General features: G+C 41.2%; 1 protein-coding gene across 1 annotated transcript; it reads left to right on the plus strand.

Moving 5' to 3' along the window:
• The first annotated feature begins 14,743 nt into the window (after positions 1–14,743).
• CDH10 (cadherin 10) lies at positions 14,744–112,973 on the plus strand. The gene is made up of 12 exons (XM_038770398.1): positions 14,744–15,039; positions 54,508–54,878; positions 82,390–82,684; positions 84,367–84,486; positions 85,916–86,083; positions 90,236–90,423; positions 92,132–92,385; positions 95,844–95,980; positions 97,182–97,303; positions 99,952–100,060; positions 104,073–104,324; positions 111,921–112,973. The coding sequence occupies exons 2-12, from the start codon at positions 54,648–54,650 to the stop codon at positions 112,409–112,411; spliced, it is 2,367 nt and encodes a 788-aa protein (XP_038626326.1). The 5' UTR covers positions 14,744–15,039; positions 54,508–54,647; the 3' UTR covers positions 112,412–112,973.
• The last annotated feature ends 31,206 nt before the right edge of the window (positions 112,974–144,179 follow it).

Below are 144,179 nucleotides of genomic sequence, written 5' to 3' on the forward strand. Positions count from 1 at the left end.
CAATCGTATTTATTGAGCGCTTACTGTGTGCAGAACACTGTACTAAGCACTTGGGAAGTACAAGTTGGCAACATATAAAGACAGTCCCTACCCAACAGTGGGCTCACAGTCTAGAAGGGGGAGACAGAGAACAAAACCAAACATATTAACTAGATAAAATAAATAGAATAGATATGTACAAGTAAAATAAATAAATAAATATAGTAATAAATATGTACAAACATATATACAGGTGCTGTGGGGAAGGGAAGGAGGTAAGATGGGGGGATGGAGAGGGGGATGAGGGGGAGAGGAAGGAGGGGGCTCAGATTTGTTTCTGAGTATAATTCATTTGAAGGACACTCAAGCCAGAAGGCTGGTGACACCATGGTCATTTGACTTCTCACTTGCATATAAGAAGTCACTCCCATGGACAGAGTTGAAGAATAACAATTAACCTCACCATCGTTACCATCGGCTTTAAAGTATTCAACCACCATACCCCTTCATTTTTTTTTAAATGGTATTTGTTAAGCACTTACTCTGTGCCAGACTCTGTACTAAGCGTTGGGGTAGATACAAGCTAATTAGTTTGGACACAGACCATGTTCCACGTGGAGCTCACCATCAATCCCCATTTTACAGCTGGGTTCATTGAAGCACAGAGAAGTGAAGTGACTCACCCAAGGTCACACAGCAGACAAGTGGTAGAGCCAGGATTAGAACCCAGGTCCTTCTGACACAGAGGCCTGTGATCTGTCCACTAGGCCATGCTGCTTCTCTACCTCAATCTCACTCCTCCTACAATCTCCTACTACAATCCAGCCACACATTTTCTTCTCTAATGTCAACCTACGCAACGTACCTCTATCTCATCTATCTTTCCACTGACGTTTTGCCCACATCCTGCCTCCCTCTTCATAACTTACAATTACTCTCCCTTCCTTCAAAGCTTTACTGAAGGCATATCTCCTCTAAGAAGCCTTCCCTGACTAAGCCCTCTTTTTTTCCACTCTCTTCTGTGTTGCCCCGACTACCTCTCTTCATTCATTCCCCCCTCCCAGCCCTACAGCACTTATGGACAGAATTCATAATCTATTTATTATTAATAATAATTTTAATCATTATTAATAATTTATTATAATACATTAATACTAACGTCTGTCTCCCACACTAGATCGTAAGCTTGGTGTGGGCAGGGAATGTGTCCATTATATGGTTATATTGTACACTCCCAAGCACTTAATACAGTGCTCTGCAAACAGTAGGTGCTCAATGAATATGATTGACTGATTCAGTGAACCCATCAATGTGCACGAATTATATGCAGATCACTGTTCTAGGCACTGGGGTGACTTCAAAAAGAGAGTCTTGCTTTCTTCCCTCAAGTAGGTCATAATCTAATGTGAAACTGCCAACCTATCTGCTCAGGCATCTAAATTGTTTTAGAAATGTTTGTCCTGGAACTCATTTTTGTGCCCAGCCTGAACAATGCCTTGATCAATATTCCAAATTGCAAAAACAAACATGAAACTTGATATGGGCTTGTGCATGCATCATTCTGATCTTTTCCATTCCCATAGGAGGTGGCCACTGAAAGAAGGAAACCCATGCAAGGAAAGCTTGTCCATCAGAGAAGAGGTTTTCTTGCTGCCTTTAATAATATTGAAGTGTCAAGTCATTGCAAAAAAGTAAGGTATTTGCATATCACAGGAAAGACATCTTTTTATATTACATTTTCCTTTGAGACTTACTTACAAGTTAGATTTCAGTTCAAAAGCATTGAAGAATAATGCTTTCATTTTAAGTTCCCCAAGTTATCACAATTTGGGAGATATGCTATTATACAGATATAACGTGACAAAGGAGATAATGATTTGGTGTGAGCTTACAAGACTTTTTCGCTCAAGTATGGCTTCCACTCTTTTTTTGTTGAGACTAGAGAGGAAGAGACGTAATCTTTCTTGAATGACAATTACAGCAATGCTTCCTTGAGGCCATAATAATTACTCTGGGATCCTTACTTGAACAGTCCTCGTCTACCTTTTCCAGCGGCTCTCGAAACTGCCAGCGGGGGTGAGAGATTGACAGTGGGGCCTGAGGTAGTTAGGCTGTGGAGTCAATTCCACGTGGAAATAAGACCAGAAGGAAGAAGACAGGGGAAGGGGAGGGGGCTGACTGCGGAAGGGAGCTGGTGATGGTTTTAGGATTAGGTCAGATCCAGTGGCTGGAAGCAGGGGTCAGGCCCAGAGACAGTGGGAGCGATAAAAGTGCCATGTGACCTAATTGAAAGTGGGAATCAGTGTGGCCTAGTGTTAGAAGCCTAGGCCTGGGGGCCAGGGGGCCTGGGTTCTAATCGCAGCTCTTCTACCTTCCTGCTCAGTGCCCTTGGGCAGTAATAATCACAATAATAATAATTAGGTTATTTGTTAAGCACTTACTCTGTGCCAATCACTGTACTAAGCATGGGGTAGATACAAGATAATCCGGATCCACATGGAACTCATAGTCAAAATTAAATAGGATGGAGAATGGGAATTTATTCTCTGTTTTACAGACGACGGAACTGAGGCACAGAGAAGTTAAGTGACTTGTGAAAATCCCCAAGTCACTTAACTTCTCTGAGCCCCAGTTGCCTCAACTGCAAAATGAGGATTTAATACTTATTCTCCCTCCTACTTTGACTGTGAGCCTGGGACTGTGTCTGATCTGATTAACTTGTACCTACACAGGGCTAAGAATAGTGATATTCCCATAGTAAATGCGTAACAAAAAACATTAAAAAAAAAAAAAGAAGAGGAAGGTCTGGGGCTTGGAGTCAGGAGACCTGTGTTCTAAGTCCCATTCACCAGCTATTTGACCTTGGGTGAGTCTCTTAACTTAACTGTGCCTCTGTTTCCTCATCTGTACAATGTTCTCATTCTTTCTTAGTCTGAGACCCTCCCATTTAGGACAGGGGCTGCATCTGATCTGATTATCCTCTGAGCTTGACAATTAGGGAGCACATAATATGTACCAGCATCACATTTTCTGCTGATTTCTGCTATTAGTTTTATAACTAAAAGTCTGCTTTGAGTTTTCTGTAGGATTCTATCCTTGGGTTCATTCATTGGTCTGTGACCAATTAATATCAAAACCGATGGGTCCTAGAGCGGGCAGAATTGGTCCAATTAGCATTAAAGTCCATGGGTCTTGACGAATCAACACTGAGGACTGTAAACCCTAACTCTGCACCAGTCAAGCTGGTAGATTGTAGACCGACTAACACTCAAACTATTCAGCTACTGTGAATTTCTCTCACTCCCATCAGTCAACCTAGAAACCTGTTTTCTACTCTGTTAATGTGCCAAAGAGTTCATTTCACTGTATATAAAATGTTCCCTTCCTGTTGCCAGTGGGAGAATGATTTTTATTAGTCTCCAATGACCAGCCATTCGGCAACCCCTTTGACCTCCTGGTTGATAAAACCTCTCCTTCTCTCCTGGTTTAATGACAAAGCATAGGGCGAGCAATACCCCTTCTCAAAGATCCTGTGATTCAGTTGGAAACAAATCTCAATCCCTTTCAGCCCGACTGAAGAAAGCTGCATGGCCTAGTGAACAGAGCATGCCCCTGAGAGTCAGGAGGACCTGGTTTCTAAACCCAGCTCCGCCACCTGTCTGCTGTGTGACCTTGGACTAGTCACTTAACTTCTCTGTACCTCAGTTACCTCATCTGTAGAATGGGGATTAATACTGTGAGCCTCATGTGGGGCGTGGACTGTGTCGAACCTGATTAACTTATATCTTCCCCAAGACTTAGTACAGGGCCTGGCACCTCGTAAGCACTTAACAAATAACAAAAACAAACAAGAAACGCTACCATTGTACATTGTTACCATGTTGATTTCTCATAACTTCGTGGTAGTAGTCATGGTAATTAGTGATATTCATCATGTTCTTACTCTGTGATAAATACTGTGATAGAAAAAGATAATCAGGCCAGACAAAGTCCCTGTCCCTCACAAAAGGGATTGGAAAAGCCTGGCCTGTAATCTTCCAGTCTGGCATATTGATGGGTATTGAATCCTTGGCAGGGTGACTGACATGTGACTCTGAAAACATTAAGCATAATAGCTTGCTGGGTAAGTTCCTGGTAGTAGACTTCTGCGAGGTGAAATCTGATTTTAAAAGTACATCCATTTCTGCTATAATATGGCTGTTGTTCGTTGCGGAAGAATGGTGTGATATGGGAAAATAACATTATGATTATTTATTCAATGGGAATCAACTGGTTGTGGATATATGGATTGAAGCTCTTGCCATCACTGACATTTTTCAATACAAATTCCTGTATTATCGTTCTGTCCACCATTAGCAGGATTCTTTACACCCCTGCCACCCACTGCTCATTTATTATATTAAATACTCCACATTTGCACAAACACAAAGAAACACAAAGTTCGGTTCAGCTCAATGAAGCGGAAGCTGAAAAGTGTAGCAGCAATCCTACTTGACTATTTTGACTGACAGGCGCATGACCGTTACTTTCTATTCCAATTGCACGTGTTTCCTTGCATTATATCCCCAAACAGACCTGTGTTATTCCTGGTAGAATGTTCCCTAATTCCTCCTAGATGTTAAATCCCAATCATGCAATGAAAACATGTGTTATAAGAAAAAGGACTGTAGTTATTTTCAGTGAAAAAATCCTCCTGAGGATGTATGAACAAGATCTGCTGCTTATGATTTTCCATTATTAAGTCCCTAATCCCCTCCTTATATTCTAAATGCCACCACCCTTGATGATGCCCGTAAGATTTTAGATTTTATCTGGGGAAGGGCGGGGTGTGTGTGTGTGTATGTGTATGTGCGCGCGCGCACATGTGCATACACATGCAAAACTACTCTAAAAAAAGTAGTTTTCTACATGTCAGCCTAACTAGCTAAATGTCTGAGAAAACCCAAAGGGCCATAGACCCAAGAGAAGACAAGAGTTCATTGACCTAACATCAGACAACAGTCAGTCCAGGCAAAAGAACGTGATGTAGTCTGGAGAACACAAGGACATTGTAAATCACAGTAGCAGTAAAAATGGTTTGGTGTGCCTGGGGAACAGAGGATCTCTGAGACAGAGGGACACAGTAGAATGATCTTGCAAAAACAAACACTGATCATCATCTCTGGAAATGCAGTGTTAAATGATTTAGAATATTGAACCAGGATTTCTCACAAAATAACATCCGAAAATAATTTATGTAAAATGTTGTCCTATTGATCAAACCTCGGAAAGCAAAGTAGAAAATTTCATTTTACAAGTGAAAATTTTCATTGAACGTGAGTGTTTAAAACTAAAAGCATCTCTCAAAACAAAATGATTAACAAATGGCCAGAAAATGATCAAATGGCCAGAAACTACTAAACTGTTCAAACAGCTGGTCGAATAGACACGGCCCCTAGCTCCACATGAAGCTCACAGTTTAAAGGGGCAGGGAGAACTGATATTGTCTCTCTTTTTGCAGCTGAGGAAACTGAGGACAAGAGACGTTAAGTGACCTGGCCAGTGTCACCCACTAGGCAAGGGGGAAAACTGTGTCTCCAAGTACACAGTTCCATCCTCTTTTCATTCCGCTGCTTTGCTTTCTTGGTGTTCTTGACTGTATATACGGATCTTACATATATCAAAAATATTTTCTATTACTAATCTCATGGGTTATTATTGCCCTGGGATCCAGGCCCCTAAAATGTTTATTACAAAAGGAGTATGATCTTTTAAACTTAAATCTAATCAGTTATCATCTGAATTGATGACTTTCTGTTGTTAAAGTCCAAACGCAGCCTACTGATTATCATTTGATTTGAATCTCAATTTTAAATTCCCTGGGGATTAAACAAAACCAAGGATGAAATGGCTCTTTCTATGGTTTTGAAATATGGGCTGGTTGCACTGCAAGTAGGGAATACTAAATAGAAAATATGGGCTAATGGAAAGCATGTTAATCACAACAAAAACATTGAAAGTTCAATTTCTGCAGATCAGTTCATCATCATCATCATCAACGGCATTTATTGAGGACTTATTTTGTCCCGAGTACTGTACTAAGCATTTGGAACAGAACAGTATAACAAAGTCAATAGATATGTTGCCTACCCAAAAACGGTTTATAGTCTAGAGCGGGGGCAGATAATTATATAACTAAAAAATTACGGCTATCGTAGGTAAGTGCTGTGAAATTAAGGGTGAAGTGAATATCAATTGTTTAATGTGTACAGATCCATGTGCTTAGATGGTGCAGAAGGGAGAGGGAGTTGGGGAAAGAGGACTTCATAGGGAAGACCTCTAGGAAGAGATGCGACCCTAATAAGGCCTTGAATAAAGGGAGTATTCCAGGCCAGAGGCAAGACAGGAGCACTACAAGTCCAGTTTTCCTTAAGGTGGAGTTTGAGAGAATACAACCCGGTATTACAAGAGACTTGCATAGAAATAACAATAATAAGTAATGATGGTATTTGTTAAATGCTTACTATGTGCCAAGCACTGTTCTAAGTGCTGGAGGGATACCAGGAAATCAGGTTGTCCCACGTGGGGCTCACAGTCTTAATCTCCATTTTACAAATGAGAGAACTGAGGCACGGAGAAGTTAAGCAACTTGCCCAAAGTCACACAGCAGACAAGTTGCAGATCTGGGATTGGAACCCATGACCTCTGATTCTCAAGCCCGTGCTCTGTCCATTGAGCTACTTCTAGTACTCCTAAATGATTCTACTAACACGCATTTCAAACTATTCTTTTGCTTCTACTTGAAATGTAGTCTTCCATTAAAAAAATGCAGCCATACTGACCGTTCTTGAACCCTCTATCTAGAGAAAAATATGTTTATATCCAAATGATATTGTTGGAAAATAATTAGCTCCTCTAGAAAACAGACATTTGTCAGTGGTGATGGTTTTCCATTTCTACCAGTCTCTGTTATACTTAAGGTGGTCCCCACAGCCAAACGCTACATTAGAGAACCTGACTTTTCACTGATAAATGCATTCAACAGCTTGTGATTAGGCTAATGCATGGGGAAATCTAGTCACCAAATTATTTTCTTCCTATGTCTTTTGGGAGTGCATTTCTCCATCTCTCCTCACCCCAGCTGTAGGCATCTTTGTGTCACATCTGGTCCTACCCATCAACAAGCTGAGCTTGATCTTTTGTGAACTATATTGTATGACATTCAATCCTGTGATGATTTTGCCCTGTTTAAAATTCATATTCAGTCATTTTAAAATGGAGGGGCCTTTTTTCCAGAAATATTTTAAAGGAATACACTCCTCTCAATAGTCAACAGATTCGGGAACATCCTTGGATTTTATCTGCAACCACACACTCTTCTTTCTGCAAAATCATATTGAGAAATTTACAGAAATGTAGCAATTTTCCATAATAGATTTAACCTTCACTTGAATTATAGTAGTATCTGTAACTACACACAATAAGATTACAATCCATCTGTTTGTATTCATTTTGGAAGATTCTTTTCATAGCCATTCAGGTTCTAAGCCTGGCTCCGCCACCTATCCGCTGTGTGAACCTGGACAAGTCACTTAACTTCTCTGTGCTTCGGTTATCTCATCTGTAAAATGGGGACTGAGACTGTGAGCTCCATGTGGGACAAGGACTGTGTCCAACCTGATTTACTTGTATCCATTCCAGTGCTTAGTACAATGCCTGGTACATAACAACTGCTTAATAACTCCCTTTGCTCTTCTTCCCACCGCCAAGCCCCACAACACTTATGTACATATCTGGAATTTAATTTATTTTTATTGCTGTTTGCCACCCCCACTCTAGACTGTAAGTTCTTTGTGGGCAGGGAATGTGACTGTTTATTGCTATATTGTACTCTTCCAAGAGCTTAATACACTGTTCTGCACACAGTAAACGCTCAATAAATATATTGAATGAATGAATGAAGGATATACCACTATTTTATTTTTATTGAACTTCTGTTCATATCAACTTACATGTCCCAGCTATTTAAGCACTATCTCATGGATCCGGAAATCGCTTACAGATAGGAGGAAGAAGGAGAAGTGGATATGTGCCTCCTCAAATTGTTAACCTCTAGAGGACAAGGATCATAGCTACTAATTCTCTTTTACCTTCACATATTAGAACAGGGCTCAGTATGTGCTCAGCAAATAATAGCAATTGAGGGGTAACTGTTAAATGACCATATCTATTAATTCTCTTGTACTCATATAATTAGAACAGAGCTCTGCACCCTATAGGTGCTCAGCAAATAACAGCAATTGAAGCAGCCTGGTCTAGTGGTTAAAAAACAGGGCTGGGAGTTAGAAGGACCTGGGTTCTGATCCCGGCTCTGCCACTTGTCTGCTGTGTGACCTTGGGCAAGTCACCTAACTTCTCTGTGCCTCCGTTACCTCATCTGTAAAATAGGGATTAAGACTGTGAGCTCTACGTGGGACAGGGACTCTGTTCAAACTGATTAGCTCCTATCTACCTCAGTGCTTAGAACAGTGTTTGACACATACTAAGTGCTTAATAACACCATAATAATAATAATAATGGCATTTTATTAAGCATTTACTATGTGCAAAGCACTGTTCTAAGCGCTGGGGAGGTTACAAGGTGATCAGGTTGTCCCACAGGGGGCTCACAGTCTTCATCCCCATTTTACAGATGAGGGAATGGAGGCACAGAGAATAATAATAATAATGGCATTTTATTACTATTATTGTTATTGATAACTTCTACAGGATCATATCTATTAATTGTCTTGTACTCTCATGTACTAAGAACAGTACTCTGCACCCAGTAGGTGCTCAGCAAATAATAGCAATTGGTAACTTACTTGCGAAGCAGCATGGCGAAGTGAATAGAGAACCGGTCTGGCAGTCAGAAAATCGTGGGTTCTAATCCTGACTCCTCCACTTGTCTGCTGTGTGACCTTGGGTAGGTCATTTCACTTCTCTGTGCTTCAGTTACTTCACCTCTAAAAGGAGGATTGAGACTGTGAGCCCCATGAGGGACAGAGACTGTCTTTGCTTGTAATCACCCCATCGCTTAGTACAGTGCCTGGCACACAGTTAGCACTAAACAGATATCACAATCATTATTATTAACTTCTAAATGATAGATAATTTATCATATTTTCCAAACATACAAAAGCAGCAAATTGCCAGAACCTAGAAAACCTTAGACAAGGAGCGGTAAAATCCATATGGCTTTGTGGAAAATGAAACCTCTCAGACAAATCCGATTTCCTGTTCTGGGAGCAGAACCAGTGGGGCTGGATCATGGATAGCCTTATGAATCTGTATGTCAGCTTGCTTCCATTATGCCCAAGAGGAGAATCAGGGTTGGATACATTTTGACTTCTGAGAGGCTGCTGATTTGATCCCATGTGACATACAAGTCAAGACACCAAGAAAATATGGTTCAGATCGTATTACTGTGTGATGAGTGCACAACTGGTGATAGGGTCTTTCCTAAATAACAGTTATCAGTAGTTTAGTGTCAATATGGGGTTGCTTCTAGGTAAAATAATTCCATTTGAAAGGCATAGTTTCTATAGGCTTTTTCACTAACTACAACAGGGTTGGTGCTGAAATCTGGCATGAATTAGACTCTGTTTTCAGTAAATTCCACATTGTGGTATTGAGAAAACTTGAAACTGTTATAGAAATCCAAGTTGGTAGGATTTATAAATAGTAATAATACCACTACCAATTTTTTTCTTTGCAGAAAATGACTCTCCTTCTAGGCCATACCTTATTTTAATTTCATGATAGTCTTGTGAGTTAAGGTGGGGGGTGAGAGATGGGGAAACTGAGGCACACAGAGCAAGGTCATTGAACTGAATCAGGCAGGACCTGATCTGGGGCTGGAATACCTTGGCCTGGCCTTCGTCCAGTAGGCTGGAACCACATTATTTGAATTAAAATTTTCCATTCATTTTTGAATGACAGGAAGTAGCAATTCTTAAATCAGATCTGGTAATTGACTAATGTGCACTATCTACATGAGAAGGTCACCTTTATTAGTTCATTATGGTATTTATGAAGCAATTCCTGTGAACCTAAGCACTGAGCTGATCACTGGGATAGGTATAAGATTATTTGATCGGCAACTAATAGGTGGACATGAAACACTTAGTATGGGACATTCCATCTAGCAGGGCTCTCAAATATTATTATTGCTACTATTCAGGGGACAGCTAAGGTCCCGTGTTTCCTGCTCTGTGGAATAGCGTGGCTTAGTGGAAAGGGCACGGGCTTGGGAGTCGGCGCCATGGGTTCTAATCCCGGCTCTACCACTTGTCAGCTGTGTGACCTTGAGCAAGTCACTTAACTTCTCTAGGCCTCAGTTATCTCATCTGTAAAATAGGGATGAAGACTGTGAACGCCACATGGGACAACTTGATTACCTTGAATCTACCCCAGCACTTAGAACAATGCTGGGCACATAGTAAGAGCTTAACAAATACCAGTATTGTTATTATTATTATTATTTCAGGGAGCCTGGAACTTCCATCCAGCATCAACCTCCCAGGATCAAGAAAATTGGTTCTAAGAGTAAGCATTGATGAAATAGTCAGAATAGTAATAGTATTTCTTAAGCACTTTCTATGGGCAGAGCACTGTACTCTGATGAAAGATCCAGGATAAAGATTCCACCCATCAGCACTCATCTGTACTCCACTATTAGCTGATGGCAGACACAATATACTTCTTTTGGCTGGCAATTACCAAGGACAGCAAGCTTATGAAGGAGACATTTTATTCTATTTCATTTTAAACAATCACTCTGTTACCCACTTTGCCCCTGTTGTTCCTCCTGCTCTCACTATATAAAACATCTTTTTGTCCCTCCATTATTTCCTTGAAGATGGGAAGAGTGGGTTTGGCTGTTTGTGTACTGTCCCAAGGACTGATTAGAGAACTCTGGAGTAAATACATATTCAATAACTACCATTTATTGATTGAATGATTGATTGGATAAAGTCATCCTCGGAGAACAGGCTGAGTGACATTGCCACCTAGGGAGCTATCAGCAGCAAACTAAACCTAATTGGAATGGAGTTAGCAGCAGCAAACTAAACCTCATTGGAATGTCATTAATGTTGCACCAGTTTTAAGGAAAATCTGGTTCCACACAAATCTACTTAGTCCACGAGGGACAGTCTGGCTTGGGACACCTATAATTTACAACCGACCCCCCCCAAAAAAAAAAACCACAAAATAACAAAAAACAAGCAAAATACTACATTGTCTTAGTAGAGTACTTTTTTATACCAAAATTTGGAATGTCAATATATAAATAGCAATCTGGAGCGCTGCTCTAGACCTCAAATAAAGCTGTTTTTTTTTTTTCTTGAGAATCCCAGGAGAAAAAGCTCTCATTAATCATGAAGGAAAGGCCTTGTGGCTCCAACCAATTTGGCATTCTGAATTTGCAATGTTTCCATTAAAATGTTCCTTTTGCACAGTATAGGCCAGGTGGGTATATGTCTGCTGCTAATCGCCCTATTTTTTTCATAAATCAGGGCAAAGGGAAGGAGGATATTCACCTCAAGTGTTATTATTCTAAAAAAAACCTTGATCAGACTGTGAAAAGGGTAATATGTTAAAGGAACACATCGCTTGCAAAATCAACAGGAAATCCTAAACATTAAATCAACACAGCCTGCAGAGTGTAGGCTTCTTGGGCCCAGTGAACATGTCTTTCCCTTCTGTTGCACTCTCCCAGAGCTAATAATGATAATAATACTAATAAATGATATTTGTTAAGCAGCATGTCCTAGGGAATAGACCCCAGGCCTGGGAGTCAGAAGGAACTGGGTTCTAATCTCAGGTTCACTACGTGACTGCTGTGTAACCTTAAGCAAGTCATCTAACTTCTCTGTGTCTCAGTTATCTCATTTGTAAAATGGGGATTAAGACTATGAGCCCCATATGGGACAGGGACTGTGTCCAACTAGATTAATGTGTTATCTATCCCAGAGCTTAGAACAGTGCTTGACACATAGGAAGCACTTAACAAATACTATTATTATTAATATTATCATTAAGCACCAGGGACTAAGCATTGTACTAGGTGGTAGCCTATATACAATAGTATCAGATCAGACACAATCCCTGTCCCATTTGGGGTTCATGTTGCAACCAATGATGAATAAATACCATGACTACTACTAGGTTCTGATCCATATTTCTCTACAAAATTAATCCAGCTTTAGAAATCAGAGAAAATTCATAGTTCAGGCATGATTTCCAGAGTCCAGTTAGTCCATTTCCCCTCACCCACCCAACTTCTGTCCAGGCAGGACTTCTTTCTATTCAAGCTAGGAATGACTCCAACCTTCTGGACAAACTTCTTTAATGTGACCCAAGAGGTATTTCAACCTACTGTAATAAATCACAGTCACAAGTGATGGGAACTTCAATCTTCCTGTGATGAAGGGAAACCCACACCTGCTCTAAATGATTCAGGTAAATACCCTTGAACCTTGGCAAGGTCACAGTTTTAATTAGGGTAAGCAGTGTTGTCTATTGGAAAGACCACAGGTCTCAGAGTCAGAGGACCTGGGTTCTAATCCCCCTCCATGACCCGTCTGTTCAGTGACTTGAGCAGTCACTGAACTCTTGTGCCTGAGTCACTGAACTCATTTAACCTCTTGCCGCAGTTTTCTCATATTTAAAATGGGCATTCAAAACCTGTTTTCTTTCCCACTTGGCTGTGAGCTGCATGCAGGACAAGAATGTGTCCAATCTGATTATCTTCTATCTATCCCCCTGCTTAGTACAGGGCTTGGCACAAAGGAAGCGCTTAATAAATGACCACAATTTGCATTATAACTCCTGTTAGTCTGGGACTGTGGAGATCCATTTTTTTCTCTAGACATTTTTATCTTTCCTGATGTTACTGATCTACTGTTACTCTTTTCTTTCTCCTACCCTCTCTAGATTGTAAGCTCACTGTGGGCAGGGAACATGCCTGTTTTATTGCTACATTGTTCTCTCCCAAGTGCTAGTTAGTACAGTGCTATGCACACAGTAAGTGCTCAATAAATACAAATGAATGAATGAAAAAGAAGGAGCTCATTAAATACTATTGACTTAACTGATTGACCCCATTTGATTAACAATACTAATAATAATGATGGCATTTATTAAGTGCTTACTATGTGCAAAGCACTATTCTAACCGCTGGATTCAGACTAAATTCCATCTGTCATATTTACATTTACCTCACTGCTTGGGCCATAGAAAGTCCTGAATGTGTATCATAACTTTGGCCTCTGAGGAAGTCATTCTCCAGTTTAAAATTCATTCATTCATTCATTCAATTGTATTTATTGAGCATTTACCGTGTGCAAAGAACTGTACTGGATGCTTTTGCTTTGAAGGAAAACTCACTAGATGTGAGAGGCAGCAACATGCTGTGGGCTGTCAGATCCCACAACCTGTCACTGTTCCATCATTCTGCCCTGGGCTACACAGAAAGAGCACGGGCCTGGAAATCAGGAGACCTGGATATTAGTCCCAACTCTCCCACTGACCTGCTGGGTGATCTTGGGCAAGTCACCACCTCTCTGAACCTCAGTTTCTTCATATTTAAAATGGGGATAAGGTATCTCTCTCTCTCCTTAGCTCTCAGATTGTGAGTTCTATGTGCGGCAGGGTCTGTGTCATTCTGATCAGTCTGAACTGACTCCTGCTTTACCACAGTGTTTGAACCAGAGTACCCACTCAATAATACCATAACCAATCATCTGGACGTCAGGATGCACCATACACAGCATGTAGCCTAATTGTACATTTACCAATCTCCCTTCTAAATGAAAATTTTAATTGCTGGCAGAAAAATGTAAAAATGCCCAGTCTTTTATGGAGCAATACTGACATCCTTTGACTTAATCTGGGTGAGTTTTGCCTTAGTAAACCCCCAAAACAAGCTGGGCATGAGGGTTTATACACCTCATCGACATCCCTGCAAATAGATTGGGGCTCACAGTACTCAAGTAGGATTGTACTGGGTCCAATTTGGGTTTAAGAGACATCAACTGTTGCTGACTAAACCTGTGAAAAGGATTACACCTCCTGAGTGAAAAATCACAAAGTAGAGCTTTGGTGCTTATCAGGAATATAACTAACGCACAAACCGAGAGAGGTAAAAAAAAAAAAAAAGCAATAAAAATAAAACTAGAAAGATGATAACCTGAGATGTCATTTAGTTTCCTGAGTGGCCCCTGAGAGACAGAGAGAGCATACCTTTGGGAGAGGCAAAACCTGCCTCAGGTAGAGTTCCAGGAGGTAAGGAAGAGAGGGCACCGGCAAAAAGGGAATGGTGAGATTCTAAACAACGAGACATCTCACCAAAAACCAAAATAAACAAACCAAAACCCCCAAAAGAATCTCTTGGGCTACATATCCCAGCTGGGTGTCATCTAACCTAACAGCCTGTGTGTGCATTTTCCAGATGCTTCGCCTAATGGTTCTGCAGTCCTCCTGAGCAAAAAAAGTAAATCTATTAAAAAAAAAAATGCCAACCAAAAGCAGTCGTGTTTCACGATTTTCAATTCCACCCTAAATGGATTAGCGGAGGCTGATTACCTAGGATTCTGAACACAGAGAAGCATTCTATCCATCACTAGGGGGAGGGAAATGTTTAAAAAAAAGTGTGTGTGCCCCCTCCTACCGCATTCACTTGCAAATCGCTGTGTATTGGGCAAAGCTTGCTCTTCCCCAGTCTCTAACCTTCCTCTGGCAAGGGCTGCAGTTTAAGCAGAACCTCTCCATCTCTCTGTGTGCGGGGAAGGGTTTTTTTTTTTTTATTAATCAGAAGCTTCGAATGAAAGCCAATCAGAGGGAGACATCACCCGTTCGCCTTGCTTCCCCGGCGTCCAGAGTTTAAAGTGATGCTGAGAAGATAAGCCTGAGTTAGATTCAAGTACAGTCGGTCTTAGAAAATAAAGGAGAAAGCAAACAAAACGGGGAGAGAGTGGACACATCTTCACTGTTGTTGGTGGGGGAAGCTACTTCCATTATCCAGAAGCAGAATAAAAAGGTAGGCGTCTTTCCTATTTTTCTCCTGAGGATTTGTATTTCTCTGCTGCTAGAAAGCATAGTTTGAGTAAGAATTAAGGCAAAAAATATTCTGAAAGAATCAACTTTGGAGACTGGGGGGGAGGCGGGGGTTGGGGATAAGGAACTAGCTGGAAAGAGCTGATGCTGTATTTCAGCTTAGAGAGTCACTGCTTGATTGAACTGTGTGTTTTACTGCAAAGAGGTTAAAATCCATTTGTTTTCCAAAAGGTAGTGATGCTTTGAAGAACGTAGCAGCAGAGTTTCTATTTTAGTTCCAGTTGAGGTAATATTAGGTGTGGAAGGTGTTTATTTCATTAGGATGGAAGCCTCCAACTCACCTTTATTTTGAGAGCCAGTTATAACGACTGTCACCATCTCCCTCTCTGACTCTCAATTCAGACCACATTTCTTTACATGTCATATAGGGGAATACGCTACACTCCTGTATAGCTCTTAGGCATGGTTCATAACCCATGGTTGTGATTTGATCGTCTGCATACAGAAAAGGGAAAGCTTAGAGGGATGAGCTATTGACCGTAGAGAGCACACGACTTCTACTTATATGAAGTAGACAGACATTCATGGAGAAGAGCAAAGGCACTGTCCCTCTCTCCCCCTTTCAGAACTGAGACTAGAATTAACGAGAGAGAAAGAAATAGGGAGAAGAGACATGAACTATATCCTGTCAGCAGTTGCAGCACTTATTGTCCCTGCTGCAATAAAATCCATATTTTATGTGGTATTAAATTAATGCAGCCCATTGCAAATCTGGAGGCATATTCCCACCAAGTAAGGACTGATAGCATTATCAGCCTCAGAAATTGTGATAGATCAGGATTGTTTTCGATCCTAAACGGCAACTGGGCAAACCTCCAATCTCTTTACTGTTATACCAAAAAAAAAAAAGTCTACACGTGCAATCATGGACAAGTAGCATCCAGCATTTTAAAACTGACCTATCATCTTTGGCTTCCACACAAATGGAGCTGTTTTCTATAATCTTCATCTTCCATTCCAGTAAAAGCCTCTCTATTATCCCAAACTGAACATCCATTACATCTAAGATGTTTGGAGGTTCATTATTATTTTTTTCTTTTCTTTTTTTTTTTGGCTCTGCAGGCTTTATATTGGGAATGAGCTACCCATCTTATGCTGACAACAGGCTTTATATTTCTATATTTAAATTACCAGACTTTGCCTTGGGGAAAGAAAAAATGTAGATATAAAGCTTTTTCATGATAGGTGAGGCTCCTTGGAAGTATTTGATGTGACCTGGCAAAGTGAGCATTTCTAATGATAGAACTTTCTTGATTACATCATGCCCCTATCACATAGGGTTGTTTTTCTATGGGTTTAGGAAAGAAGGTATGTATTAGGGGGATGGTGGAGCAAAGGTGTTGTCAACTTGTAAAGATAAGCTTTTTCCCCTCCAGAGTACAGAAAAGTAGCTCATAGATATTCAATGTGGCAGGCCCAGGCTGATAAATAGTTTGGGGACCCAACATAAGCTGCTAATCATGCCAGTGCCAAGGGAATGCTTCCAATTCAAATCCCAAATCCACCCCCATAAACAAGGATGTCAGGGAGAAACTTGCCTGTGCTGTAATTGTGGTTAAAATTCCCTTGCCAGCCTAGTTTCACAGATATTTTGAAGAAGGACCATGGGCTTGGTATTCATTACAGATAAAGCTGCTTTGTTTAGAGTGCCTGGTGCTATCAAATTGACTTCTCCGGGGAATGTGCACTGTGTGTTTGCAGTCACTGCTTCTCATTGCATTTGGGCCATTTTAGCAGCCTAGGGAAATGCCAAGTGACTACTTGGAGACCCCAGAATGATGACACATAATGGCACACACAGGCATTCGCACACAAATGACAACACTTGCTGACAGAACCTGTCAGAAGGTTTCATACAACAATGCTTTTAGGAATAACTTCTAAAGGTGCATCCTTCAAAAGAAAATATACATATATATAAAGAGACAGAGAGAAAGACAGAGAGAGAGAGAGAGAGACGGAGAGAGGGAGGGAGAGAGAGAGAGAGAGAGAAAGAGAGAGAGAGAGCACAAATCTTATTCGGTTTTCACATAGAACAACATTGCCCTGAACAAGAAACGCTAGCTGAAGGAACTTCCTCTACAGTAAAAGAGGTCTGATCCCATCTTGCCTGTTTAAAAAAAAAAAAAACAAAAAAAAACCCACTCTAGGAAGAGGCCATTCAAAAAAGAATACCAACTTATCTGATTCCCAGGAAGTCATCTTCCCATCCCAAAGGGACTTCCCTGGGAAACAGCAAGTGTGACAGTGTATGTCTCATCTGGGAGATGGCTGGGCAGATGACTTATTTCTTATGCCTCATGCAGATTTGCAGCTGTGAGGTAACTGACGCTTCAAGATCATGTCATTTCATAGCTTATCAAGCCACTAGGTTGCAGCATTGGTGCATAGAGTGTCTTAAATACTGCTGATTCAACATCAAAGTGAAGCACGATTATTATCCTTTCATTCACATTACCACTGATAATGATACATAATAAGCAATCAATACCCATTCAGAAATCATTAGATCCAGAAACTCAATAGACCCTTTCAGGTGATATCACTTTAAATTTGAGACTGGTTGGGGGCAGCAAAATAAAAGAGGAAGTATGTGCTAAACAGGAGAAATTCTACTTCATATTCAGCTAACTATATTTTTTTAAAAAAGACAAAATAGAAAACTTATTTTTCATTTTGGGTTCTGTGCATTTGAACAAGTCATTTTTGGCCAAACTTCCTTTTTAATTAATTAATTAACCTCATTATATCTACCAGCCATGAATCATAAGGTTTGACCCCGAAAATCATAGAGTATGAAGAATGACCTCGTTCTTTTTAAACTACAGAACTGGGCAAAGATAATACTGATTAAGCACTTTGACATATCCATCAGGCACAATTCAACAGAGTTATTCAAGAGGGGGAAAAAAAGCCCAATTCAGAAGCAATACTGCAGTTCTTTAGTTCATTTTGATGAAGGGCATCAGAGAAAAATTCATTTTTCCAAGCCTAGATTAATGGTTATAAGCAGACCCATAAAAAATTGCATTGAGCTTGTAAAAAAAGAAGAAAATTAATAGAAGTGTGAATTCTGAAAAAAATATTTTAGCAAATCAAACGTTTCCCCTCCTGTGAAAGATGCATTCTTGATTTCTTGTGTTGGATGTCTAGCAAGGATTCTATTTTCTTTCCTAAATGTAGCTCTTAACTGACCAGTAAGCAGCACGAGGGCCACAGAATTTTGATACTATGTTTGCTGCCATAAAACTTAAACTTGAATGGTTTCAACCTTTAAAAATAGAACAACATTGTCCAATCAGTGATAAGCAGTATCTGGGCTTTCATCACCTTCCACCCCCTGCTTCCTTCACTGCATTATCCTTATTTCTCTCATGGGGTGTCTCTCTGCAACTGGAATGGGGTCTTTAAAGGCACATGTAGATTGGTTCCATTTGGTATTTAGCAAATTTCTTCTTCTCGATCCTGCTCATAAGAAGAGAGGGGCATATAAATCAATGTGCATAGCTCTACCTCCCAGTCTTCTAAGGATGCCCCTGTGAACATGGGTCCTACTATGGTGGCCAGAATAATGTCTGTTCCTTCTCCCTCAGCCACCTGCCTCTCTAAGCAACTGCAATGTACATGTCCAAATAGCCATCTATTCTGCCTTCTCAAGTGTTCTGGCTTCACAATTGTATTTTTTTTAACTTCACCAATAGCATCTCTTGAGCATCTTCTTTATCCAGAGTTCTGAGCAAGGCACTTGGGAGAGAACATTAAAGATAAAAAAAAAAAAAAACCACCACACAATCCCTGCCCTCAAGGAGATTACAGTACAGTATGGGAGACAGGGACAAATTATTTCTAGACTGGAATAAAGGAGAAGGGAAAGGTAGATTGATTAATTAATTACTGCTAAAAGAGTAGAGCCCATAGTCTGATAAGGATGTAGTATTTTAGGTGGCCAACTGCAAGTGCATCAGAGCGAGATGGGAGTTGGGAGGATATGACAAATGACTTAGGAAGAAGAATTTTAATTGGAGAATGTGGAGGCTTGAAACAGTTGCCAACATATCCTTCCTCCTGGTAAATATATTTAAAATAGTTTCCCATGTCCCTCAGTGCAGAGAGAGCAACTTGTAAGGCATATAAGCAGTAGTCATTGTCTCCGCTACAAAGGTTGGGTCATAATAGAGTGCTCTACACACAGTAAGCATTCAATAAATATCAATGATTTACTTATAAATGATGTATATTTATGTCTGCCTAGACATAAATTATTCATATTTATGTCTCCCCCTCTAGACTATATGCTCATTTGGGGCTTGCTTGCTAACTCTGTTGTATTGTAGTCTCCCAAGCACATAGTACAATGTTCTGCACCTAGTGAGAGCTCACGGAATACCATTGATTTATTGACTGATTGCTTAAATTACACTACCTGATGAGAGGAAAGAAAGATCCCGTGACGAGAGGAAAGAAATAAAGTTTCCATGGATCAAGAAGGCGCAGACCAATAGGGGGAGTCAAAGGAATGTAAAAACCTTTAGCGATGTATTGGTAACATTAACTGGCAATCGTCCTCCTTTTACAGCTCTACCGCAATGTGGAAAACTTTCCCTTCATTTTCATATTTTTTTTTAATTCTACGCAATTCAGAAGTCAAAAATAACTTTGAATCGTGCTTCACCCAGAATGAAAGGGAGAAAACAATAGTTTCTATGATGCCAAATCCTCAAAATAAAGATTTCCGACATGGGAGAAGAGTCCCAGATTTTTCTGAACTCGCCCTGCTTGGTAGTCAGAAAGAACCACTGCAAGAATGGAGTTCCCTTCCTAAAATACTTTCTCACCTTCCATTTATGACGTCACCCTCTATGAAATCGTGCTTTTTGTAAACTTGGAGATTTTACTGCTGGCAGAATATTCTCTGCCATATTAGAGATTGGATTTATTGCATTACCCCATTTTAGAGCCTTGATTAGAACATAAAAAGCATGACATGGCTCAGTGTAGCTCGAAAAAATCATGATATGAAATGAAAGCAATCTCTGTAAACCCAGCAAATATTTTAGTGCCTGCACTTTTAAAGAATAAAGGGTTGTTCCTGATGCAATTGGGTACTCTTATGAGAAACGGAAGCTGAAAATGCAATATTTAGTAGCAGTACTTTCCCCAAGTGAACAGAAGGTAAAATATGTACAAATCAGTGTTCTTCCTCAGATGCCCAACTAAGCATTAATAAAGGTTAAGAAATCTCTGTTTACCTAGAAGAACAAAATGAACACTGAAATAGTTATGACCTAGCCTTCATTTTGAAAACTGATGAAGCAAAATCTTTTGCCTATTTCCAGGGAACAAATAGATTCCTATATCATCTGGTACTGCAAAAACAAAATGTCACCTTTGTTGAGCTTTTGTAAATGAAAACTGGTATAGAATTAGTGACACTCTATCACAGATGAACTAGGAAGTGGGTTTTGCTTTGTGCGCTTTTCCCAGAGAGTCTGTGAACATGGGAAGCCACAAGCCTGAATCCATTACTCTTCAGCAAAAGTGAAAAACAGAGTTGAATCATTCCGTGGACAGTAAGGAGAAGAATAGTAATTGTGGGTTTGTTAATTGCTTACTAAGTGCCAATCGCTATTCATGCCCTGGGTTAGATACAAAATTATTGGATTGGGCACAGTTGTGACCCACTGAGGGCTCACAGTCTAAGGGGGGGGGAGAAGACACATTTATTCCTCATTTTATGATCAGCACCATTGCCTAGTGGTTAGATCACAGGCCTGGGAGTCAGAATAATAATAATAATAATGATGGCATTTGTTAAGCACTTACTATGTGCAAAGCACTGTTCTAAGCACTGGGGGGAAACAAGGTGATCAGGTTGTCCCATGTGGGACTCACAGTCTTAATCCCCATTTTAGAGACGAGGGAACTGAGGCACAGAGAAGTTAAGTGACTTGTCCAAATTCACACAGCTGACAATTGGTGGTTGGGATTTGAACCCATGACCTCTGACTCCAAAGCCCATGCTCTTTCCACTGAGTCACGCTGCTTCTCTAAGGTTCTAATCCTCACTCTGCCACTTGCCTGCTGTGTGACCTAGGGCAAGACAGTTAACATATCTGGGCCTCAGAGCTGTCATCTGTAAAATAGGGATTAATTCTCTGATCCCCATGTGGGACATGGGCTGTGTCCACCCTGTGTCCAACTGTACTACCCCAGTGCTGAGTACAGTGCCTGACACAGTAAGAACTTACCAAATACCATAAAAAAAAAATGCAGAATTGAAGGAGACTGACTAGTTAAGTGGTTTTCCCAAAGTCACACATGTAACAAATGGTGGAGTCAGGATTAGAACCCAGGGCTCCTGTACCCAGTTATGTATTCTTCCCACTAGGCCATGCTACTTCTCATGACCAAAACACTCCCTTTCTCTTATGAGTAGCAAATATTTTTTGTTCAATTACTCAAACCACTACATCAAACATACATACTTCTTCCATATCAACAACACAGACTAATCTCATAAGTACAGTGAAACACCTCAAGTCTACTGAAAAATATCAGGCAAATTCACAAGTCATATTTGTAAGGGACATGCTGTTCCACTGAAAGTGAGACAACAAAGTTTTCAAAGCCACTTTTCAAAGGCTAATCATTTTGTGTGGAAATAGCATTGTAGCTTGAATAGAAAACTGGAAATTAAAAAAAAAACACTAATGGGCTTTCATCTTCATTTATTAACAACTAAATTTTCTACCTTAATTCTCTACCAATCCTTCATCCGAATTTTTCAGTCTGTAAGTGAGGACAACGGGAATGAGGTGTTGAAGCATGTGTCTGGTGGAAAAAATACATGATTCAGAATCAGAAGACCCTGTTCTATTAACTGTTGCATGACCTTGGATGAGTAACTTAACTTCTCTCAGCCTCAGTTCCTCCATCTGTAAAATGGGGATAAGATATCCGTTCTCTCTCCCTCTTAGACTGGGAATTCCATGTGAGACAGGGATTGTGTATGATTTGATTTCCTTGGATCTCCCCCAGGGCTTACAAATGGTAAGCAATTAAATACCGCAAGTATAAATTAAATAATCAGAAACTCTAAAAATCCGGTAATATGTTGTCCAAAAAATGCCTCATCACTTGGTGCATTTCCATTATGTTTCCATTCTTCGGCAGAGGTAGAACACGTGTGCTGGTTACCTCTGCGGGGGATCAACATGCCTTTCCAATCCCGCCAGCACACTAGGTTTAGGTCCAAGGTCTTCTCCCTCCCAGATCTGTGCTCTTTCCACTCACAAAGTTACACTGTTCCTTGGTTGGTCATGCACTGTACAAATATCCTGCCTCTCCCCTACTTCTCTGCATTATCTACATTTTAATTGGGTTGTTTCTCTGCCAGCTCAAAGTACAATTATTATATTTTTAAAAGAGCATCAATTTAGGCAAGCAAGTAGTTTCATCACATCATTAAAAACAGGAGAGGTAAACAGTGTATGTTATTCAATTTCCATCCATTTTGATAACCTTGTTTTGCACGTGCTTTCGCATTAGGATTTATTTGAGCATTGTAGACTTGAAAGGTGTTTTGGTGCTAGGGCAGTCTTTCGATAGGCGCTCAGTCTAAAAGCAGAACAAACTCCATGGACAGATTTATCCCGTGTTCATCTGGCTTTCTTTATCTGAAGAAAGAGTTGCTCCCTTTGGATATGAACCAGTGTGGAGTAGAGGATAGAGCCTGGGGGTTAGAAGGACCTGGTTCTAATCCCAGCTCTGCCACTTGTCTGCTGTGTGACCTTGGGCAAGTCACTTAATTTCTCAGCCTCAGTTACCTCATCTGCAAAATGGGGATTGACTGTGAGCCCCTTTTAGGACGAGGAGTGTGTCCAACCTGATTAGTTTGCATCTTCCCCAGTGCTTAGTACAGGGCTTGGCACCTAGAGCTTAACAAATACCATAAAATGCCACAAAACAAAATAGATAGTTATTTTGCCTAAATAAGGTTTTAGACAAGGATTCTTCCATTTATTTCAAGAATGGTGTCCATGTTTCCCTCTAGATTAATTTTCCTGTGCTTTTTTAGTTTGACAGAGGCATTTCTGCCCATATATTTAGAAAAAACTACCCCAAAATAGCAATGCCAACATTTATATTAATCATGTAATTCATTTGACACACCTACCTCATTTGAAGAAGTATTTGCATGTGTGATCTCACACTGTCTTGCAATTTTGGCATAGTTGCAAAAATTACATAGTTTCCCAATTTAATTCACTCATTCATTCAATCATTTTTACTGAGCACTCGTGTGCAAAGCACTGAACTAAGCACTTGAGCGAGTGCCATATTTAAGCCAGGTGAATGGATTGTTCAAGAGATGATTTTGAATGCTTGCAAAAGTTCACTGGATCTATGCATTGAAAAATTAAGAAAAAAATCTTCGAGATCTTGTGAGATGTAGCTTTCAGAGAGAAATACAATCAGACATTATTATTAGTATCACTGAGCACTTAGTGTATGTCAAACCTTTTGCTAAGCATGGGCATAAGATTTAGAATATTTAGATCAGACACAGTGTCTGTCCCACAAGGGGTTTACAGTCTAGGAGGAAGGGAGAACAAGATTTTATCTCAAATTTACAGATGTGGAAGTGGAAGCACAGCAAGGTTAAATGACTTGCCCAAGGTCACACATCAGATCAGTGGCAAAGACAGGATTAGAATGTGGGTGTCCTGTCCCCAAGCCTGATGATCTCTCTGCTTGGCCACAGAACTATCAGCACTAACAATAAGAATGAGGCCTTCTTTGGATGGCATTTTGCAATTTTTTTAAATTTTATACTATTGTATGTTAAGTTCAAATCCATGCAAAGTCATTATCAGTAAAAAAAAAATCCCTTTGAATCAAAGCACACTAAATTACACATTTCTTTTTTAGAAGAAGTCTTCCACAGCATGAGCACATAACTGTTTATTTCTTCATAAAGGTTGGCAGATAACTGATACCCACTTAACAGCTGGAAAAAGTGAATCTGGGAAGTGAAATCACTCTCTGGAAGCTACAGAGAGCCCTTGTATAAGCTAGTGAATGAAAGGCTCTGAATGCTGGAGAGAAGGGTGAGAAAAAAATGCTGTGGAAGGTGGGTGGGAGAAGGGAACCCACAGAATTTTGTTAGCTATAGAAAGTCAGTCATGGGCAAAGAGTTAACCATTTTTAAATTTCCTACAGGAAAATGTCTTTGTTTTAAAATCAGAGGAATGACAATAGGAAAAGGAATTTTGCACAGAGCAGGGCATTATAGAAATAGTCCCATTAAAATCTGGAGCCCTAAAACTCTTGAGAATCATTCAGCAATTTATATTGCAAGCAAAAAAAAAAAAAAAAAGGTCAGGGAACTGCCAATTGCCAATGTTTAAGACAAGGCACTTTACAGCAAAGTCAGAGAAACTGCAGGCATTAAGTGCCTCCGAAATGCAGAGATTTCCAAAGAAAGGAAACAATTTAAATGTGTTCTAATTTCCAATATAATTTCCAGTCCTTATTTTCATGGTAATAGAGACATTTCATTCTCTAACCAGTGTTTAAACTTCATAGAAATAGTTTCAAAGTTAGGTGAAATTCTTGTCAATATAGAAATTAATCTCTAGGGGATTCATGTCTGGGGGTTAGGTGAAGTCAGTGGATAGATTAGGGAGAGGAAGCTGGATTTTATGGAAAGGGTGGTGGATTTTGTTCAACAAGTGAGAGGAGAGGTACAGAGAGTATTTGGATTTTCACCCTTTATTCACCCCTCACTCATCCCCGTAACATTTATGTACATATCAGTAATTTATTTATTTCCATTAATATCCGTTTCCTTCTCTAGACCGAAAGCTCATTGTGGGCAGAGAATGTGCCTACCAACTCTGTTATATTATACTCTCCGAAACACTTAGTACAATGCTCTGCACACAGAAAATGCTCAATAAATATGATTCATTGATTCATCAGGTGGGGCTTGATGGGTTGGATACAAAGGAGGCAATTTAGGAGGTCTTTTGGGGTGAAGGGCAGTGAGATCATCAAGAGGGAAACAGAGATTAGATTGTTCCTTGGGTTGTGCAATCTGCTCCTTCTAGGCAGGGTAGGAGTCACCAAAAACTCAGAAGGGTTGAAGGGTTGGTGGGTAATGGCAGAGAGTGTCAAGAAGGCCACAAAGAAACAAAAAGCCAAAGCAGTTCACATAACTGGTCAAAATGGTATTTCCCAATCAATCAATTGATCCATTGTATTCACTGAGCACTTTCTGTGAGCAGACCACTGGACTAAATGCTTGGCAGATTTACGGTATAGCAGAGTTGGTAGACACACGGGGCTTATAGTCTAGAGCTTTCTTCCCAAGCTTTCACCTGTTGGGCTTGGGGATGACCCTGGAGGTCTCAGGATGGGTGACCAGGAAATGGGGTCCAGGATGGGAGCCAGTGGCGTTGGTCCTAGGTTCCTGCTTATGTGGATAAGGGCACAGGGCTTCTCCTGAAAATAGTGGGGAAGCAGGATCCTGTAGGGTCAAAGTAGCTGCACGATCACTTTATAATAATAATAATTGTGGCATTTGCAATGCACTTACTATGAAGCAGCATGGCTTAGTGAATACAGCAGAGGATAGAGAAAGACCTGGGTTCTAAGCTCTGCCACGTGACTGCGACTTGGGAAAGTCACTTAACTTCTCTAGGACTCAGTCACCTCATCTTTAAAATGGGGATTAAGAGTGTGATCCCCAAGGGGGATAGGGACTGGGTCCAATCTGATTCTTTGGAACAACCCAGTGCTTAGAACAGTACTTGGCACGTAGCAAAAGCTTCAAAAGTACCATACTTTTTATGTGCAAGGCACCGTACCAAGTGCTGGGATGGATACAAGCATACCGGTCAAGCAAGTGGCGGAGCCGGGATTAGAACCCATGTCCCAGGCCCCTGTTGCTATCCATTATGCCATACGAGTTCTGCATGATCCACTTCATCCTATGGGGGCCTAGAAAGAGAAAAGGACAGGACTACATCTAGATAGCATAGGCTCTTCTTGCCGATGAATTCCCCAGACCGATTAGTCCAGGACTCTGTGCTCAGGAGCGTTGACCGACCCTGAGGGGACCTTGACATCCGACTGGGGGCTGGAGTCACTGCAGCCAGTCCGAATCGAAGATCAAGATCGGGTCCAGAGCAATGGGGAGTCTGAGGACTTGCCCCTCCAAGAACTGGGTTTCGCTACTTAGCTGTGTATTACTTCCTGCCATGTTGATTTTGTCATTTATCATCGTTTTTTCTTTCTCTGCAAATATTCTGTGTGTCCATCTCTCCCTATTCGGAGTATGAGCCACCCGGGACTGGGCCTTGGTCGGTTTCCCTGTAAAGTCCCCAAAACTTAGTGCAGTGGTTCTCACATAGTAAGCACTTAATAAATATCACCGCTACTAATTTTCATTCATTCGATCATTTTTATTAAGCACTTACTGCCTGCAGAGCACTGTACTAAGTGCTTTGGAAAGTACAATATGAAAATAAATAGAAACTTTCCCTGCCTACAGGGAAAGGGGAAATTGAGGTGGTCAACAGTTCCAATCTCTGGGGATCTAGGCTCTCTAGACTGTAAGCTCGTTATGGGCAGGAAATAACGTCCACTACCTCTCTCCCAAGTGCTTAGTACAACTGCACATAGTAAGTGCTCAATAAATACCACCAATTGATTGAGTGTAGCATATATCCTTGTGTCATGGGAAGCAGCTTGGCCTAGTGGAAAGAACACAGCACTGGAAGTCAGGTTCTAGACCAGCCTTGCCTGCTGTGTGACTGTGGATGAGTCCCTAAACTTCTCTGTGCCTCAGCTTCCTCATTTGTAAAACGGAGGTTAAGTACTTGTTCTCCCTTGCTCTTATATGGAAGCCTGTACTTGGGACAGGAACTGTTCTGGATTTCATTATCCTGCATCTGTTCCAGTCCAAAGAGTAAGCACTTAACAAATATTTCAATTATTATCATGGCTATTTACTATTATATTTAAAAGCTTACTTTAGGGGATTTAAGTAGACTTTTCATCTCAGTGTTGGAGCATAGAACAATACCATAAGTTGGATTTTTACATTATTCCTACCTAAAGATTAATTAACATGTAACCCAGGAAAATAATTAATACATAAATTGCTTAGAGGATTTTTAAAATACTGGATGTCATTGCAGCCTTTATAAAAATGCCACATTTTATGTTGAATAACTACTTTATATGAAGAAACCAATAATAAAAATCAAGTGGATGCACTATTAATTAATGCTGTATTCACCAAAAAAAGTACTTAAAGAAAAAGCAAGAACTGCTGCAAAAAAGACACTGCTTTTGTCAAATTAAATTCATGATGGGTAATTATGGGTAAGAAAACATTTGAGAAGAGAGCCCTTGCACTTTTTCTTTCCCATAGATTGTCCTCAGAAAGCAGACAGGATTGTACCACCCACATTAAGGAAGATATATACACATCCCAAATCTACAATGGCAAAACAGGGTGAAACACTGAGACAGAAATCAATTCCTTAGGCAGCATATTTACTAGATATATAAAACAAGTACCTTAATATAGAGCTGTGTATATTACATATGTATATTACGTATATAAATCCCTATATTATGGTACTTGTTCAGCAATTACTATGTACCCAGTACTGTTTAAGTACTGGGGGTTGATACAAGTTAATCAGGTTGGACACAGTCCCTGACCCACATGGGCCTCACACTCTCAATCCCCATTTTACAGATAAGTAAATTGAAGGCCAGAGAAGTTATGTGACTCGCACAAGGTCACTCAGCAAACATGTGACAGCGCCAGGATTAGAACCCAGGTGCTTCTTACTCCCAGGCCCATGATCTATCCCCTAAGCTATGATGCTTCTCTAATGCAATGATACAATTGCAATGATACAATGGTGGAAAAGAAGAGCCACTCAAGAAGAGCAACACATCCTTTGGGACACTGTTAGAGTGAGGTGGCCGTGACAAATCCGGCTCCAGACCAAACTCAAGGTCTATAGGGCTGTAGTGATGTGCGACCTTCTCTATGACTGTGATACCTGGACCACACACAAATGCCATGTCCGACTCCCTGGGAAAGTCTGGCACTTTCAGAGGGCTATGCTCAAAATCAAATAACAAGTCAGCAACAGGGAAAACAAATTCCCAGAATGAAGTCAATCTCCTAGCAATGAAACTGGACTGAAGCAGGCTGCACTGGATGGGTTATGTGAGGAGAATGATGTTCAATCAAAGGGTTGCTCCAGGTGGGCAGGGAACATGTTTGCCAACTCTATTGTTTTATATTCTCAGAAGTGCTTTATACAGTGCTCAGCAGGCAGTTAGCACTCAATAAACACTCCTGCTCCACTGATTTTTAAGGTGGGCTGAAATCTGAAACAAGCAAGGAGAGCAGAGGACATTTGAAGGATACAGTAAAAACAAAGATCCATGCAATTCGGCACTTTAGCTGAAAACTGGGAGTCAGTTGCTAAGGAGAAAGTAGTTTGGAACATTATATTCAAGGGTGGAGCAGAACCAACATTTATACAGCTATAATTCTATTTAATCTGATGGTATTGACACCTTTTTACTTGTTTCCTTTTGTTGTCTGTCTCCCCCTTCTAGACTGCGAGCCATTGTTGGGTAGGGACCATCTCTATACGTTGCCGATTTGTACTTCCCAAGCGCTTAGTACAGTGCTCTGCACACAGTAAGCGCTCAATAAATGCGATTGAATCAATGAAATGCAGAGGCTGTGGGTTCTAATCCAGCCTCTGCCACTTGTCTTCTGTGTGACCTTGGGCGAGGCACTTCATTTCTCTGTGCCTCTTACAGATGGGGATTAAGAGTGTGAGCCCCACGTGGGACAGGAAAAGTGTCCAACCTGATTACCTTGAATATACTCCAGTGCTTAGAACAGTGCTTGACATACAGTAAACACAACCAATACCACTATTATTATTATTATTATTATTATTCTGGAGCAAAAGCTTTATACAAATTGTGAGTTGAAAAGGCAAAAGCAAAAATGGCTTCGAGTGCAGGCAGAAACAAACATGACAACTCAACAACCAACAGCCTTTTTGGATGCATAACATTGCTGTGATTATGGGCCCCACACTAACAACCATTTGAGTCACCCTTCCACACCCAAAGCTGAATTTCATCATCAATAACAGCAGTAATTTTGAGCTTGTCATATTAGTAGTAGTAGTAGTAGTAGTAGTAGTAGTAATAGCAGCAGTAGTATTGGAATTTTAAGAGCACTACTGAGTGCAATTATTGTTCCAAACCCTTGGAAAGAAAATCAAGAGAAGGAAAGAGCAAGACACTTTTCCTGCCCGCAAGGAGCTTACACTCTGACAAGGGGAGAATAAACCATTCCCATGTAGTCAGTTCAGAATGAGTATAAAAGGAATTATAAATCTCATATAGCTGCAAAAGGCAGCTCATGCATTGCTAAGATTTGGGAAACAGATGACTGGTTGGACAAGGCTTGTTAGGAGGACGTTGGATTTTAGGAGGGCTTGGAAGGCAAGGATCTGGAGGCTTTGTGTGTGAAAGAAGCTCCAGACCCTCAGGACAACATGAGTCTGGATGGGAGGTGGCTAGGATTTTGAATAAATGACAAAAATGATCTAATATCATTAAAAAGAGAGTGATGGGAAGCTGGGACGAGGGGAGAGTTTAGGAGGTAAAAGGACAACTTTATACCTATTTCTTTATTTAGATGCATTTGCTTATTATATGTATGTATTGCTTTCAAAGTCTTGAAAATAAGAGTTTCTGACATTTTGTTCTTAATATTGTAAAATTTGGTTTTGCTTTCCACTCATGACCTTCCTTCATACAGAAATCCAAATCAGAAGTTTTTCACTAAATTGCAAGTTTGCCCAGACTTTAGTTTAGATTGATTTCAGTATTACAGCCATGTCTTAAAATGGATCTTACTCTCTCAAATGTACTTTTCCACCGAACAGAAAAATGTGCATGTTTTTAAATGAAACATTTCCCTACCTAAGACGTTCAGGGGTTCAAGGGATAACAAACATGTCAAATTAGGCACTGCAGTGCCCAGAACCTGTTAAGAAATTAATATTTTACCTCAAATTTCACTCCACTTTGCAATTCCAATCAATCATATATATTTGAGTGCCTACTCTGTGCACTCTACCAAGTGCCTAAGAGAGTCCAAAGGAATTAGTAGATATAATCCCTCAGTTCAAGGAGCTTACACTCTCCTAGAGGAGAAAGACAGCAAAACAAACTATAAGCAGGGCGGGGGAAATACAAGTTTAAAGATATGGAAATCGGCTGCACGGGTCAGGGAGTGAAAACCCATGGGCTTAGGTGATGCAGAGGTTTTTGGATATGCACTATTAGGGGGAAATAGGATGAAAAGATGAAATATTGTTCAGGAATGGCTTCCTAGAGGAGATGCAATTTCAGAAGGGGTTTGAAGATGGTGGGAGCAGTGCTCTGTCAGATAGGAAGCATCAGCAAGGTGTTGACAGAAAGAAAGATGAGAACCAGGAACGGGGGTAGTTTGGCTTGAAAGAAGCTGAGTGTGTGAGCTGGGATGTAGTGGGAGACAAGTGAGGATTATAGGGTGGTGGAAGAGTTGATTAGGTGCCTTAATGCTGATGATCAAGAGTTTCCACTCCTTAATGTTCTTTGAAAATTGGTCCAGGAACATGCCTACCAAGTCTGTGGCACTATACTCTGCCGAACACTTCGGTCAGTGCTGTACACGCGATAACTGCTCCCAAAATTGCACTGATGGATGGACTGAAGAAAGAATGTATGCCCTAAGAATGAGAATGGAGTTAAGCGTTTTAGAGGACCTTTGTGGGAAGCCGAATATGGGATGGATGGATGATGCTTAGCCTAGTTTGGTATTTGGTAGGTCACAAGGACATCAAATAAATCAACAAAATGAGGTTCCAGCACCTATTCCTGGGTATGGATTAGCCCGTGTTCGTGTTAGAATGACCCATTCGAAGGCTCACTGCATGACAGCTAGAGCACGGGCCTGGGAGTCGGAAGGTCTTGGGTTCAAATCCCGGCTCTGCCAATTGTCAGCTGTGTGACTTTGGGCAAGTCACTTCACTTCTCAAATCCCGGCTCCCCCAGTTGTCAGCTGTGTGACTTTGGGCAAGTCACTTAACTTCTCTGTGCCTCAGTTACCTCATCTGTAAAATGGGGATTGAGACTGTGAGCCCCATGAGGGACAACCTGATAATCTTGTAGCCTCCCCAGCGCTTAGAACAGTGCTTTGCACATAGCAAGTGCTTAATAAATGCCATTATTATTATTATTATTATTATTATTACTCTAATACCGGCTCTGACACTTGTCTGCTGTGTGACCTTGGTCAAGTCACTTTACTTCCCTGTGCCTCAGTTCCCTCATCTGTAAAATGGGGATTGAGACTGCGAGCCTCATGTGGAACAGGGACTATGTCCAAAGCAATTTTCTTGCATCCACCCCAGCGCTTAGTATGGTACCTGGAACATAGAAAGCGCTTAACAGACACCCAATTATTATTCTTATGACCTTAAGCGGGAATTCTCAACCAGGGCTCAGCTCTTTTCAAGTTGGCAAACACTTTTAGTGCTTCGTTGCCACCTCGTGGCGATCACTTGGCATTTCTAAGAGTCCTCGGCTTCAGATTTTCTCCCAGCCCGAATGAACCCTACCAGTTCTGCAATACTGAACACATGCGGGTTTTAACAGATCTACATTAAAAATGAGTCAATCAATCAATCAATCAATCAATCGTATTTATTGAGCGCTTACTATGTGCAGAGCACTGTACTAAGCGCTTGGGAAGTACAAATTGGCATCACATAGAGACAGTCCCTACCCAACAGTGGGCTCACAGTCTAAAAGGGGGAGACAGAGAACAGAACCAAACATACCAACAAAATAAAATAAGTAGGATAGAAATGTACAAGTAAAATAAATAAATAAATAAATAAATAGAGTAATAAATATGTACAACCATATATACATATATACAGGTGCTGTGGGGAAGGGAAGGAGGTAAGACGGGGGGATGGAGAGGGGGACGAGGGGGAGAGGAAAGAAGGGGCTCAGTCTGGGAAGGCCTCGTGTTTGGATTAACGTTATCTTCTTTTTACATCTCGCAATAAATGATATCAAACGTTGTTTAACAGAAATCTCAGTGAAAACGAAAAACTTTGGAGCTAGGACCTGATTACTAAACTGGAATGATTTTTTTTCAGTGCAGCTGCAAGAACCCTTTACAGAATCCTTAAATGCTGATATTGCTTGAGGCAAAATTCACTTCAGCAGCCCCTTGCGCATCTCAAAAAGAAAACAAGGACTTGTCTCATTATCCTTTTGGCATTTTAGATACAGAAATGTAAATATTCAGCCCATGTGAAAAACAGAGGCTAATTGTACCATCACCTCTGGTAGTTTCACTTACTTCTCACTAATCTAAGTGGATGTTCCAATAGCTACTTTGGACACTTTTATATCAAATGCTGCATTCAATCTTAATTGAACCGAGAGAAGTGCACAAAATCTTTTCATGCCTTTTGTTGTTCAGTTAAATGGTGAGATACATGGAAAGAGGAAGGGCCCACTAACATGACTATTAATAAAAATTCACTGTTTCCAGGATTTAAATTCACTCCTCCATTGGAAGAAAAATCAGTTAAACCTTGAGAGTGCACATTTTTCGAAAGAAATACTTTTCCAAGGTTTTTTTTTTTTCTTTTTCCCCTGGGGTCAGCTTCTTTCATTTGGGTACTCCCTTGAAAGAAATGTATTACCTTCTAATTGTGAAACCGTGAATATTTACAGATCAAGGTAGCATGTTCAAGGCAAATCAAAGGAGAGGTGGTATTGGGAAGATAGGAAGTATCGATCAGATCAAGAACTGATTTGGGAATAAGTTGATTATTGATGATGAGGGAACAATTATTCATATTAGAATGTTAAATCCTAAGCGTGAGGATTGCTTGAAGCTTTTAATAGGGAAGCAGAATGTGGACTGAGTGAGCTAGAGATGACAGAATAAGACACAGAGACTTAAAATGGCAGGGGGTGGTGATCATGGGAGAAGGAGGAGCCAGAGACTGCCAACCCTATACTGCAAGATCCTTGAGGGCAGGCATCATGCCTACAAACACTACCGTACCCTCCCAAGTGCTTAGTACAGTGTGCTGCTCACATGCGGCAGTTAATAAATACATTTGAATGATTGTTTGTTGGAAGAGGAGGAGTGGAATACGTGGAGAAAGACATCTCTCCATACTTGAGGAGCCGAATGGATTAGTGGACAGAGCATGGCCTGGGAGACAGGGCACCTGGGTTCCAAACCCAGCTCTGCCACTTTTCTGCACAATGTGACCTTGGGTAGGTCACTTAACATTTCTGTACCTCAGTTACTTCATCTGTAAAATAGGGATTGTAAGTGAGCCCTAAGTGGGACATGGACTCTGTCCAACTTGTATCTACCCCAGTGCAGAGTTCAGTGTCGGGGGCAGAGTAAGCGCTTAACAAATGCTTTGTAAAAGAAAAGAAAACAAAACAAAACAAAAAACTTCCCACTCTGTTCATTTTCCCTGAACTTTTTGTCACTTGGTATGGGGTCAACCAGAATTTGGGCATAATTTGGTAGCAGTTTTTGATAATCTGTATTAAATGGTCATTGCAAAAATCCACATTCCATAATTAATTTACAACTTGGCATTTTGCTAAGCTTTTCCAGGACTTTACTAGGCTCATTATGGGAATAGAAGCTATCGTTTGAAAACTTTTAAAAGTAAAAAATCATTTACATTCTGAAAAATATCTTGCTTCTTCAGGTCTTAAATGATAAAACCATGGAAATAATGAATTTTAATGTTTGATTGAAAATATGCACAATCTACACCATATGCTAGCATTAAGTCTGAGCAAAACAATAATAATAATAATAATAATAATAATAATAATAATAATAATATTTGTGTAGTGCTTACTATGTACCAGGCTCTATACTATCTTCTTCCTCATTGCTGAGAGTTTTAAACACAAGAGATTTTAGACTTACATATGCTGTATTATTCATCTATGACATGTGAATATCTAAAATAAAAATACAGTTAAAAAAGTTATGTCAGAAGAACACATTTCAAAAAAAGGTAGCCATGACTATGATACCAAACTAGGTAGCAGACTCCTTAATTGTCTAGAAGCCTAGAGGAAGAGAATAGAACTGAATTTAACTAATTAGAAAATCCCCCAGGAGATTTTATCCTTCTTATTATCCTTCTTATTACCCAGTGCATTTGTTAAGCACTTATTTTGTTCAAAGCAAGGCAAATGGGGCTGGGGAATGATGGAAGTGGAGGAGAGATGAGGAAAAGTGAAGGTGAGGAAAAGGAGGAGGAGAGAGAAAGGGAAGGATCTAAGAGGGAGGTGATAAATTGATAGATTGATAAATTGATAAATTGATAGATTGATAAATCGTATTTATCAATCAATAAATACGACTGATGATGAAGAGGCAGGTGAAAGAGGAAGAGAGGTAAGGGTTCTAACACCACTGCAACCTTGTGAGATTCTGTTTCAGAGGGGGCCATATCCCCCTGGGCTTCTTTCATTGTGCCACTGAGGCCCTTATGGAACACTTTGTTCCCTCATCTCCTGTTTTAAGAACATTTTTCTTCAGTGTTTAAACTATGGAATTAGTGCTTCTTTGGTAGTTTCTTTTCCTTGTTTGGTGTCACTGGGTAAAAACAAAAATCTAAAGAAGGTGGTATTAAAAATATAAAACGAATGGCTGTAGACTTTCGTGGCATGAAGGTAATCTTTAAAAAATAACAATAACCTCAGAAACATGCAATTTTTAGAGCCCAGAGTTCTGGTGTGATAAAAACTGAGGAGAAAACAAAACATTTTAAGAAAAAAAAAATCACGTGATTAACATTTAATTTTTTTAAATTTAAAAGGTGTTCTAGTAGAGTGGCTTTTTAGTTTCACTGGCCTTTGAATGATTTTGGTACCTGAATATCTCCATTTGTATCCAGGCACAGCCCTTATTGCATGCACACAGACTAACACACACACACACATGTGCGTGTGCACACATAGGTTGATTTCATCAGGTGTGCACACGTACAGATACAAACACATATACAGGCCGCCTTTATCAGACACACAAACACGCACACACACCAAACCTTACATTGCCCAGTAAATGGAGAGGTGAAACTCTTGGAAGTCCTAACTCCTTTCAGAGCCAGGGAGGCAAACTATCAAACCTATGGATCTAATGCCACCCATGGAGCATTATACCTGACAGCTTCCAGTCAAGGCTGAAAAGGCTCAAAATGGCAGCTTTCTCTCACCTGCTGATCCATGAATATTTTTTTAGGTTTTTGGTGTTTACTATGTACCAAGCATGATCAGACACAGTCCCACATGAGACTCACAGGAACGAGAACAGGCATCGAAGCCCCATTTTACAGATGAGGAAACTGAGGCCTGGGACACTTTAGTGACTTGATTAAGGTGATACAGCAGGTATATGACAGAGCCAGGATTAGGATTAAGATCCGACGAGTTCTTAGTAACCTGTCCCATTTCATTTCCTCATCACCATCTAACTGCCCTGCTCTTTTCTGCTCCCTCACACAATGATATGTTGACTCCCATGACAATAGTAAAAGTGGTAATTGTTTAGCATTTATTGTGACAAGCACTGTACTAAGTGATTAGAGAGATATAAAGCAGCCTAAGGAGAAGGGAATATAGATATTTTAATCCCCGTTTCAAAGCTGTGGAAACTGAGGAACAGAGACTGGCCCAGAGTCACACAGCAGGCAATAGACAGAGCCAGGATTAGAACCCAAGTGCCCTGATTCCCAGGCCCATGCTCTTTCCACTTGGCCACGCTGCTTCTCCTTGACAATGGGACCACACTGAGCATAACCACGGCTGCAGATCACCAAAACACTAAGGAAGCATCATTCCTTTTTGATGTTTTGTCAGAACACACTTGGATTTCTGACACTGACTGGTCAAGGACTCTTTTACAGATGGCCATTTTACAGATGAGGTAACTGAGACACGGAGAAATCAAGTGACTTACCCAAAGTCTCATAGGAGGAAAGTGGCAGAGCTGGGATTAGAATCCAGATCCTCCTGACGCTCAGGCCCATGCTCTATCCACTAGGTCATGCTGTTTTCTAGGTAAGACTATTAGTGTTAGAAAACAGAGAAACCTCTATGCTTAGTGGTCATTACATTTGTTTAGTTTTATTGAATACATTACTTATGGGTGTGTGTGTGAGTGTGTGTGTGCACACGTACTTATGTGTACTCTAGACTAAAAGCTCATTATGGGCAGTGAACCTGTCTGCTAATTCTGTTGTACTGTGCTCTCCAAAGTGCTTATTACAGTGCTCTGCACATTGGCACTCAATAAATGTGATTGATTGACTGAATGATTGTGTGCTATGTGAAAACACCCCCAATTACTTTTCTAAAACCTTTAGAAGTTGAAACCAATTACCCAGGGTCAGTCAGTCAGATAAGACTTATTGCTACTTTATGGGACTCATATTTTAAGTGTATGCTTCTAACAGTAGTAGTCATTTTCATCTCGAGTGAATACTGACTAATAATGATTACCACTCATTCACTTATGCAGTGGTTCTGAAAGAGGGAGGAAAAAAAAGTTATTTTCTTCTTCCCAACCATGAAAACAGAAAACCGACATGCTTTGGAGTTTGAATGCCTGAAGTAATTTTAAACAAGATGTGCAGTGGGCCAAATCCCGCGTTCCAACGGACATGTCCTGTTAGTTCACATGAAGCAGGTTGGCCCAGTCTTTTTGACAGTTTTAATACTTACCTAAATGAGACAACGGAATCAAAAACTACACAATCTAACAGAAACTGGAATTATTGCCTAGACTGTGAGCTCCTTGCAGGTAGGGAACGTTTCTACCAATTCCACTATATTGGTCTCTCCCAAACTCCTAGTACAGTGCTTAGCTCATAGTAAGCACTCAACACATGCTATGGATTGCTCTGGATGATTTTCACTTCAGATGGAAATCAAAGGTTCGGCCTTCCCCACTCCCCACAGTCCCTCTCTCAGGACCTTTACGAGACAGGCAGCTTCTAAGGGAGATGTTTACCTCTTCAAAAGTTCTGTCCTTCTTTTGAACTGTAATTCTCTACCCACCTCCTTTTTCTCCTGAATAAAGGCTAATGACATGTTGATCTATTAAGGTGAACAATGAGCTGAAATTGTTTGAACTTTTAAAGACAAAGTAGGTCCCACATGATATGACGGTGAAATTCCTCGACATTGTTCAAAACTGTCATTTCCGTACAAGAGAATGTTACAGCAAAGAAAATCATGCCTTATCATTCCAAAACATACAAGCCATATTGAGAAAAGAGAGGTGAGCATGTTTGAGGATAAAACCAAAGGATATACTCTCAATGCATACTCAAAATCTGCAAAAAATATCGCAAATACAGTCTTAGCCCAATTTTTAATCTGATGTCTGTATTCTTGGCAATGCTGGGAAAATTAGAAAACAATTTTAAACATTACCGATGTCACCTTTAATTAGGCTATCAAAAAGCTCTAAACATATACTACATTCTTACATACCAGAGGTAGACAAGGTGGCCTAGTAGAAGGAGCAGGGGACTGGAAATCAGGAGACCTGAGTTTGAGTCTCAATTCTTCCACTGGCAAGCTCAGTCAAATTGGGCAAGCCACAACCTCTCTGCTCAGTTTCCTTATCTGTAAAATAGAGATAAGATAGTTTGGGACCAGATGCTGGATGAGATCTGGAACCTACCAGAGCAACTTGTAGTAGTAGTGATGATAATTATTAAGCACTTACTGTGTGCAGAGTACTGTACTAAGCACTGGGAGAGAATACACAGGTGGGAATTAAACATAGTTCAGTACTATTTTGGCACAGAGCAAACATTTTTTCAAAAGCAAACCCATAAACATAGAAAACCTCAAAGAGAAAAAGAAAGAAACAGAGGGAGTTTGGGAAGCTACGTGGCCTTGTGGAAAGAGCATGGGATTGCGAGTCAGGAGACAAGAGTTTTAGCCCCAGAACCGCCGTCTGTCAGCTGTGAAAACTTGGCAAGATCTTACCTCACTGGGCCTCTTCCTCATCTGTAAACTGGGATTAAGTAAGACACTGAGCCTCTAAGGAGCAGGGACTGTGGCCAATCAATTTACCTGATCTATTAATCTATCCCAATACTTAGTAAGGAGTAAGCAGTGCATAAATACCAAAATAAGAACAATGATAGTAATAATAATACAGTAAAAACAATTCAATCGATCAAACATTGGTAGTTATTGAGCAGTTACTATGAGCAGAGTACAGCACTAAGTGCTTGGGGAGTACAACACAACAGAATTAGCAAACATGTTCCCTTTCCATAATGAGTTAACAGTCTAGACAATTAAGAGGAGTTAGGGAAAAAGAGATGGGGGAAAGGACACAGGGGCAAGGAGGGAGACAGACATTCAGACCCACCCAGATTCATTCAATGGTATTTATTGAGCACTTACTGTGTGCAGAGCACTGTACTAAGCACTTGGGAGAGTATAAAATAACACTAAACAGACACAATCTCTGATCACACCTGGACATCGACATACGGGCATACAAGAACACACACTCACTGTTGGGTCTGTTGCCTCTATCCTACCACCTGGCCCATGCCTACAGAGCTCTCAGCCCTGCAGGAATTATCTGTGACCCCGCTGGCATATGGGGTTTTGGGCCAAATCCTCAGAGAAGCAGTCATTATCTCGGGGATGCTGACAGAACTTGCAGTGGTGGCAGTGACAGCTACTGCCACTGCTGGAAAAAGGGGAGAAATAAAAGAAGAGAATTCCCCACTGAGACTGTCGGTTCGCCCCTGCCTCCTGGATGAAACACAGGCATGGGCATTTAAATAATCATACTACTAATAATAATACTATTAATAATATTATTTGTTGAGGGAAAACTACATGCTGATGTAGAAAAATATCATCAGACTGGACTAAGTCCCTGCACCAGCAGGCTCACAGTTTTTGTTTGTTTGTTTGTTTTATAGTGTTTGTTAAGCACTTACTATGTGCCAGGCATTGTACTAAGCACTGGGATAGATACAACCTAATCAAGTCAGACAGAGTCAAACTCCCACATGACGCTCACAGTCCTTAATCCCCATTTTACAGACAAAGTACCTGAGACACAGAGAAGTTACGTGACAACCAAGGCCATAGAGCAGACAAGTGGCAGGGTAAGGATTAGAACTCGGGTCCTCAGAGTCCCAGGTCCATGCTCTTTCCTCTACACCATGCTCCTTCTCAGGGTGTGGGATAGAACCCTTAAATCCCTAACCACCCTAACTCGTGGTGGGCCATGCATCACAGTAGAATAATAATAATGTCATTGATTAAGCACTTGGTGCGAAGATAGGGGGAGGACAATCTATCTTATCCCCACCTTAATGAGGAGGAAATAGAGATCCAAAGAAGTTAAATAACCTGTCCAAAGTCACAGAGCAGGGCAGCGGTGGAACTGAGACTCAAACCCATTTCTCTTGACTCCCAGTTCTTGTTTTTTCCATCCAAGTTCCTCTGTGACTCACCTCCCAACTGAGTGGTTGTGAATGACACTGAAGCACCCCCATAATGCCACTAATGATAAAAGAGTAATTTGCTTTACTCTCCTCCCCATCATTCTCAGAACCTACTACCGTACTGCATGGTCTTTTAATGCTAATAATAATAGTAATAATAATGATAGCATTTGTTAAGCACTTACTGTGTGCAAAGCACTACTCTAAGTGCTGTGGGGGATACAAGGTGATTAGATTGTCCCACGTGGGGCTCACAGTCTTAATCCCCATTTTACAGATGAGGTAACTGAGGTGCAGAGAAGTCAAGTGACTTGCCCAAAGTCACACAGCTGACAAGTGGCGGAGGCAGGATTAGAACCCATGACCTCTGACTCCCAAGCCCAGGCTCTTTCCACTGAGCCACGCTGAACCTCATATAGATATTTGAAAACAAATTAATTCATGTAATTAATGTAAAATAATTTATATACACTGAAACCTCCAGGTTGAATATCTTATATTCCTAATTAATGCACCAAGTCAATAGGTGAATTAAATTGGTTCTATGGACTTGCATATGTTTACAAAGTCAGGACTAGAAACAGTTCTAAACAAACTGGTACTCTGAAAGTGTGCACAAAATTGAATCAATTAACACTAATGACAAGAGCAAACCAGCTTTTGTACAAATGTGAGCAGATGCAGGAGAAAACTTGGTGGTGTTTGCAGCCACAGTGAGAGATAACTCTGGGTTTTGATTGAGACGGTTGAAGAGGAAAGAAAAAAATCTTAAAATTTGTCATAGAGCAGAAGGCAAAGGCATCGGTCTTTCCACAACACTTACCCAGAAAATTGAGAGAGAAACCCTATGGAGAATAAAGTCACCACCTGAAGCATGAAATGGCGACACATGACAACATCCATCATGCCAGCCTGCACAGATCGTTCTCAAAATAATGACCCTTACTTATAATCTTGGTTACTTCACCAATCTATAGTACTTACTGAGTGGTTACTGAGCTCAGAACACTTGGGAAAGTACAATCAAAAAATTAATAGTATTTATTGAGAATTTACCATGTGCACAGCACTTAGTGCAGTACTGTACAGTACTGGAAGATGCAGTCACTGCCCTCAAGGACTTTACAATGGAGCAGAGTTTTTAACTTAAAAAAATGTATTCATCAAAATGCTTGTATTTTGGTGCATTTATTAAAAAAAACCCCAGACTTCTGAATTGAAGAAATGCTTGAACAGGTCGTTAATGAGTTCATCAATCTCAGATTGAACTGACTTGCTAAGATGTCTTGGAGTCCACCCCAATGGAGGCCAGGTTTCATGGGGGACAGCACCCTCCTCAGAAGTCACTGGGATTTTAGGCCCTCCATTAAGGTGGGAAGCTCCCTTTGGACAGAGAATGCCTTAGGTTTCTGTTATCAATCAATCAATCAATCATATTTATTGAATGCTTACTGTGTGCAAAGCACTGTACTAAGCGCTTGGGAAGTACAAGTTGGCAACATATAGAGACAGTCCCTACCCAAAAGTGGGCTCACACTTCCCAAGTGTATGGCATCCACATCTCCAGCCCTGATCTTCTTCTCTGCCATCTCACATTTCTTCCTGCCTTCAGGACACCTGTAAACGGTTGTCCCGCTGACACCTCAAACCTAGCGCATCCAAAACAGAACTCCTTATCTTCCCTGTCAAAACCTGTCCTTTTCTGGCTTTCCCCTCTTTGTAGAAAGCACCACCATCCTTCCTGTCTCACAAACCTTTAACCTCGGTGTCAAGTTTGGCTCATCTCTCTCTTTCAACAACCAGTATATTCAATCTGTCACTAAAACCTATCGGTTCAACCTTCATAACACTGCTATTATCTACCCTTTCTTCTCCATCCAAGCAGCTACTACACTAATCCAAGCATTTATTCTATCCCACCTGGATTATTCTAACCACCTCCTTGCTGACCACCCTGCCTCCTGACCCTACTTCACTCTGCTACCCGCAAAAAACTCCAGTGGTTTCTCACCCACCTCTGCATCAAACAGAAACTCCTTTCCATTGGCTTTAAAGCATTCAGTCATCTTGCCCTCTCTTACTTTACCTCACTGCTCTCTTTTTTTCAAATCGTATTTGTTGAGCACTTAATGTATGCAAAGCACTGTACTAAGTGCTCCTATTACAATCCAACCTCATATTTCACTCCTCTAATGCCAACATACTCACTGTACCTAGATCTCATCTATCTCACCTCTGACCTCCTGCCCACATCCTGATTCTGTTCTGAAACTCCCTCCCTCTTCATGTCCAGCAATCACTCTCCCCACCTCTAGCCTTACTGAAGGCACATCTTCTCCTGGAGGCTTTCCCTAAGCCCACATTTTCCTCTCCTCCAGTTACCTTCTGCATCACCCTTTCATTTGAATTTGCTCCTCTTATTCAGCCCCACAACATTTATATACATATCCAAAATTTGTTTATATTAATGTATTTCTCCCCATCTAGGCCGTAAGCTCATTGTGGGAAGGGAACACATCTACCAACCCTGCTGTACTGTACTCTCCCAAGCACTTAGTACACTGCTCTGCACTCAGTAAGCACTCAAATATATCACTGGTTGAATGGCACCTACTAGGTGCAAAATTAATACCATCACTACTTGCCTTCTGAGAAGCTTGAGAAGCAGCATGGCTCAGTGGAAAGAGCACGGGCTTTGGAGTCAGAGGTGATGGGTTCAAATCTCGCCTCTGCCAATTGTCAGCTGTGTGACTTTGTGCAAGTCACTTAACTTCTCTGTGCCTCAGTTACCTCATCTGTAAAATGGGGATGAGGACTGTGAGCCCCACATGGGACAACCTCATCACCTTGTATCTACTCCAGTGCTTAGAACAGTGTTTGGCACATAGTAAGCACTTAATAAATGCCATCATTATTATCATTATTTTGAACATACCCCATCCTTCACAAAATCCCACCTCCCATCTTTGCCAATAATGAAATGCACTTGTTTACTAAAACATAACTTATCTATCAGGCTGTTACTTTTCTTACTGATTTCTATGGAAAATGGTTTTCTATATTCCCACTTCTCATTCTTGCTGCTGGCAAATAGGCACTTACTGCCTTAAATTGGAGATTTATTGAAATTAAATCCATCTATTGAATTGAATTATTGGCGAAGTGTGCCTGGTTATGCTTTCTCTTCTTCACTTATAGCTGCCAGCAGCATCAGGATCACTGGGATCTATTTTAATTTTATGGAAATTGTGCTCCACAGAGGAAATATCACAATAATAACGTCAGTTACTTCTAAATGCAATTTCTCCCTATAGTAGCACACTCTAAAATTGCATTTATTGAGCACTTACTATTCACTCAATCGTAGTTATTAAATGCTCACTTTGTGTAGAGCACTCTACTCAGTGCTTGGGAGAGTACAAAAATAGACACATTCCCTGCCCACAACAAACCTAGAGTTGGGGTGGGGATGAGGGAGAGAAGGCAGACATTAATACAAATTAATAAAATGATAGGTATGTATCTAAGTGCTGTGGGGCTGGGAGGGGGAACAGGTCAGGCAATGCAGAAGTGATTGGGAGAAAAGGAAATTGGGAACTACTCAGGGAAGGCCTGTTGGAGGATGCTTTGAAGGTGAGTAGAGAGAGTAACTGTATGTTCCAGGCACTGTACTAAGCACTGAGCTAGATATAATCTAATCCAGTTCAATCAATCAATCAATCAATCGTATTTATTGAGCGCTTACTATGTGCAGAGCACTGTACTAAGCGCTTGGGAAGTACAAATTGGCATCACATAGAGACAGTCCCTACCCAACAGTGGGCTCACAGTCTAAAAGGGGAGACAGAGAACAGAACCAAACATACCAACAAAATAAAATAAGTAAGATAGAAATGTACAAGTAAAATAAATAAATAAATAAATAAATAAATAGAGTAATAAATATGTACAACCATATATACATATATACAGGTGCTGTGGGGAAGGGAAGGAGGTAAGACGGGGGGATGGAGAGGGGGACGAGGGGGAGAGGAAAGAAGGGGCTCAGTCTGGGAAGGCCTCCTGGAGGAGGTGAGCTCTCAGCAGGGCCTTAAAGGGAGGAAGAGAGCTAGCTTGGCGGATGGGCAGAGGGAGGGCATTCCAGGCCCGGGGGATGACGTGGGCCGGGGGTCGATGGCGGGACAGGCGAGAGCGAGGTACAGTGAGGAGATTAGTGGTGGAGGAGCGGAGGGTGCGGGCTGGGCTGGAGAAGGAGAGAAGGGAGGTGAGGTAGGAGGGGGCGAGGTGATGGAGAGCCTTGAAGCCCAGGGTGAGGAGTTTCTGCTTGATGCGCAGATTGATCGGTAGCCATTGGAGGTTTTTGAGGAGGGGAGTAATATGTCCAGAGCGTTTCTGGACAAAGATAATCCGGGCAGCAGCATGAAGTATGGATTGAAGTGGAGAGAGACACGAGGATGGGAGATCAGAGAGAAGGCTAGTGCAGTAGTCCAGACGGGATAGGATGAGACACAGACCATGTCCCACATGGGGCACACAGTCTTAATCCCCATTTCACAGATGAGGGAAATCAGGTACAAAGAAGTTAAGTGATTTGCTTAAGATTACAGAGCAGACAAGTGGCAAAGTCCAGGATTTGAACCCATCTCCTTAAGAGTCCCAGGTCCGTGTTCTATACATTAGGCCAGGCTGCTTACTGCACCCTCAGCTCTGGTAGTTACATGACTTCAAGGGATGAGAGAGAACAGGGAGTAGAACCCAGGTCTTCGGAAGCTCAGGTCCCTGCATTTCCCATTAGGAGCAGCTATTTCTCAGGCCTAGTTCTCACGCCTTGACTGTTGACCCCATGGACCCCAGTATTTATTCTGAAAACACATCACACCCTATCCAGACGGACATGCAGAGTGGAAAAACATGTTCTAAGTCCTCAGTAGTTCTTTAGCAATCATTCGTTCCGTGATGTTTATTATGCTGTATTAAGCCCTTGGGAAAGTTCAACAGAGTTGGGAGAAATGTGCCCTGCCCACAACAAGCTTAAAGTCTCCTGTGGGGAAGAGGCATTAAACTAGATTGTGGATAGGAGAAATGGTAGAGTATAAGGATATTTAACATAAGCACTGTGGGGCTGGGATGAATAGCAAACTGCTTAACGGGTTCGCAGCCAAGCACATAGTTAATGCAGAGGGGAAAGAGGGCAGGAGCAATAAAGTACAGCTCGGGAAAGCTTTTTGGAAGAGGTGTGATTTTTGGAAGCTTCTGAAGGTGGAGACAGTGGTGGAATGTGGGGAGTGAAAGTGGGTGTGGGGGTCTCGGTGGGGGTGAGGGGTGTTTCAGACCTGAGGGAGAACTTCAGCAAGAAGTAGTTGGTAGGATGATGATGATGATAATGATGGCATTTGTTAAGCTCTTACTATGTGCAAAGCACTGTTCTAAGCGCTGTGGGGGATACAAGGTGATCAGGTTGTCCCACGTGGAGCTCACAGTCTTAATCCTCATTTTACAGATGCGGTAACTGAGGCTCAGAGAAGTTAAATGACTTGCCCAAGGTCACAGAGCAGACATGAGGCAGAGTCGGGATAGACATGACTGAGGTACAGGGAGTATTTCATGCTGGATTAGAGGAGCTGGGTGTGCAGACTGGGCTGTAGTACAAGATCAGAGAAGTGCAATAAAACCAGGCATTATAGAATAACTGACTTTAAGGAGAACCTCCTAAATCTATTGTACAGCTCTAATGGACAGTCGATGTCAACAAATACTATTGATTACTTTATTGATTAAAAGGGCATCTTCCCATCCCTTTGAAATGCACCAAGGCTAGAGTAATATATTTCTCGTTCAAACTGACATCCCTACTTTGGAGAGTGCAATTCTGGATTTGTGCATTACTGCCACTGTCTTTTTTTTTTTTTTTTAATCAAGATGCAGATTACTCAGGTAATAAGGAATGAAATGTTTTGATTCAGGAGCAGAGAAAAGAAATAAAGGGAATATCACACAAAGATGAGGGTTGGTTTCCTATCTCTATTCCAGAGAAGATAAAAGCTATTGATGCTACTGATAAAACCGGCTTCATCCAGCTCACATTTATGCTCCCTAACAGACAAATTAGCATTGTCTTACAGAGCTCTTTGATTAAAACAGTTGCCAGCTACAGCTGTAGTCAAACAAAAACATGAACGACAATGTGGGAACTTTGGAGCTTGGGCCTCTCTCCAAATCCACCCCACCTCCAATTTTCCTATTCAATCATTCATTTTTGAATCTGACAAAAAGAAGGCTCTGGTATAAGTAAAACTGAAAGCATTTTGGCGTCCTGTTTCATATTACTTCAACGTGGACGTGTCCTTGGATTATGTGAAATTAACAATGAGGCTTCAAAATCAATTACCCACAGTCTGACAAGAAAAAACAAAACAACAAACAAGAGAGGCCTATTTCATCTCTGAGCAATGGGTGATCAGTGTGAATCAAACGGGATCACTCAGATCTGGCAGAGGTTCTGAGCATGTTTAAAGAAAGCCTCTGAAAGCACCACTATTGCTGGGATAGTCAGACAGGAGGGAGGAAGCCACGCTACAATTCTTCGGGAAGGAGGCTGAATCACCTTGAAATGGCATTTCAAATCAGCTCCATCATCATCATCATTTTAAAAGGCACTTGTCAGCAAATTCTCCTGGAAAAAGAATGACTGAACTAATGGCTGTCCTTTTGCTAGCAGCTGAACTCCAAAGACTGTATATTGCCCATGCATCATGAGCAAACTCTCATTACTGAGAACAAAAATATGTGACTGTGCCTGCAGACAATATTCTCCTTTATCAGGCCCTTGCTGGTCTAACTAAGGCCTAACCTATTAGTTCTAATTTTTATTCGGATAACCAAATTGGTGGCAGAATTCATTATCGTAGTTTTCAGATCCAAAGAGAGTAAACCATTAATGAATTAATTAGCTAATTAGGAAAGGAATAAAACAAAACAATCTCTACAACTCTTTCCATTTTCTTTATGACTTTTTTATGAAAACTGGAAATATCTTAAGTCTATAATGACACATTTGGAGTCCCAAGAGGATCTAATTACTAATGTCATTATGTAGGAACTGAACTAGAGCAGCAGAAAGGAAAAATCCAGTAACAAATACAGATAATTGTTGAAATGGTTCCACTCATTTACTTTTCACGATGATTTTTTTTTTTTTTTAATTTTCGGAGGTGACGCTGGTACATCCAGTTGAGAATGATGGAGGCCTCGGTCTTGTGACTTCAAGATTTAGAAACCGAGTCAAGGGATGATTGATATAAGATCTGGTGGTTTGCAAACCGATATTTGCACTCTCTCTTACTCGCCTGTTGTCCTCCCAGTGGGGTCGACATTCAGGGAGAGGAGTATACAGGCAGAGGTGCAACACTTCGTGAAATGCATGCAAAGATCATTTGATGTGTTGGACACACTAACGGCCAGAGTGACCCCAGCACAGTGCCGACGCTGGAACATCACAACCCGTGGATGATTGACTTGGTAGCCCCTGTACCAAGTTGCAGATATCAAGTCCTGATGAAATTATAGTGAGTTTCTAGCTAATCGGCATGTTGCTTTATTTACTCTCTTGGCTTGGATAACAAATATAGTTGGCTGGAAGACAGAAAGAATTGAAAACACAGCCAGATTATACTACTTAGGTCCTTTATCTGTGTCCCTCAAAACATCTTAAGACTCTTGACAGCAAGTGCAAGGATCAGAATTTCCCATGCACTATCTAACCTAGTAGGACTACAGGTAATGGTGACCTCTGGCTCCCACTGAACCCCAGGTCTTGAATGTCCTCTCCCGTCAAATTCACCGACCCAGGCTTTCTCCGTCCTCAAAGCTTCCAGAAATCCCATCTCATCCAGGATTTCTTCCCTGATTCATTTTCCTCCAGGCTAAATCACATCTTTTCAGCCATGGTCAACACATATATTTGTACTCTTCATCAGAACATAGGAATATATGGACCTACATATCCCTGTAGCCTTTGATGTCCTTCAACTCCCCTCCGAGCCCCAAGGTGCTTACGTACATATCTGTCATTTATTGATTTCTATTAATGTCTGTTTTCCCCTCTAGATTGTGGTCTCATTGTGGGCAGGGAACATGTCTGTTTATTGTAGTACTGTACCCTCCCCAGCGCTTAGTACAGTAAGCACTCAGTAAATACGACTGAGTGACTGAATATTAGTCAGTGACGCTTCCTGGAATTACTTCGGGGATTGTTTGGTTGGGAACCTTCACTGGCACTGGCCCAGTAGACTGCCCCCCACTATCAGAGCTGAGCTTGAACCCCAGGTTCTTGATTTCCAGAATGCTGCTCATTCCACTGGCCCCCCAAGCTCAGCTCTCTGACTGAAAACAGTCACCAGTAATCGAACAAAAGCTATTCAAAGCAAAAAGGGTCAGTGCAAAGCACTCCTTTTATTTTTTATTTTATGGGATTTGTTAAGCACTTACTATGTGTCAGGCACTGTACAAAGCGCTGGGAAGATATAAGCTAATCAGGTTGGACACAGTTCAAGTCCCAAATGGGGCTTAAATCACCATTTTACAGATAACTGGAAACTAGAGAAATTAAGTGACTTTCCCAAGGTCACACAGTAGACAAGTGGAAGAGCTGGGAAAAGAACACGGGTTTTTCTGACTCCTAGGCCACAGTACTTCTCATTACAGTGCTCTGCCTGAGACGCATGCAATAAATATCACTGATTGACTGATTATTATACTGTAAGCTTCTTGAGGGCAGGGATCACGTGCACTAATTCTACTATTTGCTCCCAAGCATTTAGCATAGTGTTCTGCATACGGAAGGCACCCAATAAATGGTATTTACTGACTGATTGATCTTCTTAATAATAATAATAATAATGCTAATAACGGCATTTATTTAGCACTTACTATGTGCAAAGCACTGTTCTAAGCACTGGGATAGATACAAGGTCATTAGGTTGTCCCATGTGGGGCTCACAGTCTTCATCCCCATCTTACAGATAAGGTAACTGAGGCATGGAGAAGTGAAGTAACTTGCCCAAAGTCACATGGCTGACAAGTGGTGGAGCTGGGATTTGAACCCATGACCTCTGACTCCAAAGCCTGGGCTCGTTCCACTGAGCAACGCTGCTTCTCTTGATAACAGATAATGATTGTCTAGCGTGGTATGTGTTGCTGATGCTGGCCATCTTACCCTGATTTCTAGTTTCCAGCCTTATTCTTCTCATTTCGTAAGGGAACGGCAGAAGGTGTTAATCACTGATGCGGATGAAGTAAGGCATTTTCTCTCGGTCCACCAAGATGGGGGCGTGCAAGGTGGCTGAAACAAGATTCTCTGTTCGTGTGTAATCATCAGAAAATGAAATGGTAGCTCAAACTGTGGCACTTCCACCTATAATCTCTGTATTCAGAGATCATAATCTCATTTGCAACAGCTACCTAAGATCATCAACACTGCCGGCCTCACGCAAGCTGATGCTATACTAATATTTGTCTTTTAAATTGGAAGGGAGAGAATCTATATTTGAGACATAAATTGAAAAAAAGAACACATATTGAAAATTTAAACTTACAGGTCTCAGTCAAAATGACACCAGCCAGATACTGCAATCACGAGTTGATGGGTAAAAACTAAAACATTATTTGGGAAGGATGAGATGTTTTAGATTTGAATCGGTATTTGAATAATTCTTTAAAGTACAATTGTTATTCCTATTTCTCATGCTCTTCCTGCAAATATGATCCGTGCTTTTGGATTGCATTTTCATTCTCAGCCTTCAGCGTTTCTATTAATCCCAGCATTTTTACTGGTATTAAAAAGGCAGGAAGCATTTTTCTTTATAAGATAATTATTACCTAAATCTTTCTTCAAGAACCCACACTATGGAAATCTCAGATTTTCTTTTTTTATTTTTTTGAGTTAAACCCTAAGAAATTCATAACTGGAGTTGGATTCAGAATCCATCCAGATCGGTAATCTGTCTCAGAGTGGCACCAGGACATTCATAACAAATGGAATGGTCTCCCTCTTTGACATCCATCTAAATGAGAGCTGGCTTCAGATGTCTGATATCCTGTGGTGGGGAAAATAATTGCTGCTGCATGCAGGTAAGATCTCCAGAGTCGATAATGTTTCAAACTTTCAATCATTGCCACCTACTACCCTCATAAGGATGGACCCAGAGGCAGCTGCCTCCCTTCCTTACTGTCTGGAGCTGGCTCTGTTCCTAATGGCTACAGACAAGCTCTCTAGTAGTCCTACCTTTACTCTCTGCATCATTTTTTTTTAAATTGCATTTATTAAGCACTTACTATGTACATTGTACTAAATGAAGGAGTAGATGCAAGCTAATCAGGTTGGACATAGTCCGCGTCCCACGTGGGGCTCACTGTCTTAATCTCCATTTTATGGATGAGGTGGTGAGGCACAGAGAAGTTAAGTGACTTGCCCAAGGTAACACAACAGACAAATGACAGAGCTCCAGTCCTCTGACCATGCTCTGTACACTAGGACACACTGAATCTCAGTTATCATCAAGAAACCCTACCAACTTTGATTAATTACTTTATTTAAATTCAACCCAATGCCTTGTCCGGCTCTCTGTGGTAACAATTTTGAGAAGTTCACCACCATCAAATGGTTTTGGATTGATGACCTGACAAGCGACTGGATCCATCAAATACCACATACCCGCTTCCAGGAAACCAGGAGACAGGATCATGCTTCCTGTGTCTCAATCAATCTGTAGTACTTATTGAGCACCTTCTGTGTGCAGAGTACTGGATTAATTGTTTGAGAGACTACAAATGACTACTAGTCTTTTTTCCTGCCTCTAAGGAGTCTGAAGTCTAGTAAGGGACATACAAATTTATTGCAATGAAGTGTTTACCAACTCTATTGTACTCTCTCAAGCACTTAGTATAGTGCTCCACACACAATTGGTGCTCAGTAAATACCACACTGACTGATTGATAGGGGTATTAATACAGTATGGAAGACATGAACATAAATGATACGGGGGCTTTGGTAATGTAAATGATTAAATAATGTGGAAGGACCAAAATGGCAATTGGGGAATCAAGGTGGGGGGAGTAAGGCCTTCTGGATGAGTTGTTACCTGAGAAGGACTTTCAAGATTGGGAGATCTGTAGTGATTCCTTCCCCCATCTCTGAGGGGAATCCACTATTTCCTCCCAAACCTTTCCTTTCCTCTCCTCTCCTGCCTGCAACATTCTCAAAATCTAATCAAATTCCATTGTGTAACCATGATTATCCCTAAAAATCACAGGGACTCAGTATGCTACAGTACTGATGACTTTACTATGTCTCCAGTCAATTAAAACTCAGTAAAATGTATTCGAAAATTACTTCGGGTAATAAGTTGAATGAAAGATGTTGAACAGATGTCACTTCTGGGAAAAGAAGTGATTCACAGAATGTGCTGCAGTATGCCCTAGGAAGCTGAAAGAGCCCAAGTAGTTCCCTAAGCCTCTATTCAACCTGCAGGGGGTTACTTTGACATTGTCGAAAGGAGAACAAAGTAGGAATCAATATTTAAAGGAACTATTTAAAGGAATGGCAGATTTCCCCAGCGATGAGCAGAAACAAACAATCAATCATTGGTATTTGTCCAGAACTTACTGATGAGCTGAACCAAATTCTTGGGAGGGTAGAACAGAAGACACAGATTCCCCACCCTCCCAAAGCGTACAATTCAAGAGGGAAGACAGACAGACAAAAATGCTTTACAAAGAATGGAGGCACAGAAAGAACAAAGTTACCCAGGAAATAATGCAAATAGATCATATGAAGTAGCAGAACAAAAACTTACATAAACAAATTTAAATAGGCGTGCTTACAGCAGTGCGTGGAGTAGCAATTAAACACACAAGTGCTAGGGATGGGGGTCAGATAGGACTGCTGCAAGAAGGATATTGGGAATCAGTGGTGGACAACTGAGAACTGCAAAAAATTCATCTGGAGTGCCTCTATGAATCTACCCAAAAGATTATATCAATCGGGAACTTGAAGTCACGTCACTTCTCTGTGCCGCAGTTACCTCATCTGTAAACTGGGGATTAAAACCGTGAGCTCCCCATGGGACAACCTGATCACCTTGTAACCTCTCCAGCGCTTAGAACAGTACGACTGAATGAATGAATGAATGCTTTGCACGTAGTAAGCGCTTAATAAATGCCATTATTATTATATTATTATCATCAATCAACGGTATTTATTTTGCGCTTATTGTGTGCAGAGTAGTGTGGGAAGTGCTTGGGAGAGTACAATGCAATAGTCTTGCTGATTAGAGACCCTGCTTGCAAGGAGGAAAGGAGCTTACATGGTGAAGAAGGGATGCATCTCTGATTGATTGGTTCATCCTCAGTGAGACAGCAGAGACAATGGCCCACTTGTGGTGAGTCTGGTCTCTCTCTCCTTCCCGCCTCCTCTCTCCACAAACTAAGGCCAGAGAGAGATGAGAGAGACAGTAGGCTGAAGGCAGGCCAGTCTGTCTATGAGCTCAGGCCTCTCACTGGCTGTCCAGCCTTTCCTCCGTTGGCTCTGGCTACTTGGGCAGCTTTCCCTAACTGCCCCATCATCAATCAATCAATCAATGGTATTTGTCAAGCATTTATTGTGTGCCTGGGACAATATAATACACCAGAGTTGGCAGAATCATTCCCTGCCCACAAGTCTAGGGTGGGAGACAGACATTCATATGAATAAACTACAGATCTGTGGATGTCCTGGTGGTCATCATGACTCCTGACACCAGTCACAGCCCCACTTCTTGCCACCATTTCCAGCCTCAGCAGAATCATTCAGCAGAACTCTGAGCTGAAGTCTCAGGGGAACACAGCATAGTAGCACTTACTCTATGAGCCTAATAACCCTGCCTTGAAAACTTGGCTCCAACACAAGTATGCTGGTTTTCTAGAAGTGAATTTTACCTTTCCCAAACAAGGTTTTTTAAGCTTCAAATCCCTGAGGAAGAAATCTGTCTCCTCATGTATCTGCCTCCGCCGGAAAATGTAATCCTCTTCCATCATCCAATTAGGGGGAATAAGACTCTCCATGCTTGCAGGCAGAGGCAGTAACACAAGTTTGATGAGCCAGTGACCACATCAGTGAACCCTTTATTAAATTACACACTTGTCCAAGCAAGCCCAGTCTCTCAATACCCAAATAATTCATGCTCCACAGACCAGCCTTTCTGATTTCTGAAGCTCTAAGGGTCCCGACCGAGTTGCAGATATCAAGTCCTGATGAAATTATAGTGAGTTTCTAATTGGCATGTTGCTTTATTTACTCTCTTGGCCTGGATAACATATATAGTTGGCTGGAAGACAGAAAGAATTGAAAACACAGCCAGATCATACTACTTAGGTCCCTTATCTATGTCCCTCAAAGCATCTTATGACACTTGACTGCAAGTGCAAGGACCAGAATTTCCCATGCACTATCTAATCTAATAGGACTACAAGTAATGGTGACCTCTGGGTCCCGCTGAACCCCTGGTCTGGAATGTCCTGTCCCGTCAAACTCACCGACCCGGGGGATTAGAACCCAGGTCTTCTGACTCCCAATAAATACCATAACCAATTATAGAAAATCCTCAAAAACACCTTCTGCATGTCATTCCCTTTCCCCACGCCTCCGTTGTTCATTGTGGTTACAATATTTCAATACACTCACTGCCAGCATTACCCTACCACAACACTGATGGTCTCCCAGTAAAATATTTCCAATCTGTCAGGTTTCTCCTTTCCACAAACTGAGCTTGGGAAAGTGAGTTCCAAAGCCAAACATTTGAGAGGTTTTTTTTTTTTTGGTTCTACAAACCAATAAAGTTCAGCCTACTGGTGCAAAGCCTGGGGGAGCAGGTCAGCTGCTAACTTCCAGTGGAAAGTGTTCGGTAGAAAAGGAACTTTATCCTTGGGTGTTACTCAGATACATGCTGGGTTTGGACTACATTCCCCCAGCAAGGTTAATTCTTTGTCCCTTGGAGGCTTTGTGAATATCTCAGAGAAAAGAAATACCTTTGCTTTGCTGACTTTTGGTTAAAAGCCTTCCCTAACTAAGCCCTCCTTTTCTCTTCTCCCACTCCCTTCTGATTTGGCCTGCTTTGCTCCCTCTATTCACCCCCACTCCCAGCCCCACAGCTCTTATGTACATATCTGTAATCTGTTTATATTAATGTCTGTCGCCCTCATTATAGACTGTATGCTGTACAATGTATTTGTTTATAGCTAAATTGCACTCTTCCAAGCACTTGGTACAGTGGTCTGTGCACACTAAGTGCTCAATAAAACTGATTGACTAACTAAAATCCTCAGCCCTTTCACAGAAATTCCATGTCCGGTCTAGTGCTTCTAAATCATCATTTCCCCTTCTGCCCTCTCCTCTGTCTTAACTATGAACGTGACTGTGTACCACTCAAACACTTTGACACTTACCCCAGCCCCAGAGCACTTATGTCTATGTCCTTATACTCTACTTAATTTCCCCTATCTGGAATTTATTTTCAAGTCTGTCTCCCCCATATTCTTTAAGCTCCTTGTAGACAGGAATCACAATCAATACCAACTCTATTGTATTGTACGTTCCCAAGAGCTTAATCCACTTCTCTGCACACAGTAAGTGTTCAGTGAACACCACTGACTGATGGATTTTTTTTCTCCTATTTATTTTAAAGATCGGAAAAAGATGTACGAAAAGCAGATGAACTGTTGGAAGCCCCTGGGCTGTACTGAGTAGAGAGCAGCGTTCATTCGTCCAGAACCACCGCGTTGTATTCCTTGTCTCCTGGTTGGCTCCACCTGCAACCAGAAAACCATGACAACACCTCGGGTTCCACTGTTATTCCTGCTGTGGATAGGGCTGCCTCACCTTTGCTCTACAGAAATGTTCTTCAGAAGGGTCTCTGAACACCAGGCGAAAGTCTTAATGGCCCATTCGCCGGCGAGCGATGGAAAAGTGCTTCACCGTCAAAAGCGTGGCTGGATGTGGAACCAGTTCTTCTTGCTGGAAGAATATACGGGATCTGACTATCAGTACGTGGGCAAGGTAGGTGTGTAATCTGGGGCTAGAGGTCTTTGCTTTCCCTCTCTATTTGAAGAATTCTTTCAAATTTGTCATCCAAGATATTCACTAGTAGATTCAATATTTTACCTAATGTTGACCTGTATTTAATTTCAATGGTCTGAAACGATTTATACTGCAAAAAACCATGCATGCAAAATATAACACAGTTCAATTGAGTCTGCATTTGACTGCAGACAGTTGAGTTGCTGACAAACTACCAGCCCCCTAGTTCACTGCACTTAGCTACATTGAGATAATAGCTTGTCACCTCCAATTTGCTTCTGTAATTTCAGAGGTAGCAAATCTCCAGAACTTGTGTCTGGGACACCATGCACTTTCCTCCAATTTCAAGTGTTTTGGACTGGTCCGGGAGATACATTATCACTCTCAATTAATCAGTGGTATTGGTTGAATGCTTACTGTGTGGAGAGCACTGTATTAAGTGCTTCGGAGAGTCCAAAACAACAGAGTTGGTAGACACGTTCCCTACCTAAACAAGTTCACAGTCTAGAGGTAAGTTTGCTCCTTGATGTCAGGTTCTGTGTCTTTCCATGTGTTCAGTCCAATGCTCTGTACACAGTAGGTCCTCAAGAAATGTTAACACTTAGCAGTGATTTCAGGGTTCCCTGGGGGTTGATTAAATTATGGATATGACTTAAGAGCTTCAGTTCTCCAATACCTTCCCAGGCCCATCAGAACACTGGTTGGGGACTGGGGAAGGAAAGGGGGTGATTGGAACAGGATGAGTCTCCTAGGCTGTCTGAGAAAAGGGAACCAGAACCCGGGGGGCGGGGGGCAGTCCCAGAGTGGGATGGGAGAAGCATTTAGAGGAGGAGGACTTTGAGGAGTAAAGATGGGAAGGGGGGGAGAGAGAGAGAGAGAAGAGGGGAAGGGAGGAGGAGAGAGAAGGGGATGGACAAGGAGAGAGGAGAGATGGGAAAAAGGAGGTCCCACCCCACCTCTTCCTTCACTCATCATTCTCCAATTCTCCACAGTCTCCTGATCCAGTTGACTATAAGCAGAGACAACTGGCAGAAGCAAATGGTGGCAAGGCACCTTATGGGGCAGGGATGGGTGCTCTGGGACCTTCCAAATTTCTCAAGTGAACACAATCTCTCCTGCCCAGCCTGAGGCAGCCCCAGTGGCAGTGGTGGCATGAGTGGCAGCATCTACAGATTCTTCTTCTTCCCCTGCACCAGGAGTAACAGCAACCACCAGCACAACTGCCACTGCCACTGCCACTCTGTCGGGGATCCCGACAGATCCTATTTTGGGTCCGTGGAGGGGTGGGGAAGGAACCACATCTCGTCTAAGACGTCTTAGCCAATTAAACCTTCATTTCTCAATCAATCAATCAATCATATTTATTGAGCGCTTGCTGTGTGCAGAGCACTGTACTAAGCTCTTGGGAAGTACAAGTTGGCAACATTTTTCCAGCTCCTCTCCCTTTGGTGTCATCTGTGCATTTGGATAATAATAATAATAATAATGGCATTTATTAAGCGCTTACTATGTGCAAAGCACTGTTCTAAGAGCTGGGGAGGTTACAAGGTGATCAGGTTGTCCCAAGGGGGCTCACAGTCTTAATCCCCATTTTACAGATGAGGTAACCGAGGCCCAGAGAAATTAAGTGACTTGCCTAAAGTCACACAGCTGACAAGTGGCTGAGCCCCACAGCACTCATGTACTTATGTATACATATATGTATGTAGTATATATTCTAAATAATTGATTTACATTAAGTTCTACATTGTAAATTTACTGTGGGCAGGGAAGATGTCTACCATCTCTGTTGCACTGTACTCTCCCAACTGCTTAGTCGGTTGCTCTGCACACAGGAAGTACTCAATAAATACCACTGATGATGATGATCCCACTGGGCACGATTGCTCTTTCTAACCTGGGATGCACAGTTCTTTCAGACTTAAGCTCAGATAGTAGACCCCAGTCTGGGCTGCACTTTCTCCCATCTTGTACCTTCTCCCAGCTCCCACTTGGGCACCTATAGCTGAGAGTGACTAGAGCACAATTGTAACTCTCCCCACAAGCTGCCCAGAAATGACCAGATCCTAGAGGGCTTGTGCCATACTCACTCACCAACTTCAGTAACCAACAACAGAGGAGCCAACCAAACTTTAATTCACCTCCCGAAACCCCTAGAAAGCAGGAGAAAGTGTGCTCATGCAGAAAGTAACTTTGAGCTGGCTAGAGGGGGCTTCCTCATGGATGTGGACTAAAACTGAGAAGCAGCCTCATGGCCTAATGGAGAGTGGCTTGGAGCCAGAGGACCTGGCTTCTAAACCCGGCTCCGACACTTGTCTGCTGTGTGACGTTGGTATAGTGACTTAACTTCTCTGGGCTTCAGTTACCTCATCTGTAAAATAGGGATTATGTCTGTGATTCCCATTTGCATCATGGACTGTGGCCAACCTGCTGATTATCATGTATCTATCCCAGCACTTAGTACAGTGTCTAGCACATAGCAAGGATTTAAATATCAAAACATACTTTTGAGGTAGCATCCAATTAATATTTTGAATTATCACTGACAAGAAAGGGGAGGGTGGGGGGAGACTGATCATGATCGTGGTGGTGGTGTTACTAACCAAATCATTGTACTGCATTATTCTGCTTGCAGTTCACACCATTATTTGAACTGCGAGTGTATGTAATCATAGCAGTTGTGACAGTTTTAATAGTATTTGTAAAGCACCTACTATGTGCAAAGAACTGAACTAAACATTGGGAAAAATTAGCAATTTGAGAATTAGATAGGGTCCCTTGCCTGCTGTGGACTCATGACCTAAGAATGTCAGGGAGAGAGACCTAGAGGCAGATATATATTGAAAGATAAACAAAAAAAGAAAAAACAAAATAAAAGCCAAGGACATTAATATAATAAGAGAAACATGAGATTGGGGCCCTGGGGACAAGGGAGGGCTGTGGGGCGGCAGTCAGTATTATCATAATTGTTACTTTTCAAAGCCCAGAGTTTCAATCATCCCCTGTCCACCAGCCACAATTATCACAAGACTACCTTACCTCATATTCTATCAATCATATTTATTGAGAGATACTGTGTGCAGAACACTGTATAAAGCACTTGGGAGAGTATAATACTCAATATAAAAGAGTTGGTAGACACATTGTCTGCTCACATTTTCCCAGTACAACCCAGCTCTCACACTTCACTCCACCAATGCCAGTCTGCTCGCTATTCCTCAATCTCCTCTATCATGCTGCTGACCCCTCACCCAAATTCTCCCTCTGGATTAGAACTCCCTCTCCCTTCATTTATGGGAAGACCACCACTCTCCCCAACTTCAAAGCCTTACTAAAATCACATCTCCTCCAAGACTGTAAACTCCTTGTAGGCAGGGAACATGTTTACCAACATATTGTACTCTCCCAAGCACTTACTACAGTGCTCTGCACCAGTAAGTACTCAATAAATGTTATTGATTGAAGACACTTTCTCCAACTAAGCCTTCATTTCCCATACTCCCTCACCCATCTGCCATCACCTAGGCACTTAGAGCTGTATCCTTAAGATTCTTGATATTTACCCAACTCTCAGCGCCATAGTACTTAAGTACACAATCTGTCATTTATTTATTCATATTAAGTCATGTCTCACCTTCTAGACCGTTATCTCCTTGCGCATGGGGACCATGTCTATCAAATCTGTTGTATTTTCCCAAGAACTTGGTACAGTGCTCAATAAATACCACTGACGGATTGATAGAGAGAGATCCAGCCTTCCCATCTTTCTAAAGGTTGAGAAGTTTTTGCAGTTGCAGCTGCTTTTTCCTGTCATGGTGGAGCAGGGCACAGGCTTGTGGATAATAATAATAATGGTATTTATTAAGCACTTACTATGTGCAAAGCACTGTTCTAAACTCTGGGGGGATACAAGGTGATCAGGTTGTCCCACGTGGGGCTCACAGCCTTAATCCCCATTTTACAGATGAGGGAACTGAAGCACAGAGAAGTGAAGTGACTTGCCTAAAGTCACACAGCTGACAATTGGCGGAGCTGGGATTTGAACCCATGACCTCTGACTCCAAAGCCCGGGCTCTTTCCACTGAGCCACAGTGCTTCCCGTGGATGTATGGCAGAGCATTGCAGAGAGCATGAAATAAACTTATTACATTTTTTATTAATTCAAAAAGCACCCAAATGAATCTGATCACTGGCATAAATTAGAGCTTCTCTGTTGCAAGAGCCCAGTAAAAATCAATTTTATCGAGCACGTTATATAAAGTCCAAAGACGTTGTGAAAGCTGGACTAAAATATTACCTAAAACAGTAATTCTTCTAACCTGTATGTCCCAAAGCTAACAAAAATGAATATGCACAGAAAAGAACAAAAATACATTGTGGATGGTTGATTTGAGAACCAGAAATCTGAGTATAGGGAAGCAGTGTGGCCTACTGGACAGAACACGGACCTTGAAAAAGACCTGGGTTCTAATCCCAGCTCTGCCATATGTCCTGATGTGTGAGCCTGGGGAAGTAACTTAACATCACTTTGCTTCAGCTAGGCCATCTGTAAAATGGAGATTAAGATTGTGAGTCCCATATGGGACGTGGATTATTTCCAACCCGATTAGCTTGTATCTATTTTAGGGCTTATTAGGGTGCCTGGCATATTTTAAATGCTTAAAACAAATATCATTTAAAAAATGAAAAAAAATATATATATATATATTTTAAAGTGGAGCTATATGAGTAAACAAATAATGTTAATCATATTGCTCCACTTTTGAAAAATAAATTGTTATTGCACTAAAACAGGGGTGGGAAATATTTTATGGGTCTTATAATAATTAAATCTAGCAGTAAGGGGAGGAAAGTAAGGAAGATTTAAGAGGAAGAAGATAAGAGGTTATTTGAGACTGCATCTCTTTTATTGTTCCCCTCCCAGATCCTCAACAAATTAACTCCCCACACCATACTATCCTGTTGTGTTCTTACTCTTTTGCTCCTTCTCCTCCCAGAAGGCATGCGACTGTCAATGTTTACAATCATCTTTTGCTCCTTCTCCTCCCAGAAGGCATGCGACTGTCAATGTTTACAATCATGTGTTATGAAGAACAATTGAATTCCACCTCAAAAATCAGGGTGAGGCAATTTTGCAAAGAAATACAGCACTCCCCACCCCCATTAAACTGTAAACTCCTAGAAGGTAGGTACCCTTGCATACGCTTAGTACAAAGCTCTGCACATAGTAAGCGCTCAATAAACATGATTGAATGAATGAATGATTGCAACTATACTCCCTCGAGCTGTTTGCCGAGTGTTTTGCACAGAGTTAATTCTCAATGAATACTATGGATGGACTGAATTGCAGAACACCAATTGCAGAACAACAATGTGAGGGCTTAGTCAGGATGGCTTCAGGACTGAGGACCTGCTCAGATAACTTGAGGCGTTTTCGCAATACTATTCACACATTTTTGCCTCTGCCAGTTATGTTGGATCAACTGCAATAAGGCAAGCAGGAATGCTACTCATTGTAAAGTGCACATTAAATTTTACAAAGTGCTCAATTGCTCCAAAGTGCTGATTTTGTGCCTGACCACCACAGTTCAGGAGGAGATGGCTTTACTCTGGTCCACCTTCCTGAATTAAACCAATCCTAGGGCTTCTGGGGCAAAATAACCAGTCTTACATAATGTAATGTGGACATCATCCAAATAGTCATTTTCCTTGATTTCTGCTCAACGCAATTGTGCCCCATTATTTAAGGCACGCAATTGTTATTCAGAAAAGAATGGCTTTGTTCCACATGCAGAGATGAGTGTAAAAATTTCAAAGAAAAAGTAAATCCCGCTCTCTTTCAAAATCAGTAAGCTTTACAAATACCATCACTCACTGTGAATATTCAAAAATACTCTCTTTGCTGGATCTTATTTTTCTTTTTCTCCGTTTCATTTTGATTGTGTTCTTATGATAGAAATAGTTCATATCACAGCAAGCTTGAGATAACCTACCTACCAAAATTTGACCAAGAAATCTTTCAAAATATGGATGATCATGGGTGAAGAATATTCAAAATATGTTCATATAATTTTTGTACTTATTCACAAGGAAGACTCACATAGTATTTCTTCTAAATAATTATCACTGAAAAGATGAAAAGTATTTTTTGCACTGTTTTATTCTCCTTTCAGAAGGTGGAAATGGCTCTAACAGAAATTCCAATATTCATGAAGCACTGCGTCTCAAGCTCTGTGCTAAGTGCAAGGGCAAATACAAGATACTCAATTCAAATACAGAATCTATAGTTCACCCAGTTTACAATCTAAGCCCTAATACATTAGGAGATACTTGATTTGTGGTAAGAAAAGTGATTACAGCCATTTTTAAATGCCCACATTACTTTTTTAAAAAATCATAAACAATCACCTATTTGGGGTAGCTGATGCTTCCTCAAGTCTTTAGGGTCAAAAACCCTAAGTTGTTTTTCGTTTTTTTTTCCTCTACATCACTAAAACCTCTCCCTTTTTCTCTATCAAAACCGCTACCGCATTAATACAATCACTCATCCTATCCCGTCTGGATTACCGCATCAGCCTTCTTGCTGACCTCCCAGCCTCCTGTCTCCCCCAACTCCCATCCACACTTCTTTCTGCTGCCAGGATCATTTTTTTACAAGAACCTTCAGAACACGTCCACCCAGTGGTCAAAGAACTCCAGTGGTTTCCCATCTACCTACCTTCACACCAAACAAAAACTCCTCACTACCAGGTTTAAAGCACTCAATCACCTTGTCCCCTCCTACCTTACCTCGCTATTCTTCTTCTACAACCAGGCCGCACAATTTGCTCCTCCAATGCTAACCTTCTCACTGTGCCTCAGTCTTGTCTACCTCACCGCTGACCTCTTGCCCATATCCTGCCTCAGACTTGGAACGCCCTTCCTCTTCCAATCCAACAGACAATTACTCTTCCCCCGTCTTCCTGAAGACACATCTCCTCCAAGAGGTCTTACCTGACTAAGCCCCGCTTTCCTCATTGCCCACTCCCTTCTGTGTCACCTGACTTGCTCCCTTTGCTCTTCCATGGCCCCAAGCCCATATCACGTCCTTCAGTAATATTTATTTATCACTTACTGTGTGCAAAGCATATAGTGAGGTCTTGGGGGAATACAACATCAAACAAACACATAGGGGGGCTTATCTGTAATGTATTTATGTAAAGTCTGCCTTCCTCACTTTAGACTGTAAGCTCACTGTGCTAAGGGAATGTGTCTGTTTATTATCGTACTGTACTCTCCCAAGCTCTTAGTGCAGTGCTCTGAACACAGTAAGTGCTCAATAAATATAACTGAATAAATTGAATGAATGTTTCTCCCTTAGCTTTTATACACTAAGCCCATTGTCATAAGCTCAAGGCAGAGAATGTATCTTTTGATTGTTGTACCCTTGAACACTTAGTATAATGCTCTGTACATGGAAGACACTAGGTAAATATCAGTTATTTGACTTGATATTGTAAAAGTCTTGGAGGGTAGGGACCATTTCTCTCAGCTGGAATCTTCCAAGGGCATAGCCTAGGACTCTGTCCAGAGAACATGCTCAGTAATTACTATTGATTGATCCATTGCTACTCTGATTCTGCAGGATAATTAACATGGTTTTTGGCAGATTTTTAAATGAAAATTACATTTATTATTAGGGTGCCAAGAGGGCTAATTGAATATTGTGTTTAAAAAAATCTTTAAAAATCCCAATCACAATTTTCCTGATGCACTCTATTAACCTTCATCAGTACAATTAATAATAGTAGTAATTGTGGTACATGGTGAGCACTTATTATGTGCCAGACACTCTTCTAAGTATGGGGTAGATGCAAGATAATTGGGTTTGACACAGTGCGTGTCTCCCACAGGGCTAACAATCTTGTTCCCCATTTTACAGATGAGGGAATTGAGGCGCAGAGAAGTTAAGTAACTTTCCCAAGGTCACAGAGCAGATGAGTGGGAGCTGGGATTAGAACCCAGGTCCTTCTGACTCCCGGGCCCATGCTCTAGCCATTAGGCAACACTGCCTCTTATCTGTTTAAGTGCTTACTATATGCCAAGCGCAGTATTAAGTACTGGTGTATACACAATATAATCAGGCCCTGCATGGGGCTCAGAGTCTAAGAAAGGTATACGATTCATGAAATTCAATGAAATTCATGTGAAAATCCCAGAAATCATTTTTTTGTGAAGAAAAAAAAAAACACCTTAATGTCTTTTCCTCACTCTTCAACCAAACATGACTTTTCTCAGTGCTTCATTTTCCTTTGCTACATCCAATCAACTTTAATCACTGAAATACTATAGTTTCTCCCTGGGGACAATTACATTCATCATGGAGTTCTCCAATTCTGAACTGGCCCGAATAGGAGCAGCCCAGCAAATCACTATTTAAAAGAGAACTGCATGTATGAATTGTAACAGCAAGATAGGAGTAAAACATTGTTTTTTTCATTTTTTTTCTCAACACAAGCGAATCATGGAAATCATTCCATTGAATTGCAGCGCAAGGAAAAATGAGATTGGACTGGATCTATATGAAATAAGGATGTTTGTAATAAGACTGTCAATGCAAATAGATGCCTGCTGGGAGCAATAACCACATTTGCTGGCATGTGCCCTGCTCTGATGCTCCTGATGTTTTCCAGCTCTGGCCTGTCTAAATAGGGGAAGGAGAATTGTGGGGTTTTTGTGGTACTTGCTGTTGTTGCTTTTTGAGTTTTGTTTTTTGTCATTGGCCCTGGTTTTCACAAAGAAATAGAAAAGACCTCCCTCCCCATCCCTTGCCAAGACTGGGGGAGTACACTTACTACTCAATGATGGCAAAAAAGGGTGAAGGCAAAGTAATGTCTATTGCTGTCGAAGTCTTCCTTCTAGACTTTAAGCTCATTGTCAGTCAGTCCATGGTATTTATTAAATGCTTACTGTGTGTACAGCATTGTCCTAAGCACTTGGGAGAGTACAATATAACAATAAACAGACACATTCACATTCCCTATCCACAATGAGTTTACAGTCTAGGGGAGGAGACAGACATTAATATAATTACAGATATGTACATCTGTGCAGGGAAGGTGTCTACCAATTCTGTATAGCATGCTCTCCCAAGGGATTCGTACAGTGCTCTGCACAGAGTCAGCACTCAATGAATAGGATTGCTTTGATCGAACTCCTACCACCACCCTTTGTGACTGAGCTAATTAACTTAGATCTAGGCAATTGCCTATAACAGTGCTTAACAAATCAACCCGGGGTATTCATTAAGTGCCTACTGTGTGAAGAGCACTACCCTAAGTACTTGAGAAAGAAGCAGTGTGGCTCAGTGGAAAGAGCCCGGGTACTGGAGTCAGAGGTCATGGGTTCAAATCCCAGCTTCACCACCTGTCAGAAGTGTGACTTTGGGCAAGTCACTTCACTTCTCTGTGCCTCAGTTCCCTCATCTGTAAAATGGGGATTAAGACTGTGAGCCCCCCCGCGGGACAACCTGATCACCTTGTAACCTCCCCAGCACTTAGAACAGTGCTTTGCACATAGTAAGCGCTTAATAAATGCCATTATTATTATTATTATTAAAATGGGGATTAAGACTGTAAGCCCCCCGTGGGACAACCTGATCACCTGTAACCTCCCCAGCACTTAGAACAGTGTTTTGCACGTAGTAAGCACTTTGTAAATGCCATTATTATTGTTATTATTACAATGAAACAGAGTTGGCAGACACATTTCCTGCCCATCAGAAGCTTCTAACCTACACAGTAAAATAAATGATGACTTTGTACATGAGCGCTGTGGGGCTGAGAGTGGGGTGAATATCAAATGCTTAAAAGATACAGCTCACATGCACAGATTACATAGAAGGGAGAAGTAGGGAGCTCTACAAATAATAACAATAAAAATATTAAAATAATAATAACAACAGCAATAATAACACCACCAGTAATTCCGCTCTGTCACGACAGGCAACAGCTGTTCTACTCACCAGCTTTCTGGTGAGACATTGTGGATCGCTTGAGGCAAACCATCACCATTACTGAAAAAACAACTCAAGTTCATGTCCTGCAGCCAGGATGTGCCTTTTCTTGTGAACCCCTGAAGCGCGCCAAGGGACAGTGTCTAATCTTTACTTATATATTCTTTCATGGTTCCTAGTGCAGTGCTCTATACCCAGTAAACCCTTATTTAGTAATATTAGTACTATAATGCTCACCCCAGTCGTGGTGGGGAGTGGGAGGGCGGTAGAATAAAGCAGCACTTTCATGGACAAAACATGAAAGAATTAGAAATGCAGTTCTCCCCTTGGCAGTGTCATCTTTGAATTAAAGGATGACTCAATTGCTTTACTTCTTCAAACTATTTTATCCTTTTCATCATTTTCTCTATCAGTCACATGGATTAACAACCAGTAAAGGTCTTCGAATTAGGCAAGGGTATACAAACAGTCACCAGGCAGGCCTCGAGGAAAACTAATCATGATTATTATCAATACTTATTTTCTAACCTCCAGGCATTCTCTAGGCACACATAAAATCTAATTTAAAAGACATGTTCCTGATCTAGGAGCCAACAGTCTGGCTAGAGATAGCATTGGCTAGACAAGACAAGGGCAATAGGTAAAGGGGAAAATGTTATCAGTGACTGACCTGCCTTTGGTGCTCCCAGAAGACACGTGATTCCCCCTAGGAAATTTCCAACTCAGATTATGACCATTGCATTTCCCGGTAAGGTTGTTTCCATTTTGTCTTTCTTTTTTTTTTTTTAAGGTTTTCTTTATTTGCAATTACCTCTTACTTGAACTATCTTTCATTTTTCTAATCAGTATCTAATTGGATTTGGTCCTTTTTGTCTGGTTTTCTGTATGAGTTTTTCTTATTGTTATTACCACTATTATTAACATTATGTTTGCTAAGCACTTACTATGTGCCAAGCACTATTCTAAACCCTGGGGTAAATACATGTTAATCAGGCCATATATGGTACCCCTTTCAAATGAGGCTCCCAATCTAAATAGGAGGGAGAATAAGCTCTTTGTGGAGATGCTGATGCCTTAAAATAGATATATGGGAAGACTCACTACTATGGTCAGGAGGGGAAATGTGGCAATGGTTAAAATGGGAAAACCATCTGCCAATTTTGCCAAACAAATGGGATTTGTGAAGCCTTGAGAAATTTTCACTATTAATAATGATGATGATGCTGTTATATTAAAAAAATACTTGGGGTTTGCAGCATAGGAAGCTCACATTTGAAGAGATAGTACTGGAAAGGTATCTCTTTCCATTTTATGGATGAGCAAACTAAGGCTCAGAGAGGTTAAGTCACTTGTCCGAGATCACACAGCAGGCCAGGGGAGGGATTCGAACAGCCATCTCCTGGCTCCTAGTCCCACATTGGAAGGATAGTCTCTCTGAAAAAGTTACAATTCTGAGGGCAATTTAAATTCAAAAGCTTTAGGGCAGTTCCTTTCTTAAGTGGAAAAGAGCTGTCAAAAATGTTGCAGTCAGATATTCAAAAGAGGCATCTGGCAGCATAGAGGGGTAACAGCAAAAAAGAAAACATCTAAAGAGATTTATTTAATACAGAAAAAAGTAGCTTTTAATCTTTCATAAACATTTCCCAGTATTATTCACCTATGTGTTGCATGTAAAATAGCTAAAAAAAAGAAATTGTATTACTGAATTTGTATTACTACCAGAGCTCTCTTGCTTGCAATTTGAGGCAGCTTGTAATTATATATTCAATTATATTTTGTTACTTGTGGACGGAACATTATTGTTCTTTTAGCGAATAAAAGGAGAGAGAGAAAAGTAAGATGTGATAATGCCTGGCTCATCACTGTTTGGGTCTCCATATCCCCAGGTAAAGGGGAAGACTGAAGAATTATTCAGGTAATTTTTTTCAAAGTATATTCATGCATTCAATTGCATTTATCGAGCTCTTATTGTGTGCACAGCACTGTGCTAAGTGCTTAGGAGAGTACAATATAACAGTAAGCAGACACATTCCCTGCTCACACGGAGCTTACATTTTAGAGGGGGATATGGTGGCCAAAATGACCACCATCAACTGGTTAACTGTTCAATTCTCCACCTTGCTGAGGTTATTTAGACTCAAACAAAGGCTCACACACCAATCAATGGTACTGAACAGTTTCTTTATGCAGAGTCCTGATAAGGTAACAGATGTGGCATGCCCACACAGATTATTGGGGGGGAAAAGGATGATGAGACTGGGTAGATGCAAAATCAAGGCTCGAGTTTACCCTCCCCACTTGCAGCTAGGTCCCTTGCGGGCCAAACCCCGTGGGACTCAGGAGTCCGAATCCCACAGCCTGGGCATCCGGGACGCAGTTTTGAACACCTTTTGGGGCCTCACAGGAGAGTGGTGAAGTTACTTGGCCAGAACAACAGATATTTGGGCTAGTGAGGCTGGGTCAGAGCCCATGAGTCCACTGCTCCAGGATGCTCTCCACGCTCTCTGATTGGGGACAATATCATGAGCCTGGTGGGTAGCTCCTGGAGGCCTGAGGGTGTTTGAGGAAGTCTCAGGAGGCCTGCTACAAGAAGAATCAGGAAACCCAAGCCAGGATTGTTTCCCACTTGGGGACCCCAATGAGGACTTTCCCTACCATGTCCCAAGGACAGCTTCAGTCAGGTTAAACACACATCCTACTCAAGGCTTCTCAAAACTCCGTTAGGTCCAGGCGTAGGGAGTCAGGGTGGATGTGGGGGTAACCTATGCACTGTCAAAATAATAATACAATAATAATAACTAATCCCTTACTAGGTGTCAAGCACTTTTCTAAGCACTGGAGATACAAGTTAATCAGGTTGGACACAGTCCCTGCCCTACATGGGGCTCACAGTATAAGGGGGAGTGAAACCATGTACTGAATCCCCATTTTACAAAAGAGGAAACCCAGGGCTGGAGAAGTGAAGTGACCTGCCCCATGTCAAACCACAGGGAAGTGGCAGAACAGCTCGAAAGGCTGCGATCTTTCTACTATGCCAAGCTGTTTTTCTTGTACAGGTGTCCCTGCAGCACTAGAAGTTTCAGAGAAGAAGATGGGGTTAGGGGTTACATTGTTTGGAAGCAGCATGGTTTACTTGAAAGAGAATGAGCTTGGGAATCAGAGGAGTTGAGTTCTAATCCCAGCTCTGCCATGTGCCTGTCTGCTGTGTGACCTTGGGTAAATCACTTAACCTCTCTGGGCCACAGTCACCTCCTCTGTAAAACGAAGATTAAATCCTACCCCCTCATACTTACACTGTGAGCCCTGTGTAGCCCAGGGTCTATTGTCCCACCTTATTATTATTATTATCAATAATAATAATAATGGCATTTGTTAAGTGCTTACTATGTGCGAAGCACTGTTCTAAGTTCTGGGGGGATACAAGGTGATGAAGTTGACCCACATGGGGCTAAGTCTTAATCCCCATTTAACAGATGAGATAACTGAGGCTCAGAGAAGTGAAGTGACTTGCCCAAAGTCACACAGCTGACAAGTGGCAGAGCTGCGATTAGAACCCATGACCTCAGACTCCCGAGCTCAGGCTCAGAGCCAAGGAGCTGAGCCAAGGAGCCACACTGCTTCTCTAACTAGTATTAACTTGTATCTACTCCAGTGCTGTTGAATTGATCAATTCATAGCATCTACTGAGCACCTACTGAGTGCTGGGCACTGTAATAATCACTTGCGAAAGTAACACAGTTGCCAGAAACCTGTTCCCTGTCCTCAAGGAAATTACAAAGCCAATGGAGGGGGCAGACAAAAAATAATTTGCAGCTAGAGACAGCTGGAGGAAGAGCAAGTATAAAGCACTGCACAAACATTAGGATGAAACAGATGAATAGCTGCATGCAAGGGTAAATACAAATATATATGTATACATTATACATATACACATACGTTCACAAGTTCTGAGGACAGAATCAAAGTACACCAGTGCTACGGGTGGGAATTTGTCTGACATGACTGCGATCTGAATTAATCAGGGCTCCTGGAGGAGGGAGACTTTAAAGAGGTACAGAGTTGTGCTTTGGCAAATTTTAAGGAAAAGGGAGTTTCCATGCTGGGGAAACAGCAGGAGTCGTAAGTCAGAAGAGGGAAAATTGTGAGTGTGGTACATTTAGAAGGTGACCTTGGGAAGAGCAAAGAGTCCAAGCTAGAGCAGAGTGAAGAGAGCTGCTATATATTATTATTGATGGCATTTGTTAAGCGCTTACTATGTGCAAAGCACTGTTCTAAGCGCTGGGGAGGATACAAGGCGATGAGGTTGTCCTATGTGGGGTTCACAATCTTAATCCCCATTTTACAGATGACGTAACTGACGCACAGAGAAGTTAAATGACTTGCCCAAAGTCACACAGCTGACAAGCGGCGGAGCTGAGATTTGAACCCATGACCTCAGACTCCCAAAGCCCGTGCTCTTTCCACTGAGCCATGCTGCTTCCCCATGCTGCTATATAAGATGGAAAGGGCAGCTGGAAAGCATTGAAGCCAAGTGCTTTAATAGGGCTAGGCACTTAGTGTGAGCCACTACTTACCTACTGAATGATTCCTTCATTTCAGTCAATCAATCATATTTAATGAGTACTATGTGCAGAGCACTGTAATCAGCTTGGGAGAGTATAATACAACAGAGCGGCTAGACGTATTTCCTGCCAGTGACGAGGTTACAGTCAATGGCAAAAACACCATTTCTTTTTTGTTGTATTTGTTTAGCTTCTCTAGTCTCTCCAAGTTCTCTTGGGTAGAAGCAGCATAGCCTCTTGGAAAGAGCTTGTGTCTGGGAGTCAGAGGACCTGGATTTTAAACCCAGATCTGCCACTTCTCTGCTGTGTGACTTTGGGCAAGTTAACAACTTCTCTGTACCTCAGTTCCCTCATTTGCAAAATGGGGATTCTATACCTGTTCTCCCTCCTACTTAGACTGTGAACCCCTTGGGGGACTTGATTATGTTGTATCTACCCCACTGCTTAGTACAGTGCTTAAGCGCTAAAAACAAATACTACAGTTATTATTGTAATATTTTATGATTGCTGTGGCTCTAGTTCTCAAATTGTGTGCTATAGTTCTGTGCTCTCAGGCATTTACGATTTAAATGAGTGAGATTTCAGAAAATTGAGAGTGAGACTTTAATACCACATTGAAACATATAGTGAAATTCTTCATCACAAGAGTGAGCTGTAAGCCTGCTTAAGATTAAGCCCAAGTGAGAGAGAATTGGCAGGTATCAGAAGTGACTCATCTCACCAACGTAACAGTTTTGTTGTTATGGAGATAAATATATATAAGAATTGAAATTGATATTTTTTGTTTACCTAAGCCAGAATTCAATAGCCTCTTGGTTTTCTAATGCCTTACACTTTTATTACTTTTTTCTTGCCTCGCTTCCCTACCTCTGATAAATCCACCACATTGCTTCATGCAACTCCTTGATTGTAGGAGTGGGATTATTGTTCAGTCTCATCTCAAAGACTCCCAGAGGCACACTGGTCTTGCCAGTCAATCAATCAATAAATAAATCATACTTACCAAACACTTTCATCATCATCACTATATCCATTATATTGGTTGAGGTCACCAGTGCCACTGGGACACGGTGACTCAGATACTCAGAGCTATCCAAAAGAGGATTCAGACACAACCATATTACTGCAGTTTAGTGCCTTGTCTTCTTCCTATTCCAACTATTTGTCAATAATTCTTATCTGCCTGCCTTCCCCATTAGAGTGAAAGCCCCTCAATGGTGGGGAACATGTGCCTCGTTTCTGCTCTACTCTCCCGCGTGTAATTATGATATTTAATCAAGGTATTTTTAAGTGCTATGTGCCAAGCAGAGTACTAAGCATTAGGGTAGGTACAAGATAATCAAGCTGTACACAGTCCCTGTCCTACATGAGGATAACAGTTTAAGTAACAGGGAGTAAACGTAATCCCTACTTTAGAGATGAGGAAACTGAGGCACAGAGAAGTGACTTACCCAAGATCACTCAGCAAACAAGGGGCAGAGGTGGGATTAGAACCCAGGTCCTCTGACTCGCAGGCCCACAGTCTTTCCACTAGGCCTTGCTGCTTCCCTACAGAACAGATGCCTGTTTATTTGTATAGATGTCTTAATGTCTGTCTACATGTACTGATATATGTCTCCCCTCCTCTAGACTGTGAGTTGGTTATGGATTGTGTCTCTCAATTGCTGTACTGCCCTTTCCCAAGTGCTTAGCGTAGTCCTCTGCACACAATAAGTGCTCAATAAATATAATTGAATGAATGAAAGAACAGTAATTAGTTCTCAGCAATTACTCAATAAATATCACTGATGAATCAATAGGAAATAGGATCCAAACTCCACTCGTTTAGAATGGCATATTCACAAGAAACTTTAAAATGTTGACTAAGGACAGAAACCACATTCTGACTCAGCAAACCTGCTGCATGAAAGTGCACATATTCAGCTGCCTCAGAGGTTTCCCCAATTTATATTTAATTTATAAATTCGTAACGTTAACGTGTATATGTAATCAACAGTTTCCTGCTCATGTTTTAAAAAAAAAAGCAATAATTTTGTAGCATTGTTTTCTTATCTCAAATAGTTGCAGCAACAATTATAATGTTAATCCATGCTTAGGAATTCATGTTTTCTGTTTGTGATGTTTGGCCAAACATTCAGCTTTGTGCCTCAATTTCCCAGTCCACAAAACTAGTGGAAGATTGAAAAGGCCAATCTATATGGAGAGGATTAAAAGGCCCTACTAATACAGTAAAGGAAAGTGTTTTCAAAAGATACAGCTTAATGTAGTCATAAAGGACATGTGAAATACTATCATGAGTAATCATTCATTTATTCAATCATATTTATTGAGCTATTATTGTGTGCAAAGCACTGTATTAAGTGCTTATAATCAGCCTTCATCCACTCCACTGCACTGTAGCTTCTTTCTGCCCTCATGAATGCAGGAAAGACAGAGGCAGAGTGATCCAGTCCAGGACTGGGAAAGCCCAGACACTCCTCACTGGGGTCTGTTTTCCCCTCAGGCTCTGTTCAGTTCAAGACTGCAATTTAGATGAGAATACAACAGAACAAATTTTAAGGTGAGGGAACACTGGTGTCTACTGGTGACATTTTTAGCCTTTTTTCAAGAAATACCTCAGCGTACAGATCCATATTTCCAAAATAAACTCTTCAACATTCAGTTATTTGCTCTTAATTGAAATCCTATTAGTTATAAGCAGAAAAACAGTCTAACTGCTGTAATTGAAGGAAATGCTTGTAAATTCATTTGAACACAATATCTCTGGTAGTTGGCAGGTAGAACTAAACTAACTTATCTTAGGCTTTAAAGCACTAAATCACCTGACCCCCTCATACCTTACATCCCTGATTTCCTATTTCAGCCCAGCCAATCCATTCACTCCTCTAATGACAACCTACTCAATGTACCGCAGTCTTGTCTAATTTGCTGCCAAGCCCTCACCTACATCCTGCCTCTGGCCTGGAACTCCCTCCCCCTTCATATCTAAAAGACCACCACTCTCCCCAACTTCAGAGCCTTATTTAAATCACTGCTCCTTCAAAAGGCCTCCCGAAACTACATCCTTGTTTCCCCTACTCCCTCTCCCTTGAGTCACTTGGATTTGCAACCGTCATTCAACCCTCTCAGCCCCACGGCATTCACGTACACATCTGTGATTGACATTCATATTAATGTCTGTCTTCCAATCTAGACTATAAGCTTATAAGACTATAACACATCTATCAACTCCATTATGCTCTCCCAAGTGCTTAGCGCAGTGCTCTGCACATCATAAGCATGCAATAAATATGGCTGAATGACTGATTGACTCATTAAGGTACAGCGGAGCACGTGCTCTGTTGGAAGCTAGAATTTCCTCTCAGATTTGACTTGCTCCAGTTTCCCAGCCTACCTATCACAGCCCTGGGGAATTGGCAAGAACATCGTAACAGACCAAGCTTCCGGAAGACAACAGCCTTGGAAATGATAATCAAAGAGAGCTATCTGTGGGGGCATAACTACATTTACAAAATCCTGTCTTGTTCCCCAGCTTAGAGGCTGTGCCATACTTTGTACACATCTAAAAGTGGAGTATAAAGGCTCTGAAGCAATTGTGAGGGTCAGAATAACTGGGGAAACACTCTAGGTTATGACAGAATTGAGCAGACCTTCACACAATGACAGGCTTGTGTGATTAGCTTTTATCACTGGGTGGATGAACCAAGGTTTATCTGTCATTCTTAACGGGAGATTCCAACAGAGATGCGTGGCTCAAGAAAATAAAAGATACTAAAGCACAAATCACTTAATACTACTAAGTATTACTAAGTATAATAATAATGATAGCATTTGTTAAGCACTTACTGTGTGCAAAGCACTGTTCTAAGTGTTAGGGAGGTTAAAAGGTGATCAGGTTGTCCCATGGGGGGCTCACAGTCTTCATCCCCATTTTACAGATGAGGTAACTGAGGCCCAGAGAAGTGAAGTGACTTGCCCAAAGTCACACAGCTGACAAGTGGTGGAGCCGGGATTTGAACCCATGACCTCTGACTCCAAAGCCCGGGCTCTTTCGACTGAGCCACGCTGCTTCTCCAAGAAGAGAGCTTAGTGCATTGCCCCCCACACAGAAAGCACTCAATGAATACTAATCAATCAATCATTTTTTGAGCACTTACTGTGTACAGAGAACTGTACTAAACATTTGGGAGAGTGCCATACAATAATAGAACAGGCACACTCACTGCCCACAATTACTATTGATTGATCAACCACTATCTCGCCTAGTTTCTCCAACAGAAACATCAAAACTATGAAATCCCAAGTTGCTTTGCATTTGTGCACTATCAGAAAACACTGGACATTTTGGTAATAAATGCTATTTTCCATGGATTCACACTGGAAATCAATTTGCCATACGTACCCCACTAGGAGAGGATGAGCTGCATTGGAAATTATGATTTTCAGCAACACATGTTAAATCCACACAAAAGAGTCACTCAACAGTGACGCAATTTCACGAAAGCTGATCACAGCCAACTGGAACCACACCGTGGAGGCTTGGGCAAGAGACGAAGCTCAAATGCCGGGTGGCATTATGCAATTCCGGTTTCAGTTTTCATCTCCATTATTGCCTTGTTTTATCATTTTCGGTTTAGGCTACTTACACGTAGGGTTGAGGTTTGATTTGTTTGGAACCTTAAGAATCCATGCTCAGAGGTTTGGTCTTATAGTATTATTTCTAAGAGTGTATTTTTCACAAAATTAAAATGTGTGGGACTCAGAGGTTTAATCTAAAGTGTTATATTGCTTTAATCATTTACCCAGAGGAGTTGAGAATCATCCAAAGCACATCCTGCGTGAGTGAATTTAAATAAAGGGCTGCTATACATATATATGTTATAGTATACATACAACATATCATGCAGATTTGTTATAATATTTATGTATCAATAGAAGCATTTCCTTCTACTCCGCCTCTTGTTATCTTGCTGAGCGGTGCACAACATTTTAAGCAATTGTGCAATTTAACAAAGCGTTTTCTGTTCGATGCCCAGCCTTGCCTGCTGAAATCTAAGGAGTTCCTTTTCTTCAGTTCAGCTGTGCCCATGCAAATAGATAGGCTCTCATGGCAAGGGCTAATTTGGAATATTAAAACTATCTATGTAATATAGTATCTAGACAACTGATTCTCGAAAGGAACCCATTGGACTTTGGTTATCAAAATACTGACAATAATAAATCTGTCCCCCTCTAATTCATGACAAAGATTTGATGATGATGATGATGGCATTTGTTCAGTGCTTACTATGTGCAAAGCACTGTTCTAAGCGCTTGGGGGGATACAAGGAGATCAGGTTGTCCCACGTGGGGCTCACAGTCTTAATCCCCTTTTTACAGATGAGGTAACTGAGGCTCAGAGAAGTTAAATGACTTGCTCAAGGTCACACAGCAGACATGTGGCAGAGTTGGGATTCAAACCCATGACCATTTGAGCCATTCGAACCATTTATAGCTCAATAGCTTCACAAACACTGCTGTATTAATTGTAGAGTGGTATGAATTTCATCTTGACATTAAAAAACTGATTTATTTTATGACAAATGGTTATGGTCAGAAAAAAGCCATGGTAAGGAAGTGATACAGTTCTCAAGAAACATAAAAGGAAACAGAAGATTATTACTTAAATACATCAGCAGAGTACAGAGGAAAATGTCATTCCTTTATTAAGAGAGAAGCCCAAGCTAATAACAGAAGCTTGTAATGTGTGTTCTCACCAAGTCTTTCAAAAAGGTCAGCTATGATCTGATAAGAAGTGCAGACATCTAGAATGGGAGGGCAGGAAGTGGAAATGAAATAAGAAAGGAATTGAGGAGAGATTACTTTCATAAATTGGGGGTAGTCAAATCTTCAGATCCTGAGGACTTCAATGCTAGGATATTAGTCTGATGAATTAGCCATCAGTGAAGTCATAAGAGAGCTAGATTTCATCGAAGCCAGGAAAAGAGCTCTCTTTTTGATGTATCTCTTCTAAAAATTGTCAAAGAGCCAGGCTTGTGAATTACTGATGCAATGTGGAAGTCTCCCTAAAACAGAACAAATGACTGAATGGTCAATTGGCAGTCATCTAAAATATTACTGAATGATAATCAACCAATAGAGTTAATAAACCTGGGTTCTGATCTCAGCTGCACCACTTTCCTGCTATATGACAACAAGCAAGAGACTTAACTTTTCTAAACCTCAGTTTCCTTATCTATAAAATGGGGATCAAATATGTGTTCTCCCTTCTGTTTAGACTGGGAGCCTCATGTTGGACAGAAAGTGTCCAACTTGATCATAATGTATCTGTCCCAGCATTTATTAGACTGTTTGGCATGTAGTAGTATCCTTAATACCACTATCATTATTATTATTATTATTATTGTTCACTATTATTATTATTGTAGTAGACACTATCCCTACTCTCAAAGAGCGAATGCTTTAGTGATTATATTGTCATTCAGTTGCACTTATTGAGTGCTTACTTTGTGCAGAGCACTGTGCTTAGTACAGGGCTTAGTACTAAGCACTTGGGAGAGCACAATACAACAATAAATAGACACATTCCCTGTCCACAACATAAGAAGCTATACAGTATTTTGAAGAACCAACTCTGCAATTCTAATTACCTTCCACAGCTGAATAACAGATCTGGTAGATCCCGGAGAAGTTAAAAGGATCATATATTTTCCATTCCAAACAACCTAATATGCCAATTATGAACCTGAGGAAGTGAGTCGTAGCTGCTGTGTGACCTTGGGCAAGTCGCCTCACTTCTCTGTGCCTCAGTTACTTCATCTGTAAAATGGGGAATAAGACTATGAGCCCCATGAGGACAGGGACTGTGTCCAACCTGATTAGCTGGTATCTACCTATCCCAGCAGTCAGCATAGTGCCTGGCATATTGTAAGCACTTGAATACCATTAGTAGTAGTAGCAGTAGTAGTATCCCAAACACAGTTGAGTGACTGGAAGGTCCCCTAAAAGGATTATTGTGTTCCCCCAGAGACTGTGAACTTGTTGTGGGCAGGGAATTTGTGTCTACCAACACTGCTACATTACACTCTCCCTCCGACTTAACTACAGTGCTGTGCACACAATAAGAACTCAATAAACACCACTGACTGATTGATTGATTGATTATTTTCACTGGTGCAATGCTACACTGGTATCCAAGGCATATCCCTCTAGATTGACATCCTAAAATTGATGCTTTTTCAGTGATCAGGTGGTGGGGCTACAGAGGGCAATATAAATTTACAAATGGGTTGGACTGCAAAGGCAACATACTGCTAGAGAGGTAAACCGGCACTGGAGAGCACAGGATAGAAACTTAAATAATCTTTAAAATTCAACCACAATAACTTGAAATGAATAAATAACCTAGACCACACAAAGATGAATAAATATTTGGCTACATGCCAGAACCCACAAACATAGAAAAAAGTTATTTGTGGTCATAATGGATGACCTGATATTATGCTTGTAAAACAAGCACACTATGCAGGAGTACATTTTCCAACTCATATGTTGGGAATTTTTTTATCCGATATCATCCAGTTAGGCATTTGAGCATTTGCAAGTCTTCTAACTTTTGTTTCAAAGGTGGTGAGATTGGGTTTGGAATGAAGACAATTCTAGAGGGAAGATATCTATCATCAAGTGAAAATATTAAATTTCTCTCAAATGAATGAAGGAAACTGATTTCTTCTCTAAAGTGGGCTTTCATCAAGCAATTTGTATCAAGGATCATAGTTATGATAACATGGCTGAGAATTGGCTGGGAACAGTTATAATGAGATAGGGCATTGCCCCCACTCCCTCCTTCCGCTCTAACCCCTTCCCCACCCCACGGCACTTGTGTATATATATGCACATATTTATAATTCTATTTATTTTATTAATGAAGTGTATATATCTATAATTCTATTTATTAATACTGATGCTAATGATGCCTGTTTACTTGTTTTGATGTCTGTCCCCCCGCCACCCCCTCTTCTAGACTTTGAGCCCACTGTGGGCAGAGACTGTGTCTATTTGTTGCTGAATTGTACTTTCCAAGCACTTAGTACAGTGCTCTGCACAGAGTATGCACTCAATAAATATGATTGAATGAATGAATGCATGAAAGATTGTTGTTTCTCGCAGTTGACGAGATTGTGTGGAAATCCCACCCACTGGGTACATTGTTTCTAATGGGGAAGATAGACACGGGCATATTTACAGTAAACAGAATAAATAATTGAATGTAGCATCGAATGCATGTACATCCACACACAAGAACTGGAAAGAACATAAAAAATGCAAGATGAGACTGTTGGGTGATAAAACTGGGGGTTTGGGAATGGTGAAGGAGATGGAATTTGAGGAGGGCTTTGACATGGCAAAAGTGGGGCTTGGCCACCTTTTCCATGAGAAGAATTCAATCAACCAATCACATCCAATGAGTGCTTACTGTATGCAGAACACTGTATAAAGCACATGGGACAGTTAAATAGAGCAGAGTTGGTAGACACGTTCCCTACCCACAGTGAACTTGCAGTCTAGAGGGGAAGTTTAGTTCATTCATTCGATCATATTTATTTATTAATTCATTCATTCAATTGTATTTATTGAGCGCTTACTGGGTGCAGAGCACTGTACTAAGCGCTTGGGAAGTACATTCATTCAATCGTATTTATTGAGCGTTTACTGTGTGCAGAGCACTGTACTAAGCGCTTGAGAAGTACAAGTTGGCAACATATAGAGATGGTCCACACCCAACAGCGGGCTCACAGTCGAGAAGACAAGTACAAGTCTAGAAGTACAAGTCGGTAACATACAGAGACGGTCCCTACCCAACAACGGACTCACAGTCTAGAAGACACAGTCTAGACTAGACAGTCTAGTCTAGTCTAGTCAGTGGTCTTTTGTCCCATTTGGGTTTTAGGAGGACACACTGTGGGTGAGGGTGATAAGGCATAAAAGTAAAACACAACAACAGAGCAGATTCTACAATAAACCACTTCCACAACAAAAAGGAGCTAGAGGTACCTTAAAAATCATACAGTGATGACTATGGCATTTATTAAGCACTTACTATGTGTCTGCACTGTTCTAAGTACTGGCTGGGATACATACAAATACATCAGGTCAGACACAGTCCCTGTCCCACATGTGGCTCATAGTCTAAGTGGAAAGAGAGTGGGTGTTGAATCACCCTTTTACAGTTGAGGAACCTGAGGCACAGAAAAGTTAAGTGACCTGCCCAAGGTCACACAGTAGGAAAGTGCCAGATCTGGGTTTAAAAGAGAGGTTCTCTGACTCCCAGGGCCATGGCCTTTCCATGAGGCCATGCTGTTTCCCATCCTATGTGGAAATAAAAAAGTATAGTTATTTTAATCTGCAATCCATCCAAAACCTGGTTCTGTGTGAAGAATCATTCATGCTGCTACTATTGCTGGTTGAACCCTGATTTACCTTATTAGCCACTCATTTACCCACAGAGTATAAGGAAGGAACATGTTTCTTGTGTTTCGCATGTATTTCCCAAGCACCTAGTTCAGTGTATTGCAACCATTGAGCACTCAGTGAATATTTCTACTATTCTTAAAGAGTTTATTTTACTCTCTGTTTCCCTGGCTAGATTTAAGGACTTTGAGGGCAGGGCCTGAATCTACTAACTCTACTGTATTCTCCCAACCACTTATTACAGTGCTTTACACAGAATAAGTAATCAGTAAATACAACTGATTGAGTTTGTTGAAGAAGACAGTGTAAACATAAAATTTCTTTAAATCTCTGTAAATTAGAGTATGCATTCAGATGAGTTTGGGGTAGAAATTCAAGGTCTTACCAATCAATCAATCCATCAGTGGTATTTACTGAGTACTTATTATGTGCCAAGTACTGTACTGAATGCTTTGGAAAGTGCAATAGAATATATTTGATCTCTGTCCTTAAGAAGTTTACAATTAAATGAGGGGTAACAATAACAGAAAGCAGGTACCACAAACGCGTGTTATTCAAATTGTTGAGAGCTGGGACTGTGTCTACCAACTATCTGATCCTCTTCCAAGGACTTAGTAGGGTGGGATGTGCAAACTCAGCACTCAATAAATACCATTAATCTATTGGTTGATTTGGACTCTTCTGAATTTATTAATTTATTTTACTTGTACATATCTATTCTATTTATTTTATTTTGTTCATATGTTTGGTTTTGTTCTCTGTCTCCCCCTTCTAGACTGTGAGCTCACGGTTGGGTAGGGACTGTCTCTATATGTTGCCAACTTGTACTTCCCAAGCGCTTAGTACAGTGCTCTGCACACAGTAAGCGCTCAATAAATACGATTGATTGATTCTGAATGACTGCTAAAATCATGGAAGATACCATGTTTACATCACAGGCTTAGTCTATGGCTTTGAGAGATGAACTGAGCATTAAAAAAAGACTAAGAGCATTCATGCTAGCTTTACTTGAAAGGAAGCCCTGCATTTGAATGGATGAGGCCCAGAAGGGAAAATGGACTCTTGCATGAACCACCAGGCACTGGCAGGTCAGCCCTCTAGCTGACTCTTCTCTTTATTTTAGCTGCTAGGCATCCTTTGCTCATTCATATCTTAGCATCGTGGGTATCTGGAGTCAAAAAATGCCATCAGCCAAAAAAAGATAAAAAAGGTCGCTAGGAAACCTTGGGTTTCTATAGCACACCTGAAAGGAAGAAAGCACAGCCACACTACACCATTCTCCCTATCTTCAAAATCCTCATTAAAGGCCGGCTTCCCAGGGGTCCCTTTCCAAATCGTGTCCATCACCTCAGTTAATTTCATCCCAACATGGACATTTAACACTGACATGTATCTGCTGGATTATAAGATCCTTGGGGTAAGGGATTGTGTCTACTAACTCTTTTGTACTCTCCCGAGCATTTAAGAGAGTGCTCAGCACTGGATTAATGCCCTGAATATGCCAGTGATTGATTGATGCAGCTACTATTACTTCTTATGTTTACATAGATTTATGTTCTCCATTTGTTTACTCATTTGTTCATTATTCCACGCATTGGTATTTATGAGTTGTAAAATATGTTTTTCCTCTTCCTCCAATTATTGGTAAACAGTTTAAGATTGCCTATTAGTCCCTTTCAGACTAGAGGGTTTTTTCTAACCTAGTACACTTTCCCAAGTGCATAGCCCAGAGTAAGTTCTCAACACAATCCATTTCTCGATCATGTAACCCTTTTCTAAAGGCATCAGCAGATGTGTACATGACTAATATAATCATTTATTCCCATAGTGGGTTAACTGTGAGGAATTATTCACTGGAGCACATTATACATAAATACACTAATATCCCCCTCCTTAATATTTCTGCTATTCTCTAATTCAAACGTAATTAACTTCATTTCTTATACAATTTCCTGATGTACAGATAAAACACCGGGAGTTCAATAATCAGACACTAATGGCAATATACATATATGACAAAATATTTCAAAATATTAGAACTTTTTTTCCAGAGACAAAAGTATTTTAAGATGAACACAGTATACTTCGAATAACGACAGCCATTGAATATATTAAGTCATTTAAAGTCTTTGATGAAGAGAAAGTTGAAAAAGATGACAAATATATCTAGTCTGGTTTAGAAGAAGTGACAGGAGTATTATTGTGAAATTTCCAAAAAAAATATGAAAGACGGAACTAGTTGTTCTGTTTTCCTAAATGGCCACAAGTCTTGGAATGTCCTTTATCTGCTTAGTGAATTTACAATGAACACAGCAGGATGTGAATTTTTAATAAGTTCTCTTCAAGGAAAGAAAAGGTCAGCATTACCATAAAATTCTTCTTAAGGATTTGTGGCACAAATGTTTCACAGCAAAGAACAGGTGCATCCAAAAAACTAGTCATCCACAATGCCTAGCAAAAATTATATGCATTAAATAAAAGGAAAATGAACCCTTTCATGTCGCACCATAACTCTTCCCAGCCGAATCAACATTAATCAAAAGCAACTTTGCTGTATCAGTGGGAACCTCAGTTATCATACTGAGGTGTCATTGCATATCTCTAGATTGGTGCACCCTCTCCCTCAAGTTTAGGTTTGAATAAAAAGTTGTTTAAATGAAACAGACAATGTTCAACCCAACATCCAAGGCAACCCAAAAAGACAATTGACTTTTAACCCTCCCTACTCTAGGAAGGAGAAGAAGGGAGCCAAACCAAGGAATCAAAGGGCAGTAAATTAGGAAGAACTAAGTAAATGAGAAAGGATGAAGTGCATTGGGAAGGTAAAGGAAGAGCATGGATGGGTGGAGGAGTCTATGAATGCAGAAACCAGTTAGGTTTTGCCATCGTTTTATCATCATCATCATCATCAATCATATTTATTGAGCGCTTACTGTGTGCAGAGCACTGTACTAAGCACTTGGGAAGTACAAGTTGGCAACATATAGAGACAGTCCCTACGCAACAGTGGGCTCACAGTCTAAAAGGGGGAGACACAGAACAAAACCAAACATACTAACAAGATAAAATAAATAGAATAGATATGTACAAGTAAAATAAATAAATAAATAAATAAATAAATAAACAAACAAATAAATAAATAAATTTTTATTAAAAAGCAGGATGGCCTAGTGGATAGAGCACGGGCCTGGCAGTCGGAGGACCTGGGTTCTAATCTTAGCTCTGCCCCTTGCCTCCTGTGTGACCTTGGGCAAGTCACTTAACTTCTCTGGGTCTCAGTTTCTCATCTGGAAGATTGGGATTAAGATTGTGAACCCCAAGTGGGACTGTGTCCAACCTGATCAGCTTATTTCTACCACACTGCTTTGTACAGAGCCATTATAAACACTTCCCCAATACCATTAACCACCACCACAACAAAATAACACTAGCAAAGCAAACTTTGTTCTTTTGTTTCTCATAGCTCCACTCAGACCAGGACAAAGGAGATGGGTCTCTCAAATACATTCTGTCAGGAGATGGAGCTGGGACACTCTTCATCATTGATGAGAAGACAGGAGATATACATGCCACCAGAAGAATTGATAGGGAAGAGAAAGCCTTCTACACTCTGCGAGCCCAAGCTATTAACAGGAGGACACTGAGGCCTGTGGAACCCGAGTCCGAATTTGTCATCAAAATCCATGATATCAACGACAACGAACCTACATTCCCTGAAGAAATCTATGCCGCTAGTGTTCCCGAAATGTCAGTTGTTGGTTAGTATGCTTCCCAAACCTACGGTCAGTGATATTGGAAAATATTTTTGAAGCTCTTCATTTCTCTGAGTATTTTCAGATCCAGGCAGTGCTATTTACTTACTAGAAGAGAGTGTTTTCAGCATGAGATATTGGTTGTTGATTTTTTTCCTTGTATATGTATTCAAGTAATTGTCTTATAATGCAGAGGTTGAAGAATCACATGTTTAAGAATGCTGGATTTAGTTGTCAAAACATGAGTTCAGTTCTTTCTTCCAACACTGCATTTTGCTGCATCCAGACACATTGTGTTGTCAGAAGAACTTTCCCTAATGCTGCCATTGCATTAGAACACAAATGTCCTGGTGAAAACACTTGAATTGACTGTATTTGAAAACTGTACCAAAGAAAGGAGGGGTATCTGAACAACTCAAATGCACTGTCGCCATCCTCTAGACTGTGAGTTCAGTGTGGGCAGGGGCCACATCTATTAATTCCATACTTGTACCTGTCCTCTCCCAGGCACTGAGTTCAGTGCTACGAACACAGTAAGCACTGAATAAATACAATTGATTCATTGATCATCAATATATTTATTGAATGCCTTTTGGTGCCGAGCATGGTGCTAAGCACTTGGGAGCATATGCTAATTATTTCAATAGTATTTTATCTGGTTTCTGTCAAATTATTTCTCTGTTTTCTCTGTTTTCTCTGACATTTCTGTTTCTTATGTCTGTTTCCCCAGTGAGTGTAAGTTCCTTGTAGCTGGGGAATGTGTCACTTCTTTGTTTTGTTTTTTTCTAACTGTAGTTAGTACAGTTCCCTGCACCAAGTTTGCATTCAATAAATACTATTCACAATACTACCACAACTAGCTACACACAATTGCAATTATCTAAGCACTGGAGATCATGTCTGACAATCTGAATTATCTCAATATCTGAAAGCAGCAAATTAATTGACCTGGAAGTCAGAGGAAGGGGGCTCTAAACCAAACTCTACCACTTGTCTGTCGTGTGACCTTGAACAAGTCCCTTAACTTCTCTGTGCCTATTTCCTCATCTGTAAAATAGGGATTACATCCGATTCCCTCCTAGCTAGACTGCAAGCCCCACACAGGACAGGGACTGTGTCCAGCCTGGTAACCTTGAATCTCCCCACATTGCTTACCACAGTGCTTGGCACAAAATAAGTGCTTAAAAAAAAAGATTAATTACAAATCATTTCCGAAGACTGTGCACTGTTTGAGCACATGGATGTAGTTTTTGGGCCCTTTAGATTTTGGTTAGTTTTATTTTTTATTGGTGGGTGCAGAAAAGAAGCGGGTGTTACGGCCTGGATTTCACTGGACCGGGGAATTCAATTGACAAACTCATAGTACAAAAACACTAATAATTTTTATGGTAAAGAAACAGAGCAGCAAGGAGAGGATTCTTCTTTTTCACTGAATGAAAGATAAACTGTATTCACTTGGGATTCAAAATCTTCTCAAGAGAGAATCTTGAATTGGAAGATCAACAAAGTTAAATCCTATTAAGCTGAACTGCTAAAGTCCGGTAAGGAAAATAAGATTGTAGCCTGCAGATTTACCGAGTTACTATGTCTGCATGGCAAGCAGAAAGCGTTCAAGTCTCAGTGGAATTTAGAGCTTGTGCTCCTCCTCCTGGTACTGTGCAGAACTAAGCTGAACTTTGATACTTTAGGTACTTCTGTGGTGCAAGTCACAGCTACAGATGCTGACGACCCTTCGTACGGGAACAGTGCCAGAATCATTTACAGCATCCTGCAAGGACAACCTTACTTCTCCGTGGAGCCGGAAACAGGTCAGGAAAAGAACTCTGGTGCTCGCTGACTTTGCTTTCTGATGCTTTTGTGGGAAAAGAGCAGGAGGACCAACTGGTTAAAACGGAAAACTTAAATGGGAAAGTACACTGCCACAGTGCGATGTTCTGAAGAGACGGTTAAACCAGATGGGCACGGAAATTTTACTTAGATCCACTTAGAAACATGCATTTTCAAGGAAATGTTAAAAAGAGAAGATGGCACCAATTTGAAAGGGCTGCTATCAAATAGAGATGCTAAATTCAATATTTTGATATTTAAGCTTATTAAAAGTATATAAGGAGACAGAACATTGTCTTTAAGGGGACGTATGAAAGGAGATACTTGGTCACCTCGGGGTGGAGGAATCATTGCTTTGTCACTGCTGGGGACACTATTTGGTTATCCACTGGAGGTCAGGCCAAAACTGGAGGTAAGGTCACAACTCTGTCACCCCAGAAACAGAGACATATAGATCAGAAATATAAAGTGTAAAGTGTCAGAAGTGTGAAGCACTCAATGAGTTCATTCCTCCTACCTTATTTGGCTGATTTCCTTCTAAAACCCAGCCTACATACTGTCTTCCTCTAATGCCAACTTAGTCACTGTATCTTGATCTTCTCTATTTCACTGCCGACTCTATGCTCCATTGGGCTGGAACTCCCATACCGTCCATATAGGAGACCTTCAAAGGCTCCCCACCTTCAAAGCCTTATTAAAAATCTCATCTCCTCAACTTCCCCATCACAGTCCTCTTTTTCCTACTCTCTTTCTCTTTTGCATCACCTATGCTCTTGGATCCTTACCCTTTAAGCACCTGATATCCACCCCACTCTCATCCTCCCCAGCCTGAACAGTGCTTTGCACATAGTAAGCGCTTAACAAATGACATTATTATATAGCCAGAATTTATTTACTCATTTTGATGTCAGTTTCCTTGAGACTGGAAGCTGCTTATATGCAGGAAACATGTTTACCAACTCTATTATAATATACACTCCCAAGCACTTCCCCCTCCCCTTTTCCTCTGCTCCTCCTCTCCTCCCCATCTCCCCTACTCCCTCCCTCTGCTCTACCCCCCCACAGCACTTGCGTATATATGAACATATTTGTATTCTATTCATTTTATTAATGTGTAGCTATAATTCTATTCATTTATATTGATATTATTGATGCTTGTCTATTTTTTTTTTGTTGCTCTCTGTCTCCCTGCTTCTAGACTGTGAGCCCATTGTTGGGTAGGGATTGTCTCTATGTGTTGCCGAATTGTACTTTCCAAGCGCTTAGTAAAGTGCTCTGCCCACAGGAAGGGCTCAATAAATACGATTGAATGAATGACTGAATTATCTGTGCCCAGTAAGTGCTCAATAAATACCACTGATTGATTGAAAAGTAGACTTAGCTAAACTATGACTCTATGTTTCCTCAAAGGCATCATCAGGACTGCTTTGCCAAACATGAACAGAGAAAACAGGGAGCAGTACCAAGTGGTCATCCAGGCCAAAGACATGGGCGGCCAGATGGGTGGATTATCGGGAACCACTACGGTGAACATCACGCTGACCGACGTCAATGACAACCCGCCTCGCTTCCCCCAGAGTGAGTTGCCTTTACCAGTCTCCCTGTACTACAAAAACTTTAGAGTACATGAATTAAGAAGTCGCCATCTGATTTAATCTAAAACAAATCTAGATTATGGGGAGCCCGTGAACAAAAGGCTTATGTACTGATCTCTTCTCAGTTATTCAGCCAGAAATTAAATGTTACAGCAGGATTTCTTTCAGGAAGCGCTTTCGTCTCATAGCCCAACACAACTATAAAAAAAATCCCTCCAAAATCATCTACAGAGCCCCACTGTCTTTGACTCCCGGTTCTTGTGGTGAGCAAAGGGATATACATTTCTTAGTAGTAACCAAAAAAAAAAAAAAAGGTTTGTGATTTTCTAGGGAAAACGGTCACTTGAGCATCTCCTTAAAGTTTAATTAAGAAGACCCAACATTGCGGAGAAATCGCGGGACAATAGCTGTGGTGCCCTGATAGAAAAACCAGGCTAGAAAGAATAGAAAGAAAAGAACATTACAAAGTAAATTGGAATGGCATCAAGCATTGGTAAACTTGGCAGTATTAACTAATAGAAGCACTTCCTGCCAGTTAAAGCTACTATTTTGTATATAGTGCAGCTTCCCATTTACCATCAGGCTAGAGGATCTAGCTAAACAGGGAAGGAATGAAAGCCATTAAGCTAAAGTGGGGCTGAGATACATTTCCCACTCAGCCTGAGCCTTCTATTGGCCTAGGATCTGCTACCTTGACTGGCAGAGAATGTGCTCGTGAACTGGCACAGAGAAAACTGATGCAGGCAATTAGTTATGAAGCAACCAGTTGGTGCGGGACTTTGAGGTCCACCATTAAAAGAATTAGATCAGAAATAGATTCACGATGTGGCATCAACATTATTGATATAGTATTAGTTGGGACACACGTGCCAAGAATACAGTAGAGAAGCAAGTTGCCGGGGGGCAGTGGAGTGGAAGCTGGTGAAAAGTTCCCTAAATGATCCATTGAACAGAGAATGGAGGGAGGGGGTCCAGTACAAGGAGCAAGGTCCCTGAGTCCAGTAGTTGGAAGCTAGAATCAATCAGTTCAATTTTATCCGTCTTACTTTGCATCAAGCCCCCTCCGGCCCACCCACCATTCCTGCCTTTTCTACCCAGGATCCTGAATGACTGGCCTCCTGATGCGGTGGCTAGGTCATCTCCCACTTAGACTTCCTCAAAACAAGTTCAATCTATTGGGTAAACTGCGTGTAGGGGGGAAGATAGTAGGAACGTCTGATTCCTCCAGACACACTCTACAAATCCAGATGAACCCTTGCTGGGTATAGGAACCATTTTGTTGGAAGAAACTTAACTTTCTTTTTCCAGAAGGCCATCTTCCTGCACTGTAGGCCTACAGACCAAATTCCTAACCTTTCATTTTTAAGTCACGGAGATTGGACAACTGACTCGTAGACCCAACCCTCATAACATACATATATGTATCTGTTGGCATACACACAAACACACTCACAACCACTAGAGAACCATTATGTCTTAGTGGATAGAGCTTGGGCCTGAGAGTCAGAAGGTCATGGGTTCCAATCCCAGCTCCACTATTTGTCTGCTGTGTGAACTTGGGCAAGTCACTTCACTTCCTCTGCACCTCAGTTATGTCATCTGTAAAATGGGGATAAAGATTGTAAGCCCCATGTGGGACATACATTGATTACCTTGTATCTACCCATGCACTTAGAACAGTGCCTGGTACGTAGTAAAGGCTTAACAAATACCACTAACAACAACTACTGCATTACCATTAACCCCACGATCTACAATTACAGTGAACTTTCTCTCTCTAAAGCTTTTATTTTCCCTTTATTAGAATCTGAATCTCAAAATGTACTGCAAAATTTCCCTATTTAGGTTGTTTTATTCAAGAGATTAAAATGTATTTACCCAGCTGACTAATTGGATTTTCCCTTGCTTGGTGGTTTTGGAGTTAGTTATAGCTAAAATTGATGCTGAAGATGCAATTTTACAAAATACACAACTTGCTAGCTTTTCCTAAAGTGATGTGTGCACATGCAGTAATTGCAAAAAGTAATTAGATAGTAATGTATCATTTCCTGGAAAAGTAATGCAGAGATTCCCTAAGTGTGAAATTTAAAGCCCAGAACCAGCAGGTGAAATAGGCCTAGTATATGGATAGTAAATGCTAACCAAAATGCCTTCCTTGAGTTGTTTATTACAGTTAATAAAATGTCCTCCTCTACTTCCTCTAAGAAGCCTTTTGTGCTTAAACCTATAAGCCACCTAAGTATTTATATGTTAAAGGGCATTTCTCCATTAACTGTATTTTGTCTTTATCATTTATACATACGCCTGAACCCTAACGTGGTGTTATACTAATTCATAAGTCATACATAATAATAACTCAAAATTCATTAAGTCAAAAGTTATTCAGGAGCTGGAACTATGTTTTTCCACATATACGATACAAATCCCCTCATGTTGCCCACAGACAGTAGGTGCTTAACAAGTAGATAATAATAATAATAACCATAATGGGGATAAGAATATTTTAAGCATTGCATCAGCCTCCTCTCTGATCTCCTATCCTCCTTTCTCTCCCCACTTCAATCCATACTTCACACTGCTGCCTGGATCGTCTTTGTGCAGAAATGCTCTGGGCATGGTACTCCCCTCCTCAAAAATCTCCAGTGGCTACCAATCAACCTTCGCATCAGGCAAAAACTCCTCACCCTGGGCTTCAAGGCTGTCCATCACCTCGCCCCCTCTTACCTCACCTCCCTTCTCTCCTTCTACAGCCCAGCCTGTACCCTCCACTCCTCTGCCACTAATCTCCTCACTGTGCCTCGTTCTCGCCTGTCCCGCCGTCGACCCCCGGCCCACGTCCTCCCCCTGGCCTGGAATGCCCTCCCTCTGCACATCCGCCAAGCTACCTCTCTTCCTCCCTTCAAAGCCCTTCTGAGAGCTCACTTCCTCCAGGAGGCCTTCCCAGACTGAGCCCCCTCCTTCCTCTCCCCCTCCTCCCCCTCCCCATCCCCCTGCCTTACCTCCTTCCCCTCCCCACAGCACCTGTATATATGTATATATGTTTGTACGCATTTATTACTCTATTTTATTTGTACGTATTTATTCTATTTATTTTATTTTGTTAATATGCTTTGTTTTGTTGTCTGTCTCCCCCTTCTAGACTGTGAGCCCGTTGTTGGATAGGGATCGTCTCTATATGTTGCCAACTTGTACTTCCCAAGCGCTTAGTACAGTGTTCTGCACACAGTAAGCTCTCAGTAAATACAACTGAATGAATGAATGAAGCACTTACTCTGTGCCAAGCACTTTGCTAAGAACTGGGGTAAATAAGAGATAAGCAGGTGGGATACAGTCCCTGTCCCACATGGGGCTCACAGTCTAAGAAGGAAAACACATGTTTGATGATGATAGATATGAGCAATATATAAATAAATGCAGTTAGAGTGGCCATTCTACTAAAATACATTACCAATGGTAACACTCACCCATAGGAGCAATACTCCCCTGTTTCTAGCTTCTCTTCTGGGTCTTCTCTCCCCCTAGGAATGACAGTACACAGATCTGATCTTAGGTCTCTGGTCCTGATGGAGAGGAAGAACTTCTCTCTCTCGATCTTAGGCTCTTGACTGGGCCATCGTTCTATTAACCCTCAATTTGCTGGTGTATGGACTGAAATGAAGACAGGTGACAGAGTTGCACTCTACAAGCAGTGACTCACAAGGTGAAGCTGCAAGGCCAAGTGGACGAAAGCCTAGGCCTGGGACCCAGATGACCTGAGTACTAATCCTGACTCTGACACTTGCCTGCTGTGTGACCTTGGGCAAGTCACTCTACTTATCTGTGCCTCAGTCTCCTCAAATGAAAAATGGGGATTCAATACCTCCTAGTCCCTCCTACTTGATGTGAGCCCTATGTGGGACAGGGATGTGTCCAGGCTGATTAACATGTATCTACCCCAGCACTCAGAATGGTGCTTGACACAAAATAAGTGTTGAACAAATACTGAAAAAGGGGGCATTCACCTCCTTAGCTAATGATGTCTGGCCCATACAGGGCTTTCTTGGGGGGTAACTGGCTGCTCCTACACACAGAAATAATTTAATGTTGCCATCAGATGAAGGCCTCCCCGCTAACCAGTTGTGTTTTTCCATGACAGATACTATACACCTTCGGGTGCCCGAATCTTCCTCCGTGGGCACTGCCGTCGGCAGCGTCAAAGCCACTGACGCCGACATGGGCAAAAATGCCGAGGTCCAATACAGGATTACTGATGGGGATGGAACCGATATGTTTGACATTATGACCCAGAAGGAAACCCAGGAAGGCATCTTGACGGTCAGAAAGGTGTGAGCATCTGCACACTCAACCCCTTCATTGCTTCCATGCAGATTCACGCACTCCACACTCTACAGAGCTCGTAGAAGCTCTGAAAATTCAAAGGATTGGTTGGGGCTAGAATTCTTTTGGGCTCAAACAGCTCCTCCAAAGTCAACTTGTTATCGGAAAAGCAACACTTTCATGAAATCACGAGTTCAGTTGAAATGAAGCTGAAACTCAAGTAGTACAACACATTTCATGAACTGGGTTTAATCCAGCTACCCCTTACCATCTCTGTTTTCTGAGTGCTATCGTTGAAGTGAGAATAAAACACTGACTACAGTAATGATAAAAATGAATTCAGGATCCCGTTAGCTCTACAGCATTGAGGGGTTTTCAGCTCAGGACTGCCCTGTGGCATAAATTAATCAATTACTCAACACTATTTATCTAGATTGTGAGCCTGTTGATGGGTAGGGACCATCTCTATATGGTGCCAACTTGTACTTTTCAAGCACTTAGTACAGTGCTCTGCACACAGTAAGCATTCAATAAATACGATTGAATGAATGAATGGAGCGCCTATTGTAGTACACTGTACTAGAGGCTTGGGAGAGTACACGTGTTGGTCACAAACTGAATGGAAAATAAATCAAAATATGCTCACAGGGAAAAATTTCCCGCAAAAAAAAATTTTTGGAATTAAAAAAAATCTTTATATCAGATGAGAAATCAGAAGATATCAATTACTAGTGTTTATTGACCCTCTACTGTGATCGAGGGCACAAACATTAAATTTCAGTTAGGAGGAAAAAGGGAATGGAAAGATGGATTTGGGAATAGGTAGGTGCTCAAATATTTCACTGATGTAAGCTCCTTGTGAGCAGAGATCATGTCTACTGACTCTATTGAACTCTCAATCAATAGTATTTATTATTCCCCAAGCTCTCAGTACAGTATTCTGCACACAGTAAGTGCTCAATAAAGGCCATTGACTGATTGGGGGATATAGTGAAAATTAAGACAAAAGTTTGTTTATTTTTTGTTTCTTTCTAGTGGGTTTGAATTATGCTAAATACCTTGTTCCTTCAATATAAACTCCTTTTTAAAAATATTTTAGTAGCAAATTTGTTTTCTAATTGTATTCTTCAATATGCTCTACACCTCAAATTCATGGGAAATGAGAGAAAATGACCTTTAAAAATTAAAATTTCTGGTTTCAAATGTTACACATTTTTTTCCTGGCAACATTTTGTGTAATCAATGAGAGAAAGAGCTAGTACACATAAACTCTTATCCCATTCCTTTCTACTGGTACTATATTTCCATCCTGATCCAGAAAACTCCAACAGTGATCCATGCATCTTTGGGAGCCTTATAACAGTTGGGAAAATGAATACTATCTTCCAAAATACAAGTCCTAAAGCATTCTCCTAAGAGCTGGGCTTTCTCTGTACACAACATCTGTCTGGATCTGAACTATGAAAGATTGAAAAATGGTTTTCACAACCTTTTCCCCCACAGTCTTAACTAACCCATTTTATATTTTGCTCTTTAAAATAAAATAATTGTTACACATACAATAAATTTTGGTCTAAGCCCAAAGTAGTTCCTTAGAAACCTATACCGATCTAATGTTAACGCAATACAGGTTTTGAAAATGATATTATGTTTTAGGAGGCTACAACAATTATCTCTGCCCTTTCCAACCTAAAAGGTATGTTTTTCCCTTCAGCCCCTAGATTACGAGAGCAGACGGCTTTACACTCTAAAAATTGAGGCAGAAAACACGCATGTGGATCCCAGGTTTTATTACCTTGGACCTTTCAAGGACACTGCTATTGTGAAAATATCCATAGAAGATGTGGATGAGCCCCCTGTTTTCAGCAGGTCTTCCTATCTGTTTGAGGTTCATGAAGACATTGAAGTGGGCACCATAATCGGAACTGTGATGGCAAGAGATCCTGATTCTGCATCCAGCCCCATAAGGTAATTCTAGAATCTGTGAATGTACCTTGCATGAAAAGAATCAATCAACGGTATTTATTGTACTAAGCTCTTGGGAGAGTGTAAGAGAGATAGGGTTAGTTAGCACGATCCATGCCCACAAATAGCTTAGAATCTAGAAGTAAAAGGGAAAGAGGAAAAATTCATTTACAGTCAGGGTTTATAAGCCTCCTGATGGTTCAGTAGAGATGTAGCATGGCGGAGTGGAAGGGTCATGGACCTCAGAGTGTGACCTTGCATAAGTCACTTACCTTCTCTGTACCTCAGTTGCCTCAGCTGTAAAAGGGGAATCAATGTGAGCCCCACGTGGGACTGTGAGCCCCACGTGAGACAACTTGATCACCTTGTATCTCCCACAGTGCTTAAAACAGTGCTTTGCACATAGTAAGCACTTAACAAATACCATCATAATAATAATTATTATTATTATGTGATAGCTGAAGAAGGGCCAGAACTCTTCATATGCAAGTGCTGGATAAAATGACCTTACTATATTGGTTGTTTACTCTAGAGTTACATTCAGAAAACAGATCAGAAGAAAAACAATATCAAACTCAGTGTGGCCCACTGGAAAAAGCACAGGCTTGGGAGTCAGAGGACCTGGGATTGAATCCCTGCTCTGCTACCTATCTGCTGTGTGACTTCGGATGAGTCATTTCACTTCTCTGTGCCTCTATTTCCTTTCGTGTGAAATAGGGATTCAATACCTGACTCCCTTCTGTTTGGACTGTGAACCCCATGTGGACCAAGAAGTCCACATTATCCTGATTATCCTGAAAAAACCCCAGAGATTAGTAGAATGCTTGGCACACAACAAGCATTAACAAATACCACAATTGTGAATATGATTATTTTTATCATTATTTATCAGCTGTCTTGCAGCAAATTTAAAATATGACTGACACTAACACCACACCCTGCATACTATTTTGCTTGCAATCCATTTCTCCACTAGCATTTCTCCATCTGCAGGAGTCCCAAACAAATCTAAAGCACATCATAACAACTCACGCAGATACAAAAAAAAAAATTAGTAGAAGAAAGTTCCCAGTCCCTTCACTCAACCACCTTGAGAAAGTTAGAATGAAGTGGGTGGTTTCTTTTCAGTGCCACACTTCATGAAATATTTTTCACTTTGAAGAGTGTACCAATCAATCAACAGGTCATATTTATTGATCACCTACTATAGGCCTTTGTGTTTCTGCTTGGGGCATTTTACTTAGGAAACAGTATCTCAAAACCCCCACCAAGACCTGCAAGTCTCTGAAATAATTTAGGGACACAAATACGCAAATGCTTGGATACATAAAGCTTTCAGCAGCAAGTACTGTAAGAAAAGAAAATAGCATATATCTTACCATTGCAATGCACCCATATAAACTTGTTAGGAAGTGAGATGGAGATAGCACATTTAGTCTCTTTAATCGGCTCAAAATTTGTTTTCATTTATATCCGGACATCCCACCGATGATGGGTCTATAAAAAGCTATTTTTCCATCAAATATCTGTACTCTGCCCCTTAAAAGCCAGTTGTCCTAAATATCTTTGAATTCCTCTTGATAGCTCGGTAGACACTATGGGAGGCATATGGGCAAAAACAGGTTAATATTGTTTAGGGAGCCACGTTTCAGCCTATGGGCCCTGGTACTCCAGCACAATGAAGAGTTCCCTGGTGAACTGGCAGGATTTGGGGATAATGAGACATTTTCCAGCCCCCTAAGGCTAAAGAATAAGCCTTCACTGATTAGATATTTACAGATGACTTGCACATTTCTTGGCTGGGGAATGGGGAGAGGAAGAGATCAGCTGAGAAGAAAAAAATAAATCTTCTACATATGTTTTGCCTGAGGAGGATGAGTAGCGTGTGGGATTTAAGTATATGTATGTTTTCACACCAGATATTAGAGATGTGATAACATAGATGCATTTTCATAAAAATTACCTAATTTTCAGCTGCGATCCTGGGGAAAGTGAAGCCAAGCTACTTTTGGCCAAAGGAAAAGAAAATGTATTTGTCCCCTCAAAAGATAATAATGAAGGCCGATTTCAGCAAAGAGCAACTAGGCAACTATTATGGCCAAGGGTATAAATCCTAGGAGGGTAGCAACTTTGGTAAAGCTGCCCCAGGGATGTTGGCCCACACTGTTGCTTAGGATGATTACTGTATTTGTTAAGTGCTTAGTATATCTCATGCACTGTTCTAAGTGGTGGGGTAGATATAAATTAAGCAGGTTGGACACAGCTCCGTCTCATCTGGGGCTCACACATCTTAGTAGAACATTACATATCCTAGAATCCCCCATCCTAAATTCTACTCTCATACCTACACCTCTCCTTCCTGCTTCCTAAAACAAGGCTCTGAGAAAGGATGCTGGGCCAGGGCTAGTGAGAAGCAGCAAATTCTGAGCCTTCTGCTGAACTAAAGTGAATTGTGAAACAACTACGGACCACTGAAAGGTGGCCCAAATGAAAAGTTCAAATAGAAAAAGTTTCAACGAACACTTTCTTTCTCTTGGTCAGGGGAGACATCGTGCTTAATGATGGCATTCACTAAGCGCTTACTACATGCAAAGCACTGCTCTAAGCACTTGGGAGGTTACAAGGTGACCAGGTTGTCCCACAGGGGGCTCACAGTCTTCATCCCCATTTTACAGATGAGGTAACTGAGGCACAGAGAAGTTAAGTGACTTGTCCAAAGTCACACAGCTGACAAGTGGCAGAGGCAGGATTTGAACCCATGACCTCTGACTCCAAAGCCTGGGCTCTTTCCACTGAGCCACGCTGCTTCTGTGGATGCTTAGATGGAAAGAGAATAGGACTGGGAAGTCAGGAATCCCAGCTCTGGCAATAACCTGTTCTGTGACCTTGGGCAAGTCACTTAACTTGTCTGGGCCTCGGTTTTCTCTTCTGTAAAATGGTAAAATACCCTTTCTCCCATCCTCTTCGACTTGAGCCCCATGAAATGGCAGGACTGTGCCTGATCAGCTACCTTGTATCTACCCCAGCACTCTTTCAGACATTTGTCTCATAGGAGAATCAGCATTGCCTAATGGTTAAAGCACAAGCCTGGGAATCTGAAGAACCTGGGTTCTAGTCATGGCTCCATCACTGGCCTGCTGTATGACCATGGGCAAGTCACTTAAATTATCTGTGCCTCACTTACGTTATCTGTAAAATGAGGATTTAGATTGTGAGCCCCATGTGGGACACGGACTGTCTCCAACGTGAACACCTTCTATGTACCCCAGCACTTACAACAGAGCCCAGCAGGTAGTAAGTGCTTTATAAATAACATTAAAAAAAGCCCCTAACATATACCATCATTGTTAAGTTAGTGTATAGGTGTTTCCTTTATCATGGAACTTTAATGTTAGACTGATAGATCTTGCATCATTGTTCCTCCCTTATTAATATGTTTTTCTTTTGTCTGCTGTGTTTAGGTTTTCTTTGGACCGCCACACAGACCTGGACAGAATCTTTAATATCCATGCTGGGAATGGCTCCATTTACACATCCAAATTCCTTGACCGTGAGCTATCCCAGTGGCACAATCTTAGTGTTATAGCAGCTGAGATAAGTAAGACCCTTCTTGTATGTGATTTTATGAGAAAAGCAATGACAGGTTAGGACGGAAACTGGTTAATTTCAGTAAACGGGGGATTCCTGCTGGATCTGGGTTCGTAGATCTATAAGGCGCGTGGAGGACTACAAGCAAATCAATAGATATAATCCCTATTCTCAAGGAGTTTATAGTTATTGTACCTGGTCTAAAATGGCGCAACCAAAAGCAATCTCTGAATTCAGATTTTCCATGCAATATTTTACTCATGCTTAAAAATCTATAGGTCAGCATGGCCCTAGAAAGGATGATATCAGAAAGAGGATATTTGAATTGCCAATATAATTAAATGGCTACCCCAGATAAAGGAAATGTACAACTGGGCATAAGTACATTTTTCTTTCATGGGTTCTCAACCAATCCGGTGGTATTTAATGACCACTTACTGTGTGCAGAGCACTGTACTAGGCACTTGGAAAACTACTGTAGTCTGTAACATCCTTGAGGGCAGAAATCATGCCTCCTAAAAACAGTGCTCTGCACACAGCAAGTGCTTCATAAATACAATTGAATGGATGAAAGAATGAGTCTCAAAACAATTATGCGCTGATGAAGACGTATGCAAAATGTTATAAACAATTCAGTCTTTCATTCAATCATATTTATTGAGCGCTTACTGTGTGCAGAGCACTGTACTAAGCACTTGAAAAGTACATTTCGGCAACAGACAGAAACAATCCCTACCCAACAATGGGCTCACAGTCTAGAAATTTACATACAGTGCTCTGCACACAGTAAGCACTCAATAAATACGATTGAATGAATGCAGTAGTGATACAAACTTGTAACATTCCTTTTGAGATTGTGTATTAGCCAGTAAAATAAGCAAAAGCACTAATTGCTCTTCAGTGTAAAATAATTTCAATTACATTCACTGTTCTTCCTAAAAAAAAAATCCCACAGAATAACACTCCTGAGTCTAGCATTAATCAAAACTGGTGCTATTTAATTATACTGAAATAGTACTTGTTGTTTATTGTACTTTAATTATGTGGACAGAAAAGTGTTTCTTCCACTGTAAGAAGTCTAATGCATACTATAAAAGTTTTATTTCTGGAACAAATCAGATTTTTTTTTTCCTTGTGTGTGCCGCATAAGAGGAAAGAGTATTCACTGGCTGAAAAGGAATCACTTTTTTGCTTCTCCTTTCCCTCGACAGATAACCCCAAGGAAACCACACGAGTATCAGTTTTTGTAAGGATTCTGGATGTCAATGACAATGCACCACAATTCGCTGTATTCTATGACACCTTTGTGTGTGAAAATGCAAGACCTGGACAGGTGAGTTTATGTCACCTTTCCAAAGGTCTGGCTGTCCTTTTAGCTCTTTATCGTGCCTGTACTCCCTGCCGATTACACTGAAATGGAGAATGAATGAGCAAAACGGCAGAACTCCTCATTCCAACCAAAATCTGTTGTCAAGCTGGGCCACCCCTTGTTTAGTCGAGCAATTTAATTTCTCTTCTCCCTGATTCATTTCTTCTTCACTTTAAGTCTTAACTCCCACACTTATCACCACAGCAATGTTCACCAAGTACTCACTTGTGTACTCATAACCATCTGTGATACATAGTATTAAAGTTAAAAGTGGTATTTAAGTGCTTATTATGTGTCAAGCCGTGTACTAAGCATGGATATTCAAACTAGATAATTAGGTCAGAAACAGTCCCCATCCCGTATAGAGGCTGAAAGTCAAAGGAAAAGAGAGAACAGATATTTAATCCCCAAATGATGGGATTAAATGAAGAAACTGAGGACAGCAAAATCAAGTGACTTCCCCAAGGTCACACAGCATACAAATGGCAAAGCCAAAATCAGAACCCAGGTCCTTTGATTCCCAAGCCCGCACTCTTTCCACTAAGTCACACTGCTTCTCACCTCTCAGTGCCTGTACAAATAGACTCACGTGTCCAGTATTTAGGTACTCATTCATGTAGATATCCACTTTCCTCCTCATCTCCATATCTATGTCTCCCTTGCTAGACTAAGTCCGTAGAGGACAGAGGCCGTGTCTCCTAACTCTATGGTACCTGCCAAGTACTTAATACAGTGAACTTCATTCACACCATAGGTGCCCGATAAACTTATTGACTGCTTGATGAATATAGGCTTTTTTGATGATTGAAATCATTAGATTTTAAACTCTAAGGGCAGGAACCACATTTGGCTCCTATGGTTATTCCCTAAGAGCTGAATGCAGTGCTCTGAATCCAGTAGGCATTCATCATATAAATCCCTGATTGAAAGTCCAGTGACGTTTCAGCTGACGGAATCTTCGAAAATGGAGTTGCCAAGTTCAAATGGTTTTCCAACAATTTAAATAGACAGACAGAAAGACTGATTTGATGCCAAGATGTGAAAGTGTAAGGAAATATGATACGGTAGGGAAAAAGACAGGGACAGATTTTGTGCATTCACTTTAAGAACTACTTTGCCATTTGCATGATTTAATGATTTTCATCACAATCGAAAGAAAGCACTTTCTCAATCAGTTCTTATTTCTCTTAAGACCTTTGATTCCTTTGAACTCTCCTGTGTGCATTTTCACTGAAAGCCTTTGTTTGTATAAGCTCATTTTTTTATTAAAAAAAACCAAGTTTTGAAGTCTGAAAGGAAAGTTCTTAATTGGTTTCAGTGCTATCTTCTGAGAAGAAAGCAGCATGTTATAAATAATAATTGCAATTCACGTTTTATTTGTTAAAGAAAGCAGAGTCATCCCAGTACCCCGTTGTTTTTGGCACTGTTTGATGGTCTTTATAAGCATCATCTTCACTGTTAAATTTTTATGCAAATTACACTCCAGATTATCTCCGTTTTTTGAAGAATCAAAAGAAAATTCAGAAGTGTTCTTTTATTATTTTAAATGTAAAATAGAGTCCAACTGGATTTGATGTTCCTTTGGAAGGGCATGGAAAACCATTAACTGACTGACTGCAATGACTTTGCTGGTAGCAACTCAATTGCAAATAAAAGGGCCTAGCAGAATTAGCATCTCAAAAGTCTCTCTTTTTAGGGTCTCTGGGAGAGAGGTACCTCACCAGAATACACCTTAAGGACACAGTAAATGCTCAAGGAGCACCACGGACTGATCAATATTCCTTGTTAGTCAAACTAGAAACTCACTTGCCATTCAGTGCTTTTACTTCCACTGCACTGTCCATCCAATTTCCAGATTTCATTTTCCGGAAGAGCCACCAAGGAACATCACATCCCCATAGAGGCAGGGAACTATATCCTCATCTGAAAATGGGGTACCTGAAAGCCTAGTCCTGAAGAATTAAATGGCTGTTTATAAAATATAAACAAAAGCCTGCTCCTTCAGCCCGTTAAATAACCACAGACAGTTTGAAACATCAAATTAAGCTGATAAACATTTCTAGTCTTCAAAAACCCAATGGAAATAATATAAAACACCTCTTAAATGAAAACATTCAATTCCACAGGGGACTCTAGTCTGGAATAAAATGATGATGCTAATCAATCTGAACACCAACTAGTCAGTGAGCTCTGCTAGACTGTACACTCCTTCTGGGCCGGGAAGCAGCATGGCTCAGTGGCCAGAGCATGGGCTTGGGCGTCAGAGGTCTTGGGTTCTAATCCCGCCTCCTCCACATGTCTGCTGCATGACCTTTGGCAAGTCACTTCACTTCTCTGAGCCTCAGTTACCTCATCTGGAAAATGGGGATTAAGACTGTGAGCCCCCTGGGGGGCAACCTGATCACCTTGTAACCTCCCCAGGGCTTAGAACAGTGCTTTGCACACAGTAAACACTTAATAAACGCCATCATTATTATAATTATTATTATTATTACTAACTCTGTTGTGTTGTACTCTCCCAAGCACTATGTACAGTACTCTGAACATAGTAAGCACTTAATAAATACTACTGGCTGACTTATCAATGTATGTCTGTTTTCTCTCACTTACAGCTAATACAGACTATAAGTGCAGTTGACAAAGATGATCCATTAGGTGGACAAAAGTTTTTCTTCAGCTTAGCGGCTGTCAACCCAAACTTCACAGTCCAAGACAACGAAGGTACATTTTAGAACTGACCCACTATGTAGAGTGCACTATTGGACTTCTCCTTCACTGGCTGGTTACAGCTGTCATGATAAGTCGTGGTTATAAATGATTGTGAATTCCCACTAGTCTTGTGTTTCAATTGCCTAAATATCTCCCCTGCTTGCCCTCTAGAAGTACTATAAATAAAAATCACCAGTTAATGTTTCACCCATAACTATTACTAAAGGTACATTGAGTGTGATTAAAGTAGAATTTGACTACGTTGATTAGCTCGTATGTGAAGTGTGGCCCAGTGGAAAAAGCATGGGACCGGGAGTCAGATGACCTGAGTTCTAATCTTGGCTCCCTCTGCTTGTCTGCTGCGTGACCCTAGAAAAGTCACTTAACTTTTTTGGGCTTAAGTTACCTCATCTGTAAAATGGGGATTAAGACTGTGAGCCCCACGTTGGATATGGACTGTGTCCAATATGATTAGCTTCTATCTACCCCAGTGCTTACTTAGTACAGTGTCTGGTACACATAGCAAGTGCTTAGCAAAATGCCATAAAAAAGATGACAAAGAACATGTTTGACTGCCCCCTGCTTCATTTGAAAAAATGTTTGACAACTTAAACTGGTTATCGAATAAATTTACCATAAATGTAATTATAAATTAATTTCAGAATAATGGTAAACACTTCTCATGGAGTTCACCAATTACACAGAAAGAATCAGCATGGCTTGGTGGATAGAACACAGACCTGGGAGACAGAAAGTCCTGGGTTCCAATCCTGACTCTGCCTTTGCCTGCTGTGTGACCTTGGATAAGTCACTTCACTTCTCTGGACATCAGTTGCATCATCTGTAAAATGGGGATTAAGCCCCTATGTGAGAAAATAACTTTGTCCAACGTGATTATCTTGTATCTACCCCAGTGCTTACTAGAGTGCCTGGACCATAGAAAGTGCTTGGCAAACACCATTAAAAAAAAAAAAAGTACCACCACTCCATTTCTATTTAATTCATATGTACATTAAGTGTTGCAGGTTTAAAATTGAGGTGGGCTTACTTGAAATAATCTTGACAGTGGGTAAAATGGTTGGACCCCTTATCAAATATGGTAGGTTACACCTCATGAATTAATAGGAGGCAGGTTACAAGTTGGAACAAAACTAGGTTGAAAGTTTTGCTAAAACCATCTCTAAGCTGCATAAGACAGTGTTGCATCCCACATGGGATTTTATCTTCCTGGGCCCTGGTAATGGAAACAAACCAATAATACCAATAATACCAATTATGGCATTTATTAAGCACTTACTATGTGCCAAGCAGTATTACTAATGATGATGATGATAGTGTTAATAAGTAATTGTTAAGCACTGAGTATATTTGTTAAGCACTGAGCTAGATTCAAGATAGTTATGTCCCACATGGCATTCACAGTCCAAGTAGGAAGGAGAATAGGTATTAAATCCCCATCTTGCAGATGAGAAAACTGAGGGACAGAGAAGCTAAGTAACTTGCCCAAGATCACTGACCAGGTAGCAAACCACTACCCTGCTGGTTCAATCTCTCATCCTATCCCGACCAGATTACTGCATCCGCCTCCTCTCTGATCTCCCATTCTCCTGTCTCTCCCCACTTTAATCTATACTTCACTCTGCTCCCCTGATCATCTCTGTGCAGAAACATGCTGGGCATGTTACTGCCCTCCTCAAAAATCTTCAGTGGCTACCAGTCAGCCTACACACAGGCAAAAACTCCTCACCCTCGGCTTCAAGGCTCTCTATCACCTCGCCCCCTCCCTTCTTTCCTTCTACAGCCCTGCCTGCACCCTCCGCTCCTCTGCCGCTAACCTCCTCACTGTGCCTCATTCTCGCCTGTCCCGCCGTCAACCCCCGGCCCACGTCCTCCCCCTGGCCTGGACTGCCCTCTCTCCACACATCCGCCAAGCTAGCTCTCTTCCTCCCTTCAAAGCTCTACTGAGAGCTCACCTCCTCCAGGAGGCCTTCCCAGACTGAGCCCCCTCCTTTCTCTCCCCTTCCCCCCCTTCCCATCGCTCCACCCTACCTCCTTCCCCTCCCCACAGCACCTGTATATGTGTTTGTACAGATTTATTTCTCTATTTTACTTGCACATATTTACTATTCTATTTATTTTATTTTGTTAATATGTTTTGTTGCCTGTCTCCCCCTTCTAGACTGTGAGCCTGCTGTTGGGTAGGGACCGTCTCTACATGTTGCCAACTTGTACTTCCCAAGTGCTTAGTACAGTGCTGTGCACACGGCAAGCACTCAATAAATACGATTGAATGAATGAATGAGCAAGTAAATGGCGGAGCAGGGATTAGAACCAGGTCCTCTGTCTCCCAGACTGTGTTCTTTCCAATAGGCCCTGCTGCTCCCCACCCTTCTCAGTACTGGGATAGATGCAATTGAATCAAGTCAGGCATAATCCCTGTCCCACATGAGATTCACAATCTATGTATAAGAAAGTACAGGTATTGAATCTCCATTTTAAAGTTTTGGAAACTGAGGCACAGTGAAGTTAAGTGATATGCCGAAGATCCCATCACAGACAAGTGGCAGAACTGGGATTAGAACCCAGGTCCTCTGACTTCCGGGCTCATGCTTTCTCCACAAGGCCACACTGCTTCACGAGTAGCACAGATTATCACTTGGCCTTTTTGTTCATCTATATTACGAGATGTGTCAATAGGCAAAGACATAATCTGGGCAATGTGGTATTCTCAGTTCTGCCATATATGTGATTTCCCTATGAGGGAGGCTAGAATGTTGTTAATGAATGAAAGAACGTTCATCCAGTAACGCCACCCTGCTTGGCTTCTTGCTGTGGTACTCAAAGAAACATATGTTATCACAATACAGACTATAGCAATACAATCCTCTTTTTTTCAGGACCATTATCTGATTTTGAGTGGAGTGCTCCATCTGTCTTCCCACCCTTTATTTTTCTACAATTTCTGAAATTGGACCCTCACAGTTTACTTTAAGACTAAATGACTTGTTTCTGAATTCCAATTTGTTTGTTTTGGGTAAAATGATTATCTTTCCCACAGCGTCCTCCCAAGCAAGTTCTAAACTCTATTTTTGGATACCTGGCTGCCATATACACTTGGCTGAAAGAAGAGGATTCTGGACCCAGTTTAAGCCACATTTTTCAATCTGTACTTCCCCATTTTCACAATGGGTACAGCTTCATCGAAAATGACTGAAAGTGCTCCTATAAATAGAACTTGCATTAAAAACTGAAGTAGTTTAAAGAAATTCAGTATTAAGACTATGCCCATCTCTGCCAAATGGATTTCTATTAAGTCATTTTAAAAATGAAATGATTTACAATAGTGGCTAGTGCTCAGGATTCTGGATTTGCTTTTTGCAGGAACTCTGAGGAGACATTAGTAGAGGTAATTTAACTGATAATTCAGTCCTCAACATAAGCTTCTAGCTGAATTGGCAGATAGCTGCTTCTATTTTTTTTTTAACTTGGGTATGGGAACATGTCTGGTTTTCATTCAGGCTAGTTAGACAGCAGACCATCCTAACTTACCTATTCCAGGTTAGCTGATACCTGGTCAAGGAGGTTTCTAGTCATCACTCACTATAGAAAAAATAGACACCACTAAGAGCCCCCCAAAATGTGCATAGACTGGAAACTCGTTGTGGCCAGGGAACGTCTAGTAACTCTGTTATATTATGCTTTCCCAAGCACTTAGTACAGTGCTCTGCACACAATAAGTGCTCAATAAATACCATGGATGATGATAACTTTTTCTTATGATTATTTTAAGGGGTATCAGCAAGGAAAAAGCAGCAATCTGAACCTAGTTAAACTGCAATCATGCCCTAGATGATAATAATGACTGTACTCATTGTGAGCCCTTTATGGGTGAGGAGTCTATGCATCCCAGTACTCAGCACAGTGCCTAGCCCACAGGATGACTTGATAAATGCCAGGAACAATCAATCAACGAAACCACCAGTGACATCGGGCTGCTAATGAAGAAGACTTTAACTCATTTCAGATAACACGGCCCGAATTCTAACGAGAAAAAATGGGTTCAGTCGACATGAAATAAGCTCCTATCTCCTGCCGGTGGTGATTTCGGACAATGACTATCCTATCCAGAGCAGCACGGGCACTTTGACAATCCGTGTGTGTGCCTGCGACAACCAAGGGAACATGCAGTCATGCAATGCTGAGGCTTTGCTCCTTCCTGCTGGTCTCAGCACCGGAGCTCTGATTGCTATTCTTCTCTGCATTATTATACTGCTCGGTAAGTTTCAATGTAAAGGCTCTAAATCTTTTTTTTTCTTCTTCTTCTTCTTCTTTTTTCAGCACATTGGTGATACATTGAAACAATGAAATGGTGATACAATGAAACATTGGTTGATGCATAAAGACCCAAACAGATTATGTCCCATGCCACACATGCAAAAAAAAAAAAAAGGATGCCATTGTGTCATTACACTACGTTGTTTTTTGTTTTTTTTTTAATATCTGTTCAGTGTTTACTATGTGCTAGATGCAGTATTAAGCACTGGAGTAGATACAAGATAATCAAGTTGGACACAGTCCATGTCCCACTTTGGCTAACAGATAAGGCAACTGAGGCACATAAAAATGAAATGACTTGCCCAACCATTGTTGGGTAGGGGCCGTCTCTAAACGTTGCCAACTTCTACTTCCCAAGCCCTTAGTAAGTGCTCTGCACACAGTAAGCGCTCAACAAATACGATTGAATGACTAGCAGACAAGTGGCTGAGATGAAATTAGAACTCATGTCCTTCTGATTCCCAAACCCTTGCTCTATCCATTAGGTCACGCTGCGTATGGTGCATTGGGTTGGTATCATTGCGCCCTATGGCTACTTCATAGCAAGAGTTGTTGCTTTCAACAGCAGGAATGGGAAAAGAAAGGAGAAGTAAGGAGAGGGTAAAAGGGAGACATGAGGTGGGAGATGGGAGGGGAGGAGGGGTGGAAGGGGTGGGGAGAGGGAAAGAAGGTCAGGAGGAAGGGATAAGAGCAAGTGGACTACAGAAGAGGAGAGCAGAGGTAAATGGGGCGGTGGGAAGGCAGTGCTAGATAAAGGTCTCTCTCTCAAGAGTCACATTTGTCCCCAACAGAGGCTGATATGACTTTGCAGCTACTGTTTGCAGGCACCTGGTGAGAGGTGATTATATATATATGTGAACATATTCTTTGATAACTCCGTGCAACATGTATTTTTTTAATGGAATGCGTTAAGTGCTTACTATGTACCAGGCATTGTACTAAGTACTGAAGTAGAGACAAGATAATCAGGTTGGACACAGTCCCTGTCCCACATTGAGTGCACAGGCTTAGTCCCCATTTTATAGGTGAGGTAACAGACATAGAAAAGTGAAGTGTCTTGCTCAGGGTCACACAGCAGATACGTAGCGGAGCCAGGATTAGAACCCAGGTTCTCCCAACTCCCAGGCCCATGCTCTATCCACTAGGCCATGCTGCTTCTCCATATAGCAAATGCTCTACTTGCCAAGAGCCAAATCATGACAGGGAGAAAATGACTGTGGCAGTTTAGACATGTTTTCTCTCTCTGGTCTACATTCTACTCATAAACTTAGTCTGTGAAGCTAATTGATTTTATTTTCTTCTGCATTCTCGGTAGAGAAGAGGGAGCTGTCCTTCAGAAAACATTGCATCAATAACAAAGCTAGGCTTCAGTCTCAAGTTGTTAATTAGGCAAGGCTAATTAATGAAAATATCCTCATAATGAGCCTCTGAATTGTAGTCTGAGACTACACAGGACAAGCATAATTATTGAAAAAAGAAAATCTGAAATTACTCAGAGAGACCTAAAGATCAATTCCAGCCTCAGGCTCAGAACTTTTGAGTCCCAAGTTTAAACATGTCCGTGGGAACAGGGATGGAAGTATGAAAATTCCTCAAGAGCTTTGGGGCCCCTTGGCTAAATGTGAAGAGCAGCTTGCTAGTGTTGGGAGCCAACAATCCTTTGCAAAATCCTCCTCTGACCCAGTTTCCAAGTCTAAGTGTTGATGCTCTTGCTGTGACCATTGATATTCATGGAGAATCCCTAATCACTCAATTATATTTATTGAGCACTTACTGTGTGCAGAATGCCGTACTAAGCACTTGGGAGGGTACAATGTAATAGAGTTGGTAGACACATTCCCTGTCCCCAACAAGCGCTTTTCACCTCCCCTGTCAGGCCAGATATTGACACATCATACTCGTCTCTGTGAGTTTGATTTGGCTAAATTGAGCAGGTGGGACCGATAATGTGTTTCCTGTAACACTCTCATAGTTCCTCCTCCTCTCAGTATTTATAAGTCACTTGTATTTGCTTGTCTCCTGAGCTAAACCGTAAGAAATTTGAGGGCAGGGAATGAAAATCTTATGTCAGCTGTACTCTTCCAAGTACAGGCCTTAGCACTCAGTAGTCTATAAATATCATCGATTGACTACTAATTGACCAAAGTTAATAGAGTCTCAAATCCTGCCTGGAAAACTCAGATGATCTCATCTGACCAGCGATTCGTTTCCAGAGAGGCTACTATGAGCAGATCCTGAGCTTGTTCTTTGGGACATTGTGCCACAAAAGCTAGAGACATAATCCCTGACCTCCAGGAGTTTACCATCTATCAGTCACAGGTAGAGTTCCACACGTGACCAATTTCCAGCCCTTTTTCCTGACACCCAAGGACTCAGACAAATCTTCGGTGCCTAAGAAAGCAGGAGTTGAGGTGAGCAGATAGGCAGTTAGGGGCGGGGCTAGGTCAGCCTAGGCGACAGCAATAGTTTCCATTCATCCATTCAATCATATTTATTGAGCGACTACTGCATGCAGAGTATTATACTAAGCAGTGGGGTGTACAATACAACAATAAACAGACACACTCCCTGCCCACAATAAGCTTATGCAGAATCACGTGCCCAATCGCAGCATGCCTAGAGGATAGAGCATGGGGCTGGGAGTCAGTGGTCATTAATAATCATATTCATTGAATGCTTACTGTGTGCAAAGCACTGTACTAAGGATTTAGGAGAGTACAATATAACATCAGACACATTCCCTGCCCACAGTGAGCTCACAGTCCAGAGGGCATGGGTTCTCATCCCAGCTCCACCATTTACATGCTGCGTGACCTTGGGGGAGTCACTGTACTTCTTTGTGCCTCAGTAACCTCATCTGTAAAATGGGGATTGAGACTGTGAGCCCCGCATGGGACAGGGACTGTGTCCAAACCGATTTGCTTGTATCTACCTCAGCTCTAAGGACAGTGTTTTGCAAATAGTAAGCACTAACAAATGCCATAATTATTATTAATCCCAGACTTTGAATATACAGTGTGATTTAGCTGGGGCACTGGGTCTCTTCTCGTTTTTCCCAGGCTAAGTGCAAGAATTACCGGTAGAAAATTATGATATCATTAGCATCAAAAAGACAACAGTGGATTCCATGATCATATTTGTTTTTTCAAATATGAGCTGAGGCCGTGACAATTGTTTTCACCATGTCACCAGCCTACAGGGCTGGTGTAAAACTCCATCAAGCCAGACAGTAAATAGAAGTTAAGCCACATGTGGCACAGCTTAACAATATGAAAACTGCACAAGAGATAACAACCAACCTGCCTTTTCTTTGGTGTCCTGTTTATTACAAAGCTACACTCTGTAAACCACAGGGGTAGAAGTAAAATAATCCAATCAGTGACAGTCCCTGTCCCATGGAGGGCTCACTGTTTAAGCATGAGTGAGAACGGGTTTCTTACCCCCATTTTACACATGGGCAAAGTGACTTGTCCAGGGTCATTCAAACCATACTCTTTTCATTAAGGCACACTGCCTCCACTGTGTCTGTACCTGCAACGGTAGCTTCTTTCACAAATCCCAAGACTAACATCACCTTTTGATTACCGCCTGAAGACATAAGGTTGCATTATTCAGTGATACACCATTCATTCATTCAATCATATTTATTGAGCGCTTACTCTGTGCACTGTTCTAAGCGCTTACAGCAATTGGGAATCCAGAATGGCCCAGTGGCAATCCAGAGTGGGAAAAGAGATCCATGTCATATGCAAAATCTCAAGTAGGATTAGGGATAATGGTCCTGGTTGGACCTTCTTTGACTACAGAAAGAAAATTCAGTTGGTAGTGGGGGAATTATGTGACACAAATTTCCAAACCAAGAGGAAGTATACAAATATTTCTTAAAACTCTTTCCTCCATTAGTCTGGATTTAGTTTTAATTAAAACTACTCTAAGCTATAGCAAGAAAAAAAAAACCTTGCTGGTTTGACACTTACCATAGCTCTCATATGAACCCCAGTTCAGGGTCCAGTTAATGAAGGTGGAATTACTCACCCTGGAAACAGTATGGCAGAAACCATAAAAAGAATGAGATGATCAAATCTAATTTGGATTTTCAATGACAGAAGAAATTGAAATATCCTATATTTAAACCTGTGCATTTCTATATGCTGTAGTGCCTGGGAAAATGCAAGGACTTTGAATATTAAAATGAAAAGAGAAAAAAGAAAAAAGAAGAAGAAGAAGAAGAAACCTGGAATCCAATTCTGCCTCCTGCAGAGAGAGAGAATAGCTGTTCAAATTGCAAAAAGGCACTTAAATGGGTTCAAGGGGAGGAGAGGTTGACTTCTTTTCCTGCCTTATACGCAGCACAGATAGAGAAAGCAGAGGCATGAGACTGGCAATCTTAGAGGTGCTGCCCAGTGCCCAGGTGGAAATGGGTAGGCACAGATGAGCTGGTGATTCTAATATGCCCCAGGTGATTCTGACAATAGTCCTTCCATGTTGCTACCATTTGGAATACCTCTCTAGTTCCCTGAAGGAAAGCTGCTTTGGAGAAGGGTCTCTGAAGCAGGTCTAGGGGTCTCTGAAGTAGGTCTACAGATATGTGACTTTGAAGCAGGTTCTGGGTCATTTCAAGTGGAAAGTGAGGGCAGAGTGGAGAAGGGTTGGAGCTGTTTTTCAAAACTAGCAACTAGCACCTCACAATCCTCAGATCTGCAGAGTGCAACTCAGTGCCAGGTTGTAACTAAGGAGATCACAATTATACTAATGATAATGGTGATAATAATAATAATAATAATAATAATAATGATAAAAATAATAATAATAATGTTTTTTAAGCATTTCCTATGTCCCAAACACTTTACCAGGCACTGAGATAAGTACAATCAAGTATATCCTATCGAGTATATCTTGATAAGTATAATCAAGTCAGACACAGTTCCATAAAGGTCTCATAGGCTTCAAAGTCCTACTGAGAGCTCAGCTCCTCCAGGAGGCCTTCCCAGACTGAGCCCCCTTCTTCTCCTCCTCCCCATCCCCCCTGCCCTACCTCCTTCCCCTCCCCACAGCACCTGGAGATATATATTTGTACAGATTTATTACTCTATTCAATTTACTTGTACATATTTACTATTCTATTTATTTTGTTAATGATATGCATCTAGCTATATTTCTATTTATTCTGATGACTTGACACCTGTCCACACGTTTTGTTTTGTTGTCTGTCTCCTCCTTCTAGATTGTGAGCCCATTGTTGGGTAGGGACCGTCTCTCTATGTTGTCAACTTGTACTTCCCAAGCACTTAGTACAGTACTCTGCACACAGTAAGCACTCAATAAATACGATCGAATGAATGAATGAATAGTGTAAGTGGGAGGGAGAATAGGTATCCATTCACTAATTCAATCATATTTATTGAGCACTTATTGTGTGCAGAGCACTATAGTAAGCACATGCACTGTACTAAGTACTTAGTAGATATTGAATCCCACTTTCAAGATGAGAAAACTGAGGCCCAAAGAAGTTAAGTGACTATCCCGGGGTCATTCTCCAGGCAAGGGGTAGAGCTGCGTTCAGAACCCAGGTTTCCTTACTCCCAGGACTGTGCTCTTTCTATCAGGCCATGGTCACAGTAGTGCTTAACATTTGGGCCACTTTATTCACCATGAGTGAATACATGTTTTTAAGTAAGTTAATAATGTATATACAACTCTCAAAATGGAATGACTCTCCTTACAGCCAAGCATTGAGAAAACTTGACTATGGTCAACAGTGAATATTCTATGTCCAATGAAGTGTTGTACCACACTTTATTTAAATACCAATTCAATATTCAAACTTTCCAGGTGAGAACATAGATTCTTATTACCATTATTTAGTTTGAAACATCAGTCAAGTACATTTATTCAGATTGTTTCTCCTATTGTGGGGCATTAGGGTAGTGGAGGCAAGATCTGTAGAATCATCCTTCAGTTTGAAGACGACACAGCCGACAGTGACACTGCATCCATGGGTGTGCCTTGCAGAGAGCATCTCTAGGCTATAAAAGTTTGTCCTTAACTGTCCAAATGAGGCAGATGGAAGAACAGATCTTCTTAGGGAATAGGAGAAGAGGAAAGTTTTGTGGGAAGACTACAATGCAATTTTCTTACTTGGCTAATGGGCTTGTGTTGGTTTAGCTTAGTACTATAATTTTATGATCCCAACAGGAGCAGCCGTGTGTCATACAGAAATTCTGTCTGAATTTAACTGTCAGTCACTGAAAGACATTTTCTAGTCTTAGAAAATTGTTTAGTAAACATTTAAGTGTGTGAGATTCTGGTCAAGGAACTACAGTATGTCCTAGTGGAAAAAGCATAGCAATGGGAGTCAGAAGACCCAGGTTTGAGCCCCAGCTCTACCACTGGCTTGCAGTGTGACCTGGGGAAAGTGGACTAATCTCCCTGGACCTCAATTTCCCTAATCTGTAAAATGGGAATAACCCGCTCCTTCTCTCCACCTATTAGATTGCAAGTTCTGTCTGGGTCAGGTTCTGTATGTAAACTGTTAAATGTGGCACTAAACCCAGGGCTCTGATTCATGCACTTAATAAATATCATAATAATATAGCTTATTTACAAAAACAACTCCTCAAGGACATATCTAAAGATGTCATCAAGATTCATTGGCATAAATTAATATTAATATCATGTGTCAAAAAGCAACATCACGTAGCGAAAAGAGCAAAGCTTTGGGAATCAGAGAACCTGGATTCCTATTCATTCAATCATATTTATTGAGAGCTTACTGTGTGCAGAGCACTGTACTAAATAGCCCAACTCCACCATGTATGTGCTATGTGGCTGTGGTCAAGTCACTTCATTTTTCTATGCCTCAGTAACTCCATCTGTAAAATGAGTATTAAGACTGTGAAATGCATGTGGGACGTGGACTGTGTACAACCTAATTATCATGTATCTATAATGACCTTTATTAAGCACTTCCTATGTGCCAGGCACCATACTAAGTGCTGGAGTAGCCCAGCACTTAGTTTGGTGCCTGGCTCATAGGAAGCGCTTAACCATTAACATGGAAAAAAATATCTAGCATATTAACCACTGTTCAGAGTCCGTTGGCATATCCATGTGCACGGTTTGAAAATTGCCTTAATTTAAGCCTAAATTCACTGTCTGAGTAGCTGAAATTTTTATGCCATTAGTAGATAGAAAAATAAAACAAAAAACGACCCAGCCTTCAGAATTAGACAGGTATTTCCACAGGTTTCTATAGTATTTCTAAATCATAGTCAATCAAACCTATTTCCCAAAAAGCTTTTTGGTGTGGTGTCTGCAATTTCTGAAGATTTCTATTATATACCTTTCTGAGACAAACACCAACGTGCACTGATACAGAACAATGAAAAAGAGTACAGTGGGGAAAAAAATCCATCTTATGTTCTAAGTAGGATAGAGAGACACGAGGTAGCAGGAAATCTCTGACCCACCCCTTCCGCCCACCGCTCTGCTAGGTTATTAAATTGCGCCCACACTTATCACCTTTTCTTTTTCCAAGTTATAGTCGTACTGTTTGCAGCTCTGAAAAGGCAGCGGAAGAAAGAGCCTCTGATCCTGTCCAAAGAGGACATCAGAGACAACATCGTGAGTTATAATGATGAGGGCGGGGGAGAGGAAGACACCCAGGCCTTTGATATTGGCACGCTGAGGAATCCCGCCGCCATCGAGGACAAGAAGCTTCGGCGAGACATTATCCCTGAAACCTTGTTTATACCGCGGAGGACTCCTTCGGCTCCCGACAACACAGATGTCCGAGATTTCATTAACGAAAGGCTGAAGGAGCATGACATCGACCCGACCGCTCCCCCTTACGACTCTCTGGCCACCTACGCCTATGAAGGCAATGATTCCATCGCCGAATCTTTGAGCTCGCTGGGCTCCGGTACCACCGAAGGAGACCAAAACTATGATTTCCTCAGAGAATGGGGCCCTAGGTTCAATAAGCTTGCCGAAATGTATGGAGGTGGGGAGAGCGACAAGGACTCCTAGCCTACGATACAGTTTGTGTTTATCCAAGAACAGGTCACCACTCAGATCCCACATCCACTTGACATTTTTTGACATTTGGGAGAATTTTCCTGCCACTCAGCACAATTTGTTCTGTCTTTTCCTCTTTTAATTTGTTCATTAATTTCATTAATTCTTTCTTGTAGGATGTCACATGGAGTATATACAACATCTTATTCAACCCCTTCCAAGAGCCAAAGCTATGGAAATTCAGTGTTGTCCATTTTAATAAGTAAATGCTCCTTTCGGGAACTGGAACAGGATATCTTTCCCTTAAGCAACCTCATGTATAATCTGCTTCTGTTAGGTCCATGTCCTGCCCTGCAAGTGCAGCTTTTTAAGAAGGTGAAGAATTTAAAAAAAAGTATATCCTGTTCTGTACATTAAAATTCCAAAAAACGTACACGTGATGTTAGTAAATGTGATATGCAGCTGGTATACAAAAGTTTGTGCAACTTCATTTCATCAAATTCTATCTGCTAATGTTTTATATTTATATTTTTGTATTTATTTTTAAGAAATAAAACCAGTTTTTACAACTAAATTTTATGTTGCTTATTTCTTATTTCAGGGAGGAACTGCATTTTCATTTTGAGAAGCCTACTTAAGGACTAAATATGTTACATAATCACAGGGACTCTTGGGTCTGACAGTAGCCACTAGGCTCCCCAAACTCACTATAGCAAGACCACTACCAGAAGAATTATTCTCACCCGCTCTGCTAGTATCAAACAATATGAGCAGAAAAGTTCAGAGATTGTTCAGAGATTCAGAACTGTTCAGAGCAGTTCAGAGATTCAGTTGCTGGGTGTCATTCTGACTGGGGAAATATCCTGTCTCAATCATAGTAACCGAATTATCGACAGTGGGGCATCCACAGAATCACCCAGCAATCACGAGGTGAGGAGCGTGGATGACAGCAGGGCACACATACAACATGGTGTAGTTGATGGTGTGGGAGCCAGAAGGTCCTGGGTTCTAATCCCGGCTCCGCCACTTGTTTGCTGTGTGACTTTGGGCAAGTTACTTCATTTCTCTGGGCCTCAGTTACCTCATCTGTAAGATGGGGATTAAGGCTGTGAGCCCGACGTGGGACAGGGACTGTGTCCAACCCAATCTGCTGGTATCCACACCAGCACTTAATACAGTGCCTGGCACATAATTAAGCGCTTAACAAATACCATTATTATTATTATTATTCAATGCCCCAAAACAATAATTTCCTCACTCATATTTGGCAAACTGAAAGGGGTCATGTACACCAGGAAGGACAGAATAAATGGTTTACAGACTTGGTGGCACCAAGTCTCAAACATAAAGAAACAGCAGTGGGCTGTTGGGACACCCTCAGGTAGACTGACGGTCTGTTGGGGTGGAAATAAGGAGAGAAATCACTGAGTGCAGGTACTGTAAATTTGGGGATACCAAGTGAAAAGCTAGAAAAAAACAGGGAGGTTCTGTCAGTAGCTGATTTATCAGTGGAGCAAGAAATTACCACTGTGCACAAACACAATGGAAAGGACAGTCTCCCATTTCAGTCTTTTTCCACATCCACAGATAATATCCTGGCTCTATCACCTTTCCGCAATGTAAGCTTGAGAAAGCCACTTAACTTCTTTGTGCCTCAGTTACTTCATCTGTAAAATGGGATTATAATTGTGAGCCCCATGTGAGTTACGTACAGTGTCCAACAAGATTAACTTGTATTTACCCCAGGGCTTAGTATAGTGCTTGCCACATTGTAAGCACTTTAAAAATACCATTGGAAGATATAATATATGTATATTATAGCATATAGTATATATGCTCTATATATACTAATAATATATATTATATATATATATATATATATATATATATAAAAGTTAGATTACCTTCCAAAGATCAAGAGAGGGGAAAGAGAGAGAGACAGAGAGAAGGGGAAGTGAAAATGGCTCTACATAATTCTTAGACAGCCTTAGACAATCCTCTGCTGTTTGAAATTTGGTTCAACTCCATTACGAAGCAAAATGAAACTGAATTATTGTATTATATTGAATGACTCACTTGAAAAGCATTAAAGGGTAATGAGGACTTGGGAGGACATTTGTAGATAGTTTATGAAACTCTGAAGATGTGGAATCTCTAATCTGTAAAGAAATAGAACCTCTACAAAATTCCACCCATGCAGTTTGAATTTTTGAAATGATCCTTAGAGAATTACAGAAATCTATGTTTCTCTAAGTAATAATGATTGAAGGAAAGAGGGATGGAGTAAGGGAAATAGAGGGAGAAGGAGAGAGGGAGAGAGAAAGAAGGTTGAACATGCCTTCTCATTTACCTTGTACCCTAAATTCATTTAATACTACCTTTCGGGCTGGCTATATTTTCAACAAATCTGCTATATGACAGTGGAGAACTAAGTTCCTTGGCAAGCTGTATATCCCATATAATGGTTATAAAATCAAGAAATGGCAAGTGAGATTGGAAAAGCTTACTGAACAACCAGACCAGCAAACATGACTCTGTCTTCAGAATATATCTTAGTATATACAAAGGAGCCTTTCTTTCTCCAAGTTAAAGGCTTGAGGGTTAAGATAATCAAGCAATTAAAAGCCTGTCTTTCTTTTGCACTTTGTGTTGTGGCATCTGATTTCCATTTGATTCTTTGCTTACAGTTTTTTCCACTGTATCTTGATTAATGTTTCAGTTGCTGGGTGTCATTCTGACTGGAAAAATATCCTGTCTCAAGCATATTAACCAAGGCCTCTATTAAGCTTCCCACTGAATCATGGAGAGATTAGTTAATCCTTCATTCTTTCTGAATATCCTGCTGGTGGGAGGATGGCTACCAGTCAGTCACTCAATCATATTTATTGAGCACTTAATTGTGCAGAGCACTGTACTAAGCACTTGGGAGTGTACAATGTAAAAATAACAAAAGTCCTACTCTTAATGCACTATGTCAGCAAGGACGGTCCAAGTACCACAAATCAAATAAGCCAAACGAATGCAACGGAGAAGTTAATTGTGCAGTCCCCTTAGCATTTGGGATCGACCATATTATCCAAATGAACCTGTTAGAAAATCTAGAAAACGTGTTGGAAAGGTTCTTCCCTTTGGATTATTTGTATGTGTGTATAATGAAGCTTGGTAACAGAGTGGTTATTTTCTACCTCGGGATCTGTGCAAAATGTGATTTTCTATTTATCCTTACTTCCATGGTCTCCTTGTCTCCATGTTCTCCCTCAGCCCCCCATCCTCTTCTCCACAAGAAACATGTTTCATTCATAACTGGAATATGAAATGCTGGAAATGTCACCGTAACCTTTTAACATGACAGTCTAGGAAGAGGAATTTTTGACAGAAACCTGGCCCAATTATACCGTCTTCCCAATTATACCACTTTCCCAAAGTGATGGTTGGAAGAGGCTGCAAGCACAAGACTGGGATGATAAACTAGGGAGATGCACTGATTTCTGAACTCTGATTCAGAACTAGTGAGGCAGAAGGAAGATGTTTGGGTTCCATTCCTATCACTGATGGGTAGCGGAGTGATATAAGATATGCTAACCCACCTTAAAATCATTAAGACACAGCAGTAACACTACAGCATCTAGTGTCTTACCACTTTTTAGTTTTACATGCATGTTTTTCATTTGTTGAGGATGAACAAGAGCAAGCTATTACTCAAAAGGAAGTAGATTACAAATCTAGAGGGCAAGTGACCTTATGTTCATTTCAGCTGAACTCTCTCAAGTGCTCATTATAGGCCTCCTCAAATGGCAGACACTAAATAAAAATTTCACCGATTGACTGGCTCATAGGTGCCCCCTGAAATTGACCAGGCCCACTGCTCATAGTGGCAATATCAGACTTTTAAGTCCCTTCTCAAACCCCCTGTCCTTCCACCCCACCTGTTGCCTCTAACTACCTGGAAACATACTTTAAATTGAAATCATCAGATGTGATCTCCCTCAAATCTCCCCTCCTCCTCTCAAGTTTCTCTCTCCTCCTGCCGCCTCTTCAACTCTCAATCAAAAGTCAATATTTATTGAGCACTTGCTCTGTGCAGAGCACTAAACTGATGGGAGAGTACAACTGAGTTGGTAGACACTTTCCCTATCTACAAGGAGCTACCAGGGGAGACAGATCTTAGTATACATTATGGTTATGTAACTAAGTTCTGGGGGGCTGAGAGTGGGTGACATGGATGCAGGTGCATAGTTAACATAGAAAGGAGAGGGAGTAGGGGAAAAGAGGGGTTTATTGGGAAAGACCTCTTGAAGGAGATGTGATTTTAATAAGGTTTTGGAAGCTGGGGAGTGTGGTGGTCTATAATATATATGGAGGAGGAGTGTGTTCCAGGCCAGAGAGAGGGTGTGGACAAGGGTCAGCAGTGAGGTGGATAAGACTGAGGTACATTGGCCTTGTGGAGCACACGACAAACACGGAAGCACACTGGGCAAATGAGATGATGTCCTCAGTATTCCAGGAAAGTTATTTTGCAAACTTTACTTCTGGGTTTGGGAAAGACCTTTCCAAGAGTCGGTGGAATTTCTGTGACTGATTTTTGCAGGTCTAGATCAGGGCGTCGGAAGCTAGAAAATGCATCTGTTGAAAGGGAACATGACCTTACTCTTCTTAATGAGTGTGATGCAATCAGGTTTGCTAATAATATATTAATTCAGTGACATAATGCATCATCTTTGTTCCTTTGCATTTGGGAGAGATATATTTCAAGCAAACAAGCCCTTGGACCTTTTGTTTTTTAATAATTAGACTTGCAGGGGTAGATTGAGGATTTCAAAATGACAACCCTATTATAAAATAACATCACTCCTGTAAACAGCTGATGGGTTCAAATAGACTGAATTTTTTTGACCATTAATAATAATAATAATGATGATAATAATGGCATTTATTAAGTGCTTACTAGGTGCAAAGCACTGTTCTAAGCACTAGGGAAGTTACAAGGTGATCAGGTTGTCCCACGGGGAGCTCACAGTCTTAATCCCCATCTTACAGATGAAGTAACTGAGGCCCAGAGAAGTTAAGTGACTGGCCTAAAGTCACACAGCTGACAATTGGCAGAGCTGGGATTTGAACCCATGACCTCTGGCTCCAAAGCCCGGGCTCTTTCCACTGAGTCATGCTGCTTCTCATTAATGCAGTTACAACCTATTGGGGTACATTAAATTCAAAGAGAAAACTTCCATTCCAATGCTGACAATTTTTGAACCTCAAATAAAGTTTGATAATGACAGCTATTTTCCAATATCTGTAATGCAACTGTGAAAATTAAAATAGCAATGTAACTTATAATTGTACTGCTTTAATCTGAGTGATACCCAAACAGACACAACTTGGATTTAAAAAGATGTCATTTAGGAAAGTGATGTTACATCTATAGAAGGGATACATCGATTTCTAGTCTAACATTTGAGAAATTAGGTGATTGTATAATTGAAAATTGGAAACCTAAATAGACTATAAGTAAAGGCTATTTATTTTATCCTCAAGAAACTTCTAGGCTAGAACATGATACATTTCGTTTCCACTAATGTTGTCAGCACTTTCTTGGTTTTATGCTACTGAACAGTTTAACTTTAAACCTTTACAAAATAAATGCCCAAATTATTCAATAATTAAGGGGTTTAATCGACAAATTTAAAAGAACAACTGAACATCAAAAAGTGAATTCATTTAAGGGCCTGGGTTCTCTAGGGATAAAATTCGTTACTGAGCATTTTCATCACACTTTTATTTTGTTATTTATTCTGTAATTGAAAAGAAACAAGTCTTAGTGGAAAAGGCACAGGCCTGGGAATTAGAGGACCTGGGTTCTAATCCTGCCTCTCCCAATTTGCTGTTTGACCTTGGACAAGTCACTTAACTTCTCTATGTCTGTCTCCTCAAATGCAAAGTAAGGATTAAATCATACTCCTCCTACTCAGGCTACGATCCCATGTGGGACAGGGACTATGCCCCATCCGATTCACTTGTATCTACTCCAATGCTTACAACAATGCTTGAAAGATATACAGTAAGTGCTTAATAAATACCATCATAATTTTTATGGTACTTGTTAAGTCCTAACTTTGTGTCAAGCCCTGTACTATGCAGAGGGGTAGATACAAGCTGATCATTTTAGACACAGTCCATGTCCCATATGAGTCTCACAGTTTCTCATTTTACAAGTGAGCTAACTGAGATGCAGAGAAGTGAAGTGATTTGCCCAAGGTCATATGGCAGATGAGTGGCAGAGCCCAGATTGGAACTCAGATCCTTCTGAATCCCGGGCCGGGGCTCTATCCAGTAAGCCATGCTGCTTCTCAAAAATTCTATTAATTCTAATAATTATTTCGTATGTACAAATTTCAGGTCTAATGACAGGACCCAGCTCCCAGTATAGATTAAAGCAGGCCCTCTGGCAGCCCCAGGGACTGGGGAGAGCAGAACGGACTTTGACCCATTTGGGAATATGTTTAGTTTCTGAAAAGTCAAACCTACCAATGTCTGAATCACCCCCTAGTTCAATTATTTCATCCTTGCTCGGCAATCCTTGGAGCAGAGGGTATTACTGATGAAAAGGTGAAAGAGGCGAGAACCAGACCTAACATTAAAAAACATAAATAAGTAATAATGATTGTTAAGTGCTTACTATGTGAGAAGCACTGTTCTAAGCTCTGGGAGGGATACAAGGTGATCAGGTTGTCCCATGTGGGGCTCACAGTCTTAATCCCCATCTTACACATAGGTAACTGAGGCACAGAGAAGTTAAGTGACTTGCCCAAAGTCATACAGCTGACAAGTGGTGGAGCTGGAATTAGAACCCATGCCCCCTGACACCCTAGCCCGGGCACTTTCCACTGAGCCGCACTACTTCTCTAATAAATAAATGAATAAAATAATGTATAAAATAAAATAAAATTTATAAAATAAATTATAAAATATTTATAAAACTTTATTTTATGAATAAAAATATTTATATATATATGTAAACATTTATAAAATATATGTGCTCAAAAAGCAGCATGACCTAGTTGATGGACCATATGCCTGGGAGTGAGAAGAACCTGGGCTCTAAATCTGGCTCTGCTACTCATCAGAGGTGTGACCTGGGACGAATCTCTTAACTTCTCTGTGTCTCAGTTCTCTCACCTGTAAAACTGGGATTAAGACTGCGAACCCCATTTGGGAAAGAAGCTGTGTGCAACCTTATTCGCTTGTATTTACCCCAGTTCTTGGTGCAGTTCCTGGCAAATATGGGGCTCATGGACACCTGAGCTCATTCCAAGGGTGTAGGCCCATTGTTCTCAATCAATCCATTCAAAAAAGCCAACTAGACCTTGTTAAGCTAGTAACAGCAGTAGTAGAGAAGCAGCAAGGCCTGGTGGTTAGAGCATGGGCGTGGTAGTCAGCAGATCTGGGTTCTAATCCTGCCTCCGTCACGTGTCTGCTGTGTGACCTTGGACAAGTCACTTCACTTCTCTGAGCCTCAGGTACCTCGTCTGTAAAATGGGATTAAGATTGTGAGTCTCATATGGGACAGGAACTGTGTCCACCCCGATTGACTTGTATCCATCCCAGCACTCAGAACAGTGCCTTGGCACATGGTAAGTGCTTACCAAATACCACAATTATTATTATTATTATTTTAGACCTGGTATTCTTATTCACTGAATGCTGGCTGAGAGCAATGAACTGCACATACTAAGTGAATGGGAGGCTCAAAACAAGGAAGACTGAGTCTTCGGTGGGACACGGATAGGATCTGTATTCCTTATCCATATCTTCCACTGTGCTTAACAGAGTGATTGTAAGCCTTCTGAGGCCCAGAACCCTGCCTACTGCTCAACCATGTATTCTTTCCTAGCATTTAGTAAAGGGCTTTGCATAGATAATAAGCATTTGGTTAATCCTATGAGTACTACTGTTGTGAACCCAAAGTATGTGTCCCATGCCATTATTGTTCTAATCGTCAACAATTAGAAAAACAGGTAAAATGGGTTTTACATGAAATTTATTTCATGGATATATGAATGTACAAAGCTTAAAAAAAAAGAAGGATGACCTAATGACGGAAAGAAAGTACCAGGCTCGATTAGAGAATCATAATTTCCAAAAAAAGCTTACAGAATGTGATGGATTAGTACTTAAGAGACAGAAATGCAGTGTGCCAACCACTATAAGAAATGAAATGCTGCAAATTCTCCATCAAGACTCACTAGGGAATGGAATAAAAAAAAGTTTGAAGCTAGAGACATTAGTCTTTGGATTGAACTGTCAGTTCCAATAGAGAATGTTATTTCAAAATGCTCTATATGTAGGAAAAACAGGGACATGAATCAAAAGGAAGTTTCAATTAGTCATGAGCTGCCTGATAGCACTAGGCAGATAGTGGCAATGGATTTGTTTCACTTTAGGAATATACTATTTGGTCAGAGTGGATTATTATTTGAGATACAGTGCACTGCACCAACTCCAATATACCAAGTCTAGCACTGGTGTAAATTTTACAAAATCTATTTTTGTGAGCTACAGAACACTAGCTTAGAGAGCGACAATAACTCCAAAGATAGAACTCTGACTGGGGCATTCATCACTCCCGTTGAATAGATAGCCCATCCATGCAAAAATTCTACCAATTTGGCCATCACTGAAATAAAATGATTTATAAAAAATTAATCTCCTTCCCAGCTTTCTTTCTTCCGGGATCTTATCACCTGCTCGACAAACTGAATAAAGATGTGAATTCCCGAAATAAAAAGCCTGTTTTCAACTCCAGGTGACAATGGCTCTCACAGTTGGTAGGGAAATATGTTTGTCTCATGAAATTAACAAACAGGTTTAGGCTATTACAATGGGCTGCTAGGTGGAGTCAGAGTTGAAGGTATCATGCCTGACTCATTCCTCACCATTTTGGTAGTGAAGCACCTCTGTATGGTTAATCCAGGTTGGCTTTACATATTCTATGCCACCATATTTGAGGGTTCAACAAGGGATTGGAAAATTGGAGATAAACTAGCCTTCAACCCACTGGGAACTCTTCCAGCTCGACAGACTACCGGCATTATCGAAGGTCTTTAAGACAGTTGTCCAGGAACTATATACAGCGTGTGCTCTTTAAGGCACATACCCGAGGAGGCCGGAAAACAATTATGAATCGCTTCACTGGATTCTGCACAGAGATATGGCCTGAAATAAATCTCAAGAAAATTGACATGACACTTGCCCAAGAAATATGATACAGTTATACTCAAGGGTCTTTACCAGAATAAAGGCCAAGGATAAACTATTTTTTCTCCAACCAGCTCTATATTTCATTCATTCAATCGTATTTATTGAGCGCTTAATGTGTGCAGAGCACTGTACTAAGCTCTTGGGAAGTACAAGTTGGCAACATATAGAGACGGTCCCTACCCAATAACGGGTTCACAGTCCAGAAGGGGGAGACAGACAACAAAACAAAACATGTGGTCAGGTGCCAAATCATCGGAATAAATAGAAGTAAAGCTAGATGCACATCATTGACAAAATAAATAGAATAGTAAATATGGACAAGTAGAATAAATAGAGTAAAAAATCTGTACAAACATATATACAGGTGCTGTGGGGAGGGGAAGGAGGTAGGGCAGGGGGGATGGGGAGGGGGAGATGAAAAAGGGGGCTCAGTCTGGGAAGGCCTCCTGGAGGAGGTGAGCTCTCAGTAGGGCTTTGAAGGGAAGAAGAGAGCTAGCTTGGCAGATGTGCGGAGGCAGGGCATTGGGTCCTTCTTCTTCCATAACGAAAATGACTTAAAGAACAGTTTGACCTTAGCTTTGAAGTCACTTAGGTCAAAAGACTCCAAGCTGAACCTCATTTTTCCCCCTATAATTTACCTAGAAGCTCGAAAGCATATTCAGTACCTTTTTTAATAAAACTAAATCCAGGTATGTAGCCCAGTGCTGTTGGTAGGTGATCCCTATGATTCTCTGTCTATACAAGAATATTCTTGAAGAGTAATGCATGGCTATCAATTGCAGTAGCTTTGAGTCCAATGTTTAGCTATGTCCAATCTACTGTGCATGACTTAAGAAAGCCTGCCTTGCCCATTTCAATAATGCTTTTTATCCCCCAAGAAAAATCTAGGAATTAGCCTCTGGCAACTTGAGAAAGACAGTCCCATCCTAGGCAGGAAAAACAGAACTGAGATTTGGAGATAAAAATGAAGAAATTAACATTATTAACAATGTTTTCCATAGTTGAATGATGAGAGCCCAAATCTTGGCTGGCTTTAAGATGACTGTTCCTTGCCCATTATTGGCATATATTGAATGGCCAAATGAAAGACTTTGAATATTTTACCAGGCTACATAATGAAAAAACAAAAACAACAAAAACAACTTCTTAGGCTCCCATTAACCTCTCTCTCTCACTCACATTGTAAAAAAAAAAAACCCACAAAAAAGCCGCCAACTATTTTTCACATTGCAGGTACCTATTTTCCCATAGACATGCTTGTTGAGGACAATGTGATGCAAGACTTAGGGCACAGTAGGGGTTAACAGGTTGTGAGCCACAAGGACAGACAGGATGGAGGACCATGGCTAAAGGCTAGAAGGCTAAAAGTAGGAGATAATCTTCAGCCAAAAGAAGAATACAAATACAAAGGACAGCAATCACAGAAAGAAGAGGTTGGGTAAGGAAAATCTTTGACCACAATGACCGCGTCGAATGAGCAAATATAATCTTTGGGAAGACTATACAGAATCCACTCAGATAGGATGGGGGAAACTGAAATTGTGCTTACTTCCTCAACATCTAACCCAGGGACACCCAGGAGACCCAGCAGAGGTCTTTTGCCCTGTAGAGGAAACATTTAGGAACAAAGGATGGTGGGGCAGGACTCAAAAAGGATTTTAGCAGTGTAACGTATTCAGATTCATGCTTTTCTGGTCAGTCAGGCAGTCATATTTATTGAGTGCTTACTGTGTGAAGAGAACTGTAAACCTGGGAGAGTACAAGACAACTAACACAGACACATCCCCTGCCCACATGAAGCTTACAATTCTGGGTGGAAGGTCAGTGTGGGATGGACACACATAACTAAGAAGCAGCATGGCGTAGTGGATAGAGCACGGGCCTCGGAGCCAGAGGATGTGGGTTCTAATCCCGGCTCCACCACTTGTCTGCTGTGTGCATTTGGGCCAGTCACTTCACTTCTCTGTGCCTCAGTTACCTCATCTGTAAAATGGGAGGTAAGACTGTGAGCCCCACGTAGGACAAGGACTATGTCTAACCCAACTTGTTTCTATCCACCCCAGCATTGTACTACACAACAGAGTTGGTGCGTCCCTGCCCACAGTAATAATTATGGCATTTGCTAAGTGCTTACCATGTGTCAGAAACTGTACTAAGTGCTGGAGTGGATAAAAGCAAATTGGGATAGACATAGTCCCTGTACCACATGGGGCTTGTTGTTAGGACAGTGCCTGGCACACAGTAAACGCTTAACAAGTACCATCATTATTATTACCATTACTATATCCAGTAAACCACACCCTGGACCTCCAGGTGCGTTGGTCTGTTCTTTGTGGTAGAGCTTGTGGCTCTTTTCAGGGACCCACAAAGGGGTAATTTGTCCATAGCAAGGCTGCAATTTCCCGTGATAGAGTTGTGTTATTAGGGAATGTGAAATAGCTCCCTTAGACTTTCTTATTACTCCTTTGATGGCATCTTTACATTTTTTTAATTACAAATGACTTATTTAATCATGTGAATGTCTGTCTACTTCTCTAACCTGTAAACTCATTACAGGAGTGTCTGCTACTTCAGTTGTATCGTGCTCTCCCAGGTGCTTAATACAGTGCTCTGCACACAGTAAGCACTCAATAAATAGCATTGATTGATTGACTGATAGTAGAAATAGCAGTAGCAGTATAAGTAGTAGTAGTAGTAGCAATAGCCTTAGGAATAGTAAGCATTGCAGTAGCAGTGATAGTAGTAATGAGAAGGGTTCTGTTCTCCATCTACAACCACTTCCTTGGAGAACTTGCTCGCATTGGCTTCAACTACCACCTCTATGTATTTGGTTCCTAAATCTACATCTCCAGCCCTGATCATCTCCCCCTCTGCTGTGTTGCCTTCAAAACACCTCCACTTGGATGTCACCTCATCACCTCAAATTTAACATGCCTAAAACAGAACTCCTCATCTTCCCATCCAAACCCTGTCCTGCCCCTGACTTTCGCATCACTGTAGACAGCACCATCGTCGTTTCTGTCTCACAAGCTCATAATCTTAGCGTTATCCTCAACTCCCTTATCTCATTCAACTCACATATCCAGTCCATCAATAAATCCTTCACAACATAGCTAAAATTTGCCCTTTCCTCTCCTTCCAAACTTCCACCATGATAATCCAAGCATTTATCCTATTCCGCCTTGATTACTGTAACAGTCTCCTTGCTGACCTCCTTGTCTCCTGTCTCTTCCCACTCCAGTTCATATTTCATTCTGCTCTCTGCATCATTATTCTACAGAAGCATTCAGGCCATATTTCTCAAATCCTCAAGACCCTTCACTGGAGCACGAGCTGGCAAGCCAGAGGTCGTGGGTTCTAATCCCGGCTCCACCACTTGTCAGCTGTGTGACCTTGGGCAAGTCACTTAACTTCTCTGGGTCTCAGTTCTCTCATCTGTAAAATGGGGATGAAGACTGTGAGCCCTACATGGGACAACCTGATTACTTTATATCCACCCCAGCGCTTAGAACAGTTCTTGGCACATAGTAAGCGCTTAACAAATACCAACATCATCATCATCATCATCCTCTTTCTTGGTCTCCGACTCTGTTAGGCTAAAGGCCACTTGCAGTTACTACATTTGCAGCTGAGTGCTATATCCAGCAATATAGTACTGCCAAGCCATTAATTAATGTCATATTCCAATCCACGTTGGCCACTTCCCCAGTTGAAAGGGAATGTTTGAAGAGCATAATGTGTCTTTTTTCTCTAATCTACTTTGATTTCAGTAGTGAAAAGATAGCCACGTGAGCCTCTGTTGGGTCTATGCCCAGGAACTGTCCCTAAATCCCTATGGCCTATAATCTATTTGTAGATGTAAAATTGGACTTCCTGTTCTCTGGACTGTGGCCCTAAATTCTGTGCTTTAGCGGGCATCTGCCAGTAGGTTCTGTGGTCTGCAATTGACTTAAAAGTGGTTGTACATCTGTCCTAAAGTAAAGGACCTTGGGAGACAACTGGCCCTAGAAGAATCTCAAAGTACTCGATCTATTATTTCCCACTTGAACTCTCTGCCACTCCTTAACTCAACTCCTCACTCACTGTGTTGGTTCTCTACTCTCCCTGGATCACAGCTTCTATTTTCCTGGAATTCCCTCCCTCTTCAAATCTGCCATACCACCGCACAACTTCAAAACCATTCTGAAATCCACCTTCTATAGGGGATTTACTCTGATTAATTTGTCTTCTCCCCAGGTCACCTACTCCCTAATATCATCTGAACACTTTCACCATGCTTACCACTTTTTTTGTATGTAGCTTTCTTTTCTATTCCACTAGACTACAAAAACAATTAGGGAAGGGAAGGGAAGCCACTGTAGCCTCTCAAGTGCTTAGTAGAATGCATAGCACAGAAATGAGCACTCAAATACCACTGATTGATTCTTTGCACTTAAGCATATTTCAGTTTATATTCATTATATCCAAATGGGCACATTTTCCTCCTATTTCTAAATCATGTTATGCCTGTCTCCCCATATGTAAATTCCATATGGGCAGAAATTATGTCTACTAATTCAATCGTACTCTTCCAAAGGCTTCATTTCATACTCTGCACACAGTAAGCACCCAATAAATACTTACGGTGGCAGCAACAACCAATCATCACTAGCTGCTTTACCCAAAACATAAACATTAAATCTTGAACAACAGCAGAGATTAGAGCTACTGTAGTTAGGGTAGAAGTCTTTCATCCTAATTTTCCTTGAGCAGCCGGTAACATTGTGGAAAAATCCCTTCTCCTGGACAACAAATAACCTTGGTTTCTCTGACACTGTCCTCTCCTGGTTCTCCTCCCACCTCTCTGGCTGCTTTTCCTTGGTCTCTTTCACTGGTTCCTCCTCTGCCTCCCAATCCCTAACCTGAAGTGGGTGGGGAATTCTCAAAGCTCAGTTCTGGGTCTCCTTCTATTCTCCTTTTGTAACTACTCATTTGGGGAGTTCAATCGCTCTCATAGCTTCAACAACCAACTCAGCCATTAGGGAAGCAGCATGGCCTAGGGGAAAGAAAGAAAAGTTATAATCCTGTCTCTGCCATTTGCCTTCTGTGTGACCTTGGGGAAGTCATTTGTCCTCCCTGTGCCTCATTTTCCTTATCTGTAAAATAAGGATTAAGTACCTGTTCCCCTCACTAGACTATGTATCCCATGTTGGGCAGGGGCTGTATTCCATATGCACATTCTGTATAATAATAATAATGATGGCATTTGTTAAGTGCTTACTATGTGTGAAGCACCGTTCTAAGTGCTGGGGGGATACAAGGTGATCAGGTTGTCCCACGGGGGCTCACAGTCTTAATCCCCATTTTCAGATGAGGTAACTGAGGCATAAAGAAGTTAAGTGGCTTGCCCAAGGTCACACAACTGACAAGTGGCAGAGCCGGAATTCGAACCCATGACCTCTGACTCCCAAGCCCGCGCTCTTTCCACTGAGCCATGCTGTTTCTCTATCGTCCTCTGTATCTTCTTGTATCTTCCTCAAAGTACAGGTGCTTGGCACAGTTAGTGCTTAGCAAATACTAGAATTTTTATTATTGTCACCGCTCCAGTCCTGACCACTCTCCCTACCAGCAATCTCATACTTCCTCCAGGTTTCTGGATCTCAATACTCGGATGTTTTGCCAATCTTCAAACTCAACATGTCCAAAACTGAACTCCTCATCTTTTCTCCCAAACCTTCCATTCCCCGAGACAGTCCCATCATCCCTGTCTCTCAAGCCTGCAACTTTGGCATTATCTTTGACTTATTTCTCTCCTTAAACCCACATGTTCAGTCAGTCACCAAGTCCTGTCAGTTCTATCTTCACAATATCTGCAGAATCTGCCCCATTTTTCTTCATCTAAACTGCCACTAAACTGGTTTGAAAATCTGTCAAATCCTGTCTTGTTGACTGCAGCGATCTCCTTGCTAACCTTCCTGATCACAGGCCATACTTCAGTCGGCTGCTCGGTTACTTTAAAAAAAATACTCCAAACTCCAAACAGAAGTATCCCTACTTCTAAAAAAACTCTAGGAAACTCCTTACCATCAGTCTTAAGGCACTCGGCTCTTTCCCCCTTACTTATCCTCACTCCTCTCCCAATAAAAAAACAGTCCACAATTTTCATTCCTGTGACAGCAACCTCCTTATGGTCCATCTGTCTCATCTAGCACTTCTTTTTCTCCCTTTCTTTCCTTCTTTCTTTGTTTTTCCCCACTCTACCATGCTCACAACTGTCTTCCCCTTCAAATCCAACAGGTCACTCATGCCTATCTTCAAAGTCCTACTAAAACTGCCTTCTCCAACAGAAAATGTTCCCTCATCTCCCTATCCTCTTTTCCCCTCTCTGTTATACTGCTCATCCACTTCAGTCTGTATCCACTAAACATTTTGGTACTCACCCCCACAGCACTCAAGTACTTATCTCATACTTTGTTGCTTTCCTTACCCGTAATTTATATTAATGTCTTTCTCCCCTGCTGAATTATAAGCTCCTTCAGGAGAGATTCAATGTACTCTACCTAGCACTTAGTACAATGCTCAATAAAAACTATTGTCTAATTGATAGACGATACATACCTTGCCAAGGAGCTTAAAGTTCAGTGGGAGAACAATTCACCCACAATCTTGCTTGACTACAACTGTTACCGAAATCCAACATCCACACAATAGCTGTCTGCATCCATTTTGAATTACCTTTTAAGAAAGAAAACTGTGAGCCTGTTGTGGGTAGAGATTGTCTCTATTTGTTGCTGAACTGTACTTTCCAAGTACTTAGTACAGTGCTCTGCACACAGTAAGTGCTCAATAGATATGATTGAATAAATGAATCTTATTTATTGCTCATTTGCTCTGTGCAAGGCACTGCACTAGATGCTTGGGAGAGTATAATATAACACTTAACAGATCCATTCCCTGCCCACAACATGTTTACAGTCTAGATGTCTACACTTTGGTGGGGTTGGAAAATATTCTGGTTCTGCATTGAAAGAGACTAGGGGTCACGTTACCATGTAACAAAGTTGGAAAATGTCCCAACGTTTTATCTAACAACTGTGAGACATTAAAGAATCATATTGCTTGCCAGGTGGTGTAAATCAGGACTGTCAGTCCATATTTTTCCATAATGATGGCAGCTTGATGACTTCGGTTTAAGATTCTTAAATGCCCATACATTGTGCTGATATTTCTTCACACCATCCATTAGACTTAATACTACTTAGATTTCCAACACCTCTCAAAAAAGAAGCCACTGAGAGAATATTAATGGTAGGATGATATACCTTTAGCACTTCTCCAAACACACTCATCTTAGGGCATTTTCCCTGACTTTAGATCATGAAATATTACAGTACACACACAATAGGAGGGCAATTATTTTCACTCTATTAATAAACTTTATGATTAATTACACTGTGAATACTAATGTCATGTGACCTGCACGGAATACTGACAAACATGTCATACAATTTTATTAATGTTAACAAGTTAATAGTTAATACTAATTCATTCACTCATTCAATCATATTTATTAAGCACTTACCGTGTGCAATGTACTCTACTAAGCACTTGAGAGAGTACAATATAACAACAACAGGGCGTCAGAAGCTAGAAAATGCATCTGTTGAAAGGCAACATGACCTTACTCTTCTTAATGAGTGTGATGCAATCAGGTTTGCTAATAATGTATTAATTCAGTGACATAATGCATCATCTTTGTTCCTTTGCATTTGGGAGAGATATATTTCAAGCAAACAAGCCCTTGGACCTTTTGTTTTTTAATAATTAGACTTGCAGGGGTAGATTGAGGACATGACACTTTCCTGCTCACCACGAACTCACAGTCTAGAGAGGTAGAAAGACATTTATAAAAATAAATAAATTGATAAATAATTAAATTACAGCTGTATTCATATGTGCTGCAGGAACGAGAGGGAGGATAGAGGAAGGAGCAAGTAAGAGCAGCACAGAGGGAGTAGGAGAAGAGAGGAGGGCTTAGTCGGGGAAGGCTTCTTGGAGGAGATGTCCCTACAATAAGGTTTGAAGTGGGGAAGAGCAATTCATTCATTCAGTCATATTTACTGAGCATTTACTGTGTGCAGAACACTGTACTAAGCACTTGGGAAAGTATAATAAAGCATTAAAGAGACCAATCCCTGCCTACAATGCACTAAGAGCTTAGAGACGGGAAGATAGACATACCAATACAAATAAAAAGACAGTATAAATAAATAAAATTACAGATATATAAATAAGTGCTGTGGGGCAGCAAGAGGGGGGAGAGTAAAGGGAGCATGTCAGGGTGACACAAGAGAGTGGGAGATGACGGAAAGTGGGGCTTAGTCTGGGAAGGCCTCTTGGAGGAGATGTGCCTTCAGTAAAGCTTTGAAATGCGGGGAGAGTGATTTTCTGGTGGATTTGAGGATGGAGGACATTCCAGACCGGAGGTAGGATGTGGGCAAGAAGTTCGTGGTGAGACAGATGAGATCAAGGTACAGTGAGAAGGTTAGCATTAGAGGAACTAATAAAATGGATAGATTTTTTTTCAAAGGTAACTGCAATATTATTGAGACTATAGATTTTTCTCATGATTATTTGGGTCCCACCTATGCACTTCAATCTGTGACCTTTGCACATTTGATATTCTCCTCCACCCCCAATCCCGCAACACTTATGTATATAGATTTAAATTATAAATTATTGATTCATATTAATGTCTGTCTCCTCATTTAGACTGTAAGCTTGTTACAAGCTGGGAACACATCTTCTAATTTTTCTGCATTGTACTCCCCCAAGTCCTTAGTACAATGCTCTGCTTATATTAAGAGCTCAATAAATATGATTGAAGGACTGATTTTGAGATGATACATAGAGCATTTTATAGGTTTCATAAGTGGTAACTAGTTTTCCTATGGTGTGCACATATTAAAAAATAATCTGGGGGGTGAGGGGAACCTGAGAGATAGGATACATAGATTTGTATGTAAACAGTGAGGATGAAAATATGAATGGATGTACGTGTATGCCATTTCCGGCAAACAAGAACTTATGCAGTGTTTTCACCTATCAAAAGTATACTGTATTCAGTCAGCATTATCAATTGAGCCCCAAAAGAATCACCAACATCAGAGCGGACATTTAGCACTAGACAATAGATGACTTGAAAAACCATTAGAAGTTGGGGATAACAAAAGATCCATAGGTTCCTGCTTCATACACTTTTCTGGGTGAAGAGAAAGGAAATGCCATTAAGTGTACAAAACCCAACCAAAAAAAGTGACCCATCCTTTTTCTTCTCCCTTCTTTGCTCAAGTCCACAACCATGGGGGTAAGGGAGGCCAAGGGGGTAGGAAAAAAAAAAGGTGACAGTACTGTGACATTCATTAACATGGTACATACAGTGCTTTTTCATGTGGAGTGACAGTGTAGGGAAGGTGAAAGGTTTTACTTACAAATTGATGGCTTCTTGTTCCCCTTCCTGAGGTTGCTTCACTATTACTCAGAATCCTGCACTGTTTCCTAAAGGAGAAGTAAAAGGGTGTGCATGTTTGTATATGGATGTACCTCCACACAGTACTGAGGCAAAACTCAGAGCAACAGAGTTTTGCTAGGAAGGACGTGAAGAAAATGGATGACAGCAGGGCAGCTGTTCCCTATAGACTTTAAGTTCCTTAGGGGTAGGGAAGGTGTCTAGCAACTCCATTGTATTGTAAACACTTAACAAATACCACCACTATATTATACTTGCCCAACTGCTTACTATAATAGTACTCTGACCACAGTAAACATTCAATCAGTATCATCAATTGATTCACACGGGGTATATGATGATTACGGAATTTATTAAGCACTTATTATGCACCAAACACTGAACTAAACACTGGGGTAGACACATAATACAGTCCCTGCTGCACATGGGGCTTACAGTACAAGAGGATAGAACAGATATCTTAAAGAGATAGTGAAGTAGAGATTCTAAAAATGTGGCACTGTAATGGTCTGTCTGAAGACTCAAAGGCTAAATCTATCAGTTTGGCATAAAATATCCACGAGAGGTTTAGTGAGCGGGCTCATCCTAACAAAGCCACAGGTGATGCAACTACCAAAAGAGACAGCAATGTATAAGAAACTGATTTTAATCACTGATAGACTGCATTGGGAAGAAACTCAATTCTCTTCTTTTCGATAGGGTGGGTAAATGCGGATCACTAGAAGTGGATGGAAGTTTGACGGTGTATACAATAACCTATTAAAATCATACTAACCTGACCTTTCAAAACTCCACAGGGGAGTGCTGAAATTACTAGTCGACACACATATACATTTTAGGTTACATTTTAAGGACTAGTGGGAATGGGACTGATTCCAAATCATTTACAACACTGGAATAATATGCACTTTTTCTTCCCTTTTTATCCATTTATTAAATTGGAGGTGGTCTCCTACTTTATTCTTTCTTTTTGCCTACTGGAGGATAGCTTGCTTAAACATTGACAGTAGTAGAAAAAAATGTTCTGATAGCTCTGTGGGTTCAATGTACTGTACTAAACATTTGGGAAGTCCAAAATAGAGATGTGGCATTCCCCGCCCCTAAAGAGCTTTCATCTAATGATACTAGCAAGTCAAAAGTGGCTCTTGAGTGAATGTCTGAATGAGCATCCTAAGAAGTGTTAGTAGTGATACCCAACAAGGATAACTATAATACTTTAACTTGATTTTCCAAGTTGAAGAAACAAAACCATTTAGAATGATTAATGTGAAAAATATTCCTTCCTCCCAGGACTACCTTCTGGCATTCAGGGTTCTGCCAAAATATCAACACCACTAAAATAAGGTCCATGCGAATATAGGAAAAACAACAACAACAAAACAAGGAAGTAGAAAAAAAAAATGAGAAGTCTAAAATGTCCTATGGAGATGGACAGAATGTGGTAACAACAAGGCACCAAGCTGATTACCAAACAAAAGGTCCAAATATTGCGGGCCCAGTGGAAACAGCATGGGCTTTGGAGTCAGATGTCAATGGGTTCCAATCCCGGCTCCGCCACATGTCTGCTGTGTGACCTTGGGCAAGTCACTTAACTTCTCTGAGCCTCAGTTACCTCATCTGTAAAATGGGGATTAAGACTGTGAGCCCCACATGGGACAACCTGATCACCTTGTATCCCCCCTCAGTGCTTAGAACAGTGCTTTACACATAGTAAGTGCTTAACAAATGCCATCATTATTATTATTTAACATCTGCTGCTCAGGTGAACAGGGAGGGAGTTCCAGAGCAGAGGGAGCACGTGAGCTAGGGATTGGCAGTGAGGTAGTGAATAAGTTGGTAGTAAAGGGGTGAAGTGTACGATTGTCACCAGAGTGTTAGCTCATCCTGGGCAGGGAATGTGTCGGCCAACTCTTATGGATTGCACTTTACCAAGTGCTTACTGTAGTGCTCCGCACGTGGCGAGTGCTCAATAAAAACCACTGACTGATAGGCAAATTGATCAATTGATTGAAGAGTGAGGGCTGGGTCACAGCAAAGGTGAGCTGGGTTTGGTAGGCAGGGGAGAGCCGACCGGGTGGGCACAGCAATGATGAAGGCAGCACAGTTTGGGAGCTAAGTCCGATCCACAGCAGACCCTGCCATTGCTCCTCACTCCCCAAGGTCCTGGACAGAACTACAGAATATGGTGGGCAGTAGAAGCATGATTGATTGATGAGGGGAGGTAAGGGAGACACCCATCTTCCTACACTACTCTGCTTGGGAAAGCCATGGATTGAGCCTGTTTCTGGAGATATCTGCTCTGTTCCCCGCTGACAAAATTTCACCTGTCCAACCTGCAAGGGACAGTCAATCTTATGTATTGAGTGCTTAATGTGTGCAAAGCACTATACTAAGTGCTTGGAAGAATATAATAATAAACAGACACATTCCCTGCCCACACTGAGCTTACAGTCTAGAGGACCTATTTCTGTTCTGCAGGGGACAATATGAGGGAGAAGGGATGATGCTTTTTATGATTTCCTCCATATCTTACTCCCCCTCCCTCTCCGTGACAGTAGTGCCTGGAGGGAACAGTCTAATGTACTCACGTTAGCAATAATGCACAACCTCTCTGCCCGACAATCTTCCAAGGTACACGGGGCAGAAACACCACACAACCTACCTACACACAGCAGCCTAACAATCCTCCCGCATACATAGGATAGCAACAACACACAACCCCACCACACAGAACAACGCAGCAATCCTCCAAAGTACACGGGATAGCAACAACGCACAGCCCCGCCGCACAGAGCAGCCCAGCAATCCCACAGGCAGGAATACCAGATAGCACAGACCTGTTTCTGGAGGAAAATTGGAAAATATGTGGAGCCAGTTAGTTGTACTTGTTGGCCATTCCATAGTTCCCTGGAGTCAAACTCAGTGTCTTCCCTCTCAACAAATTGTCTATTTATATAATGACATATAGGCTTCTCAGTACAGAAAGGTTTAGGTTGATTTTGAAATTGTGCAGTATTCTATCATTTGAACTCTAACATAATGATACATAATTTACAGGTGCTGCTCTTCCCAGATACTGAAAATTCATCTAATTTCAGGAAAATTTCTGGAGCCTGAATTTTTATTACACTCCAGTGTCAACAGGTATCACTCTTGCCTAAACCCCAATGCAGGAAGGCATTACCTAGTATCTTGTACCACTTTTGTTGTCGGCCATATGGCTTTGTGGCTTACAAAGATGCTTCTGAACTGAGAGGGCAAAAAGGCTAATCCCTAGGTCCAATTTGCTGTCAACCTTGTCACAAGCGGAAAGTGATTATTATCTGATGGGCTAGCAGCATTGTCAAAGCAGCCTCAGAAAACTATTTCTGTTTTGTATGACACTGGAGCCCAAAACAATTCAAGTGAAATTGGCTAATGGACAGATCAGTCAGGAGGGGAGGGGAAGTAATGCTAAATTGCCTATGCAGTAATAAACAAAACCAATTAGAAATGACATTTAAGAAGAGATTTCTCTGTGTCAAAACTGTTAATTTCTTCGTATTGTGCACATATACATTGATCCAGTATTTTCTTCCCAACCTTCCCTGTTCATCTGTAATTATGTCTCTAAATTGCCAGTGGGCAATTCAGATCATTTAAATTATAATTCTAAAGACAGATGGATTTGCTTTAAAATGTAAAGGGATGACAGAGTCTGTAATAACCAGTACATTTCCTTAGACTCATAAGCATTTTTCTGAGACAACTCCCAACCAACAAGTGCAATACTTCTACAGCACGGGTGTTTCCAAGTTCAATTACATGTTTTTCACCTTTACGACACGTGCTACATGCATCTAATTAAAGTTGTAATCACCTATTAAATGCCAATGGTTTTAGCTTGTTACTTAGGTAGCTGGGTTAATTAAAGAGAGATTTGAGTCTCTTTCATTTTAAACAATGTCAAAGTCGCAGCCCCTTCCAGATTACGGAATTAGAATTCGATAGATCCCAGACTCAACGGGTTGTAAATCAACTCCTGATATACCGTGAATATTTTATAGCAGGCATTTGCAAACTGAAAAGCCTGACATTTATTCAGTAATACATGCATAATTTCTCTCGTATATGTCACATCCTTGAGATGCGAGTAATTTTAAAACACAAGGTCAGAGAAATGGCTGCCAATGCCACTTAAAAAAAAAAGAGAGAGAGAACATAGAACAATCTCCAGGAAGCAATTTTCCATTCTACAAAACATTGAATATCTAATATTCATCTTCCTACGGGACCTGGTAAAGAGGAGTCGGTGGGTTGGGGCAGGAGGAGTGGAGGAGGCAGGGGGAATCCTTACTGTAAGATGGAGATAAATTCAAGGTAGATGAATTATTTCATTGTCTTAATGGCTGCTATTGTTCACCGGCCAGTGGAACAGTTGGAACCATTCTTGCAAGTCTGGAATAGCTCCTCTATCTGATAAACGGTATGGCCAGGACAACCTTACTCTCAGCAGGAAAGACATTGAACAAATTGTCAGCATGATTTACATACAAGTTGTCAACAGCATCTGGGTTACTGGGTAGAAGAATGATGGGTAACAGATGTTCCAGGAAATGTTACCATCTGCTCCATCAGGATATACTTCCCCTGTGAAACAATATGTGCGAATGGCTCCGGCAGAGCTAGTTCTTCAGTGAGCACCATAACCTTCCTCCATTTTTCAACATTACTTCTAGTCACAAGAATGGAAAAAATCTTTTCAAAGGGTAACAGTACAACTAGGGAAAAATTTACCGGAATCATGCTTAACTTAGTGTTCCCTGACATCCTCTATATCCAGGTTTGGCCTTTATTCCCCTGTCATTCCTGTGGTTCAGAAAGGTCATGGATGTTGTATGCCATCCCTAATATGGATCACATTGGCTATCGACCGCTATTTCAATTTTACAAAGTGTGTGATTCCAATTCCTAAAATGTCCCTTGGGTTTTTGGGGATTGTACAAAAAGGTGTTGGACCAGAGTCTGAAATCTGAAATCTGGAAACATTCTTGTTCTGTTAGTATTTAATTACCTAGCTATTTATTTATTTGATCGTGTTTTTATTTGTTTGTTTATTGATTATTTATCTTAAGAGTATTTGCCAGACACTGTATTAAGCGCTGGGGTAGACACACAATCCATGTCCCAAGTGGAGCTCATTGTAGAGAAGCAGCGTGGCTCAGTGGAAAGAGCACGGGCTTTGGAGTCAGAGGTCATGGGTTCGAATCCCGGCTCCACCACATGTCTGCTGTGTGACCTTGGGCAAGTCACTTAACTTCTCTGAGCCTCAGTTACCTCATCTGTAAAATGGGGATTAAGACTGTGAGCCCCACGTGGGACAACCTGATCACTTTGCATCCCCCCCAAGCGCTTAGAACAGTGCTTTGCACATAGTAAGGGCTTAACAAATGCCAACATTATTATTATTATTATTATCCCCATTTTACAGATGAGATAACTGAGGTACATAGATGTACAGCAGACATAGTGGCGGATTTGGAATTAGAACCCACATCCTCTGACTCCCAAACCCAGGCTCTTTCCACCAGGCCAAGGTGCTTTCTAATTCTGTAATGGGAGTTGCTACAAGTCCTTCAGAGAGTGATGATGATGATAGCGCCGAAGAGGTGAATTAGCGAGTGTATCCCCGGTTTGGATGAGGAAAGCGGCTCTCCTTAAAGAAGATTCTTAACAATGGCTAAAATGCCACTTGGGTTTGGATCATTTAACTCGTCGCTAATTTCCTGGCATGTATTTGACAGATGAGTTGCTCATTTACTTCATACAGGGTCAACGATGAGCCTGCTGAGCTAACAAAGCACTGGAGGAATGTTCTTCTTATTGGACAACTGTGGTTGTCACTGATACTTCTCACTCTGTTTTAGGACACAACTGGTATTCTGTTGGGGTTTAGTGGGTTTCGGGTTTCTATTTCCACTTTCAGGTTAATGTTCCGGGTGACCTTGTTTTGGGTGAGGTGGGTGAGTTTTGGAAACACTTTTTCTAGTCTCTATTTGGGGGGCTGGCTCAGACTCCTAGCGGCTATCTAAATTGGGCCACCAAACCAAGTGCTACTTCTGTTTCCTTGACCACCCAAAGGGCCTCATCCCGGGCTGAACGTTTACAAGACTCTGGATGCGGTTTCCCCAGCAATGGGAGTTGTTCCTGAACTGATTTTCCTGGAGTGGTGATGAGTTGGTCTCAAGCAGTCACGCTCTTGGACCTATTCTCCCTCTGACCGGAGGCCCCAATGGGAGAACGAAGCAACGAAACTTGGCATGATCCAGTTAATGCAGAATCTTTGGGTTTACACCTCTCTAAATCCATAGCCATGGGGCAAGGCCCAGATGGAAAAGTGGAAACATATGTTTATTGTGTGAAAGGGTGGGGCATAGAGCAAGTAGAGAAGCAGTGTGACCTAGTGGATAGAACACAAACCTGGGAGTCAGAAAGACCCATGTTTTAATTCCGGCTCCTCCACTCATCTGCTGGGTGTCTTTGTGAAGTCCCTCAACTCCTCTCTGTCTCAGTTACCTCATCTGTAAAATGGGGATTCAAATGGTGAGTTTCATGTGGAACAGGAACTGTGCCCAATCTGACAACCTTGCATCTATCCCAGTGCTTAGCATAATGCCTAACACATAGTAGGCATTTAACAAATACCAAGGTAAAAATAAAAAAAGTAACCCAGCTTGGAGCCTTGTGGAAAGGAGGAGCAAAGAAAGGTTTACATAGTAGAATCTCCAGTCTTGTCTATCTCTCACCCGACCCATTCCAACTGCGTAGCCTCAACCTCCCTACATCATGGAGGCCCCTCTCCTTTCAGGTGGCCAGCCTGAACCAGTGACAATCTCCTTCCCACAGTCCTACACAGCAGACATCCAAAGCAGCATGACAAAATGGATAGAGCCTGGGCCTCAGAGTCAGAAGGTCATGGGTTCTAATCCCAGCTCCAAAATTGGCCTGCTGTGTGACCTTGGGCAAGTCACTTCACTTCCCTGTGCTTCAGTTACTTTATCTATAAAGTGGGGATTAAGATTATGAGCCCCACGTGAGACAGGCACTGTGTCCAACTTAATTTACTTGAATCCACCCCAGAACTTTAGTGCCTGACACAGAGTAAATGCTTAACAAATACCTTTATCATTATTATTATTACTATTATCCAAAACTCAGGGTCACAGAGGGCACAGGGCCATTAGGCTGAGCAAATTTATGGATGGGCCCCTTGGGCTCACTGTGAGCAGAGATTGTGCTTACCAACTCAGAAACCTTAATTTGTACTCTCCCAAGCATTTATTACAGTCCTCTGCACACAATAAGCACTCAATAGGTGTGATTGTTTGATTGATTGAATGATAATGGCCTCCTACTTCATGCTACACTCTTTCTTTCTGTTCTCACCCAGGACAATGTCTAGGAATTTTGGGGGTGGGACATAATAAGAACACGAGTATTTTTATACTATCAAATAAAGACACCATAAATGTTGCAAAAGACACAATGATGATTAAGTTTAATACGCCTCTAGACTGTTAGCTCACTGTGGGCAGGGACCATGTCTGCCAGCCCTGTTATACTGTACTATCAAGTGCTTAGCATATTACACTGCACACAATAAGCACTCAAATATAACTGATCAATTATTTTTCAGAGGTTTTTTTTTTTAGAATTCTGACATGAAAGTAATAGTTTGGGGATAACTGATCTGCCACAACAGAATGCTTTAAAAGACTTAAAAAAAAAAAAAGCCTAGACCTCCCATTAGCAAGCCAATGCCCCTAATATTTCTTAGGGAGTCAGTTTGGCCTTGTGGAAAGAGCACAGGACTGCCACTTGTTTTCTGTGTGACCTTAGGCAAGTCGCCTTTTCCATGATTTATTTTTCACAACTGCAAAATGGCGATTTAATATCTGTTCTCTCTCCTATTTAGATTGTGAACACGACGTTGGCCAGGCAGTTATCTTGCTTTTACCCCAAGCATTTAGTCCAGCAACTGGAGCATAGTAAAGACCTTAAAAGATGCCTTGATTATTATGTGGGACAGAACCTATGTGCAGTCTATCTTGGTTCAAACCCAGCACTTAGCACATAGTAAGCCCTCAATGAACACCCTTATTACATAATAGAAAGCAGCTTAAAAATCAATCTACGGTTGTACTTTAGAATACCAATATGCAGTAGAAAACCACTGAAAGATTTTGAAATACTGCCTAGTTACAATGTGCATGGGTTTGCAACCGCTTCAAAATCAAAGTGACTTTTATCCACAGCAGTTTAAGTGAGCAGAGGCTTTGGAACATTGCTGAATGCAGAGGGATTGTTCCCACCCCTCAAGCAGGTAGTTAGGCAATGACTCATCTCTGGAATGGCTGAGCACCTGACAAGCACTTCGCTTTGGGTCAGTGTATCTTTCCCAGTAGTGCTGGACGATGGCCCAGTGGCTCGCCGAGCGATAATGTCCCAAAGAAGAGTCAGTCAAGGACACATCAGTCTAGGTGGGTACTTTCTGTACACCTCTAGAAAATGACTTTATAAATAATTGGTAGAATGAGTCAGGCAGGGAAAACAAGTTAGCCTGGAGTCATTCGTGACTTACAGTTTCCAGAAATTTTTGAAATAAGAGTACAGCAGATGGCCTTTTTTCCTACAACTGTAGAAATTTGGGGACGTGTCGGTGCAACAATAAGCAAAACATTGGGTCCTTCAGGCCTGTTCAAGAAACCCAAACAAAAGGTTTTGTATTTGGGAATGGAAATAATTTTAACGTAGGATTCAGTCTTTCCTCCCTCTCAGTAACTTAAAAAAAAATCAATCAACCAATAGTTTTGATTGAACTGGGTATAGAGCATGGTGCTCAGTGGTTGGGTGAGGGCAACAGAGTTAAAGGCAGGCCCCATGCCCTGAAGGAGTTTACAGTTGAAAATAATAATAATAAAATAATACTGGCATTTATTAAGCGCTAACTATGTGCAAAGCACTGTTTTAAGAGCTGGGGAGGTTAAAAGGTGATCAGGTTGTCCCACGGGGGGGCTCACAGTCTTAATCCCCATTTTACAGATGAGGTAACTGAGGCACAGAGAAGTTAAGTGACTTGCCCAAAGTCACACAGCTGACAATTGGCAGAGCCAGGGGTTTGAACCCATGACCTCTGACTCCAAAGCCCGGACTCTTTCCACTGAGCCACACTGCTTCTCCGTTCCGCACAGGGCTTGCGGTTTAAGTAGGAGTAAGAAATAGGAATTTCATCTCCAATTTGCAGATGAGGAAACGGATGCACAGGGAAGTTAAATGGCTTACCCAAGATCACCCAATATGAAAGGGGCAGAGGTGGAATTAGAACCCAGGCCCTCTGATTCCCAGGCTCTTACTTTTGCCACTAGGCCATGCTGCTTCTCTGCCTACTCTGCGAAAATTGCCATAGTACGTACTTGGGAACATATAATATGAGAAGCAGCATGGTGTAGTGGCTAGACCATGGGCTTGGGAGTCAAAAGGTCATGGGTTCTAATCCGGGCTCCTCCACTTGCCTGCTGTGTGACTTTGGGCAGGTCGCTTAACTTCTCTGGGCCTTCATCTGCAGTTCCCTCATCTGTAAAATGGGGATTGAGATTGTGAGCCCCACGAGGGACAGGGACTGTGTCCAGCCCAATTTGCTTGTGTTCACCCCAGCACTTAGTACAGTGCCCAGCATTTAAGCATTTAATATAATTTAAGCATTTAAGCACCACAATTGTTATAATTGTTATTATACAATAAATGTAACAGAAATGGCCCTGCTTTGGAATGATGAGATTATATTGCCATGTGTTAGTTGTTTTACTGTAAAACTTTCCTGTGGTTGAAACTATTTCCTCTAAGACCACTGGTAACAACTTTTAATTCTTTAACCCAACACTTATGAATGTATTTACACCTTTCTGAGCACACTTTATTTGGCCCACTGTAGTTGTAAATATTTCTCCGTCTCCCTTCTGGGTCATAAATGCACTTGGATGTGTGACCTTTTGGTATTTAATATTCACCCAAAGCTCAGCCCCATGCACATAAGTACATATCTACATATTATATATTATGAATGATTTATTTAGATTAATGTCTATCTCCCTGTCTATACCGCAAGCTTGTTTTGGGTAGGAAACATCTCTGTCAACTCTGTTATATTCTGCAGTGCTCTGCACATAGTAAGAGCCCAACAAATACAATGGAGTCATTTGATTAACTGATTAATTTGCCACACAATCCAGAGAACATCCACTAGCTTCTCAAAAAACAGAGGGATAACACCAGGCTCATGTGTTCTTAAAAAGAAAAAAACAAACAGATGCCATTGTGCACATTCAACAACAAAATGTGGTTCCAGAAAATTCCAGAATTTCCAGTCTCCATTTGTGACCAGTCCCCCAAACTGGGGAGTAGAGCAACTTTCTCTGGAGTCTTCTAGGCCAATGCTTCAACATTATATCATACACGCAGAGAATTATTTTCTGACCCACATAATAACGTCCTGTGGAAGACTGAAGGAAATTCTCATGCCCGTTAAATGGAACTATAGCTGCTGTTATCATTCAAATAAATATTCTTTTATTTATTTTTTGATTTATGAAATCCCTTCAGTGTACTTTAATATAATGGCATTTTTACCCTTTAAAGTAAGCATCCATATTAGTATTATTCTACTTCAGAAACCACCCAACCAAAACCCATGGCAAGAGATCAATTTTAGATTGCATTCTCTATTGCCTAAAACAATTGCAAACGTGCAGCCCATTCTTTTGATAAAATCTCTAAATCGAGAGCACCACAGTAAAAACCTTGCTTCTAACAGTCTGCATTTTCAGATTTTGGGGTTGTCATAGGACGCTTTGCCTAATCACAAAGGTACATAATTCAGGGGTGTAGTAAGCTCCTCAAGAGCAGTTAACATTTCAGTTAATTCTGTTGTATTGTCCCCTCAAGCACTTAGTGCAGTACTCTGCACACAGTAAATACTCAATAGTTATCATCTGTTGATTGACTGATTAGTACCTGGGGAGGTGAGTTTTTCAACTGCCAAAGAAATCACCCAGGTGATCAAGTTGAAGTAAAAATCATTTGTCATTGACTATATTCTGGGCTACATATAAATGGAGCTGTTACTTGAGTTGGGCGATGTTTGCCAGCCAACCTGGCTCCAGTCAATGGTAAGCTGAGAAGGAAATTGAGCCAGCGCTTCAACTCTGAGCTCATTAACACAGATTAAAACTATATGTATCCAAAGGGGGACGATGCAGAACAAAACGCATTTTTCACAACTTACACTCAAACTCAATACACGAGGAGAGAAAGTGGGGAAAGCTCAATGAAATGGCAAGTTTCCTCAGGGGCAATAAGGCACACAACATCTGCCAAGAAGCACAGATAAACATTTGATGGTGCACAAACACTGTACTGAACGTATGGACTTACTCAGGAATCAGCATGAAGGAAGCCCAGGGAGCCAGAAAGAAAAAAAAAAATGCATGAGTTTCCTCTCCTGCCTTCAGAGCTTCGTCCCTGTAGCCTGATTAAGTCTTGCCCCCACCCACAGATAATTATGGGAATTTTAGTTGCTAGACAGCAGGTGTGCCCATCCCTCCATCCCCCGCCCTAAATTCTGTTCCGGCCGGGGCATAATCAGATAGTGTCTGTAGCCTTTCTTTCTGGGGACTGCACTTGGAACTGTGATCTTTGGACTTTAGATATTCACCCCACCACCACAGCACTTTTCATATCTTCAAATTATTATAAATTACTTATTCATATTAATGTCAGTCTCCCTCTCGAGACTGTAAACTTGTAATGGGCAGGAATGTGTTCGCTAATGCTGTTGTATCATACTCTCCCAAGCGCTTACTACAGTGCTCTGCACATAGTAAGCATTCAATAAATACCAATGATTGATTGATTGTCAGTCAGGGGTAAGTACAGTAAGACTTTGAGCTTCTTAATCCCTGGTATTCATTGAGCACTTACTATGTGTAGAGCACTGTACTAAGCACTTGGGAGAGTACAATATAATGATAAACTGAGACACTCCCTGCCCATAATGAGCTTATATCAGAGAATAATTTGTGCTGAGGATCAGGACAAAACTTGGGTATGGTAGAAGCAAGATGTTGCTTTCAATTTATGTCTTACCAAGTTGCTTATTTAACTTCTGCCTACTCACCACATCTTTTCTCAGTGAAATACCTGAGGTCACAGCTTATAGAGAAGCAGCGTGGCTCAGTGGAAAGATCACGGGCTTTGGAGTCGGAGGTCATGGGTTCAAATCCTGGCTCCACCAATTGTCAGCTGTGTGACTTTGGGCAAGTCATTTAACTTCCCGGTCCCTCAGTTCCCTCATCTGTAAAATGGGGATTAAGACTGTGGGACAACCTGATCACCTTGTATCCCCCAGAGCTTAGAACAGTGCTTTGCACATAGTAAGCGCTTAGCAAATACCATCATTATTAATTACAAGAAGGGTTCCTTGGTGAACCCGGCCATGTATTCTGCTCTCCTGTAAGTGGGGTTGTGTTCTTGTGTATAACAGCCTAACTCTGAAGGAATCTGTGTGCACAGTACATCCTTCTGCTATTGCACTGAATTCTAATTGAACAGGTACATTTTGTCAGACATTACCCAATTCCTCAAAAGTGTTCTGTCCAAACACATTCTACAGCAGAGCTTATTGAAAATGTTTTTTCAATAATTTTGAAACTTTAAAGAAGAGTGCCATCTCTCCTAGCAACCACAAAATAGAGTATTCATGTGGCTACTCAGGTTATAAGAGCAATGCTGAGTTTCACAATTCTCATGAAAAAAATGAGTGTCCACCGCACAATGATATTAAAGACTGATATAAACTATGCACCCTAATTTTCTAAAGCACCTCAGGAATTGGTCTTGTTTTTCTGCAAAATCATGCAGCCACTGCTTATTGGAAAGCATCCCACATTAAGACTGCCTTGGTAAAGTGTGTTCCTGCTGGAT

This window comes from Tachyglossus aculeatus, chromosome X3 (genome assembly GCF_015852505.1).
Source record: "Tachyglossus aculeatus isolate mTacAcu1 chromosome X3, mTacAcu1.pri, whole genome shotgun sequence".
Taxonomy (NCBI): Eukaryota; Metazoa; Chordata; class Mammalia; order Monotremata; family Tachyglossidae; genus Tachyglossus; species Tachyglossus aculeatus.

Bases quoted from the DNA above. Each gene is read 5' to 3' on its own strand.
- CDH10 (XM_038770398.1), top strand. From the start codon at position 54,648: ATGACAACACCTCGGGTTCCACTGTTATTCCTGCTGTGGATAGGGCTG. The intron at 82,685-84,366 runs GTTAGTATGCTT...TTGATACTTTAG, and splicing joins TCCCGAAATGTCAGTTGTTG to GTACTTCTGTGGTGCAAGTC. The intron at 92,386-95,843 runs GTAATTCTAGAA...TGCTGTGTTTAG, and splicing joins TCTGCATCCAGCCCCATAAG to GTTTTCTTTGGACCGCCACA.